General features: G+C 34.6%; 1 protein-coding gene across 5 annotated transcripts; it reads right to left on the bottom strand.

Annotated features, from left to right (window-relative positions):
• Window positions 1-24,585: 24,585 nt before the first annotated feature.
• LOC149068647 (protein CBFA2T1-like) lies at window positions 24,586-106,103 on the bottom strand. 5 transcript variants are annotated; one of them, XM_089250946.1, is made up of 10 exons: window positions 105,740-106,103; window positions 33,400-33,525; window positions 31,741-32,000; window positions 31,544-31,633; window positions 30,071-30,255; window positions 29,676-29,905; window positions 29,389-29,453; window positions 28,457-28,700; window positions 28,104-28,339; window positions 24,586-27,924 (listed from the first exon to the last, which is right to left on the bottom strand). In XM_089250946.1, the coding sequence occupies exons 1-10, from the start codon at window positions 105,801-105,803 to the stop codon at window positions 27,634-27,636; spliced, it is 1,791 nt and encodes a 596-aa protein (XP_089107072.1). In that variant the 5' UTR covers window positions 105,804-106,103; the 3' UTR covers window positions 24,586-27,633. The 5 variants fall into 5 exon arrangements, with proteins under 5 accessions (XP_089107072.1, XP_089107074.1, XP_089107071.1 ...); XM_089250948.1 differs by lacking the exon at window positions 105,740-106,103 and adding an exon at window positions 37,894-38,103; XM_089250945.1 differs by having other exon boundaries at window positions 27,521-27,924; window positions 29,676-29,908; window positions 105,740-105,937.
• Window positions 106,104-121,896: the final 15,793 nt, after the last annotated feature.

Raw genomic sequence — 121,896 nt, 5'->3', positions numbered from 1 at the left:
AAGAAGTTTTCTTTAAATATATTCTTCAAGACGAATAGGAAATTTCTTAAAGGAAATCACGAGGAAACCAAGTTCGCGCACCAAACTCCTCAACCGCAATATATTTTAAATTATGAAATAAGAATCCATGCATTGAAGGATTAATTGATAAAGGGAACAGTGAAATCAGTACAAAAATCACGAAGATCAAATCACGAAAATTCTCTAAATATTTGGCTTTCAATCTCATCTAAAATTAAAACGCGAAAACATTAACACCACTCCGTAATGATTCGAAAAAGTAATGAAGTGTAAAATACTAGAGTAATGACGTCAAAATTACGGACGATACTAATTGTGAAAAGTCATCATTTGCACACACACACAACATATACATAATAATCGTTATCTCTCGTTATTATTTTTAGTTCTTCGCCCGAACCCTGAATCAAGCAACGTGTTAGAATATCAGAGGGGGAGATGTCGGGGCCATAAGTTGGCTTGATATGAATTATAATAAAGCATATTTGAACGTCCTGACCACGAAAGCGTTCTTATCTTGGATTCGCAGAGCACACGCACATCGGGTAGATATTCGTCGGTTCGGTTGGAATCATGTTATGGGTCTGGTAATAGTGGGTCGCATCGGCGAAGTAAAGAATCATGGCCTTACCTCCACCCCCTCATTCTCATATCTGGTTGCCTCAGAACTGCTCATTGAAAGTCAGTGCTTGGTTTTCAACCTCGTATCAGACTTTTTTTTTTTTTGCTGGAAACCAATGATGTGGTTTTTTTTCCTCCTCCTCCTGCAACTCCTCTATCCTCAAGAAACCAGTAATGGACAAAAAAAATAATGAAATAAAGAATAGATATATTTAGTCACGTGACCAAAAGAATACATAAAAAAAATTTTGTGGTTCTCGGAGATATATGATGGGTTCGTGATGATCATTCCTGAGTTTCATATGAATCCGAATTTTTATATGGAACGGGGGCGTCGCGTTCTTTTTACACGTCGCAAGAATTTTCTTGAGGTGCTGTGTAGATCTTCAATGTTAGTGTGGAATTACAATAGAATAATTTAGTTGCGATTTTACTAATATTTTTACTAATTTATTATTTAAAAAAATGTGTATGCGTGTGTGATACTGTAAATGTGAAAAATGCGGTTATTATGCATGCATACATACCAAGCATTTTTTTACTAAGTTTGATAAATTTCCCTAAGTTCATATACCCAAGAGTCGCGTCATTGGTAAACATGTTAAATTATACACTTTTATGATAACTCATACATGTATTGTATCATTATATCGGGGTTCGATTGTAAAATTTGTTATTTTATCTGGGTCCGACTGTATACTGAAGTGCCAAAAGACATGGGATACCTCTTAATATTGCTGCACTTCGCCGGTAAAAAGAGGTTCCACACGATATTTAAGGTATCCCATGACTTCAGTGCTGAAGTGTCAAAACTCATTGGATACCTCTTAATATCGTGTGGGAACTCCTTTTACCCGGCGAATGCAGCAATGTTAAATGGTATCCCATGGCTTTTGGCACTTCAGTGCCAAACGCATCGCACATACCAGAAGACTGATTTGGAATTTTTTTTTTATATTTATCAAATTCACAAATGGCACTATGGTATCATGCATAATCATAGATAAAGGTGATAAATTTCAATCATTTATCAATTTTACCAACGGTACTTGGGCATGATCCACAACTCCTGTAAAAGTGATAATTTTTTGTTTTCGTTTTCATCCAATTTACCAACGAACGCTTGGGTATTACGCATATTTCCCGGTATAAGTCATAAATTAATCAAACTTACCAAAACGGTAGCTAAGTATAATATCCGATTATTATGTATTATTGTCGATTTATTACGTTTACCGTAACATATACAATCGTAAATTTATGATGGTAGCAATTGATGTTTGATGCCAATTTTTCATCAACGGATGATTTCACCTTTACTAACTTTTTGCCGTTATTACTACAAATTCAGAAAAAGAATTAATTGCCATAAAAATTTGTCTTAAATACACAGGGTCAACGAAAGTCCTGGACATTTTGACAACACTGCTCAACACTGATTTTGTTCTCCAAGATATTTCAGTGATTTTACGGTATAATGGGGCTGCTGATTCCGAATCTGGCATATTTTGCCCAGTTTGCTCCAGTTTTTCTGGGAAAATGCACACTCTCAACAATGTGATTTGAATGCTGCTTATGCATTACCATTGAAATTTGATTTTCTGTTTATCTCGAAAACTGGAGCCAATCTCAGAAAATCAATGCCAGATTCGGAATCAGCAGCCCCGAAGTAACCTCTGAAAACAGTAAAATTTCCTTGACAACATGAAAAAAAATTTTAGCAGTGTAATTAATAGCAAATCATTGACACAAGAATGTGCGATATACATGAAATACTTGTCGTGGAAATTTCCTTCCTTTTTTTTCGAAAAATTTAAAAAAGTTCAAGATTTACTCACAGGTGGTTCTGTAAAACAAAAACACTCGTCATAACACACGAAATGCAAAAAAAACACGGCTTAATTAATGTTTAAGACAATTTGCGTTACATAAAACTGTCACATTTCAATGTGAGCGCCCTTTTTTTTTGCTCGGGTCACCTCAAAATTAGAGATAGGGTGCTAGGGTACATGAATGTGGTAGTTTTATACAACGCAAATCGTGATAAACATTAATAATGCACTGTTTCTAGCGTGTTTTTGTGACATAGCATGCCGGAAACACCACGATAATTATTTTGGTGCAAATTCCACCTTTTTATGTCAATAGGTTTAATTACTTTTTTTTTTATTAATTTTTAAAATGTGTCCAGACTCTTTCCTCACCCTGTGTATTTATCATTTTTACGATGATAGTGATCAATGATATTTTGTCGATTTCACTTCAACGAATGAATTTCATCTGCTGATGTTTTTGCTGTTTTGTATGCGTTACGTTAACTGCGATAAATCGGTTATTATGCCAATTGGCTCTGGCTCAAAAGTACGGTCATCTACTTGAATAATATATCTTATCATGGCAATGAGACCGATTTACCATATTTACCAATACGAAATAGCGATTCAGCGTAATAACCAGCAAATGTGACGAATTTAGTACGATTTATCATGGTTACGAACGACACTTGGGGATTATTCATAATCGCAAGTAACACCGATAAGTTTTCAGTATTTATTAAATTTACAATCGATGCTTTGGTATTATGCATAATCACTGGTGAAAGTGATAAATTTAGGGAAATTTATAAAACTTACCGAAATGGTCGGCCAGATTGTGCATAATAGCCGGATTTATCACTTTTACACCGTAGCAAACGTATTATATTCATCAATTTATGATGATAGTAATTGATGATATTTTTGTCAATTTCACTACAACGAATGATTCGATCGTTAGTAATTTTTTGCAGTTTTGTACATATTTCTAGAAGTTTAGAAAGTAATTAATTGCCATAGAACTTCAAAATACTATTTTTTTCATTAATATTTTGATTTATTTTTTGATTTTAATTTCATCCTATTGTATTTGCTTTCACATGTATTTTAAGCGATTTATTACAATTAGTCAAAAATTATTTTGGAATTCGATATTTTAATACTAGACATACAAATTATAATAAATTCGCATTAAATTATTTTTTTTTGCAATGTTAAATTTTTTTTTCAAATATAATACATTTTAAATTGTATATAAAATTTTTTGAAATTCGAAGATAGTTATTATTAAAAAAAATAAAATTAGTTTTTTTTAATTTTCAAAGTTCGTTAATGCATGCAGAAATTAATCTAAAAAGAAGTAAAATTAATTCTTATAAATTCATGCGTCAGAATGTCGTTGGAGCGAGAGGTATTTAATATTTTACCTGGAGTTACCAAACTGTTCTCTACGGAGCACCAATTGCTCTGCCAATGATTCCTGGGTGCTCCGCCATGAGATTGGAAAACAAATGATTTCCCCCGGGTATATCAAAAATTTATATTTTTATTCGACTAGCTGTCACCTGTGGCTTCGCTCGTCGATGATTCACCCGCCCTCACACCCGGAAAGTGAGAGAACGCGGGTTGGAATCCCCGCACGACCGTCCATGTCCGGTCGCGTTCAGTGCACATGAGCTCCAAGGAAAGATCGCGATATTCGTTGCAGTGTAGTATAGAGCAGTGGTTCTCAACCTTTGGAAGCCCGCGGCCCGGTTTCATTCATTTTTGTAAGTGGAAGGCCCGGTCAAACACATGATTAACGGAACATGAATGGGGGAAAAGGAAACGGCAGATTAGTAGCGGCCCAGTATGAATGATGTCACAGCCCAGTACCGGGCCGCGGCCCGGCGGTTGAGAAACACTGGTCTAGAGGTCTAGGGCGTTCATCTGGAAAGTTAGAGGACGTGGGTTCGTTTCCCCGCAAGGGCTGTTGAATTTTCTCTCTTTCCTAAATATATTTTCCCATCAGCCAGCTATTAAAAAACCTTCGTATGGATAGCGGAGAGTGACATCATCCTCGGATAAAGATTAGTTGCACACCTGTCGAGCGTGACTTTTGGCTTTCCTGTGAACGTTGATGAACTTTCCGCCCCAAAAAGTGCTCCATGACTTAAATTGGGAACCATTGCATTAGATCAGTGGTTCCGAACCTTTTTTCCTTCCCGCACCCCTCGGATAATACGTTTTATATTCAAGGGTTTTTTTTCCGTAATTGATTACATTAATTATCCAATAATTGATTTCTATGCATTATTTTACTTCTTGTTTAATTACTTTTCGGCAATGGCTAATATTTTATTTTGGCTCCATTTATTTTATTTCTTTAAACGCATAAACGAAACTAAAAAGAAAAATTACCATTTTTTACTGGTTTTTTTTTTATATTAAAGTCGGAAAAGAAAATTCATTGAATACTTCCTTACTTATTGATTCCAGTCGCAATTACTATAAATCAATGCTTCTTGTGTGCGTCGTGTGTTCACGACAGTAAGCACAACGTGCTAATAACACAAGGTACCAATGTAAACAAACCACAAAAAAGTTTTAGCAAATACTGTAATATTTTTCCCCAACTGAAATGTAAAACAAGTACAATCGCTAATCGAAAAAGAAACCTTTACAACGCAAAATTCGTATGACGCATTTCTCCGAGCAAAAGTCAGAAGATGAATCATCAAGATATTGGTATGATTCATATTTTTTTTAGGAATTGATAAATTACATTTTTATCATCATTTTAATTTTTCTGAATAATCAGTCAAAATGTTATAATTTTTTTTCCATCTCGAACCCTCAAAAATACCTCACCCCGGTTAGGAACCACTGCATTAGACTATAGGCAATTCCAAACAAGATTTGAAAAAAATAAGGGGATTTATCGTTGCAACGAGATTTCACTGTAGTTGTATTTTCAAACAAACAATAAGCACATTAAATTTAAAATAATCGTACTTCGTCAAGGACGTAATATTAAGACATCATGTGAAATTTCAAGTATTGCGACAAATTTACCTCATCTTTGTTTCAAATAGCAAAATTTGAAGCATGAAATGTTATGTAATTACTAGTGTGGGATTAAAGTATTAAATTTGGATTTGATTTAAAATATATAAAATTCTACCGTTGATAAAAGTCAATAAAATTTTATTTACAATCAAAAAGCTAAAAATAAAATGCGTTCTGGAAAATTTAATTAAATTCGAATCATTTATAGATATAAATATTGCACAACTTGACAATAACTATTCTTGTTATTCAGTTTTATTTATATTCAATAGATGGCGCTTTCAAGAAAATTAATTGCAATGAATTCAAATTCACATTTTGTTGATTTAAATTTTTGTCTTACAATATATTATTATTAGGGATACGTTAATTACCGCGACAAAGGCGAAATTCATGAAATAAATGCGATAAATACGAAATTTGCCAACTTTGACGAATAAATGCTGAAATTGATTTTTTTTACTACTTTTTGGCGAATTCTAGGTAATTTACACTTTTTTGAAGTGGAAAGTCGTAATTTTCCTCAGTACTTGTGAGCGTGCTTGAAAGGGACACCACAATCATCACTTTTTTCCCCCTTCGACATTGTGTTAGATGTAAATACAGTCGAGTTCGGTTATAACACATCCCTAGGTGACTAGAGAAGTGTATGTAATAACCGACGTGTATGTTGTAGGGAGGAGTTGAAATTAGATTACTCAGCTATGGCATATATATGCATTATTGAGATTGTCGTGGGAAAAAATAAGCTTATGCCTCACATAATTGAAATATATATCATGAATATAGTTTTTGATTTTTGTATCTGGAAGTTTTGGAAATTTATTTAGAAAACGAGATAATATATATATATATATACAACAACATGCATATATTTTTTGAAATGTCAATGATTTTTTTGAGTTTATGCAAGTAGTTTGTCACTTTGAAGTGGACAGTATTATGCAATTAAAGAATTCAGAAAAAATAATCCCACTGATGTTCATGAATTCACCAATCAATAATACACTTGAAAATTAGCCACCAGTACTCCACTCATTTTCTTTTGGTTTCTTATATCCACAGCGTATGTTTTAAGCAGGTTATGTTATAACAGAGATTAAAATGTAGAGACGTGAAATTTTAAGGATTTCACAACCGTATTTTTTATCCACCGTTATGTTATAAGTGTACCCGGCTGTATATGCAACTTTTTTGAATTTCGGGAAATGATGCTATAAAAAGGATTTGAAAAATAAGGTTAAATTAATATAAAATATATATATATATATATATATATATATATATATATATATATATATATATATTTTTTTTTTTTTTTTTTTTTTTTTTTTTTTAATGCAAAGAATTTTCTTTTTGATTTAAACCGTTTCATTTATTCGAGTTGTTGTTTTTCTGTGTGTGTGAACGAAAGTGAAATTTTTCATTTGTAATTCGTTATTGTGAATAAATGTTAAATTTCTGATTAAAAAAAATTTTTTTTTGCGAAATTTACGTGTCCCTAATTATTATATATATATTGCTTATTTTTCATACTATAACTATCTTACGCAGGGGTTCTGAAACTTTTTCCCACCCGAGACGCACCTTTCCCCTATCCAATGCTTATCTTCGAGCTCCGCCGTCTTCCCCACAGAGTAATAATACTATAGCTTAAGTCTATGGTCTTCCCCCAGAGCTGTTTAATAAAGAATATCTTTGAAAAACGTTTGTCAGAGGCGCTGCGGGCGCGCCATGGCACCGCGGGGCCCGGTTTGAGAACCCCGCTCTAACGAAAAAATATATAAACTTGTACAAATTTCCTTAAACAAATTAATCTTTCCAACAGAAATATTTTGTTTTCGATCCAACTTAAAAAATCGAAAAAAACACCAAAAAAATAATGCAAATATTAAGGCACTAGGGGATGAAATTCCACACAATTTTATGGTTTTTTTTTTTATCATAGATTAGCGCTATGAAAAGAAAGAGGGAAAAATTGCTTTTTCAATGGACTTTCTTTATTATTCTATATAATTGAAGTTGCTATTCGATTTAACAAACATTTAAAAAATCGATTTTTACCATTTCGAATGGAATTAAATCATATAATTCCAAAAATAAAATTTCCCAGCACTTAGTTATAACAATTAATACAGTTAGCTTCGTTAAAGGGTCACTCTTTAGAAATAAAAATTATGATCCAGTAAGCAGAACTCCTTGTGACCTCCCCACGGGCTCCGCGGCCACTCCAGCAAAATAAAAAACAAAGAGTAAAATTTAAAAAAATTATTATAAATTTTTTTAAATAGTAAAAAATAAATCAGTAACTTTGATGGATAATTAAAAAATGGGCCTATGGGGCTCCACCACAGAATAATTTTTTTTACTTAAGAGGGCTCCGCGAGTCAAAAAAGGTTGAGAACCGCTGTCCTAAAGTATTTATGTTGTTAGAGTTGTGCGTATTTTGCGTTCTTACTGGTGCTGCCATCTGCGTTCCATATTTTGAAGTGAAGATGTAAATGCTTGAATTATCATGCTAGTATGTAAGTATCATGTTGACGGTCTGCCTGCTCTCCTTGGAGAGAAATGCTCTCTGCTTTTATAGGCTGCGAAACATTGTCGATAGACGATGAAAATGATGGAAAAATAAACAAATTTTGAAAAACCATACTTTTTTTCCTTTTTTCAAGATATCGCATGAGGAAAATTAATTGTACATTGTTTAAAGTTTGAAAATATTACCCCAAAAAAGTTTCGAAACGTTGATTTCTTGGAAAACTTGGCATAATAGAAATATCGACGTGGAGAATTAAAACATCACAGCCAAATATTTCACGCGATATGGCACGAATTTTCTTGGATTAATCTCTCGATTTATGTTTTTAACTACAATTGAACTCGGTTACAACAACTCCGAATGTAACAATACTTCGGTTATAACGCCAATAACATAACTAATGATTCCGACTAATGCCTACAGAGAATAATGTTAATAAACCTTGCTTTTAACATCAACAAAAACACAATGTGTTCGTATATAACGACACATTTTTATCATCATTCCTAATAAGGTGGTACCTCTGCTAATAAAGACTATTCGTTTCGGAATCACGTTCGTTAGTAGAAATTTTCGCTAGTCGAAACGTGATTTCTCATAGTTTCCTATGGGAAATCGTTCTAGATACCACCCAAAAAAATGTAAAGACAATTCTTTTAAGAAAAACAGAAAATACCAAGGAGTGCTCTACGAAAGTCCAAAAACTGTCCGAAAACAAAATTTACAGGAAGATGAGATACCGAAGACCTTTTTCGTATGCACTTAACCAACACCAGCTTCAGTCTACAAAAGCTGGTCTACTTAATCAGTACTTTTGGAAATTTTTGTATGTATACAGGGTGACAAATTGTGATTAAAATGAATTTCAACAAAATATTTTGCAGGTTATCGTACTCGTTCGCATGCATTAATCTCTCAATTAGCTAATGTTTCAAACTACAATCGTAAACAAGAAAAAAAAATATTTATAAATCTTCACTTATTTGTTAAAAAAAACCCATTTTTCAGCGATTTTAATTCTATTTTTTTTTTCAATTCAACCATTCGTCATTTAAAACATATTTTCACCTGTCGCCTCATACTTAATTCGATCGTTCTTATTTTTTTTTTTATCTCTAAAAGAACGAAAAAAAGTAATTTTTTCTTCATTTTCCTATTATTATTATAAATGTCATCCCCAAAAAAAAATTATAATTACAATAAGTAAAAGAGAGAGAGAGAGAGAGAATAAAAAACCTACTCATTGAAATAAAACGTATTCTCTGAAAAATATCTTATCTTTACGAAAATAACCGTGAAAAGAGAGGAAAAACGGAAAAGAATAGAACAAAAAAATAAATCCCAAAAAAAAAAACTTCTTATTTCTTGTACTCAATCTTACTTATACAGCAATCAGTACTAAGACTTTATTTTAATCTTCGCACATTTCTCACATGATGTTTTTATTCGGTATGTGAAAAAAAAAAAATTGGGAAAAAAAAAGAAGAAATTTTTGTGTCTTTTTGAAGGACTTTTTTGCATTAATTACGTCTTCAGAGCCCCCCTTTTTTACCTTATCTCTTAAAAATAAGAAGGGAAAAAAATTATTCTTTTCTCGTATTTTTCACACACACACACACAAAAAAATGTGATTTTTTATTCTAATTGAAGACTTATAACGGGATGTGCGGAATAAGATAATGTAAGAGAGAGAGAGAGAGAGAGAGAGGAGAAGAGTAAAAAATTTAAGCAAAAAAAAAATAACTTTTTCTTATAAAACTTCTGCGATTTTAATTACTTCTATATCTAACAAACACTGATTTAAATATTTTAGAAACTAATTGTCAGTAGCGACAGGTCACGTAACCATTCCCGTTTTATTTTATTTTTTTTCATAGCTCCGGATTTTTTTTTTTTATTATCTCCCGTTTTTTTTACTGTTTTTTTGGAATTATTTGTTTCAGGAGTGCGAAATACTTGATAATGTATTTTTTTTTTTTGCTTTTTGTTTTGTACAGAAGCGTAATTTACATTCTGATGAACTAAAATGCAGTGAAGTTTCGAAGATAACGCTGCAAAAAAAAAAAAAAAAGACTGAAGAGATGTTTTCTTAGACTTTAAAAATTTTTTTTTTTTGCTAATTTATTTTGAATTTATAATTCATGTTTAATGTATGTATGTATGAATGAATAAGTATCCGTGATATGGCCGGCAATTACGTTTATTAATGATGGAGATAACAATGTCTTTTTTGGTGAATTTTTGGTTTTACATTAAAAAAAAAATTCTGAAAATGCCCTTTTTTTATTTTTGAAATTTTTATATAGATGTGTTCTTCTTTTTCAGTAAATTTATATCGGGATTTTTAATTGATAAGATATAGAATTTTATGAATTCAGTATGATGGAATGTGATTAATATTGAAATTGGTATTTTCTGACATGGATATCCTACTGGTATTCGAATTGGCATTACACTGATATGCAAATTGACATTATAGTGATATGGAAATTGACATTATACTCATATTGAAATTGACATCATGCTGATATTAAAATTGACATAATACTGGTATTGTTATTGGCATTATACTGATATTGAAATTGACATTATAGTGATATGGAAATTGACATTATACTCATATTGAAATTGACATCATGCTGATATTAAAATTGACATAATACTGGTATTGTTATTGGCATTATACTGATATTGAAATTGACATTATAGTGATATGGAAATTGACATTATACTCATATTGAAATTGACATCATGCTGATATTAAAATTGACATAATACTGGTATTGTTATTGACATTATACTGATATTGAAATTGACATTCTTCTGACATTGATATTGACATTCTACTGGTATTCAAATTGGCATTATACGGATATTGAAATAGACATTATGTTGATATTGAAATTGACATTCTATTGAAATTGACATTCTATTGAAATTGACATTCTATTGATATTGAAATTGACATTCTATTGATATTGAAATTGACATTCTATTGATATTGAAATTGACATTCTATTGATATTGAAATTGACATTCTATTGATATTGAAATTGACATTCTATTGATATTGAAATTGACATTCTATTGATATTGAAATTGACATTCTATTGATATTGAAATTGACATTCTATTGATATTGAAATTGACATTCTATTGATATTGAAATTGGCATTCTATTGATATTGAAATTGGCATTCTATTGATATTGAAATTGACATTCTATTGATATTGACATTCTATTGATATTGACATTCTATTGATATTGACATTCTATTGATATTGACGTTCTACTAATATTGAAAAATTTACATTCTTCGGATATTGAAAAATTTACATTCTTCGGATATTGAAAAATTTACATTCTTCGGATATTGAAATTCGTCTGATATTAAAATTTACTTCTTCAGATATTAAAATTGGCTTCTTCAGATATTGAAATTGACTTCAGATATTGAAATTGACTTCAGATATTGAAATTGACTTCAGATATTGAAATTGACATTAATTAACATTATGCTAATAATGAAATTGACATTATACTGGTACTGAAATTGACATTATACTGGTACTGAAATTGACATTATACTGGTACTGAAATTGGCATTATACTGGTACTGAAATTGGCATTATACTGGTACTGAAATTGGCATTATACTGGTACTGAAATTGGCATTATACACTGATATAGAAATTGACATTATACTGATACTGAAATTGACATTATACACTGATAAGAGCCAATTTCTAAATTGGCATTACATGGGATTTTGAAATTGGCGTTACACGGATATTGAAATTGGCATTATACTGATACTGAAAGTGGTATTATATACTAAATATACTAATATTGGCATTAAACGGGATGCTGGACATTGGTATTATACTGATATCAAAATTGGTATATTTTTAGAAGCATCTTTTTTCAGCCAAGTAGTTGGGTTTTTTGCCTTTGTATATACTGATATTATATACAATGTATAATGAAAAGTATAATACTGTAGTTATATTATATCAGTATAATGCCATATTTTGCCATTGGCATTACATTATTAACTAACAACATATTGAAGTAAAATGAGAGAAATATATTCACCCATTTCACTATATTAATGAATATTGTTTATTCAAATTAACTCAAATAAATTTGAAACAGTTATTATCAAAAAAAATTAGTTTGTTATTCAATCAACTAATAAGTAATGACTAATTTTTACAGACACCTCAGTTTGTATGATTTGTTACGGACTTCATTGTTTTTTCTGATGGATGTTTGATGTCATGTCCGGCAGTTGAGAAATGTTCTTCTAGGCCACCTTGCCATCGTGTGGGGGGGGGGAGGATTGAGATGACCCAGGTTCTGTCCTCGTAGTCGGAACAGTGGTGGGGCGCCCCTAAGTTGGTTTTCTGTGACTTTTCAAGGTTTACTACGAGGTGCAATTCGAGCAGATTGATTAGTATTGACATAAAGATAACAGACCTTCAACAGCGAAAGTAATCTCAAGTATCATACTCCTCTTTTAGTTTTAAACACAGATGGCAGCACACGCCATACGTACTGGATATGTGTACAGACTTTCCTTATGATAAACAGCCGTGATCCCCTGTTGCGACACAGGGACAATTAGCTATCATTTTACTGCCGAAGAGGTTGGCTGTGTCGGTATTGATTGATATTGAACCTAACCGTCCATTCATTTTAACTCTTCAACCGGCATTGACGAGATATTACGCCTCCTTAAAAGCGTAAGTATTACCACCCACTCGTTGGGTTACTAGAGCATGGCCACCAGTTTCCGACCTTCTCAACTTATCGGCAGTAACATGCTATCGAACGGTGAAGTCGGAGTTTAGTTTTATTGTACAAAATAATAGTAGCTCCAACTGCCTACCAGTAGTTGCTTGACAAACGACAGCGTTTATCATCTTTTAGTCATATTTATAGCCATGTAAATTCATTTGGGTGTACTTAATCTGTGACAATTGGTAAAAAATGATCAATAAATTAGTCCATTAATTATTACTTATTCCAGTTTAATCCTAGTGAGGGAAACTGAGATTCTCCAACTTAATAACGACTATAACTCGACTATAACAACAATATCATTCCACAAATTACTTTTTTTTCTTCATTGTGCGAATGAATCTTCGAAAATACTCTTTGGAAATACAGTTTACGCCGCTTGATTTAATTCCATCGAGACTGAGGGTTTCTGATAACAATAGCCAATTGATAACTGTATCCCAAAAAATCCCGTTTGCAAGTACGGTGACCATACATTCCGTTCGGTCGAGCGGGATGTATGGTAACAGATATTGGTAAAACTATTTGGATAGTTTCTTTTCCTTACATAATTGAATTCAAAATGCTCAATCTCGTTACAGTTTTTTCCCATTATAAAAAATGATTTTATTTTATTCCTTTAAGGGACACGTGACGTTCAAATGAAAATTTCTTATTGCTGTATATTTCTTACTGAAAAATCCTTTAATGATATTTCAGCATCGATATAATAAGAATAACTTAGGTCTCATAGTTGAAAAAATATATGTTTCAACAATTTTGGTGCCTTATTCAGTCACCAAAAGGCGCAAAACTGGAACGATCATTTTTTGGTCATTTTTGTATTTTGCATCTCAAATTTCATTGAAAAGCATTACATTTTTTGGCTCTGCGGGCATATATTCATGAATTGCAACATCTAGTTTACTGCGTGATTTTTTTTTCGTGATAATCGTGGCAAAAAAAAAATAATTGAAAAATGATGAAAAATTTGCAAGTTTATGCCATAAAAACAAGTTTATAATTTTATATCCAACAATGGGTGCTCATAATGCGAAATGCATGATAAAAATCATTGATATATACCTACAGAGCAAAATTAAAAAATTATGCTTTTCAATGAAATTTGAGACGCAGGGGACAAAAAAATTACCAAAAAAAGTACCGTTCCAGTCGTTCGTCTTCTCCTGACTTCTTATGAAACCCCAAGCTGCGGTCTCCAGCCCTTATGTGCTACTGGGGGCACGTGAAATTTTTCTCCCTGGTCATTGGGCTCGGATATCCATTTTTAGCCAAATGGATTCTATGTTACATCGACGTAATAGCTGTCTTCATAGGGAGAACGACGCGAGTGATTTGATACTTGCGAGCACGCGGCAAGGGGGCCACTTCTATTAATTTTTCCGACACAGCCCTGCTTCTTTTGAGGTAACGGAAGTAAGTTGCTTTGCATCAGTCCGCGGTTGTGAGTGGTTCTATCTATCTAACCGTTCCAGTCTGGTGCCTCTTAGTGCCTATAAATGGCGCCAAACTTGTTGAAACACACACACATTTTTTTTAAACTAAGAGAACTTAAATTTTCATTATATTGACTTGCAAACGGTTTCAGAGCTATTAGGCCATGGTCTAAGAGATTTTCTTCCTGACGTTTCTCCCACATCTTTGGCAGGCATCACCTGAGGTTATTGGGACGTAAGTCTCCGCTGCAAGCGAGAAGAAAATCTCTTAGACCATGGCCTAATAGCCCGGAAACCGTTTGCAACTCATTGAACGCCGGCCACGAAAGCCTCAGGCAATATGCCATTATATTGATACTGTAATTCCATCAAGGCAGGCTACTATGTCTCCACTCAGCATTTCATGCTACAAGGAATCGAAAAGTGTGTCTGTGGTGTATTGGTTAGAGCACTTGCCCGGTATGCAAGGAAACAAATCACTTTTCTTTCCAAATATTAGTTTCGGCATAACATCCAGAAAATGGAATTTCTCAGCTATTAAAGCATTGTTAGCAAGAAATATACAGCAATAAAATAAATTTTCATTTCTTTTTGAACGCCATGTGTTTATAATAAAAGCTAAAATCTTGCAATTTTTTATTCAGGCCTTGCGTGAATTATAATGAAACCGTTTAATGCGCAATGCGTTTCGTAGATTCCTTGGGAAAAAGTCTCTCGGTGGAAGAATTTTCAATCTGGCCAGTTGAAAGAAACTGATCAAGAACTGAAGGAAAGGGATTTTTTTCTTCTTGTATGTTCTTTTTGCCTATAAGAAACCCATTGTGCAAAAGCAGCTCTACCCGTACATAGAATCACAGCGAATACTACGGACTTATCACGAGATTAAGGACTGAAGTGTTTGTCAACAAAGGTATTTGTGGGGGTGGAGCGCGTGGAGAACACCTTATAGCCCTCTATACAGTCTTGCAGCTTGAAACGGTAATTTACAGAAAAAACAAAAGGTACGTTAAACTTAATACAAATACAAATACAAATACAACGCCACAACAGGCAAATTGCCCAACGAGGTGGCTGACTTAAGAACATCATGGATCCCCGAGCCATTTTTTAGAGGCCCTACCTACCACTGCTACACCACATATGCACCCCCCAACCCCGCGAAACCCCCCCAACGAACCCCCAACGAATCGGTACATGCGGGAATGTGCGTGTACGTGTAGTGCAACCTGACGTAAAGTTTGTTTCTGTGTAATGCTTGTTATGTGTAGTGCTGTCATCTGCCCCCAGTTTTCACTTCATTAAGGCTAAAGAATGGGCAAAAAAAAAAAAAATTGCGACAGAAAATTGATACCATTGTCCAAGTCTCGATGACAATGAAATAATTTTTTCCCACGTTATGGTAGTGCTCGGTTCCGTTCTCCGGGAAATTGATAACAATACTCGAATTATAACATTATCCGTGATTTTAATAAGCAGCGTCGACTGCGTCGAGAAACGTCAGTTAGAATTCATTTTCGTTGTACATTTCACTCCGGTAAGACGCTTTTACATCTAGGAAATGCCTCTTTTTGAGGCCTAACCTAAACTCAAATAAGTTTAACAGTTTTTAGGGTTTTTGGTCATGGGTATCGACACGGTTAGGTACAGATCTAGAGGTGGTTGCCAATGTCTTCGATTGATGTTTTTGTTGTTCATTGTCTTACCTGTTACGTATGCTCAGCTCTGTGGATAGGAAAGGAACCGATCATCTTGACCTTTTTGGCCGATTGAGTACCCTTTGCTAGGTTGAGTACCCTTTGAGAACCCTTTGCTTTCAATCTCTCATTCACATCATTTGAGGTCTGTTGCTCAGTTAAATTACACGTAACATCGTCGCGGCAATTTTTTCACTGGCTAACGATTTCTAGTCACTGGGCTAATGGTGCCGGGTTTTGTAAAGTAGAATTTGGTCTTCCTAGAGCTGAGCTCGAATCATTCTATTCAAAACTCATTTTAGGAAAGCGAAGGTCTATGAAAATATCGTTTTACTACTTTCAGATGAGCCAGACAAAACTGACCACAAACTTTATGTCCGCAGCAAAAAAAAAAAATCCTTGCGTCTCTCCAGAGGCGTACACAGGGAGGTACACGGGGGGCCCCGTCTGCACCTCCAAAGCCGACCAAAAATTAAAAAATAATAATAATAACATTTCGGTAAAAAGTTAATATGTATCAAAAGAAAATACCTGTTAAATTCTGGATGCGCGTGAGATATGATTTGTGTCCGTAACGTCAAACGGTGCGATGCAGCCCAGCCGGATGAAGGCCGTTTTCTGTAAGGATCTTTGAAATATCAGGCTGACCCATCCGGCATATTTAAACGAACGTGCGAAGTCAGTATCATCGCCAGAGCCAAACCGAATTAATAAACCAACCACGCCACTCCCCTTCGCTCTGCTCTGTACCCATGGGAGATGCAAGCTGGCTACCCCGAGGGTGTGCCATGGCGAAAAACTGGCCCAAACAAACCCATCGAGACCTGGTACGAACACGACGACGAACCAGCGATACATTTGCAATGACAATAATTACACCGAGGTAAAAGGCACCAGGCACATAAAAGGGGTGCCCGTACCCCCTCTCCCAGACCCAAAAATTTGAAAATAATTTTGTAAAAAAATTTAAATACTTATCTCTTTCAATTCAAAATGGTTCTTTTTAGGTTAGTAACTCGAAATTTCATTGGAAGAGATCATAGGCGGAGATTGACTTGGAAGTCTGGGGGGGGGGGGACACGATGATCATGATATCAGCTCATATATACATTAGTTCAGTCGACCCCACCTTAGACGTTGGGGGGGGGGCGGGCAATGCTCCCCACGCCCCCCCCCCCTTCCCGTATCTCCGCACATGGAAGAGATTCCCCTCCAAGCACGGCATACCATCTTCAGGGCCGTTTTAAGTGCATCATAGCCTCCCCAGAAAAGTGATTTTAATGATCCCCCACCTGCTAGAAATACCTGTGTAATTGTTTTTATACTTTCTCACAAAGATGAGGTACCTCTGCTCTTAAGGCCCCCGAGCCGTTAAGATCCTATCCCAAAAATTGGTCCTATGCACGCTACTGGACGTACCTCATTCAATCGACGGGTAAAAAACGTGTTAAGACAAAAAGCACGTGGCTATTTTCCCCCTAAATCCGACGAAAACGCGATAAGATATAGCGCCATCTAACGGAAAGTAAGAAAGAAATCATTGTTTGCGTGTCTTTCAAGAGATGGCAGCACTACATTCAGGTGTGGTTTTTGGTATATTTTGAGTAATTATTTAAATTATTTGCGAATTAATATCATTTGAATTGTTAAAAACGATTATAAAAACGAGATTTTATTCAAGAAAATATATTATGCATATATACGAGTATCAAGTGATAAGGTTAAAGATTCAAAATATTGTTAATTTATATTTTATGGAGTTGCTTAAAATATCCGACTACGTTGAAAACGTCATTTTAGAAGAAAATATGGATTTTCATTTTTTTATTTTATATAAAAGCCCTATTTGTTCTGATTCTAAAACGGGCCTTGTTTTGTTTATATGATGCTTAGAATCAAAGTTACGTTCACTTTGGTGTTGCATTTTTACATACAAGTAATACGCGAGTAAAGACTTTAAACGTGTTTTACGAAGAATACTATTTTTGACATTTTACTTGAATTTGTGACATGATTTGTAAACATTGATGCATTGCATACTTACGAAATTTTAATGTGATATTTTGCTATATATTTTTGAGGTTATGACCCAAAATCTAAGGTCTATCACATATATTTTTTGAATTACAGTGTTTTATAGACAAAATGTAGGATGAAATTTCAAAAAATTCACACGTACTTAAACATATTCTGGTGTAACTTATGAACATATCATGCAATCCTTTAAATTTTGGTTCATAACCTGCAACATTACTAGCTAAATGCACTGTGAAAATCACAAAGAATTTCATTAATAAAAATTTTTGCAATCGTGTTTCGAATATCACATCAATTTTGCCTAAAATTTGACATAAAAACGACTTTTTCATAGAAAATATAATAGATAGACCAAAATTTGTCTCTGTTTTCACCATTTCGAGACACTTTCTATCAAAAAATGTATTTAAAGTTCACTCCAGAACCATTTTAAAGAAAAGTGACAAGAAAGGTAGTCGGATAACCTTAAGAGCAACGCAAGATGTTGGTTGTAAAGTAAATATAATTATTTTGAATACTTAAATCAACACACTATTATGGATACACGTGAACAAAAAACAAAAATTATTCATATTCATGAAAAAAATATTTGAAAAATGTGACAAAGTTCGAATTAACATGGTCAAGATGGTGACCACAATGTGGAAAAAATATGCAGGCTCTCAGTGAAGTTGTCTGACCATATAATTTGCTGTGTTTGCGCATGCCGTTCGTAACAGAGCATCTGTATCAGACGAAGCACGGATTCTTAGACCATAGGTCTCCCAGTGGTGTTCCGCGGAAAGCTTGGTTTCCACAAGCGCTTTCTCAGGAATCACATGGTATCAAAAGCTGTAAAATTTTTCATTGGTGTTACAATAAACATATCTCTCACGACACAGTGCGTGAAATTAGGAAGGCAGATTCATGTGTCTCCAGTGGTGTAGATGGTAGCATGCTTGCCCGGTATGCAAGAGGGCCTGGGTTCGAGTCCCGGCGGAGACGTGATGGCTTTTCTTTCCGAGCTCACCTCAGCATAATATCCGGAAAATAACTGTTTCCTTAAACATATCTCTATTCGAGAGAAGTATTCGTATTTGCGAGTGGTTTGCGAAAAAGTTAATCACGAAGGTGAATTTGTTTTGATTCGGAAAAAAAAAATCGATTCAAATTTTCGTCGATAGAGAGCGCTGCACAGAATCAAATCATGGAAAATATCCCAATTGGAACACATGCAGGGTATAAAGTCTAACAGGTCATTTCTGATTTTGACATTGGTGGATTAAAAGAGTATTGCTGAAGTTGTTTTACCTCAGTAACGACTCGCTAGCTGAAGCTTTAAGAACGTTCCGGACACTGAAGAGATCGAAGAAATGTTCAGGCCCAATCACTTTGACGGACTTTCCTGAGACACCCTTTATCGATAAAAAATGAAACTCTTTTTTTTGTAACGGAATAAAAAAACCGGCTTCGTGGAAAATTTTCTACTCAAACCGCATTCATATACAGTGAAACCCGACAGCACCCGATATAACGGCAATCCCCTCTACAACAATATTTTTTCACATCTGGTTTCCAGTTGTCTATAGTATAATGTTAAACACCTCTCGAGATACAACGATTTCCTCGATCTATAACGATATTTTGTAAGAGATTTTGAAAAAGCCACAACGATATTTTTTTTACTTCCCGCGAGAAATCGTCTTGAATTTAATTTTAACTTCGTCGCTAGTTTTCCTTCTTCCAAGAGCGTTAAAAACATAATCGGCGTTTTGCACCATATGATCACCAAAAATGCTGATAAAGCTGTATTGCGGCACTTTCCCATAGTAAACTTGTTTAAAAGAGGCAATGCATTTCCATGAATTTCGTTGATCAACGAATTAATTACAATTTTTCGCGACGGATAAATACTTTATAGCGCATTTTCTGGTGGTACTAACAGATTTAGAAAATATGTGAAAAACAGCATAATTTTTTTGGCACATGATGACAATGTTGTCTCTCGATAATAATAAACGATAATCCCTCTACAACAGGGCGGAACAAATCCCAGGTGCGATTAAAAAATTGGTATTGGCGATTGAAATGTTTTCTTTGCGTACTTACTAAATTGCAGGCTGAGAGCAGAAAAAAGTGTTTAGAATTTATAGCAGCGCATCTGCTAACGTGAAAGAGTGTCACTATATGTGCTTAAAATGTCGGAAGAAGCATTATTCTTCGGGTATCAAAAATATTTTTCTGCTTCTTAAATTTTTCGGAATTCGTCCTGCTCTGCTCTACAACGATATTTCTTCTTGGCTAGCAGAATGTCGTTATATCGAGGTCTCAGTGTGTGCCTCTTCAGAGTTTTTATTATTTTTTAACTATTTAATACAAATACAAATACAACGCCACAACAGGCAAATTGCCCAACGAGGTGGCTGACTTAAGAACATCATGGATCCCCGAGCCATTTTTTGGAGGCCCTACCTACTACTGCTACGCCACACATGCACCCCCCCCCCGCGGAACCCCCAACGAATCGGTATATGCGGGAATGTGCGTGTACGTATAGTGAAACCTGACGTGAAGTTTTTTTTTGTTTCTCTGTAATTCTTGTTATGTGTAGTGCTTTTTTTTTTTCAAACCGAGCACAACTCAGGTTTATTGCCATAGGCAATTTACTACCTAGTGAGTTGTGCCGGAAGTGTAAGTGCGTGTACCTAACAGTCTGAGTGCGTCTCTAGTGTTGTGTATGATTTTTCAGTGCTGCCATCTATATCTCAGAAGTGAAGTGAGTGATGTGTAGTGACTGAATATTTGTACTGTTTGTAGTGCTGCCATCTGCCACCAGTTTTTTTTCTAACTATAAGTGAAGTGTTGTGATTGAATGATTTATCGTTGTGGGACTGTTGCTCTCTGTGGCGAGACTTTTTAACGGGGAGATCGGCTCGCATTTGCGAAGTTGGGAACCACAGAAAACCAACTTCAGCCGACCACTTCAGCCTTTACGAATTAGAGACACCTTGTACATGGACTGCTCTATTATTTTTGCACATCAGTCGAAAATTGATGATTTCGGACATTGGCCGTGACAATTTTCCAAAAAAAATAAACAACATATGTCAGCAAAACACTTTTTTTAATAGCAGTTTGACCACATCAATCAATGAACATTATGATCATTATCAAACGAGGACATCTTTTCACACAACACCGAACACATATATATTCCAATATGCCATCAATTTACATCTCATTTATGCAAATAAATACTGATCAAAGAAGAAGAAACAATTGTTTAACTTCGCAATAATTATCTTTGGCCAAAAAAATTTATTCCCATCAACGTCGTTATTTTTCATATAATGACATAAATAAATCATTTGATATAATTTTCTTGAATACAATATCAATTTTAACAAATTCGCCGGATTTTTGATATTTGATAAATAGATTCGATACAAAATGCTTTTGTCAATTTAATTGAAATTTTATTTGAAATTAAACGAATAATCAGTTGCAAAAATGTATTTATTAAATTAAGAAAAATTAATAATTAAAAGAAATACTCATTTGTTATAATTTTAAGTTTTTTAATCGAAATTTCTTTTGGAAATTTTAGTTTCCTCAAAATTTCCGTTTTTTTTAACTTTAGATATTATGGTCGTTGTAAATTTAATTTTAAATTTTATTGGTCACAATAAATTTTTTTTTAATTCAATTCATTTTTCAAATTTTATTTTTTTTTCAAAATTTAAACAATTTCTTGTTCTCTTTTTTTCCCTTGACTTTAATTTCATTTAAATAACGTTTTTTTTTATCATTTCAACACGTTTTCCTAATTTTTAAATTTATTTTGGCAATTTCAGTTTTTTCCATTATTTTTTTTTTTTTTACATCCAACTTTTGATCGTTCTGAAGGAAAAAAAATGTATCAATCTGTTTCCAAGTTTTTAACCATTTCAAAAAATTAAAAGGTTTTTCACAATTTTAAAATTTTTCATATATTACTCTAATTTATTTTTTCGATTTAAATTTCTTTCTCAAAATTAAATTTTTTCTATAATTTTATATTTTTTCATTTTAATTTTTTCATTTTAATTTTTTCATAAAACTAATTTATTTTCAGAATTTAAAGTTTTCCTCAAAATTTCAAACATTTTAGTTTTTCAATTTCCATCAAAATCTCAATTTTATTCAAAAATGCAATTGTTTTCTATTTTTCTTTTCATGACTAGGCCTCACCCATCCTTCAATTGATTTCCAATGTTTAGCACCGGTTAAATAAAAAAATCATAATAATAATGACATCGTTATTACAATCATCATTAAATGTCTATACATAATAAAATAAATTAAATAGTGATAAAATTTACATGTTTGTAATTTTTGTAAAGACTCCGTAACCTTATTTTTGAAATTTCCGTACATAAATAACATCTTCTTCCCCTTATCATGTAATGACAATTTGGTATAATGACATTTCTCGACATTTAAATACTAAATACAGTATTTAATTTCAACATGAGGTACAGTGAAGTAAAACAAAATGACCTAGCATGACGTGTTGTGACCAGAATTGCGTGTCCTAATAGTATTTGTGATCCTAATGACTGTGCATAAATGTGTACTGTATTTACATAATATAAAAAATACACACAAAAAAATGTATTTGAGGTAATTACATCGACGAAAAAAAAAATTATCTGATAATTAACAGGAAATAAAATATATCAAAATACATCAATTGAAAATAACAGATTAAATTTGATGACAGCCATTTTGTGGGGTGTTTTTTTTTTACATTTTGAGTACTTAAAGTACACACTGAAAAAAAATACACTGCTGTAAATGTGCACGTGGGGATTATTATGCGTAATTACCACATTTTACAGCAGTATATTCGAATATATTGCTTGTACACGTTGTTGTTTTACCTCTTATTGCTGTGCTCGGTACGTACTCGTAGAAAAGTATTATATATTGAGGTTATATAAATTTTAATTAAATTTGTTTTATGGTGGTTGCACAACACACCTACCACCGAAAACATTATGATCATCTCTACAAATTGAATATATTAGGGTCTTCAACAAGGGGTCTTTCAGCCATTGAAGGGCCAGAAATGAAAAATTCTATCAAATCCAAATGTTGCGGTATCTAGATTCATACGGTGGCGTCTAAATAGGTAGGCCAAAGCGGCCCAGGGCTCCGATTTAACATAGGAAGAATGTTATATAACTGGAGAATTGTATTTATTTTTAGAATATTTTTCATTAAATATAAATTCCCATTAATCTGAAATGATTTTTTTTCATTAAAAATTTAATTTTCATTTGTTATGGAATTGATTTTGAAATTATTTTCTCATCACAAATATTAATTTTCTTTAATTTTGAAAATTATTTCTTTGAATAATTTTGAAATCATTATTTTTTCGAGTACAGATATTTGTATTGTATTGGTATCCGAAAAAAAGAATTATTTTCAAAATAAAATATAATTCAGGAATTATTTTTTGACTAATTGTGGGAGTATTTTTAATCAAGTTCGAAATTATTTTATCATTGGAAATGAATTTTCACTGATTCTGAAAATGTTCCTTTCAATAATTCTGGAAATATTTCTTTGGATAATTTTGAAATTATTTTTTCATTAATTTTGAATTTTTTCATTAATTTTGAATTTTTTCATTAATTTTGAATTTTTTCATTAATTTTGAATTTTTTCATTAATTTTGAATTTTTTAATTAATTTTGAATTTTTTCATTAATTTTGATTTTGTTTTCATCAAATACGAATTTTTAGTAATTCTGAAATTGTTTTGAATGAATATTAACATTTTCATTAATTATGAAAATATTTTTTATAAATAATTTTCAGGAAATATTTTTCATTAAAAACAAATGTTCATCAATATCGACACAATTCCTTTTATTTTAGTTGTGAAATTTTCAAAAAAAAAAGTACTTTTGAAATCACTTGTTTTAACTTTTTATGAAATTTCTGAATCTTTTCGTCGGTGGGTCCCGGCGAGAGCTTCGAGGGTCACACATGATGCTTGGGTAACTTTGTACTTGATAAAGCGGTATATTTGGTCTTGAATATGGCACATGTACAAAATGTGTAACAACAACAAGGAATATAATAATAATAATAATAATTAGAATTATATAATGACTAGAAAGAAAAAATGAATTTCAATTATAAAATAAAATATTTTTGGCAAAAATTAGAATCAAAGATATGCAAAATACAACGTGGTTTCAATTAATTAATTGACGCTTTGGCATGTTATATGAGTGTGATTCTTCATTGATAATTATTTTAATTATAATTAAATGTGTTTTTATGGCACACATAGAAACCGGTGAGGATCGATTAATGTTTGCATGTTTGGACAAAAAAAAAATGCTTCGACATCGATCGGACATGAGTTTACATCAACCTACATTCAATTTTTTTTTTTTGCTTCCACTGAAGCTGCTGCATGCAAACATTAAACATATATATAATATATATTTAAATATATATATATTTGATATATTTATACAAACATCAATTTTCTACATTAAATTCTTTTTCGTTTTTTTCTTTTTTCTTCTTTGTACACATTTCATTCCCGGTTATGATTTAAACATTGCATACCTTTCAAGAGGTGTCACGCCATATGTGTGTGAGACCGGGTTTATTATTATTCACATAGCCAATTCCAGGTAAAAGCTAATCCAATCTATCATAGAGTTTTGATATGGCTTTGTCGGACTTGACAATGACTGGAAGCATTGTGATATCCAGTCGGAATCGGAACAAAGTCGATAAGAAATCAAGACTGTAATTTAACTCTAAAATATCTTTCGTTTTCCGCTGTCAATTCCAATATAAATAAAGCAATATCTCCATAGATATGCCACTCTGAAAATTTCTGGATGTAGATAAGCTGAAATTCCTGAGATCTCAGTATTAATATATTTTTTCGTCTACAATCGGCCAAATCGGATAGTGTGGGTGTGTGTGTTCAATAAAATCGAATAAAATCCTCCGAGGAACCAAAACTTCTATTAAAGACAATAGGAGAAACTTCAAATGTTTAAGTTTCCACGCTTAATTGGAAATATTACGTTGCGCGCATCAACTGCTATTACACACCAACCACTATGCACAATGTTTTTATTGAATGAAACGTTGGGAATTAATGGAAAATATATTACTAAGTTAAGATTTAAAAAAATTCATTTGTTAGTATGTACCGGCCCCCAAGTATGCTCTCCAAGTTCTCTTCAATATGTACATTTAAAGTTATTTTATTTTTGTTCTGTGTTAAGCCAATAGAGGACGCTAAATTTCCTGATGAAAAGTAAAAGAAAATTGTATTGTAATCATTGTAACTAAATATAATTTTAATTTCATTTTTTGTGTCTGATTTATTCGAGAAGCTTTATTAATATTAATCCTTCATCCGTTTTCAACATGCAAACTATACTAACGTTGACAAAATGGCAATTGAATTGTTCCCCGCACAATCGGATACCACGAGTAATTGGATACTGTGTGCTGAAATCGTTGATATCCAATTAATATTAGTCCGTATATAGCTCTTGTGAGCAAGAGCCAAAATAAAGTTATTTATATACTCCAGAATTCTACCGCTAAAATGGCAGTAGTGGCAGGACAACTGAAGACAAATAATTTTCATAATAAGAACTGGGGTCGCAAATTATTTTTTTAATCATTTTTTTATGGAGAATCTCCAGCCAATGGCGCCAAAGGGAAGAAAAGAAGGTTCTAGAGTAACCCTGGGAATTAAAGAGAAAAAGAAATATATTCTCAATGCACACATAATACCGAGAGAGAGGAAACGAAACATTTTTCTCCCGTTATTCTTTGTGATTGGAAAGAAAAACTTTTTTTCTTCTCCCACTGTATGAAAGTCCTCTGCGGACAGATTTGAGCAAAGCAACTACATTTTGGCGACTTCTGATGAGGGATAATGCATGTATCTCTCGAATAAATTGGTGTAATGCAAGAATTTTCGTGTCTCGATGTGTCACTGTCATGTCTTTCATTTTAGCGGTATTGTTCTCGGACACGCTGGGAATTCAAGGAAAACATTCATTTTATACTATATTCATCTCATTCTCTGTATTACAATAGGCCTTGAGCGAGAACATCATTTAGCTATGATATTTTATAATTTCACGGTTAACTTTCGAAAATTGCAGTCATTGGAAAAGAAGCTTTGAATATTCGAGGTTTCTGCATTACTAGATTTTTGTTCGCAATAAAAAATAATGTTTGGTTGATTCACTAAATTTTGCCAATGCCGAATAAGCTTGGAAGGTGGTCAAAAATGAAGGCGACTTTTCTTATAGTTAGGTTATCCTCTTAAATGTACCGTGTACGGAAGCCTTTGTGAGGGAGAGCTTCCGAATCACTTGGGACAGAATTTAGAGTGCTTTGAACATCAGATCAGCATTGATTAGAAAGCTTTCTGCATCCTTTTTGGCTCAAAGAGATCAGGAGGCAACGGATGCTACACTCGTATCTAGATTATCAAAAAGGGACGGGAGTGGATGGATGCAAGTTTATGACGCAAAAAACTTAACAATGGTCTTTCGACGTTTTGGGTGTTTGAACGATATTGATAAATATCGATTTATCATCGATATTGATAAGATAATGACAAAAACAGTCTTTAGCTAGGTAATGACGAAACACCAAGGAAGTTACGTGTTGGGTACCACATCATAGAGTCTTAAGACAAAGTGACCATTTAACTTTCATTTCATAAAGTAAATGTAATTGTGTTTTCGTAGATGCCTCACGGGCATCCAGAGATACGGGGTTGTCTATCTTCGTGCTAGTGCAGCATCTCATCTTGCATAACGAACGATCGAGTTTCTGCAAGAGCGACCAATTCAATTGGTGTGTCATTAATCTTATACCGTTCAGAATTGGCCCAATTTACTTTTTGTAATCGGAGAAGGAATATATTAAAGAAAGCCTCCGAAATATACATATGCTGTTCCAATTATGGACTATATTTTACCCAACTAAAATATGAGATTGGACTTCGATTACATCCTGAAATTTACAGAGTGACCTATCGAGGTTTCTTTGAATTAGAAAACACTTGAAGAATTTGAATTTGAATGGCATCTGCGCCTATAAAATTATTCAATATTTACTCGAGATCTTGGCGTGAAACCCCCCCTGATACATATTACACACACACAGAGATGATGAACGTAATGATTCTGTTTAATTCTCAAGTGGCTCCTGAAGTCTTTGGGGATTTCATTCTGTTTTGAAATTTAAAAGCCTCGACTGTTCCTGAAAGGCTCGAGGCCTTGATATATACTTTATACCTTGATTTCTGCTCAGCAGAAAAGGGTTTATGACTCTTTTTTTTCGCCCGTAGATTGCTTATATACAATACAATACAACACACACCAAATACTTTCGGGTTTAAGGTGGATTATAGGGGTAGGTTATCACTGGGATTTTACACGGATTGATTTCTTTGTTTATCTCCAGTTCGTATGAGCAACGATTGCGTTCGTTCATTACTATTCTGGAGAATGAGAGTCTTCTTATTATGTACCGTAGAAATTTGCGAGTCCAGAAAAAAAAACAAGAAAGGGCTTTCTCTTGTTCAGTTCTTTGGTTCAGATTTGATTTCAGCGGCGATTGTTCTGGCTGATGGCGGTCTTGGACTTTGTTTACCGCTCGTCGGCGACGAACTGTTCGGACTGACCGATGGTGAAGCCCGGCCGCTCGCTGGTGTTGAAGTTGATGGTGTCGATGCGGAATGGGAAGCCGAGCTCTGGCCGCAAACCTTGTGATGATTCTCCCAATCTTTATGCTGGCAGAAAGCCCCGCAGTACCTAGCCAGGTTGCAGCCGCTGCAGGTCTCGTTCGCCTTACGGCCGCAGTTCCAGCAGCTCTGCAAGCACGATTCGAATTTGTTATTTATATTTCGAGTTTCATCTGATAAGAAACGTACAAACTAATTATTACTCTTAAACGCTTTCGGTAAAAAAATATTTTCTACTTGAACATTTGATATTATTTTCAATGCATATGTTGATATTGAGTTCATAATTCGGAAGAAGTGACACTCACTTCAGTTGATTCGTCTTGGTGGTTGATGGCTGCCATAGTTTCCTCAGCAGCTTGCCGCCTAGCTTCAGATAGCATCCGTTCCATTTTTGCTCTCTCGGCTGCCAATAGTTCGCTGGCTTTTGATTCTGCGGCAGTCACCGCTTTGTGAAGCTCTGCGACAGCTTGTCTTTTGACTTCGTGAACAGCGTCCTCAGCGAGCGGAAGGAGAGGCGGCTGTCTCGGTGTCACCAAACTCTCTATAAAAGAATGTTTAGCACAATAAGTTTTATTTCATATTGCATATTGCGTAAGCCAGTATTTGAGAAAATTAATATTTTTAATAAATATTTAATTTAAATGCTGTCTGTATCTACCTGGTCTCCTCCGTACTTCACAAACTCTTTCCTCGGAGGCAGGGGTTGCCTTGTAGTGATGGTGCGCCGGTCCGTGTTGAAGTAACTCTGCGGTTCGCTTCTTCAAATCGAATTCGGTTCCGTCTAGATGTCTCGTGCTCCTCCACAGAGACAAGTTATCTTGCCTGTCAGCATAGCTCCGATGCTGCAATATGGCCAGCGCTCTTTTCGTCTTCTCTACCATGCCCAATATACAGTTCAGCATCTATAGAGCGAAAACGGAATATAAAATCATCAGCTACTCATGAAGAAATACGTTCAAGCACAAAATATTACACCGACTAACATCCAGATAAGGAGAAATGTATTGAGATCGTATGAAAGCGCTGAATAGCTTTTTCTTGGACCATGCGTAGAAGCTGAATATTATCTTCCAGGACAATCATAGATACATTAGGATTGTTTTTTAGATTAAAATAATGATAGTATTGTCGGTGTGTTACCAAAATATGCTCAACAGTGAGATCTGGTGAGATAGATTTTGAGCGTTTCTTTCATATGTCAACAAATCTAACGAATTTTGTAATTTTATTAATCTCGTACCTCTAATTTGCAAGCCCATTTTTTCATCACTAAAATAAATCTAGACACCAAATTTTTTGGAGTCACTGTTTCTAAAATCAAGTTTTCTAAACCGCATTACACCGAAATCGTGAAAAGCGAGGGATAATTTTATTTGTTTTAAATTGCTCCCCATTAGCCCATTAAGGGGGGGGGGGGTAGAAGTTCCTGTAGTTTGCGTGGTTATAAATCACAGATTTCTAATTGGTGGATATTTTGGTTCTGTGGCATAAAAAGCTGTAATACTTATATTGGTTCTCCAACATGGATATCTACATTAGGAAAATAACCACTTCTGTTAGATTTCTGTGTATTTTACAAAATTTTCTTACCGTATGAATATTTTTCCACTCATCTTCCATATCTCTATCGTCCGGAAATTCACGATGTACACCGCCTGTAAAATAAGTTCTTATTGTATTTCTCATCGGTTTTTTTTCTCACTCATATTATTCTCATTGACTTCATTCGATTCTAATGGAATACTCCTGCGATTTTAACATCTCTGGTTGAAATAAGCACTGAACATGCATTATATAATGAGATTATAACAATCACGTATATTTTTCTTTTCTGAATTTCTTTTTTCCTCTAATGACACGTATTCAGTAGCACTCACCGTAGTAAGGTCGGCAAAGCTCCCTATCATAGCGGTCGTATCTCTCGTACCTTTCCCTTTCTCTGAAGAGGCCATCATCATACCTGAAGTTCAGACTCGGTGGAAGAAGATTGGAACTTCCCGCAGGGCTCATTCTCGAGCCCAACGTAGGGCTCGTCAGAGTCTGCTGCCTTTTCGCAGGAGGTGGGCCATCTGAACTGTTATCTGAGTAACCGTTCTCCCTGGAACGCCTACTGGGCCATAATACAAAACTTATAAAACAGGTTGTAATGGAAAACATCGTTAATAGACATACGCGAAATTAAAATCGGCTGTTTCTCTTCATGAAGCAGTCTTAGATTAATTTATACATGGTGGTTGTGGAAAAATTATTAAAAGATGAAAGCTGAGCTTACACATCGGGAGGAGTTCTCCTCTTCAAACTGTCTTTGTTCTCTTGGAATATTTCAAATGGTTCGCCACCTGGATGCGATGCTGTATCAATGATGAGTTGTTCATGCTGTCTTATATACTGCTGAGGCGTCTGTTTAGCCAACCTCGCGAAATGGAGAAGTTCTGCTTGAAGCAGAGGGAGGCTAGACTGTTAAAAAAATTAGAATACATTTAAGAAAAATTAAAATTTTACACTTCGTCTGCGTTTATATCATTGTATGAATCAGTATTCATAGATACGAGTGGATTTCTTAATAGTCTTTATACTGCTGTAGAAATAGGATGCGATGGAGACAGCCGATGCCATTTTCACCCCAAGCCAGTTACATGCCTACCTAGGCTCAGAGGAAATGAACGTATCCCTCCACAGCATGCGCAATAACAACAAAAGCATACTATCTATAACTAAGGCACCTATAAAGCAGAGTGGACTTACCGTCCTCCATCTTTGAGAAAAAAAATTAACTTACCACTGCAGGTAACGTTTAATTATTAAACAAAGAGGTGGATAGGAAACAGCAAATCATTATAGCTATAATACTGACGTCACGCATTTACGCAAGGATGGCGGATGAGTCAGCTTAGTGTTTCCAGAAACTATGTATTACCAACTAGCAGTCTAACGTAGGAAGGTCATGACATTTTCAGAACAGAAGCAGATTAAGAATAGAATTAAATTCGCGAGTGCTTCTGCAGCACTACAGCGTCATCAAGTACTCCGAGGAATTTGCGGGATGTTTTTCATTATCTTCCAAAACATGGGCAACATGAGTGAAAGAACGAAACTACAGAATGCTCGAGAGCGTACAGCATAAGTTATGGCTGATTTTGCTAAACCAATATGGATAAGATGTAGGATTGATTTGGACTATGTGCCACGACGCTGGGTTAGAAGAGTTCTCAGTAACGGGTCACGTTCGGTGGCAGAGTGTTGGTATTCATAGGGTTAAGAATTCTCTACCCCATACACTCCAGATTTCAAGGTCCTTGGAATGGGCATCGGGAGCCCTGTCATCACGTATTCTAACCTCAAACTCGAAATGCAGTAACAATTTCGAGGCATTAGAGACGAAAAAGTTACGGACATCCATACAGCAGTAGTTCTCATATTTCTTTTAATTATCTTGTTAGTGGCTTGACATGAAATGGACATGGCACTTGAGACTCTTGAAATCTCCTTTGTGATATATGCTGTAGGGCTGCAAAACCTATAGCACATTAGATTTTCATCCAGCACGTTTAACTGCACACTGATAATAGCTATTTTTCATGTGTATGTAGACGTAAGTTAATTTGCTTCAAACCAATAGGTATGTAACCAACCCGTATTATGAACGAAATTAGATGGCTCCGTTGCATACCGTTTTTACAGCAGTGTTGCCACTTATAAAAATAATCATCGTATATATATATTCCGGTATACAATAAAGAAATACCTTCAGAAAAGGAACAACGAATGGCCTCATGGCATAGTTTGTCAGGTCTTGAACCTTCTGACTGAAATCTTCTATCGACAATGTTGAACTCTACAAAAAGAAACAACATATTTAACGAAAATTCTAAAAGTATTCAAAATTGTAATCCATCGATTCGCAAGAAAATACAGAGTTCTTGACACCTTTTCCAAACTCACCACGAGACTGATGATCAAACTATGCATCCTTTCACCGGCATCCGGGGCCAAATCCACACCGAACTGCTGAAGAGTCGCTAAAAACCTCTTCAATTTCCCGAGCTGTCGCACGTTTCCAGCCAGGCTGAGGTCAGTCGAGGAGCTGACGGTAGATGGCACCGTCGTCGCAAGAGACACCGGGTTCGGGTGGGCGCCACTCGGCGGAGACGGTGTTCTTCCAGATGGCGTGGCGCTATGAGGTGAATGGGCACCATTCATTCCTGTTGGGAAAAAACGACGCATCAAGTCAAAAACTGTTTAGCTAGTGTTATTCTATCAATGGATCAATGGTTCTTAACATTTTTTTCCCATCCCGCACCTCCACAGTGCAATACGATTTACCTTCCCGCAACCCCCAGGATATAATGCATAATGTGTTTCTTACTTACCAGACCAAACTTTTTTGTTGTTTCCCGTTTTCTATTTGTTATATATTTCAGGTTTTTGAAATTAATTACATTAATCATCCCATGAAAATTCGGATATTTAATTAGTATAATTAAATCACCCAATTAATTAAATTAATTATTTGAGTTAATTATTTTGTATCAATTATTTTACATGTTATTTAATTTCTTCTTCGGCAAGGTCAATAATTACTTTTTTTTGTATAAGAAAATTAATTCAAAAACTAAACTAAAAAATATATTTTTTAATATTTAATGAAACGAATGGAAAAATATCCATGAATTAACTTATTGATTCCAGTCATAATAATATATAAATGTGTGTATTTTTCACCAGGGGGAGGGTACGCACGATCGACCTTTGAGGGGAGATGTGCCTCCACCTATGCCTCCCCCCCCCATGTTTGACATTTGATCAAATATTTTGACTTTTTCCCACGACATGCACATGATAAGTAGCGTTATAATAATACGAGGTACAAATGTAAATAAACCGCAAAGTACTTTGTGTATTACTGATATTTCTCCTCATTTAAAATGAAAAGTAAGTACCATCGCTAACCGGACAATAAATTCTCTTTTTTTTTTCAATTTATTCAACCACAATAAATTTGCAGGCACAATACATTACAGATATAAGTAAATAATAAATGCAGAAACATAATTAGAATACAAAATACAAAAAAAAAAATAAAATTATGTTATGTTATGAGTGGTCAAAGAGTGAAAGTCTTACAGAATAAAGTTATGCACAGAGTCAATGTTTAAACAGTGTTATAAAGCAAATTATTAATCAATACAAAATATAGATTCTATGGAATATTAAAGAGAAAGAAAGAAATGAAAAAAAAAATTCACAAAATGAATTTCTCCCGCGTGATATTTCTACAAGCGAAACCTAAAAAATGAGGTATTAAAATTGTCGGTATGATCCATATTTTCAAAATTGAAAAACTCAATTTTCCTCATCATCTAAATTTTCCTGAATAACCAGTCAACACGTAATAATTTTTCCCCCATCACGCGCCCTCTAAAGCATTTTTGAGAAAGGTGCGCGGGGGGGGGATTCTTAACCGGCACCCCCGATTAAGAACCACTGCGACAGATCGATCGACCTGATATCGCAGGTTTCCAATTCTATATGAAATTTCCTCAAAAAACATGTTTTTCTACAAATCATGAAGAAAGTGAAGGAGAGAGAAAAAAAACCTACCAGAGGGTACTTTGTGTGATGATACGGGAGCGGATGTCCTCCCGGAAGGAGCTGACAGCTGCTGAGCTTTCACAGAACTCGGAGATTCTGGCATCCTGCCCTGCGACAGCTCCACTGATGTTACATCTGCAAATAAATATAACAAAATAAATGAGAGCGAAAATAACAGAAAAAAAGAAAAGAAATGCTAAACAACAAGAAGAGCAAGAAAGACACGAGTAATCAACATATGCCAGGCTCTTCAATGAAGACCTAAAGCGATGCAGACAGATGTTGCTTATCGAAGGATATATATATATAATATGAATTAATTAATTTTTTCCCCTCCGGCCATTCAGTTATTCTATTTTTAGAATTCTCGGAAATGTGATTTTTCAGCATAACGAGATATACTTGAGGACATCTGTGAAGAATTGAAAAAATAGTTTCGGTTTCTCTGAATACCGTACAATGGAGCCCTAATCGCAATTGAGCTACCGACCTCATGTGTAAGCCAAATATATTCATTTTAATCTCCGTTTATTTGGGACATTCTGAATAAGGGTTAGATGTATTTCTGGAACAATAAGTCCCATGGGTGTCCTTTACGTGAGACGTTTCACTGCAGGAATACTACATTCTTCCCGTATGTGTTTCTATTGCAGTTCAATTACTTAAAACAAAATAATAATAATAATAATTTCCTAAAATAACTTTACAAGAAACTGACACTCGATAGTGACTCTACTACACTGGCGTGCTAAATTGAAGGATAAAATCCGGTGTATCCCAAAAATGTTCCAACAACAAAATAATTAAAAATTATTTCCAAAAATTGTGGTATTTTTATTTTATGGTATTTATAACGGAATCCCGTTGAAACGGATTTTCATTTTCGGTCCCTATATTTTTTTCATCCAGAAGTTGCGTTCGTTATAGGCCAAGCTGACTATAGCAGGTTCGACTGCATTTTGTTTGTAGTACAGGGTGTCCCATAAATTCGAAAATCGATTAAAAATTCATAAAAATTGTAGGAATTCGTATATTTGAATGGGTTGGCGAAATTTATTCTCAGGGTTGGGGAAATTTTTTGGTGCAGAGAAAAAAGAAGTAAAATTTTTTATCGATATAAGGTGTTGCACGGAAGCAAATCAGAGTCCTTTAGAATGTAGGGTGTACGACTAACAGCTTGTTCATGAATTTTCCTGTTATGGGCGCATATAAATATGGTTTTCCTTTTGATATTGGCATTGGTGGATAAAGCACTTTTGAGGAAGTTGGTTTACCTCAACCACTAAACACTCTACGAAAGATTTGCATACAAAGGAGATCGAAGAAAGATTCAGGTCCAGAATTCTGTGGTTTGCTCTTGTGCACGTTGCTCTCTATCAACAAAAAATTTAACTAATCTTTTTTTCCTCTGCACAAAAAGAAATCTTCCTTCGGGAGAACTTTTTTGTTTGCACATCGCATTTAAATATACGAATTACTTTAATTTTTGTAAATTATAATCTATTTACAAAGTTATGAGACACCCTGTGTTTTACTAATATTTTTTAAGCTTAAATTAATTATACGACACTACGTTTATTTAATTGTCGAGCATGTTCCGAGTCCGGTGATTGTCGCATTAGCAGACATTTTCTGTCAGTGAAATCATAATAACACATTACAGCTACTGAAACGTACATGCACCTCGTGAAGATGCCGTGACTCTGGGGAAATTTTAAATGGATTCATGCATGCCGGGAAGTGTTGCGTATGTATGCGTGGTTCCAATAAATTCATGACGTCAGAGTGCTCGAAGTGACGATTTCCTGAAAATTTTAGCGTTTATAGCTTTCAATGATTGAAAAATGATAGACACGTTTTTCCGTGTTTCCCCGTCATCAATTTTTGACAATTATTGGGATAATACTAGTGGTCTCCCGCCGATAATTAACATATTAATTTTCACAGCTCGGGGTTCTTTAGTATTCAGACGTACTCGTCAAGCATTTTAATTTGTTATGTTGCGTATGTAAACGTTCCTTGTTCTGGGCTGTCAAGAGCCGTAGCTATTTAACAGAAAACTATGGAAATGTCTCAATGATGAAGAGTAAGAAAAAAGTTAGTACAGTATAAAAAATATTTTTCATTTCTCAAAATACAAATGTAAAGGACATTTTTTTTTCACAGAAATTATTATTTTTGGAATCATAAATACTATTTAATCGAGATCCCTGGCATGGTACCTAATTGTCTAAGATAAAACCATCTCAACCATCATTTCACCACAAATGAATGTTACGTTGAAATTTAAACAACGTGCTTTCTAGGCGAAAAGGTTTGATAAAAGCGGTTATCCAGCACTCTACAATCTTTTCAATTTTTATCTATAAAAATCCTTCCAAAATTATCCTTGCTACTTCATAAAGACGTTAATGAAGCTCCACAGCTTTTCAATTAATAGTTAGAGCCGAAGAGAGCTTCAAACACGGGACTTTCAATTGAAGACAACTCCGTATATACACACACACACTTATAAATATTTGTACTATTTATTCACTCGCTGTTCATATAACCCAAACTAAATTAAATCAATTAAAAAAAGCGAAATTCTGCTACTGTAATGTTTTCAATGAATATTTTAAACTTCAAATCCATAATACTTCACACTTACTGCCTTAACTCCAGAGAATACGCGGTGAACTGTGCGCGAAAAATATAAAAGAGGGTAATGATGGAAAAACAGGTAAAAATCAACTATAAAAACAACAATAAAAAAATGAAAAACATTGTCATTGTACAAAGTACCGGGGGTTGCGGAAGCGTTTCAAGAGAGTAACTTAATTTAAAAATTATACCCATAAATATCTCAACCTATATATCTTTATCTATATAATGACACCAGTAATATATAGAAAATATTAATTATAATATAAACCTTACTGAAATTTTCAAAATGAATGATAAGTATCGAACAAACAGTGAAAAACTGAATGGCTTTGCATAAATCCCGGATAAAATGGTCTTCCTAAAGTTAGCTTCACTGCACGTTCGTGGTTATTGCAGTGAAACGCAGAGATCCTGGTGAATTCGCGCTAATTCATTCGGACGCAACCCGGCTGTTTATTACTTCTTTTCCGGCAAATTGATCATGAATAATAATAAATATCGAGTAACTAATTTAAAGTTCATCTAAGTTAATTTATAAATTAGATTTTATTGAAATTGGACTAAAAATCTCAGGACATTTTCGATAGCGATCGTAGTTGTTATTGCGAGTCGAGAAAGAAGGATAAAGGGAATTATTCAAAGATTTGGAGGATATAAATACAATTATTTTCCCTGATGGAATATATGTAAAACATATGCTCTAAAGCATTATTTTTTCCATTGAAGAGTTATATTCCACTCGCGGAGCAACTGGTCCAACCAGTGTTTCTCATTCATATTTGACCAGAAAATATAATAATTAACAACTTATATATACGGTGCACACAAAAAAATATCATTTTAGGTGAAATATAACCAGTAAGAGACAGAAAGCGTATGCGCCCATGATTTAAAGGGCTTTCTAAATATTTTGGTTTCTTTTAGACACACTGGAAAAAGTTGAAAGCATTTGAGCCGCGTTGGGAGGAAAAAATATTTTTGGCCACACACTCGAAATGCAAATAATAACTGATGAGAGCATTTTTAAGCCAAATTTATCATTTCTAAATTGAAAAGAAAAACGAACAAAGCTCCTTTGTTTTCGTTTTTGACGGTTCTTTTTTGAAGTCTCTACAACGAAACACTGTGATATTATATCAGAACAATATTTATTTACTAGTTTAAAATTTATTTATTTTATCTAGTTTTATTTATTCACGTTTAAAAGTATGCTTGTTGGGTCACACGCATGTGGTCCGCGTATTACACCTCTGATTTTAAGCAAAAAATATGGACCTTAAATTCACAGGAAAAACCGAAACTAATATAGTAAGATGGAAATATAAAAAAAATAATTATTCAATCGATTATGACTATATAGTGAAAATCATAATTATTTAAAACAATCGCACTACAGTAGAACCTCTCAATAACGTACATCCATGGGACCTAAAAATTTGTCCGCTATGGACCGAGTAAAAAAAAATCAAGAGCCAGTGATGTAATCGAAACAAATGGCCGCTGATGGGAAGTTTACGTTATAGGAAGTCCCACTGTAATATAAACATACTTTTCTCTTTATATATTTTACACACGATAATGATTTTAAATTACAAAAAACGCAAATACTGAGAAATTTTAATAATTCTGATAACAACTTCTAATAATTCAGAACTTTTTATGCATAATTCAAACGAATAAATAATTGAAATTAAGCTCTTTTATATTGTAAATATAGCGGGTAGTTTTCAGTTGATAACTCATGTGGAACTAGATTTTTGTCTCATTAAAAACAAATGCAGATTTCATTTAATGAATAAGAATTTTCGAAATGTGTTGGGAATATTCAAAATATAACCATGTCAAAATTTGACTTACCATCGCATAAAATCATTTGGAGAATCAATCTACAGCAAACTTTTATTCACACCGCCACAAATTCACCGCCAACGCATAAGAACTCAACAAATAAAAGGGACCACCAAGTTCCGATGTGTTCCAAGTCAATTTAAACACGATGTGTCCTCCTTCGTATGAGAAACACAATTCAAACACACAACCGACCGAACTGACTGAGAGACTCGTTCTGTTGACGGAGCGTACAACCCACTATTAAGAGCTGTGGCGACGAGACGAGGGTTGGCTTCTTGTTGCCCTGCCAATTTATCGCCAAAGTATCTCCATCACGCGAAAACGGGGGGGGGGGGGCGAGCTGGGATATAGATGGAGAGAATTCCATCATCTCTTTCTCTCTGATACTTTCTCCTTCCAACACACACACACACAATTTGAGAAATTTACATTGAAATTTTTAGACAGTTCGATATTCAATTTTTACCATAATGTCATTTGACATGAACGTTTTTCTAATCAGGGTTGATAAGTATTTAAATTAATTATAAGTATTTTAATTTAATTATAAATAATTATAAATTGCAATGATAAATAATAATTTAATTATAAATTGCAATGATAAATAATAATTCAATTGATAATTTCAATAAATATAAATATTTTCAACTATTCATCAATTTTTTATCTCTTCTCTCTCTCTCTCCCTCTATCTATCTCTCTATCTATCTCTATCTCTCTTACAAATAATTATAGCTCTATTCTAAAGGTAATATGTTTATTGATCTCTTATAGCAGTGTAAACCTCTATAGCAATGGCGCTCAACATTTAGGACAGTGCGGGCCGCTCCATTGTATGAAAACGGCTCATGGGCTTCTTTATTAACTGATCTCAGAGAATGTTGCAGGTCCCTCAAGTGATTTGTTACTGTGCCGCGAGTCACTCGAGTGATCTGGAAATGTGCCGTGGTATATTTCAGTGATTTGGAACCGTGAATCAAGTCAGTTAAGTAATCTATAAATGTGCTGCGGAGCACTCATGATCCGTAATGATGTCGTGGGTCACTTAAACGATCTGTAAATGTGCCGCGGGCCGCTTTGATGATCTGTGAGTAGTAGAAACGCACATTTCACTACTACTTCTGTGAATGTGCCGCGAGCCACACATACATTTGCAACTGTGTCACAGAACACTTAGGGGGGTTTCAAAATATGCTGAGGGCTGCTGAAGTGCTCTGCAACTGTGCCGCATGTTACTCAAGTCATATGTAGGTATTCCGCGGGTCACTTACGAGATTTGTTTATTTGCCATTGGTTCATTCTTACAAAACAAGGTGGTCGCGGGCCACATCAGATGGCTCCGCAGGCCATAGGTTGAACATGTAAGTTCTATAGTGAGTGCAGACACGGCTTGTTCCGTTCCCCAGAAGAAGACCCTTTGCGGAATAGGGCCCCTTAATAGAGGCGAGCTTATGTGTAGGACAGAACTACTGGTCAAACAAATTTACCTATAGCAGTGGTTCATACACAAGTATATTTGAAGAGGTGTCGGAGGGGAAGGGGGCGTGTATGCTTGAATGATAAAACATTTTACTAATTGTTTTTACATTATCGCGTGCTGAATCCATCAAGGGTCCGTGGCATTCGTCTTATAATCACAAATGGCCCAGAGAGCTTCTATAGCTTGAAAGAAGTCACAGTTTAAAAACTGTTCTCTAGAGCATTATTAAAAAAATTGCTGTCGATAATATTATTGTACTAGAACTGTCGAGAAGGCTGCAAATTTGTGGCCCTCGATAGCTTCGTATTCATCCACGCGCATGAACCGGAAAAGTTGAATCTGGTTTGCGTGAAGCCTTAGATGAAGGGGGTTGAACACCCGTGATTTACGTGACGAGTCGACGACAAAAAAGTTTATTGAAAAGAGAAAAGGGTCACATCGCAAAACAGTTAATGCAAATGTTATCCATTGAAAATATGGAATGCATAGGCCACTATCGAATTCGGCCCGCGTCTGATGAACATCTATTCGACATTTGCGGTGTTGGAGTATGCAATCCCTGAGATTTCTAACAGTATTTATTTTGTACTAACTCGAACAAGGAATTGAAAAATTTCCACAGAACAATTATTAGTTGTTAAATTTTACCTGAAGACTATTTTTTTATGGAAAACTATTTATACCTCTCTAGAAAGGCATCTCCATCTACTGCGACTGTTTTCCCTTACCCATTACTCACCTCTCCAAAGAGCCTATTCACTAAGTATAGTTCAACTGTTTTTCTGTCTAGTCCAATGTATTCAAAGACATAATAAATTACTTAGCTTTAAAATACAATTTTTTTTATAAGCCAGTAAAAAAAAATATTGAGAAAAAACAAGCAGCTACCCCATATCCAATAAATCTCCTTCCGAGATCCTTATTTCTATCACCGTCCAACAGATGGCGCTGAAATCGGGAATGGAGATTATTGGAATCAGGAAAAGGAGTTTTTAGGAAAAACGGAGGAGGTAGAAATAGTGAGAGAGAGAGGGGGGGAGGAGTGAGAGGCGTACACATATAGGAATACACACACAGAATAAGAATAGGAGGTGGTGAGGCCCGTGACTGGGCTTCACAGCTGGCGCAATCCCTCGGAAAACGGGCCAGATGGGGACAACGTTCCCGTCCGTCCGTCCTTCTTACCAACCTTACCTTTAACCGTGGCTGTTTTTCTCGCTCACTTTGATGAATAAAAGCACACCATGTTGTCGTATAACCACCATCAGCCCACCCTTTACATTTTCTATACATTTTTTTTTTTTATATTATTATTCGCGTTTCGTGCGCGGATGGATACATACACATGCAACCGAAACTCCTTCCCACTTTTCCGGAAAAAAAATAAATTGTACAGATACGTACGTTTCTGAAAAAATAAATAAATAAAATCCCATCAACAGATATTTTTTTTTTAATTTATTATATTATTTTTCCCCCTGAAAAAAAATTTTTTTTGTCTAATAAAACTTTTTGATCCAAAATGGCGCCCGTTAATACACTACAATTTCCGAAAAAGTGAGTTGTGTGATTAATACTGATGTCGAAAGCGTTGTTTTGTTTTTGTAGTTCTAAGGTGTTTACAAGAAACAAGTTGTGTGTTTTACACGTCTTTTTAGGTAAAACTTATGAAAAAGAAAGTTTTTAAAATTCTTGAAAAATTTTTGAAAGTTTTCAAAAATAGTAAAATGCATAATAAAACAATAATTTTTTTTAATACATCGTTTTTTACTTGGATCTCTAAAAATTGTAAATGCATTAAAACCATTGATTGAATAATTCTATTAAAGTGATTGAATAATTCTATTAAAGTGATTGAATAATTCTATTAAAGTAATTGAATAATTCTATTAAAGTGATTGAATAATTCTATTAAAGTGATTGAATAATTCTATTAAAGTGATTGAATAATTCTATTAACGTGATTGAATAATTAATAATGAACAAATACATTTTAATAAATATATTTTAAATGAAGTTTTGTGTTATTTACATCCTAATTTTGCATTGAAATTTTCTTTCATTTTGAACGTTATTTTTTATTCGTTTATTGGTTTATTCATGGGTTTACTATTGATTTTATACTTTTAATTTGAATTGTTTATATTTATAGGAATGTCCATATTTTAAATCGTACATATAATCATAATTACCATCATTATTTTTTTTTTCAGAAGAATTATAAAAAAACATGTGATCAAATTTATATTAAATATTATTTGAAGAATTGTTGAATTTTAAGTTATAAAAAATTTAATTTAAATCTTGAAAAATTAAATTCAAATTTCGGAACTTAAATTATGAAAAATTGAATTCAGAACTTTGAAATCAAACTCAAATCTTAATTTCTGTAATTCCAATCTTAATTTCTGTAATTCCAATCTTAAATTTAAAAGATAAATTGTTGATATAACCTATAGATAATGTTATTCATACATAATCAAAATATTGTTAATTATCATGAAAAACTACGGTTATCAGCAAATTTCATTCCACGAGACAACTGAAATATTTTTTGTCAATTCCATGGTAAATTGAAAACAATATTTTGTCATCCTATTGTTATTGTTGACTGTCCTTTTTTTTCAGTTAATGGAGACGACAGACCCAAGTTCCTGGGCACACTAATTGAAAACCCACTGATTATTATTAACTTCAATTAAGAAAGGTATCAGTAACGCGTAGACTTTAGATACGTCATTCATATTGTAAGGGGTTGCATGGTTATTAAAACAAAAAAAAGTTACCTTTTTATTGGGCAAATGCGTTTTATTTCCCGAAACTCCTAATTAAAATGCTGTTGCCTTATCTCTTCTGAGCCAAAAAATAATTCCACGTTTCTAAGTGCAATATCCGCTGGTATATTCGAATTCAAAGAAAATGCGGGATAAAACCGCATAAATGTGGAAAAGAAGCTTGTTCGTTTGTTTATGCGGTTCTTTTCCACATTTTATCCGATTTCTGAATCCAAATGTGTTTGTAAATATATCACTTAGAAACGTTAATTTATTTATTATATCTTTACTTTCATTCTTTTATTTTTTGCTTCAAGAGAGATAAGCCAACAACTTTCTAGTTGAGTTTTTAAGGACAGGGTGACCGCAGCCCTTGCAATATGAATGAGTTTACACATCATTTGGATATTTTTACAATTAGAAGTATGCATGTCAACGGTTCGCCAGTAATTTGAGGCAAGGGGACTTAGCTTTACACCCTGTATATTCATATGAAGTTGTAGTCATCACCCAAATTACAGAATACAGAACCTGATGTTTTTAAACCGCAGAAAAACGGATTTTTGGCTAAATCTATATAATCTATATTTCAGCTAAGGATTTTAGCAGCTTGGCTGCCAAGCGGAACAAGTCAAATAATAATGAATATTAATTACCGTTAACGTCTTTAATATCTTATGGCAAAGGAATCAAGAACCTGGGTGAATACTTCTCAAGAATCCCAAAATTCCTAGAGGTAAAATAGGACATCCCTCAAGGTGATGCTTTCCAGCTGCCTTTCTCAAGTTTTCTTTAGACCACACACGCGTTTTGAATCGTCATGTTCACGTTAAAAAGTAGAAAAAAAAAATCACGATATTTTGCGGTGATGTAGAAAAAAGAAAATTCAAGACAAAAGCAATCCAGGGATTGAGGTTCTTCACCTGCTTCCTCAAAAGCCAGCCAGCAATAATCGTGATTGACGTACGCACCTGTTTCAACGCGAAGGCATTTCTAAATATGTGCGTACGCATGTGGAACCTATTTTGGGTTCCAAGGTCGACGGAAGGATAATATGTTTACCATCAACGGGGAGAAAACTACGATGAGAGAAGAAACTGCTTCTCAAGTTGATGTAAAAATTCATTTTTATCTTAAGAAACACGGCAAAATTAATTTCATGAATCGATCCGTGGATCACCGATTCAAGATCGCTAATGCGATCAATCGATATCCGAAAATTTTCAAAATTTCTCTGATATTTTTATCACTTTATAATTCAATTTTGTTTGTACGAATCGGAAACGTTTTTTTTTTAAGAAAAATAATTCACACACTATTTTCAATTCAGTTATTATTTCTTATAATACGTACACTGACAAATTTTCAATCAAAATTTTCATTATATTTTTGAAAATTTTAACTGAATTTCAGCAACTTGGAAATTTTGTTTGAAATATTCACTCTACAAAATTTTAATTGAGAATTAAAAAATAACTCGATAAATTTCATTTAATAGAATGTTGATTTTTTTTATTGGAGTTAATATTATTTCAATTCATTATCAGCAATTCACATTATAATAAATGTTTATGCAGCGGTTATTCATGAAGATTTAAATTTTCTTTTCTCCATGAAATTTGTGAATTTTCAAATTATTATGATTTGAATTTTTTATATTTTTGCGTTATTTTCAACACTGGGAATTCTTCAACAATGTTTTCGAAACTAGTGTTTTTTTTAAAAAAATTTTCAACACTAGTACTTTTCGACAATATTTACCACTCTAGGTGATATTCTTTGAAAACGCTTGCCATGCTTAACATTCTTAGAGAAATTCTACCGAGCTAGCACCCTTCGACATTGTTTGCCTGACTAGAAAATTGTTTGACAATATTAACCTGACTAGGGCAAATTTTTCGACAATGTTTACCACACTAGCATAGAATTCTAAGGCAATGCTTATTACACTAGCAAATTATTAGTTTATTACACTAGAAAATTATTAGTTTATTACACTAGCAAATTATTAGTTTATTACACTAGCAAATTATTAGTTTATTACACTAGCAAATTATTAGTTTATTACACTAGCAAATTATTAGTTTATTACACTAGCAAATTATTAGTTTATTACACTAGCAAATTATTAGTTTATTACACTAGCAAATTATTAGACAATGTTTACTACGCCAACGCCAGCAAACTATTAGACAATGTTTACTACGCCAACGCCAGCAAACTATTAGACAATGTTTACTACGCCAACGCCAGCAAACTATTAGACAATGTTTACTATGCCAACGCCAGCAAACTATTAGACAATGTTTACTACGCCAACGCCAGCAAACTATTAGACAATGTTTACTACGCCAACGCCAGCAAACTATTAGACAATGTTTACTACGCCAACGCCAGCAAACTATTAGACAATGTCTACCACAATATCGAGTTATTTGGCAATATTTAGCACAATTAAGAAATTTTCTCAACAACATTTTAAACCCTAGCAATCTTCAACAATAGTTTTAACATTAGCATTCTTCAATGGTAATCCTGCCACTTCCTGAATGCTTTCTACTCGAGCATACTTCAACAAGGTTTCTTAGAACGCTGCTTTGTTCGTGGGTTTTTTTCCCCCGTCACAGCTGGCTTTTATTTCCAAACAATTACATTCAATGACATGCGAATAAAACCACGCATCATTATGATGGAAACATGCAATAAAATGAAAGCACTTATTCTCACGTATTTCTGTATAACTGCCTATAAATTCTTGAAATACTTCACCAATGACTACGACGTTTAATGCAACAAACAAAATTCCCAAGACTCTTCAGACGTGTGTATAAAGTTATTTTCAATTTAAAATTGCCCAAAAACTTCAAAATATCCTCTGAACTCTGAAATTGGAGTTTTTAACATCGGGAAATTACTACTCCCGTGCAAAAATAACGCCTTTTTCCGGCTCGTTTTATCGGAGCAAGTCGTTCTGTCGAAATAAAATACGGGTCATACATCATATCCCCCTTCCCCCCACAAAAAGGAACAATTTCATATCACGTCGAAAATGCGTCAGGTTTAGAACATGGAAGGGAAAAAAAAAAAAACAGCGAAAACCTAAATATTTTAGCGAATTTACTTAGGCGCAAAAATGGCGCTCAAGGGGAACCTTAAATAGCAATTTGTCTAAGTTTGTTTCGGGGTCGAAAAACGGCTTTCTATAGCACTTAAATGTAGCATTTTCTGACTTCCTTACCGCCTTCACCTTCTCCTGAAGAAACATATATATATGAAAACACCGTTAAATAAGAAGTTTCTAAGAAAATGCACACATACACACGCGAGAAGGACGTTCTGGAGAAAGCCGGAGAGGGTTCGGTGGAATTGAGAGATTTGGTTTAGTTAGAACAAAATGGCAGTGGAAGGTAGAATGGGTTCGAGAGGAGTGAGAGAGAGAGAGAGAGATTTGCTGTGTGCCTTCGCCTTCCATAAAGTATAACCGAGCATCAATCGCACCTGGTGCCACATGCCTTGGGACTTAGTGGATGCAACATCTGTCGCATGCAGCGCCCTCCACCCAAAACCCGGGCCGGGAATTCGGGAGTGGGCGCCGAACGGGAGGATTTTCATATCGCAAAACGTTCTAAAAGAGAAGTGGTGGAAGCAGGCTGGTGGCCCTTTCCCATCCATGCCTCCACCAACCTCTGGATCTCTCTCTCTCTCTCTCTGTGTGTGAGTTGTCCCGATTCTCCCACACCAAACCTTTTTCCAGGCCACCGGATGGCTACCGATCGCTAAAGATCCTGGAGCCAAGTTGGCAACACACACACACACACACACACTCACTCACTCACTCTCTTTCCCCTTGTGTTGTTAGTATGCCGGCAGCAGGACACTACTACGGGTGTGAGGCGAAATCGCGCTGCCGGTGGTACTAAAATGTCCGATCTGCTGCAGCTGTGCGACAAATGCAATATTTATATGTATGTGTCTTTTTTTTTTATTTTGACATGTTCGTTGCCGTTTCATTAACGTGACGCGTCTGTCACTCTTGAAACACATTCCATGTTTTATTTTTACCTTTAGAGGTATTTTTGCATCGAACGCGCCACCATCGAGACGTCTTCGATGGTATCAGTTTCGGTATTTAACTAGCCTCCCCAGCGCGACCCAACCCGCAAGGGTAAAAGGCTTATATCCCTGGAGGGACAGAGCCTGGGCCGTGACTGGTTTGTCGGTATTTAACTAGCATTCGTAAAATTTACAGTGTATTTTGGTTCTAATAAAAAATAGTCTCTTATAATTAATTTTGTGCAATGAAAAATCAAAGGGTTTTTTTTCATTAATGGTGGTGAACACTTTGGAATTTCAATCAAGAAATTCATGCTTTCGGACTACAGAGCCACCATCGAGACAATGTAGGAATGCGGGTTTTCTTGACCAGCATCATTTGTAAGAGCTTCCGTGGTGAAAATTTTATTTTTTTTTATCACGTAGCTCCTACATTCCTGAATGAAGTGCTTTAACAGGCATTAACTAATTAACTTAGAGCTTTGACCACGAATTCATGACCCATTGAACAAAAACGTATCATTTCGCAAGACACTTTTGTCTGACACGACTAATTTACTTCTTTTTATTATTGCGTATACAGAGCTTCTCGACTGGGTTCTCCATAGGCAACTAATTCAGGTAATGTTCTAGAGCAGGGACCCCCCAAAAATCATACTCACAGCAAAATGCCCGCCCACTGTATGCCTAATGTTCTCGACGTTCTTAGCCTTCAAATAGCACTGAAATTAACAAATTGATAACACATAAAGGTATTTTATTCCGAAATTTTAATTTTAAAAAAATTGCATTAAGAAATACATTTTTGATCGTCGGGGGGGAGGCATACGAGCCCCTATGCCCCCCCCCCGCTTACGTCTCTGATCCTACCAATATGCGTTAGTAGGCGGGGGCACAGCTGTAGACAAAGCTTTTCTGACAGGGGGAGGGGTCAAAAATGGCTAAAAACTTGCTGACGTAATACTTGAATGGCTCCTTACTCACAGATTGAGATTGAGGAGGGTCCATGGGTAGTCTAAGGGTTAATATTTGACGAACCAGATTAACCAACCGATAAAATGACGTTTCTTACGATTATTATCAAGGCTTCGAAACTTTACAGACCCAAATACCAGTAAAACGTCTGACACAATCTGTCGAGTCACTAGTTCTTCGGGGTTTATGGCTTAAAATGTATCGGTTGACAAATATTAATTAGATTATAACAAAATTTCCAAGACTTGGGACAACCAAACGTTGCGAAACGTAAAAAGATGGCCTTTCTATTTTCCTGAGACATTCGCAATTACAACATAGAGAGCAGTGGTTCTCAAACTTTTTCTAACCACGGCTCTCTTGGCCTTGTTATAGATTTCAACCGCCCCACATTGTATAATTACTAATCAGGGTTTACCCAATAGATATCACATACTTAGAAAACTTATTGACTGAACGTAACCATGCAAATTTTCTGAAAATATACGGGGTGTCCTGTAAGTTCTTATTTCGTCTTTATCTCATCTACCGTTCGTCGTAATTTAAATGGTCCTAATTTAAAAAAAATGTTCGGAATGTGTTCAAAAATCATTCTGTACCAGTTTCGACAGTGGAAATACAGTGTTAATACAAGATATACAGAAAAATTGGCTAATTTTGCATAGATACTCATTTTTGGAAAAATTTCATCTCTGTCCCTACCGGGACTCCAACCCGGGTCCGTCGATGGAGGCATTGATGAAATTTTTCAAAAAATCAGTATCTCCACAAAATTAGCCTGTTTTTCTCTGTAGCTTGTATCAACACGTGGATAGTAGCCTACATCTTTCTCTAAAAAATACAGTGTGTCAAAAAGTAAAAAATCTTAATTTTTATACAGCCCTCCTGTCCTCCAACTTCCACCTAGAAAGTTGACCTTCTCTTTCTTGAAGACAACAAAACATTTCCATGTTTCCAAGTGCAATATTCGCAGTGATATTTCAACCAAGAAAAGTTGGGAAACGATAGCATAAACTAATACGCGATGCTTTTCTCCCTCATTTATGCTGTTATTTCCGAACTTTTCTACAATTTATGAATTCAAATATCTCAGCAAATATTTCACTTAGAAGTATGAAATCCTTTTCTTCCTTTTTTTTTTTGCTCAGAAGGGACAGGACAAAAACTTCCTAACAGGAAGACCGGTATGGAATGATTCTTGAACACATTATGCGAACTTTTCAAACGAAAAGCATACATAGACTACGAACGGTTGATGAAATAAAACCCGAATTAGGACTTACAGGAGACCCTGTGCATTTTTTTTATAATATTTTTCCAAAAGCAACTAACATGTGCAGTAAGTATCTCACGGTAATAACTGCATCCGTATCACATTCGGAAGAAAATGAAATGTCGCAATTTCCCCTATTTTTTCATTTCGTATATCCGGGCAATTCCTCGAAACAACAGAGAAAGGGATAAATTCCGTGACGTCACGGAACTAGAAAGCCAATGACAGATGAGTATAGGGAATAATGTCAAAGCTGGAAAAGTAAAATAAAAGGGGGGAAAAAAAATAGGAAAAACTTTATAGGAGGGGGGAGGGGTTGGGGGGAAAAAACGTCAATCTCTGTGTTTCTTTTCAAGATGGCGGCGAACAGCGCGAAATGAAATGACAGAAAAGAAATCTTTATTTACAATTCAAATAAGAAATTTTCCCTCCAACAAGACGTTCTAAGGAAAAATATATATAAGGAATTCCGAAATCGGAAATATCTTCTTTCCAGAGTTTCATTTACGAGTGTGTGTGTGTGTGTGTGTGTGTGTGTGTGTATGGTTTTTTTTTTTTTTGTTCCTTCTTGGAATTGGATGTTTAAAATCTCAGTGCATTTTTGCATTTAAAATTTGTTTTTTTCCGCCATTTCTTATTTTTATTTTCAGGGCCATTTAACACGTCGCTCTAAATGACGAGTTTCCGTAATTTTCGTCTAGATTTACTTTTTTTCCCACCCTACGTGGAAGTTTAAAGCATCTCACGTGAACTACTTTTCCTGATGAAAGCAATCGTGATCTACGAGAATGGCTACGAGTGATAGGGTTTATACGCATTCTAGGACAGAAGAAGTTACATTTAAGCCTAAATCAGATTTTTATTTCAAAATTCCAGCTTGATATAGTCTTTCTTCCTTCGGTTTGTTTAATGCTTTACCTATCATGTCTCACATTGTACTGGAATCAATGGGGGAAGAGACCATAGCTGTGGCTAAAGCTTCTTCTGACAAAGGTCACAAGGTGGCGTCTTCAAAAAGTTTTGAAAAAATTACCGTTGATGTGCTACTTATTTATATATGCTCTGAAATATTTAAGAAATCCGCTGAAGTTATTATAGTTTACTCAATTAAAATACATGTATTATTAGTATTTTGAACGCCAGTAGAAGCCAAGAATAAATTTAAAAATCCCGCAGCCCTAGAGGGACGTGATTCAAAGAACTGATGATCAGGTACAGCATAGGCCGAGATTAAGCGGCACTTCTAGATATAGAAGGCCGCCGCACGGGTTGCCATAAACGTTATTCAGACTACCTAGCAAGTTTGCCACATTTTGAGACACAGCACCCTGCTTCGTTTCTTATTTTTGCGTAGAATCTTCCCGATTGGCTCACAAATACCGCATAGTGATTAGAAATCACCAATTATGAGCCCGACCATTTCTTTTCCGCACAGCGATGATAATGGCACGAGCAGGGAATTTTTTCCCCTGAATATTCTGAGGGAAAAACTGACTATTTACTGACGTCACAAGCAGCGTGCGGAGGCCTTTTATCTCTCGGAGGTGCTGGATTAAGCCAATATTACATTGTAAAACTCACATAAAAGAACTTTTATACAACTTTTTTATTTTATTCCCGGCTATAGAAAAAGAAGAGAAAAATTAGAGCTTATATATGTATATTTTTTTTTAATAGAGTGTGTAAAGCAAGGGTGTCCCAACTTTGAAAAGAGTGCTGGCCACTTCGTTAATTTGAAAACATGACGTGGGCCACTTAATTAAGTGATCTGGAAAAGCCTCGCAGGCCACTTAAGTGATCCATAGATGTGACGATGCCGCGAGTAGCAACTGCGACGCGTTAATCTGTGAATATGCTGCAGGTCACTTAAGGGAACTATTATGTGAGGAGTATTAACCGGGGGTTACTCAAATGATCATAAACTTTTCCGGAGGTCACTTATGTGATTTTTAAATGTGACGCGGGCTACTTATGTGCTCTGGAACTGTGCAGGCAGGTCACTGAAATGCAGGGCCGTCATTTCAACTTTTTCCGGGGGGGGGGGCAAAACACATGTACTCAATGTATGTATATATATATTCGTATATATATATATATATATACCATTCTTAGTGTATTTTCAAAAGCCAGGGGTGGGCAACAGCCCCTCCCTTGCCCCTGTAAATGACGGGCCTGCTGAAATGCAATGCATTTAACTGTACTTAATTTTTAAAATAAATTTATGAAAAGTAACTCGGATAACCCTAACGTTGGTGAATCCAGGTTCAGATAGCCGGGATATTCAACCATAAATCAGATTCTATGCAGTCGAGACGAAGACCTATCAAGATATATATTGTCTGCCTTCCATTATTGTAAATACAGTCGGCCCCACTTAATCGGATATCAACGATCCCAGCACACAATATCCGATTAAGCGGGGTATCCGATTATGCGCGAACAATTCAATTGCCCTTCTTCAACGTTAGTATAGTTTGTATATTTAAAACTAATGAAGGATCAATATTAATGAAGCTTCTCGAATGAATCAGACATCAAAATGAAATGAAAATTGTATTTAATTTCAGTGATCACAATGCTAAGATTCTTACTTATCGTTATGAAAGTTAGCGTCCTCTATTGGATCAGCGGAGAACAAAAATAAAATAATTAACGCAACGTACGTATTGAAGCAAATTTGTAGAGTGAATACTTTGGAGGCCAGAACCTACTGTCAAATGTATTATTCTTAACCTAGCAACACATTTTATTTCAATTTGAAATGTTTTATTCAATAAAATCATTATGTGTATAGGGGTTGATGTGTATTAACACTTTACGTGTAAAGTGATTAAGCGGGGAAAAGTCGTTGAAACTATCGTATTAAGCGGGGAACTCGTCGCTCGGGGAGGAAATGTGGTGGCGGAGGAATATAATTTTTTTAGCCGTTGTCCGATTAAGCTGGGGACTACTGTACTGTAGATTTCTGGAATCGAAATCTTCAAGACGGTATAGCGGAGGGAATAGTTTATATTCGGCATCCATATTTTTATGGGCATCTTTCTTCAGCCACCTCGCTGGGCAATTTCCCTGTAGCGGCATTTGTATTTGTATTTGAAATTCACTGTTGTAACTGTGTTTTCCTAATCAGTGTTTCTCGGCTCCTTAGAGTATAATAGTGCGCTTTTGGCCAGCTGTTGTCCTGACATTACTAACACATCCAGAAAACGTCGGCTGAAAAGTAGTAAGATGTTAGTGAAGTCACAAATTATTTAAAAAACATTTTAACGTATAACTTTGGGTCAGAGTCTTCTAACATTCTTGCTCGTCGGGTCACAAAATTTGTCATGCCAGTCTAACGGCACGCGCGTGTGCCCGTACTATACAAGGTGTCGTGTAAACCCTAATTCTGCCTTTATCTCATCAACCGTTCGTCGTAGAGGTATGTTTCCCCAATTGAAAAAATGCTCAAAATGTGTTCGGAAATCACATTGCACCTGTTCCAAGAGTAAAAATTACATTGTGTCATAAAATAAAAAAAGCATCTAGATATTTACACGGTCCCTTTGTTTTCTAACTTCCAATTAAAAAGTGGTTGCCCAGTCTCTGATGAGGCCTAGAAAAAAGTTCCACGTTTTTAAGTGTAAAATTCACTGAGATATTTGAATTCGCAAATTGGAGGAAAAGTTGGGGGGGGGGAAGGCATAAACCAACGAACAATGCTTCTTTACATCATTTACGCCGTTCTCTTCCACCTTTTCAGTGGTTTTCTTTTTATTCAAAGTTCTCAGCGAATGTCGCACTTACAAACATCAGACTTTTTTGTTATCCTTAGAAAAACACGGGGCAACAACTTTCTAAATGGTAGTTAGAGGACAGAGAGACCGTATAAAAAATTTAGATTTTCTGTTTCATAATGCACTGTATTTTCACTTCTAAAACTGGTACAGAGTTGTTCTTGAACCCATTTTGAGCATTTTTTAAATTTATAATAACCATACCTCTATGTCGAACGGTTGTTGAGATAAAGACCGAATTAGAACTTACGGGACACCCTGTATACACATGTGAAAAATATCTTTCCCAGTCCCAGATGTTATACGTTTTGCAGTATGGACAAAGCATAATACCGGTCAAAACACTCTAAATATTTCCTCCAAGACCATCTGAACATCAATGAAATGTTTGGATCTTAGAGCACCTTAAGACCCACCCGTACGTAAAACTCCGTCAATTGCAATCAACCTAAACAATGTCAGTGGGAAAAGGATGACAGGAAAACAACTGCCGCGAATATATCTCGTGGAATCGAAGGCATTTTTGCTGTTAGTAGCAAACTCGATATATATCCAGGAGCTACGCCATCACGAGCTGCACACACACACACACACTCTCTCTCTCTTTCTCTCGTCTTACAAACACTGGTACGTCGTCGAGTTCTCGCGGCAAGTGTTCGAATTTCCCACGGCACAAAACCCTGTGTAGAGAGAGAGAGAGAGAGAATAACCTCTTCATCTCCTCTGCATCCTGATCCCTTTTCCTGTTACTTTCTCCACTCACCAAAATGAGGAAAAGGGACTTCCATCCTCTCCCACCATTTGCTTGCTACAACACACGATGGATTCAGTTGCGAGGCGAAAACTTGTTTCGCTTCGGGCGGCTTTTCCTCCGCTGCGCGCGTTCCCACTGAAAACCTCATCAAAGTTAAAGGGTTACCAAACCCTGTGTATGTGTGCATGTGTGCACATGCCGCGAATTCCAGCCAAATAGTGGCGATGATGGATATGATATAGTAAATGTGATAAATGCGGTTTGTATACGTAAGAACCGGTTATTATGCATACTCAAAAAATATTCTGGTAAGATTGGCAAATTTTCCCAAATTTACTGCTTTTACCGGTGTTTACGCATAGTGACCCAAGCGTCGTTGGTAAATTTGATAAATTTACCAAAATACATCAGTTTTACCGGCAATTACGCATAGTACCCAAGCGTCGATTGAAAATTTTATATATTTCCCTAAATTTATCACTTTTACCGGCGTTTTGCAGAGTACCCAAGCGCCGTTGGTGAATTAGATATATTTCCCGACATTAATCAGTTTTACCTACGATTATGCATAGTACCGGAGCATTTGTGTTGTATCATTATATCGATGGATACGATCGTAAAATTTGTTATGATCATCTCGGGGTCCGACTATATTCATCGCGCATACTGGACTCATTCGGAAATTTTTTTTCATATTTATCAATTTCACCAATTACAAATACAAATACAACGCCACAACAAGCAAAATGCCCAACGAGGTGGCTGAGAAAAACACTAGTGTATTATTATGCATAATCACAGATTAAGGCGATAAATTTCAAGTATTTATCAAATTTACCAACGACACTTTGTTATTATGTATAATCGCCGGTAAAAGAGATTTGTCAAACTTACCAAGACGATTGGTAAGTATGCATAGTAATTTGTTATACGTAGTGAATAATAACCGATATAACCGATTTATCGCATTTACCGTAACAGATATATACAGCATAAGTCCGTTACAACGACAGGTCACAATCATCCCTGTTCGTTAGAACGACAGGTCACAATGAGTGGGATAATTGCCGTTATAACGGGCTTCTCGCTATAAACGAATTTTTTTTCGACTGTAAAAACATAAATGGGGGAGAAACAAATTACATACATTTACCCTTTTTTCCACTTATTTTTAACTACTTTTTCTGAAATATCCATCTAGAGTTAATTGCTTATGCATACGCAATGTTGGGCACGGTAGCCCAGGTCGATAAGATACTCGCCTAAAGTACCAAAGGATGTTTAGAGGTATCGTTAGTCCGATAACCGCCCTTGTCAGAAACCTTCCTGACACAAGGGTACAACAGAAACGACGACTTTTCACCCACACAAATAGATTGCTAGCGCAGGGGTCCCTAATCATGCCGTAAAGAATCTGCAATAAATTGTAGGTCCAGGTCTAATTAGCCCTCGTGTGCAGAAAATGACCGTGGTGTGACATTAATGATCAAATGATCACACACAATGTCGATTATACAACAGAAAAACAAAGTTTACAGACTGAAAACGCGAATTTTCTCGCGATTTCCCTACTTGTTTCGTTAATTTTTTGTTTTCACATTTTAATAAAATTTCGATTTTGGTTTCGATTGATAACTCTCACTATTTTTGCGTATCAAAAAAAGAAGCCAAAATATGCAATTTAAAAAAATGTAGCTAGATCTGGCAGCGAAAAACAACTTGGAGGAAATAATAGGTAAGATCTGTTTGCCCTGCGTCCAGTTTTGGGAGATTCCAAGAAAGGAGAGAAAGAGTGAGAGAGGGGCGAGAAAGAATTTTTCTGGGGAAGTAACAACGATGTCAAAACCAGAGGTCGTGCACCAACTGCCCGACTGTCACACCCACAGATGAAATTTTATGTTTTTCCAGCACTTATACAGATAACAAGAAGATAAGATACGGCATATGCTCCTCATATCTACTGGGAGGTACTGACATGCCCCGTTTATAACACCAATGAATAGGGTGAATAGATTTAAAAAAACAAAAAGCTACTCTTTCCGGTCTTTCCGTTTTATGTATAATTCATACAGAACGGAAAAAAAGAAAGCAAGCTTTTCAAGAATTCCTGTTGTAGCGAATGACTTCCGATTTTCATTCATATATATAATAACTCGCTACAAACGAATATTTTTGTGTTTTTGACATTAGCTCTTGACAATTACTGTCGAATTACTCGTGATAGCGAGATTCTCGTTATAAGCTTCATTCGTTATAACGAACTTTTACTGTACTTGAACTCAGTTATAACCACAATAATCGGCGGTTCTGACCAGTAACTATAAAAATAGTGTTAACGAACCTTGCTGAAACTTAAATAAAACGACCTCGGGGTACAACGGAACTCTTTTTTTTTCTATTCTTATTCCGTATTATTTATCGTTATTAGTACATTTCGTAATTTTGTCCTTCTCGAATTTCGCTTTATTTAAAAAAAATCATTATTTTCAGAGAAGCTTAATTAGAAAAATTCTTAACACGTACCGGGATGAAGATAATTTTCATGATTTATATAAGTTATATTATGTGTGTTACTTATGGGTATATAATTATCAATATTAACCACACATATTTTCCGTGTGGCGCACGGAACGCATGCGCCAGAGGGTGTCACTGCAGAAAGGGACTTTTGAAAATGAGATCTGATCAAACTTTTGACAGTGAGCATGTTTATTGAGTAGCAGGTATTTTTAGCTTGGGGGGGTTGGGGGCTCCAGATAAATCACTTTGCCCTGGGGCCTACGATGTCATTAAAACGGACGCGGTCGTGTTAATTTTTTTCCCCCGTGATATATAGATGTACATTTTAAATCACTGCAGTCTTGCTGAAGCGCTGCCAAAAGTTATTTGTAAATTATAAGCAATCATTAGTGAATTTAACCGGCAATTGGTTACATTTTTAGGGAGAATTGGCGATGTCTTGTATTTATATCAATTTCCCATATTTTACCTGATCAAATATGATCACCCTATTTATAGCAAAACAATAATCTCGCGCACATTATTTTGATCTGATTATATTTTCTATACGTGAAAGGTCTTGAAAACGTCAACCTTGGTTGGAACGACGACGCCTCGGTTATGACGAAAACATTTCGCAGAATCTTCGATGTCTTTATGACTTTGTTTGAATGTAAATGAGATTTTGATGAAAACACCAATCTCTAATGCATAGGTTCTGAACCTTTTTTTACTCACGCAGCCATTTTCAAATATAATTTCTATGGCGGAGACTCGTAGACGTCCTTTTCATTTTTTTACCGAATTAACTGATTTATTTTATTTTCCTCGACGGGCGCAGAGCCCCCGAGAACCGCTGCTCTAATAATAAACGATAGACAACCGGAACTGATGTTCGAGGAGTCAGAATTCTTACTAATTTGTCTTCGTGGCGAAAAAATCTAATATAGTGTGACATCTACTGAGTCGAAGACACTTCACTATAAAATATCTACTATGTATATCGGATAAGAAACTTTCGTATTACCTAGCGTTTGGCATATTGTGAGGTTGCGGGTCCACAGGGAGACCGTGAAAAGCGGAAAAACATACTAATTATTAACGTAAGTGTCACTGCTAAGCTTTTCCTAACTGATTCGATATAACCGGTGTAAATTGGACACCTCCGGCTCCATTGAAAGCTGTCAAAGTTAGAGAGCTGTCAAAGATATCGAGGTAGAGAGTAGAGACACGCACAGACAGACAGAAGAAGCACTGTGAACATTCAGTTATATCAACATGGCCGTTCAATGTAGGGAGGTGTCTAGGATACGAGAGGAGGCAAATTTTCATTTAGAAGCCTAGATTACACAACTACAGATTTTGAGGACTTAGACATAACGGACCACTCGTGCCCCGTATTGCAGGATACTCCTGTGATCTTCTTTGTTCCGATTTTTTTATACATTTATCCCGTTTTTACAGTTAATTTCAATTTTTAATATTTTCTAAAGTTGTGATCGCACACAAAACCTTTCTTAACATATAAATTATCGTATGATAACTATGGTACAAAAAATATAAATATTCATCTCAGATATTTGTCAGGTTCAACGTTTTTTCTGCAGTTTTTCAGCAATTTGTGAGATTGTGGGATACTTCTAACGACGTTTTTGATCACAATTGACGATGTCCGTATTTTGCTTTTGTTAAGATCCCAGTTTACCGCATTTTTCTCAATAAAATGTGATAATCAGACCATTTGAATATTATTTTTATGAAATTCATTTTTTTTACTGGGGGTGGGGGGTTGCAGTTCTTAATTCCCCCTTTCAGCAATTTTAGCAATAGTAATATGGAACTGCATTTTTTGGGAAAATCTCGTATTTAGAATTCATTTCCCTCGATAACGTATGGTGAACCTAAGTGAATGTTCTTTATAATTGAAGTGCCACTTTGAAACGGCTATAAAATGAAAACTACTGGACAAAATGTTATCAATCTTGGTAATAGTTTACAGGAGGTCATGAGATTTTCAATTTTCCGCAAACAAGAAACAAAAAGTTCGAAAACTCACCACCAGCGGGGAATGGCGCCGTATGCAATATTGTTAAACGAAATAAGACATGAAGACATCGGTTTGAAATGCTTTTAATCGTTTCTAAAACGTGTTACAAAGCATGTTCAATATGGCGTCCACCATTTTCTGGAAGGAAGTTAAATCGAATTAATGCGTTCTCAACAGTAGCTCTTAGCATATGAGGGGGATTTTGCATAACCCCACAAACATTTTCGTTTTAGAAACTATTAAAAACATTTTAAACCGATGTCTTCGTGTCTTATTTCGTTTAACAATATTGCATAGCACCCGGTGGTGGTGAGTTTTTGAACTTTTTTTTTTTTTTTTTTGTGGAATATTGAATCCCATGACCTCCTGTAAACTATTACCAAGTTTGATAACATTTTGTCCAGTAGTTTTTCTTTTTTGGTCATTCCAAAATGGAACTTCAATCATAAAGACCCCGTATGAAAGTGCCATATTTTTTTAGCCCATACCGTTATTACTAACATCAATATTACAACGGTTGAATAATTTTTCGTTCAGTTAGAATTAAATTACAAAGTCTGTGGGGACCACCAGCGCCATAAGAATCATAGGATGAGAAACGCTGACCTAGAGAATCGGTAATGGTGCCAAATTTCTATATGATAGTTGTAAATTGTAGTTCAAGGATGCCAAAACTTCAGCTGGCAATTCTCGTTAAATGAAAACAACTTCACCAATACTGCTTTGTTCACCTATGGCAGCATCACAACGGAAAGCTCCAGTAGCAAGAAAATTCAAAAATGAACTCCGCATTTTATAGGCCTCTGATTTGCATATTCCCAGTGATCTTCTTCAATGCAGCGTGCTCTATCGACAAAAATTGAAACTACTTTTTCTTCACCAAAAAAAATTCTCCTTCGTGAGAGAAACTTTTTTGGAAATCCGCATTCAAATATACCAACCAATGCCTTCAATTTTCAAGAATTTATGGGACAACCTATAACTGGTTCCCATTGCTGTGAATAGAGAAAAATATATTTCACTAAGTAACAATTTCAGTAATCGAAATATACAAATTCTGCATTTTATCTGGCGCATTGAAAAAAAAAATAGGATTTTGCCGAATCAAAAAAATTAAATGCAAATTTCACGGCCCCAAAAAAAACTGCCAAAAAAACGCAAATCCCGCCAGAATGGCACGACCAAAAATTTCACGAAAATTTCCTCTAAAACCGTGAGTTTTGAGGCCAGCGGCCGTCAGCTGTTGGCGAGCCTTATGGCCTGCATGTGTTTCCCCCCTTTTCATAAGAGGGAGCACATAGAGCGCGAGAGGGAAGAGAGGCAACTTAATTAAATACTGGAAGAGATGAGGGTTTAGAATAGAAGATTGAAGACATAGAGAGAGAGAGAGAGAGAGAGGTAAGTTCATGGTGGTTCGTGTGTGTGAGTAGAAAACGTGTGGTTTAAGCGAATAGGGCGACGCCTTGAAGAACATACGAACACAACCACCATCCTCCAACCATAATTTCGAGATGGTAAAGCTATTTCGCGCCATTAATTCGACTCAAAACTTCTTCTACGTACTCCCTTAGCAGGAGAGAACCTAAGAGGAAACCATTAAAAACACCAACCCCTTCCTACAGGTGAAAATTAAAATAGAAAAAAAATTCAAAAAAAATTATATTATGGGGGAAAAAAATTAGAAGGGGGGAAAACCTGGGATTAAAAAGTAGATGCTATGATATGCATGTATGCGGAAAACCCCTCTTCTTCATCTTCAAGAAAAATTTCCCAAGACATTGCCTGGTGGTGGTGGTGGTGGGAAGATAATCAACACCACGTGGCCGAATTCACACAATTTCTGGCGCTTTTAGAAATTCTACACGCACCTTCAGTTACCATGAAGGGAGGTAAAAATTCATTTTCCCCTGAAGGGTCATGAGTACAGCTGAAATCACTTACAGATAAACAAGAAGTACATACAAGAAGGGTCTTTAAACGTTTTCTTTAGATCCCTTTGGAATTCCTTTCTACCTCTTTGAATATATATGTGTGTGTGTGTGTGTGCTTTGTAACAACTTGCTATTTGTCTTTTCGCAGTTTTAAAATACAATTTTTTTGCATTCCACTCTCCTCGTTTTTCCCATTTACGAAGTTTTCTCGAAAATGAGCCCACCTAGAAATAGAGCGAGTTAAATTTAATGGGTTTGGCATTCAAATTTCAAAAGCCTCTTAAGTTTACTTCATTTTTTTTATAAATTTACTTTTTTTTTTCATTTTTGAATGTTTTTTTCCCCTTATTCTTTGGAATAGTATTATTCAATGTTGCGTGATTTCAATGATAAAATCCTTAATATTCAGAGAAATATTTTTTTAAAGGAGAAAAAAAAAACTCTATTATAATTTTCTATTTTCTGTTCAGAAAATAAATTTTTAATGCATATAATTTGCAATTTACGGCTGGAACGTGACTTTTTTTTTTCCCCATGCACCTGTGTGTGTGTGTGTGTGAATGTTTTTCTTTTACAATGGGGATGTAATTTAAGATGATATTCAAGAAATTCAGTTTTTTTTATGCTGAATGAGAATACTTTTATGTGGGATTCGTACGAGTTATTGGATATGTAGATCAAATTCTTGTGAATTTCATTATTTCTTACGCCCTTTCTTACGATCGCTATTTGCTTCTCTATTGTCTAGGGTGAGAGTATGAAGTACATAAGTCTCTTTCCAAAGGAACATATTCATCAATCTCTCGCTGCAAAGAGTTCCTGGTAGCATATGAACACCAAAGTACCAAGTTATTATTTGCGATGATCAAAAAACTAAAATGTTTTTTTTTTAAAAGTACAAACTCGGTTACAACGACATCGAAGATTCCGCGAAATTTTGTCGTTATAACCGATGTTTCGTTGCAGCCAAGGTTGACGTTCACAAGAACTTTTAAATATGAAAAATATATAATAAGATTCAATCACGCTGTGTGCATGAAGAAGTAGTTTTATTATATTTAGAGAGACCATGTTTGTTCATGAAAAATAAACTGGGGAACTGTTCGGGAAATTTTGAGACCGTAAATATGGGACATTTCCGATTCTCTCTGAAAATGTTGCCATGGCCCCCTTGGCTATAATTGCCTGCTAAACAATTTACATACTCGTGATCGAAAATTTCACCAGATCTCATTTTTATGAAGCCCTTTCTGCACTTCAAGCTCCCGCGCCGTGCCCGGGTGGGATCCATGCGTTATGACACCACTGAAACACGGCAAATATGAGAGATTAATATTGATATAGTCATAATTACCATAATACAATCTATAAATTATGAAAATTATCTTCATCTCCGATTGCAGTAAGAATTATGAATGAAAATAATCTTCGTTGAAAAGAAGGGGGCCTTTCAATTAAAAAATATCAACAATGGCAAAATTAAGCGAAGATCCGTATACGTGTCATATTATGAGCCTAATTGTGATGAATAATACGGAATAGCGGCATAAAATGTGTTGTTATTCCCGAGGTCGTTATGTATTCATTGGCGTGTTATAAAGTATGGTTCGTTGGTTCGTTAACATTATTAGCTAAGGCGAGGTTCTTGACCTTTTTCGACAGTAACTTTATCAGCTGTAACCTTTTTCAACAGTCAACAGTGACTTTTTCAGTTGTAACTTTTTTCAGCCGTGAATCAATCAGCCTCGTGACCCGTGGAACTGTTTATTTTTCGAAATTAGTGAAACCAACGGCGCAAAAAAGTGCATCTATAACAGAATTATGAGTGGATTTATACGACCCATCTGGGATGTCCCTTCGAATCAGGTTTATGCCCTGACGTGGATTTGTTCGACTCATCTCGGTTGCCCCTGGAACCTAAGTTTGGATAACGACCTATAAGTTAAGAACCCTATGATCTATGCGTTCTCCTAAAGTCATTCTTCCGCTTTTTCGAGGTTTAGTTTGTCCTGCACTGGGGTATGCAGTAAGATTTTGGAGACCATACGTACAGAGGGACATAGACTTGGTTGAAGGGGTGCAGAGAAGAGCTATGCGTGTCCTTATTGGCACACAGGGCTTGAGTTATGAAGAGAGACTTCATTTTTTGAATATGTTTACATTGGATGAACGCAGGTGTCGGGGTGTTCAAAATTTTCAACGGGATGGATAAGATGGACCATGAACTTTTAGTACACCGCCAATTGTCTGCTTTTACAAGGGGACACCAGTATCGATTGGTGAGGGACAATGCAAGGCTATGGTGTCGCAGGGAATTTTTCTCTAATAGGGTTGGTAATAAATGGAATAGCTTACCCCCCACCCCCCCGGAGGTAGTAAATTGTAACACAATTGACACGTTTAAAATGAAATACGATAAACATGTTGGGGTGAATCGAGAAGCTATCCATACTTAGAATAAGACAACCATAATATTCTATATGGGCAATATATCATGTGTATATATTGTTTATAATTTTTGTCATTGTGTTTTTAATTGGGTTAATGTATTTTTGAATTATACGACATCCATATTTGTTATGGGCATCTTTTTCTCAGTCACCTCGTTGAGCATTTTGTCTGTTGTGGCGTTGTATTTGTATTTGTATAAAGCAATAATCAGAACCACCGATTTTGACGTTATAACCTAGGTATCGTTACAACCGGGATTGCTATAACCGACTTCAACTATAATTAAGTTCTTGTGTGACTTTTAAAAAGTAAATGACCGAAATGATGAATGATCGAAATGACCGAAACAAACAACATACATTCTCCTCATTAAGCTTACTTTAGGTTGGAAGGAAGGTATGGGCTCACATACACCTCAAGTATTGTTTAAGCATTCAACGTCATCTACAATAACACTTTAAATCAGTGTTTCCAAAAGTGAGCGATATCGCTCCCAGGGAGAAGCGATAGAAAGGTCCAAGAGGCGATAGAAGCTTAGGGTTTAGTATAGGATCCTAGGATTGACTCGGGTTGAGGGGCGATAAGAAAAATATTTTGTATAAAAATAAATATAAAGAAGGGGGCGATGGAATGAAAAGTTTGGGAAACCACGCTCTAAATGCACAAGAAAAAGACATCTTTACACAAGTGTGAAAGTTCAGTTTCTAAACTTCACTGCTGTACTTAAAACTTTCGAAAAGTTTTTCAGTATTTTTCACCATTTCAATTCAGTTTTTATAGTGCTTGTGAAGAAAGTAGCCAAACGAAATTCTGTTACATCATAAGCAATAAAAATAAATCTGTTTTCCCCTTTCTATATCTTCAAATTCCCATCAGATGTATCGTTTGATGCGATCACTGTTACGGTTAATGTCCAAAATTTGACCGGCTCGTGATTTGGCTGGCCTAAGCCAGAAGTCTTATCTTCTCGTACTATTTCGGACTTACGGATCTAGCGAGACTTAGGATATTGGCCATGATTGAAACACAACTAGGATTCAAGAGATCAAATCCCTTTAACTAATTTGAGTAGCTAAGAATTTAAAAGTCATAAAAAATGGCGATGGAAAGTTTCTCCTATGGGAGTCGTGAATTGTTTTTAAAGCAATTTTAAACAAAAAATGTTGTTGCTCTTGCGTTGTTGTTTCCCAACAACAATGTAAGAATGTAATAAACCAAAAAAAAAAAAAAAAAAAACTTCCACGAATTTATAAGGTTATTAAGCGTCGGTTATTACATTCAGTACGGCATTCTAATGCACCTAGATCGACAGTGTTTCCTGAAACTGATTTTCAACTTGTGTGTTAAGAGGTATTTCAAAGTACGGCTGTAGAACCTATAACATCGGGCAAAATGCTTTCAATCTAATGTTTCGGAATCTCTGACATCGCGCGTCTATTGCAAATGATATAAAAATACATATTTCCAAATAAATAAAATAACTTTAGAAAACGAAATTGAGAGCACTTCAAAATCTGCTAAATTTCTATTATAATAAAAAAAATACAATAAATATTAAATACACTGCTGGCCACCGTAAATGCAACACCCTGAAGGAAGCATGCAAATAATATGAAATTTACAATATGCATTAGCGGAGGTGAGATATGCAAATGATTAGAATTTCAGCGCAGACGCACATCACGCGCGCCTGTGGCGCCACTTCAAAGCGCTATTTAAGGCTTGGAGATTTCGACGATTTGAAGTACGGCAATTGTGTTTTTCTTGTGGTTTTTTCAAAAAAACGATTAATTATGCCTCGTAGAAAACAGCGATCATCTTTTGATCAAGTATCCGAGTTCGACAGAGGAAGGATAGTGGCCTACCGAGATTGTGGATTATCTTTCAGGGAAATCGGTAGTCGTGTTGGACGAAACCAAACAACTGTAATGCGGATATGTGATCGTTGGATGCAGGAGGGTACGACGGACCGACGTGTTCGATCGCATCCACCTCAGTGCACCACTTCACGTGATGACAGGCGTATTGTGCGTATGGCAGTGACGGATCGCTCAGCCATATCACGAACCATAGCACAGCACATTCAGTCTGTACCGCATCATCCAGTGTCTGCGCGTACCATTCGACGCCGTTTACAGCAGAGTGGTCTGTCCGCAAGACGTCCATTGCTTCGTCTACCCTTGACGCAGAACCACAGACATCTCCGCCGCCAATGGTGCGATGAAAGAAGGATGTGGACGGCACAATGGAATGAAATTGTCTTTACTGATGAGTCACGCTTCTGTCTGAAACACCACGATGGTCGGATTCGAGTCTGGAGACACCGTGGAGAGAGGATGCTGAACAGCTGCGTTATGCACCGCCACACTGGTCCTGCACCGGGTATTATGGTATGGGGCGGTATTGGATATCACTCTCGCACTCCTCTAGTACGCATTGCCGGTACTTTAAAAAGGCAGCACTACATCTCCGAGGTGTTGGAGCCAGTTGTCCTTCATTACCTTCAGGGCTTGCCCACAGCCATATTTCAACAGGATAATGCGCGACCACACGTGGCAAGCATTGTCCAAAGGTTCTTCGTCAATCGCCAGATTGAATTGCTTCCCTGGCCTCTCCGGATCTTTCGCCGATAGAAAACATGTGGTCCATGGTTGCTCAACGATTGACCCAGATTACATCCCCAGCTGCCACACCAGATCAACTTTGGCAACGCGTGGAAGCTGCTTGGTCTGCTGTACCCCAAGAACACATCCAAAGTCTCTTTGAATCAATGCCGAGGCGTGTGGCAGCGGTGATCTCCAACAATGGCGGCTACTCTGGCTACTGATTTTGGCAGGAACCACACTTCACAGAAGTCTATAAATTTGATCATTTGATGCTTGGTCAACATGTTATCTACAAAATAAATATTGCTGCGATATCTCTTGTCTTTCTTGGTGTTGCAATTTGGGTGGCCAGCAGTGTACAATAAAAAATACGTAAATACAATAAAAATACGTTTTGATTAGAGTATACAGAAATATAACAACTAAAATTAATATTTTATATATAACAATTGAAAAAAAATATATATAACGTTAAAATTGCTAGATTTTCCATTTTAAAGTAAAACATCGAATTAAATACATAAATCTATAAAAATTGAATTAACCCTTAACTGGAGTAATTAACCCGTAACTGACGTCGTGGTGCAATTTTGACTATAGAAAGTATTAATGCATTTTAAAAATCCGCAAAAAATAGTCTTCTTAAAAGAAATGGGTATTTTACATGACTTCATTCATCTATAAATTAATTCATTAAATACTTTTTCAAATTGCTTTAATTATTTTCTCAAATATCGTCTTTTACTAAGACATACATTCGGAAGAAATGGAGGGATGCATGACTTTTGACATTTTTTTTTTTAATTATGTGTAAATTTTTTGAACGCAACTTTCATGTTAAAAAAATGAACAGATATAATGGAAATATACTCAGAAAATAAATTTAGAAATTAAAATAATTATCATATTTTCACAAGCACCAAAATTCGTCTTATTCTAAGCTGGAAACACACAGTACTTGAAAACAACACCATGACATGTTAATCACTCAGATCTTACGTACAATTCATAACCTACACTATCCTCATGATACCTAACCTCGGTTATCTGATGTTTCACCATTAATTTGAGAAAACTGGCGCTCTTCCGATACGCCATTTTGATATGAGCACTCCGCCGTCAGACAAAAAAACACTTACGCAAGTGGCGTTTCGGGGTCATCTTGACCTCAAGGAAACTTTGATCAATCATATATGGGGCCATTTAAGTATTACGTCAGCAAATTGTTCGCCATTTTTTACCCTCCCCCGTCAGCAATACACTGACGCCCTCCTCCTACCCTTGTCAGCAAAATTTCGTCAGCAGCTTAGAATATTTCATATCTTCAAAAAAGAGTTGTTAATGACGTAAGCAACCTGCAACTCCCCTCTCCCCTCTTGTCATCAAAAGTCAGCAAATCCGAAACCCCAATTCGCCCCCCCCTTCGATGCTGACGTAATACTTGAATGTCCCCTAGAGGGAAGAAAAAGGAGAATAACATCATGCATTTGTGTCCAACACGTGTGAACAACTAGCTTGAAAGGTACTGAATATACGATGTATGTGTGTGTGTGGTCCAGATGCATTTCTTTTCTCAAGAGGTGGCAAGATGAAGAATGCGTGGGGTCAAAATGACCCCAACACGCCAGTTAAGGCCTAAATTATCAAATCTATTAAAAATTGAGTTAAAACTTAAAAAATGGAATTAAGTGATTGAATCTAAAATTTTAATTAAATAACTGAATCTGAACAAAGTTTAATTAAATGATTGAATGTAAAATTTTAATTAAATGATTGAATGTAAAATTTTAATTAAATGATTGAATCTAAAAAGTTGTATTATACGATTGAATGTGAAAAAATCGAATTACATAATCGTATTTTAAACCTTTTTTTGAGGTTATAGTGTATTACGATTTTAAATTTGTGCAAGCTACTTCTGAGCATTAAATATATTTTACGTTCTTTATGTAATTTTAAAATGTTTGATTGGAATATGCTGAAAGATAACAAGTAAAATTCGGTTTTTTTATATATAAAAATAAGAAAATAAAACTATATAAGAAATTTTCACAGTGATTGGGAAGGAAATAGAAAACAGAAAAATAGTTACATAAATAACAAGGTTACCGACTATTCCTATCATGGATGTTGCAGGTGTTGCCACCCACTTTCTTCTTATCTCTGTACCCGTAACGTTCAATAAATCTTCATTTTTATTACCTGTAGGAGAAATTATTGTTTTGTACTGGCATCTTTTTTTGACAAAATGCCGAAGTTGTTCGACAAATTGTTTCCCGTTCCGTAATTTTTTTTTTTAGATCTGTATCTCGATGTTGCAGGGAGTATTTGGATCTGGTGTTGATTTTAGAGATATCCTTCATCGGCTGGTGAATTTTTTTTCCCCTCGTATATAAAACCATACAAAACTCGCTGAAATAGGTTTTTCAAAATTGTATTTTCTTCATGGGCAAGTTTCGATAATAATTTTATTTTTTCGATATTTTAGAACTTTTTGCGATTGTAATTAAAATAGTGTTAAATGCTTCAGGGACAATATATAACATCTAAATAAATAAATTACAACAGTGAGTGTGGCAGCAAAAATACAAATACAAATACAACGCCACAACAGGCAAATTGCCCAACGAGGTGGCTGACATAAAGTCAAATAAATGAAATTTCAGACAAAGCTGAGGGAATTCCTCGTAACGTTTGACCTTAAATTATGTAGAGAAACGTGATTTCACTCATACCTCACCAGTTCGGCGAAAAATATATTCAAAATTCTCAATTTAGTTTTTTCATCTCCTAGACATTTAAATTCTGCGTAGTGCAGGTGACATTGGAATACGTACCAACTCCCTCTGGCGAATAAGTCATGAAGTTTTATGTTTGTTACGTAGAAGAAACATTATAACAAATAGTTATAAAAGTAATTTGCTACACAATACACCAGAGCTTGAAAAATCGAAAAAAAAACCATTTAGGCACCAGCACAATTTCTTAGGAGCCAATCACGGTGCTTTGCTGAAGGAAAGCGGTGTCAAATAACGTTTCCTTTTACTTTTCCCATGTTAAAAGACGTAGCGTAATGAAATCAGAAAATTTTGTATCACCCATAGACTCCAATTTAGTTACCACATTTAGAACATTTTAGGCAACAATATAAACTTTCTAGTCGTCATGGAAAATTGGTATTTTTGCCTAAAATTTTTCTAAATATGGTTGCTAAATTGGAGTCTAAGGGCGACAAAAATGGACTAAGTGGCACAAGATGTGAACAGATCTTTTATGTAGACTGCGCGGTGCAGTTCAGTGAAAAGTCCGTCTAGGACAAAACTGCGTAAGAAAAAGCAGCAGATTTTTTCCAAGTTTCCGGATCACTTGAGTAGCCCGCGGCACATTTAATGATCAATTAAGTTACCTCTGGCGCATTCCCAGATCACTTGATTGATCCGCGGCACATTTAATGATCACTCAAGTTACCTCTGGCGCATTCCCAGATCACTTGATTGACCCACGGCACAGTTCCAGATCACTTAAGCGATACGCAACTTATTTACGTATATTATTTTAATGACCACAGAACAGCTCGAGATCACTTAATTAATTGGTCCGTTCTCTAACCAATGAAGTGGCCCGCAATCTCCCAAACGTTGAGCACCCTTGATCTAAATCAAAGAGCCCCAAATCCAGGATATACTTGCCCTGGTCAGCAAATCTCTTTCGTCATTTTTACCGTGAAAAATTCTTTCCATGTTACCTACAAGAGAACCCGTACTAGAAGCTTCAAATCTTTGGTATACTGGCCCTGATGGTGTACAAATTTTAGGTATCAGTAATGTTTCTAACTTGAAGCATAAACAGAAAAGTAAAAGCATTTCACTCTTATAAAAGTAGGGAGATCGTAAGGCATCTGTGATAAAAAAAGATGTTTAGCGATAACAACTGATTCCTGCGGGGATTCCTCAATATTTCGTAAATTGAGGAACTTTCGTAAAAACTGAACTTTCAATACAATGCCGTAATTTCTCCGATCGATATTTACAACGAAAAAATCAGCTGTTTTTCAAAAAATCTCACCCAGTTTACAGCTTCATTCATAAAATCGCCTCTCTCCCTCTCTCAATATAGCGTACTATCCAACGACGTCATACTCAAGCGCTACAAAGAGTACACACGGTACACTTATATACACACAACGAAAGGTATGGCGTGGGTTCCCTCATCGTCGCACGATCATCTGCTGTCGGATAGACCCCAGGTGCGAAATTAACGGGTCCCAATGTGTCCCCGTATCGAAACCGTCAGATCTGCCAGCTGTTTATTTGGAATTCGACAGTCAGTATGTACAGTCAGTATGAGGGGGAGGCCATACATTCGATGAATTCGAGATCAGTACCGTGTGCGGGATAACAAATGCAACAGCAGATTGTCGGCGATACTGCTGTACTCGGGAGGGGGAGGGAGCTTTTTTTTTTTTTGTCAAGGATGAACAATGCGATGACTAACAATATGATACAGACTGTTATGAAACGGAGAGAGGACAACAGTACGCCCGTTTAAGGTAGGAGGTATGACAAAATGCCGCGCCGTCAGTACAAAGCTGCTGTGTTTTGTGCTGTCCGTTGTTTTCCTAGATCGTGTCGGCCTGGAATTCTTCAATGGCCACTGAATGATCAATAGCGTGTATATATATACCATTTCAGAAATTTTTAATTGTTATAACTATTTATAACAATTTATATTACAAGTCTATTTCCGAAAATGTGCACAGGCTTTGAGAGCAGGTGTTAACCGTGCAGCCTACCAGAGCTGAGCAAATGCTTAAAAATTTACACGCCCGAAACCATATTTTATATTATAACGTCGGACGAAAATACGTGTCCGGTCAAGATTTTCAGTTGCCCCAGGCGTCTCGGACAATAGATTCGTCCAGCAGCCTAGTACCGTGCCGCGAAATAGTCATTGGGAAACGGTACTATATAACAGTAGACTTCAAGTACTTAGCAAAGTTTTAGTTCGAAAATTTCCAGTTTATAGCTAGTATGTCATATGAAAGATGCTAGTCTCAATCTTACGAACTATTTATGTATAAACAGATTTTTTGACTTACAAAGTTTGCCTAGGTCAGGGTCTCTGTCAGGCCCTATAGGTCGGACTTCGAGTCTCTCTCATATATTGCGTGTGATTCTTTACTAAATATATCCAGTAAAATAAAAAATATTGATCCTTGAGCATCTCGGCTAAAGCACTCAGCTACCCGTCTTTTATCAGCCATGATATTAGTATTATAAAACGTTGGGCTCAAACATGGTGCCTGTATAGCTCTATCCCTGGCGCAATTACAAAATTTCTGTGGTATACTTGTCGAACTTAGCAGTTTTTGTCAAAAAACTGAAATTTTTTCTTAAACACTGAACGCTATACGTTTAAAAATATTACACATATGAGGACGTAAAAATATAGGCCAATACGAGCCCAATTTCTTAGGAGCCAAGCACATTTTGCAAAGTCTAAAATATTTTTTAAACTTATGTGGGACCCGATATGACGTTTTTTCTAAAGATATGTTCTGCCGCCCTCCGACTCCAATTCAGTAAGAATACAGGAAATCTTATAGAACCCAATATAATTATTTTTAGTCGGCATAGTGACCTGGTACCTAGGATTTGTTGACGTACGCCCACTAAGCACTAGATAGTTGAGAGTCACTATTTCGCAAAGTTTTTTTTCCATCGGGACGCAAAATACTTTGTGTGAAATACCAAGTATTTACTTGGTTAAATTTACCAAGTATATACTTGGTATTTACGCTAATATTTTTTAGTAGAGTAAAGAAGCTGCACTTGGGTTATTTGAAATAGAGTTTATAGAAAAATAGAGTGTGGGCGGGGGGGTGTATTTTTATATTAAAATCAAAATTACAGTCGATTCCTGTTTCAACGAACACCATTATAACGAAAATCTCGTTTTATGGAAAACTTTTCTAATGTTCTATATAATTTTACATAAGAATATAAAAATCTAGAATTCCTTTATAACAAAATTTCGTTATAACGAAGTGATTTCTTGGGAATTCGTTATAACGGGATTCGACTGTATTATAAATATTTGATTCCCATACGAAAAGAAATATAGACCACAAACAAGGTATCTCTTGTTCAAGTGCTCACTAAATCACCCAACGCATTTCCTGATTCTTGTTCGCACTCACGAGCTGGTTTCATTAATTAAGAAAAAAAATACAATATTCTAATAACAATTGAGAAAATTGGTTATAATCTGTGTATAATAATAATTCAGAAAAATATTTCATGTAAGAAAAAGTAATTTTTCTTACATGAAAGCTTTTTTTTCCTTGAACGTGTGAATTTCAAATTTAATTTACAAAATAATAATTTTATTCATTTCAGCAGTTATGCCATAATTTTTTTAAAACCATCTATTTTTAAGAACGAAAATGAAGAACATAATTTAATTTCTTTTGCTCCTAATCCTAATGTTGTTTCTATGGACATGGGCAAGTCCGGAAAACATACCAAGAAATATGAATGAATTTTTCCATCAATTTCACGTTTGGTGTCTCTAAGCCTTCTCAACCTTTCTTGATTCGCGGAGCCCATTTTGGTATACTATTTCTATAAGCGGAGCACCTTAGGATAATTTTTTTTTTAATTTAATGGTTACTGATTTATTATTATTATTAAAAATATCTATAATAATTTCTTTTCCAATTAATTTTTTTATTTATTTTTCTCGAGACACCATGGAGCCTTAAGGGCTTCGCGGAGCACCGGTTGAGAACCACGGCTCTATACTGACGGATCAGGAAGGAAAATAAAAGAAAAAAAAATTAAGAAAATCAATTCTCAAAACTTAATTCGCCCGGTGAAAAGCCATCCCATTCGAAAATTTAAATTACACTCGGCTCTAGTTCATCATGTCGGTGCTCTTTTCCTGGTAATGAACATGAACGGTGCTTGCGACTCCAAAAAACGTAGACGACCCCCCGGTCCTAAACAAATCACGATGAAAAACTATAATCGATATAATTTTCTCAAAAATAAAAAATTCCAAAGATTAAAAAATGATGAGCCCGTCGTAAGATTTCCAATTTTTTATCTACTAAGTGGCGTAAAACGTTTCCTCCTTAAACGTAAGGGACAATAATGTTCCCAAGATGGATAACTTGGCACAGAGATCGCGCTCCTCCCTGGGTGTCCCCGTCTCAAGATAAGAGTCATGTCCAACGCGTTCAATAGTGATTAAAGATATATCCCGTCTCATGTTTCTGTAATTTGCCATAACGTATCAAATAGCGTTCTGTAAAAAAACACACACACACGAGAAATGTCAGCTTGTGCCGAAAAAGAAGACATTGGTTTTTCCCTCCCCTTTCTTTTGTGAAGGAATAAATAAAATTTTTCACTCATTTTCTCCGAGGAAAAGGGACGACTAAAGATATAAAACAAAAAAATCTGGCACTAAAAATATAAAAGTAGGAAAAACCTAATAAGTAGGAAAAGAATGGTTACAGCTTCTTCTCCTTTCTATGTGTGGATATGGTAGGAAAATAAAAAACATATATATATATATTTCCACCACGTGAGAGAAGATGCGTCTGGTGTTTGATCTCTGTGGCGTAGCAGTAGCACATTTTTTGGTGAAAAGCGAGAAAAAGCCCTCTCTCTCTCCCTTGAAATATACAATAAAATACGCACATACTGTACGCATACCATACCATACCTTCCCTCCTTTTCCCCATCCAGGAAGAGACAGCTGTTACGCGATCAATGCTTTTTTTTTTTTTCCCGGCAACGGTCGGTCCGTCGCATGCTGACACATGGTACCAGAACTCACTTTTTTTTTTTTTAATTTTATTTTCGTATCTATCCCCCAGTACGAAACAGTACCGCACCTGGTATGTAGGTAGTATTACGTGGCGGATGTACGTATGGAAACAGGGTCGAGGTTACGTCCGTACGTTTCCAGGAATCGGATTCTGCATGCATTGATTGGCTTGCCTTTTTTTTTTTGTGCATTCATTAATAGTACCCGGTATGCACGGAAGTGTTCCGTCTTCGAAGATGCCTATAAAGTAAGGTTGGACAAATTCCAGGCACCGCGTTGTCATGGAGACTAAAAAATTAGGATCGGCGCTTAAATTTTTTATATGTGGTTAGGGGTCATTCAAGTACTACGTCAGCATAGATGGGGGGGGGGGGGGTTCCAGTTTGTGGACTTTTGATGCCAAGGGGAGGAGCGGGGTTAATGATGCTTACGTCATCAACCACCCTTTATGAAAATATGAAACATTCTTAATGGTATCTTACTCGGTGCGCCAAAAACGAGAAAAATTGTTCGCAAGTTTGTGGGCAGCTGAACTAACATTCTCCCTAATGATAAATCCCTTACGGAACCACTTCAGCGATCTCTAAATGCTTCACGGATCCTTCAAGTGCTCAGGAAATATGTCCGGGCTGCTTAAGTGAACTGGAACTGTGCAACTCATCACTCAAGTGATCCGTAATTCTGCCACGGATCACTTAAGTAATCTGGGAATGTTCCGCGGGTAACTTGAGTGATGTAGAACCGCACTGGAGGGTCGCTTAAGTGCTTTAAAATTGTGCCACATGTCACTCAAGGGATCTCTAAATGTGCCACGGATCGTATAAGTGTTAATATCGTGAAACTGTGTCACGGGTTAATTAAGTGATCTTTCAAAGTGCCACGGGCCTACTTCAGTAATCTTTGAATCTGCCACGGACCTACTTCAGTGATCTTTGAATGTGCCACGGACCCACTTCAGTGATCTGAACATGTGCCACAGGCCATTTAAATGCTCTGTAATTGTGGCGCGGCTCATTTCAGCGATCTGTAAACGTGCCGCTTAGTTCATGTTTACCAAATTTGTTTTGATGGGAGCAAACCACATCAGATAACCTTCAGGGCCAAATTTGGTCCGCGGATCAAGGGTATATACTAAATATGGCTTAAAGGGTGGGTCGCAATGAAATTAACAGAAATTGATTATAATAACATATAAAAGTATTTTCTTTCGAAATTTTAATTTTTTATTACATTAAAAAATATTTACTTTTCGTCCGGGGGGGGGGGGGTGGGGAAAGGCGCACGATCCACTACGCCTCCACCTCCCGCGTACGTTTCTGATCCCACCGATATGCGTTAGGAGTAGGCTGACCGTATTTTCTCGCGAGAAATACGGGACATTGGGATTCCAAATACGGGACATCGCCAAGAACAACGCCAAAGGTGCACAAATTCGTTAAATATTTCTGTAATTACGGAAAAATCGCAATGGCGGGAAACGAAGCAACGACTACTGCAAATTGCAGTGGATTAAAATTCCATGAAATGAAACGTTCAACAAGACAAATGTGGGAGATTAATATTTTTATTTATAGTTGTAATTCCCATAATATAGTTTATGAGTTAAAAAATAATATCAATCTTTGACTGCAGTAAAGAATAAAAATCCAAGTAGGCGTCATGTCAAAAACGGGAAAGACCGGGACACTTTTGCCAAAAAGTCGGGATGGCCAGAAAAAGAAAGAAAACCGGGACTGTCCCGGAGCTACGGGACGTATGGTCACCCTAGTTAGGGGTAGAGGGCTGTGCTAACGAAATTTTGCTGGCAAGTGGGATGGGGTCAGAGTTTTGCTTACTTTTGCTGTCAAGGGGAGGTTCAAAAATAGCTAAAAATTTGCTGACGTAATACTTTAACGGCCCCTTACTAAATTAGAGTCAGGACAGAAACAAAAAGAAATGACATTCATATCAGCGTATAATGTCAACATGGGGGCCCCCATGTCCTGAATGTCCTGTTCAAAGAAAAAGAAATCGTTTCGAAACTGTTTTCCTTTGAAAAAAAATTGTTGATTCTTAAAATTTTTTTCTGGTGCCAAGATATTTTTATTTTGTTTTTTTGATTTGTCAAGGCCTGGCCTAGAATACTGTCTACACTAGTGGGTCCCGACTTTTTCATGCGTCAGGTGACAACTGGAAATGCTTACAACAGGACATGCACTGGTCCGGCTCAAAGAAATCATTTGTTCCCGAGTAAGTAAGGCTCTTTGCCCACTCGTCTCCTTGGAAATATTGGAGTGCCAGTTTACAATTTGCATACTTACCCATGAAAATCACTGCACCAGTCCTCATGGTTAATCCCCAGTCATGCGCGGGTGGATGCATGGAAAAAAAGACGAAAACTCCTAAAAAAGTTTAGGATGCTCGTTTGCCGCAAGGAATGCGCAGGGGGAAATCGTGCCTTCCATCTGTTGTATTCAGAGGAGAACACGCAATTTTTGAAATTCATATCAGCGTATGTGACCGGGTTGGATGAATCTCTAAAAATTTCACGTGTCCAATCGGGCATGAGACTCAAAATATTAGATGCACCACTTGATATGTTACATGCCCGGAAATATTACTAAAGATCATTACTACTGGATTTACTAACTTCAAAAATTATTTTAAAAAAAATAGTAATAATGCATTTGCTTGTAAGATAAGAAAGCGAAATTTTAAATGAAAAACGAAAATTCAAAAGCAATGCGGTCATCAATTAGCCCCTTCGCTTACAAGGGATTGGAAAGAAATTCAGATGATCTCTGTTTGACGATTAGGTGATAAAAATGGTAACTTTGACCTAACCTAACTGCATATTAGGAGAAGGAAGGAGAAAAAAGTAGAAAAATAGGAAAAAAAGAAATGAAAGGAAAACAGTTTAGTAGATAAGTATAACAAAAAGAGATACTCTACTTATAAGACAGTAGGTATGAAGTACATTTCTCTTTTCACCCTTACCTATCTGTTCTCTTTCACTCTTACATGTATATAGTAGAAGAATGCATTGTACATGTAAAAATAGCTACTTTTTTCCATAGGGTTGTAACAAAGCTTCGTGGTGATGTGGAGAGGGGAAAGAAAACAAAGAACATGCATATTCATGAACTCTTGGGGGGGGGACAAGCATACTTAACCACCAGGTTGTACACCAAGCCTATGCCCAACATTTTGTAGCTGACTCAAAAATAAAAGCAATTCTGAACTTGAAAGTTTGATAAAATGAGCATTTTTACGAGGAGAGCCGAAGAATACTTTGTGATAGTGAGAGATGGTGTCCAGTAAAAACGGGATGTATGGTCTCAGAGTAAGAACTCGTAGATTGACGTGCGCATTGGAAATAATCTCAATTATGGCACATCTTTGAAAAAGGTTGGTTCGCTTTAGAATGATGAGAAATCCAAAGAAACAGAAGGAATATTCATAATATTCATTATGAGAAAATAATTATCATCTCTCTCTCTCTCTCTCAGTTCCCGATAAATAAAAATCTGAAGAATATCAAAAGAGGAAAAAAAAATATATGAACAAGTCGGGATAAGGAACAAATAAAACGAAGAGGAAGAAAAAAAAACTGAATGCGGAAAGGCACAACATGAAGTTGACATGAAGGAGGAATACGAGGGAGATTGGTATGTTGTAAGGTAAAACAGGAAGGAGTGAGAGAGGCGAGATGGTGGAAAGTTCCACTGAAGATTGTGTGTGTGTGTGTGTGTGGAGCAGCAGCTTCCCTTCAGCACAAAACTGCAGAAATGAAGAGCAAGCGAAAGATGGTAGCTCAGCGTGCTTACGGGGGTAGCTCCACACACACATACCCACACACCATTAGAATCACGGGCGGCTGTCACGGGCAGGTTCCACCTTCCAAACAAAAGGACCATAGTGCAAAGCTGTCAAGAGCTCGTGGCCTGGCGCATTATGAACTAGTGGAAAGCAGCCGCGATCTGGTTTTGACAGGCCAAAGCCGTGGCCCATTCATTTACCGGCCAGAACCACGGAACTTTTGCCTCTTTCCTCCATCTCTCTCTCACTCTCTTTCAAGCTATTTATCTGAGTATTTCTCTTTCTCTTTCATTCCATCTCAGTCCAAAACTCACGCAGACACTCACATTCCTCCTCTGTCTCTTCCTCGTTTTAGTCACAACTAAAACAGCGATTGCCAGTTTTCAGTGTTCATAGTTAGTTCTCCGGCTTGTCGCCAGTCTCTCTCTCTGTCTCTCTCTCTCTCTCTCTCGTTCTTTGTACTTTGTGTGTGTGTGTGTGTGTGTGTGTGTGTGTGCGCTCCATTTTTCCTCGGGTATTTTCTGTTGAACAGTTTTCCAAGATCCCGTCTGAAAAATGATGTATTCAGTGATCGTGCTGAGTTAGGAAAAAAAAAAGAATTCCAAACTCGGCTCCTAGTATCAGTCGCATGTCGCAATTTCAGCTGTAAGGGTCCTAATTTGGCCGGGGCATTGATGACCTAGTCTAGCCTTAAGAAATTGCCATCAAAACTGATTTTCGTTTAAATTGTGTACCATCCGTTCAAGTACGATAACTGTGATGTGATAAAATGGAAAATAAATGCACTCTAGTACACTTACAACTACAGCCCGGAAGTTCGGGCACTAAACGTGGCCAAAATAGGCAGGCACAAACTACTAAAAATGCCCAAAATAGGCACTATAAAAAGGCATCTATAATTATTTGAATTAAGTAAAAGTAACTACAAGCTGCGATATTAAGAGTCCAAAGAGTAGCTAAAAAATTGTTTGCACTCAAAGAATCTGCTAAAATAGATTATAATAACATAACTGCACTATTAGCCAAGTCATTATGATATCATGATGCCAAATAAAGTAATTTGTGGTCCTTCATGGTTAGGTCGTAGTTTGATTTAATCGACTACTTAATATGAAGTTATCTGACATGCATAATAGTGCTATGCTAACCGAAATTAGAGAATAATTACACAGGGTGATTAGCAAACAGGGGATATGGCATTTTACTGGTGAACTGTTGATCCTAGAGGTGCACTTCCAATTAGAAAAACTTTCATTCACGGCATTTATGTTTCAAGGGGCTATATATAAAAAATATATTAAAATATATTAAAATAAAATAAAAAATTTCTACAATCCAATTATGAAACGTTGTTTCCCTGTCTCTTGTGATGCCAACAAAAAAAATTGCATGTTTCTAAGTGCGATATTCCCTGATATATTCGAATTCAAAAAACGGAGGAAATTTGGGATAAAACAGCGTTAACATGCGGGTAAAACTTTTTTTTCGCATTTATAGAAATGTTTTTGGAATTTGAATATCTCAGTGAATATTGCACTGGGAAACGTGGAATGTTTTCAGTTTGCATCAGAAGAAACAACGCAACAACTTGCTTATTGGGAATTTGGGCGCACGGGGAGTGTATAAAAACGGTTTTTTTTAAATATTTCAATCACTATACAACCCTTTGAAACGTGAATGTCATATCTGAGTACTACACGTTACTAGGAAGCTTTTTTCTATTAGGAAATGTACCTTTAAAATCAACGGTTCACCTGTAAAATACCATACCCCCTGTTTGCCATGCACCCTGTATAATGCTTATAACAATTTCGTATGGGATTATTAAAAAAAATGTCGTTATTATGAAATACAGGAATGGGGGGTGGGGGGCTTTCTGAGAAAAAATAATATTAAGGGTTAAAGATTTTAAAAATAGCAATCCCTTTTCAAAGTTGTCAATGCTTAAAATATCTAAGTTCTACACAATATGGCTTCTAAATTACCCGAGCAAACATAAAACAATGTCGAAATAGGCGCACACACACATTTACGGCAGGAAATCTCAAAAAAGGCATTTTATGAAAAAGTTTGAAAATAGGCAGAAAAAGGCATTTTGCCTGAACTTTCGTGCTCTACTTGCCCCGCTTGAAAGATACACTGAGGATCGGATATAAAGTACCGAAAACCCACTCATAACCTAGAAAGTAATTCGGATATAGCATTATTTCGAACACAGAAAAACTAACTTATTTGTGCAATATGTAGGCTATTGTATGTGTGCAGGTGATAACCTGATATTTTCTTCTCCCGCAAAACAACCGTGGGAATTTTTATATTTAAAAAAAAATGTAATTTATCGTCGGACAATATGAACTGTAAATACTGTATGTAACCAGGGTCGTCTTAAGAGCACCGTGGGCTCCCGGGCCAAGTGATTTTTCTGAGGCTCTATCAGACAAAATTACATGTTTCATTTTTAATTGGGTTGCTGTATTTTTGAAATATATGGCATCCATATTTATATGAGCATCTTTTTCTCAGCCACCTCGTTGGGCATTTTGCCTGTTGTGGCGTTGTATTTGTATTTGTATGTATGCCCTCCAAAAATTTCAACTACTGTATATCTCATTTTTGTGACCGCACTGACATTAGCTGTAATTACATTAGTAATCGCCTACAGCTAAAAGCGCCACCTGCTGGTAACAAATATAAATGTTTGTAACAGTAAAACAGTTATTTATTTTAAAAAAAAATTCTTCGTCTTTCAATGCATTTCTGCGAAAAATGCGTGGAATATGTTCTTGAAATTATTGAATATTACTTTTTCTGCTAGTTTTGAACCACTTTGGTAGATGGCAGTGATAAAGGTTTCTTGTGATGGGTTTAATAGACTTGGCAATAGCATCTCGATTGATGACAAGTAAAATTCACAAACATTAGTCGCCTTTTATTTAAATTTACCGAGTAAAAATTCTCACTGTATATGACCGGCATATAAGCCGCACCAAGTAAAATGACCGGTAAACTCGCAGATTCGTATAAACGGCAGAGTTTCTCAAACTTTCTGAAAACTAGGAGCAGTAAAACTCCGAAACAATTTGACGGAAGACTGGTGTCCCGTATTACGGGACATTCCTGCAATTAACGTTGTTCCCATTCTTTTTTGCGCATTTATCCCGTTCTTCCAACGATACTTATTTGAGTTTGTAATATTTACTAAATTCGCGAGTACACAGCGTTTTCATAATATAAATTATATTACGACTAGCTGTTGTTACCCGCGGCATCACTCGCGTGAATTTGGCAATCCGAAAATATTTCCTTGAGATTCCTTTAGGGAGTGAATTTTGATTAAATCCCTTCTTATAGCGAGTCTTTGAATCATAAAATGAAGATACTGTTAAAATTTTAAATTAATAGTTTCAGCTGTTTTCAATCGGCATGATTTCTCTACATAGCATTTCGACCCCCCTTAAGGGTGTCAAATTTTGAAAATCCTCCTTAGAGCGAGTCTTTACGTTATGAAATAAAACTACTGACCAAATTTCATAAATATAGTTCATAATAATTTCATGAATATATTTCTTCAATGGTTTCGGCTCGGCATGATTTCTCTGTACAATCTTTGAACCGCCCTTATGACCCCCCTTAGCAATCGAATTTCGTATTCATAACTCCAGTGGTTTCGGCTCGGCGATGATGTATCAGTGAATCAGTCAGGACATGTCATATATATATATATATATATACTATATGTAGATAATTATAGAAAATTATTATAAATTTCTATCTCACATATTTGTCCGATTTAACGTTTTGTCCTCAATTTTATTGGGATTTTAATTGCAATTTATGATTGTTGCGACTTCTGACAATGTTTTTTTATGACAATTGGAATGTCCCGTATTTTACGGATCGTTAATCAAGATTCCAGTTCATCGTATTTTTCTCAATAAAATCTGGTCATCAAATTGGAATATTGGAAATTGGAATATTTTTTTTTTTTCGTGAAATACATTTTTGTTCATTGCAATCTATAGCAGCCCTTTATTTCCACTCCTTCAACAATTTTAGCAGCAATTAGCCAATTGCGTGTAAAGCAATAGATTGCCATTTTTGGCGAAATTTGGTGATATTCCGTATTTAGGATCGCCATTTCCTGCATTCTGCCCAATAGTGAGCCTAAGTATGAAGGTATAATTTTATTTGAACCCATATTGAGATATTGCTAATATCAATTACAACGGGTTAATAATTTTAACAAGTCTGCCTGCGGATGACTTATACCATCGTTGCGGACCACGTCTTAACTAACGCACAACATGTATATGCTGATATAAGAGTCATTTTCTTCCTAAGCAATTATTTTCAACTGCCACTTAGTTTCAGTTAACACACCACTGTGTGTGAGTGGAAGCAAGTAAACGACTCACTCTATATCTACACAGTACCTCAAACGTCGCATATATCAGACACAGAGTTGAGAGAAAATGATTGAACTTCTTGCAAAAATGTGCGCGTTGGCGCTAAGAATAAAGTCTAGGGTAAAAAGAAGATCCCCCCTAAAGGCACACACACACACGCATACGCCACTGTCTTCACTCCCTTACTTGCAATATCTCCATCCACTGGTTCACTTTTGGATACAAGATAGCCTCCCTCCCCCTTGGGCTTCAAAACCAAGTCGGCCAAAAGGCCTGCAAATGAAATGGTAACAATGCGGGCGCCGGTTTGTTTTGATAGTTGTGCCGTGAGGAGAACAGAGGGTTTGGCCCTCTCTCTCTCTCTGTACTCTTAAGGCTTTCGGCATGGTGATGCTGCGAAGGTGGTCGGTCATGGGATGTTGTTGGGAAAACTGGGGAAATGGGCGAAACATTTTGCTCAAGAGTAAAGGAATTTTAACACATCATCTGGAAGTGACAGCTCCCTGAAATTGCTCCAGAGAGAGAGAGAGAGCTTCATTTCCTCTCTTTTCTCCACCAAACCTCTCTTTTCTCTATATATATATGTGTGTGTGTGTGTGTGTATCCTTCGCTATGTCTGTCGCCACCCGATTAGAAAATTCCACCATTCGAAATTTTCCTTTCGTTAAAATACTACACAAAGAGGTGGAGCTAGCTCTCAGTGGAGGAAAAATTTTTAAATGATATAAAGTTTGATGAAATGGTTCGTGGATAACGATTTACGAGGCATTTTCCTCTCTGTGTGTCTTTGATATTACACTTAGGTGTATATTATGCTTTCCTGTAAATTATTTTCATCCCTTGCAATGTTCCTAAAATGAAAACATTAAATGAATAAATATATAACATTTTGATTCGTTTTTACTTAATATTGTTGAATTTGGGGAATTACCGTACAGTCAATGACTCATTTCGATAAAATTTCCTATCATCGACGTCAATTATGGTTATGGGAAAGCATGAAAGGAATTATTTGGCCAAATGTAAAACCAGTGATTAAGTTGGTGATGATCAACGGAAAACGAAACTGATATCAACCTTATCGATATAATAGATTCATGGCTAGGAAATAATTCAAGAATTATCCCATTTTCATCGCTTTGAACATCTTAAATACCCCGGTCATACTACTTATCCTCTTGCAACTTTCCAATAAGAGCAAAATTCATTTAACTCTCTTACTGACATTGTCGAGATATCTCGCCTTATTAAAAACCTTATATTTTAAAAATGACAAGCTCAGATATTTTACAAAGGTTATTTCTCAATGGAAGACATTTTCCCCCTCCCTCTTACTTTGCTCTTGCTAAATATCACATCCTTCATTAAAAAAAAATATTAAATTTTTACAGGAGGTCAAGTGATTTATGTTAAGCCAGAGAGAAATTTTTAGATATAGTCTTTCCACTTGGTTCAAACACCTTATGCCCAAAAACGTCCGGATGTAAATATAAATGAATATGATATATAATGTTACGGCAAATGTGATAAATCGGAGAATATGCCTAATTGCCGGATATTTATCACAGTTGCCGTATAAACTTTTTGGAAAACGAGTAGAAACTTTTCACAAAGAAGAAACCAAGAATTTAGTTTATAATTTTTTTTTCTGCCGTTTCAAAACAATTTTCTAAAAATCGAAAGCACTCGTCAATAAGTATTCTTAAATAAACACTGAATTCAAGCAAAATGGGGAAAAAATCCATCCAACCAATCAAAAAAAAACCCTAATGCGGAACATGGATAACTTAAAATAAGTTAAGAAAATATCTACTTTTAAATTTGAGCTATCAAATTATCAGCCACAAATCATTTTTACGTATCGTATTTTCCTGCGTAAAATCTACTGATTATACATTTAAAAATGATCGGAATTCCTTAGTGAAGATTTTATTCCGTTGCGTCTTATCTAAGGTTTTTTTTTTCAGTAGTTGGAACACAGAAATACTTTCCAAATTGATTACAAAGTTTTGAAGATTCGTAATAGCCATATAGATGTCAGTAGGAAAATTTGTGTTTCTGAACCGAAACACGACTAACAACTCTTTCCATCCCTTGAGATTTCATTAATCACATGAGTACTGTATTATGTAGGATGATATTTGAGGAGCTTATTTCCAAAAGGGAATATTTCCACTTTTTTTTCCAAAATGTCCTTTTTAATGGTTTATGAATTTTCGGGATAAACTCTACCAGATTATGCAACCGGGATTAATCAAACGGGAATATTTTTGGTAAAAATTACAATGTAAAGTTAGTCGTGTCAATCAAAAGAGAACACATCCATCATTTTCATACTTACTTTGGTATTTTTCATCTCTCGATAATGGGCACCCATGGGAACCTAAAATTCTGTCCGTTAACGAGGAATGTTCGTTAATGAATAGTGACATACATTGAGTCCCGTCGATGTAATTAAAAATTGTGTCCGCGTTAATGGAGGTGTCGTTATGGGAGGTTCCACTGTAGAATGATCTTGTTTCTTATGTTAATGACTAAAGGTCAGTTAGGGTACCTTCCTGGGCTAGTTAAAATCTTCAGTAATCCACAAGTGACAGAAATTTCCAATTTTCCAGACTTGGCCAGCTCAAATGTCAATCGAAAGGAAACGTTTCCATCAATTTTCCTCCAAAACGGAACATTGCCAAAACTCAAATGTGGATAACCTTGAATTTTGATTAAAAAAAAACACAGTGTTTAAATATTCTTCTACCATTCCTACATGCTATCTATTAAGCTATTCCCTACTTTTGAACAGCAAACGTTATCCGGAAGAAGGTTTTTACTTCTCCTGAAAACTTAACTAAAGTGGAAAAACTCCTCATTTCTTCTGAAAGTAGGGAAATTCGCATTCACTGATTCTAAGCCGGAGAAAACGGTACTCAATTATGATTGAGATCAACACGATTTTTTTTCACTAAAAATTGCATCTCTCATTACATGGCGGAAGGGAAAATTTTATTTTTAATTTAAAGTTGTCTCAAAATGCAAGAAAATTTCACGGTATCTCAACTCCCGCAAATCCACAGATTCTAAAAAAACAAAACTCATCGTAGTCTCAATTTGAATTGAAATTCTAAAGTCCGTGAATACAAAATAATGTCAATGGAAAACCTTTACTACAACCCATAGGAAAAATTCCATTTCAAGCAATTTCCTATGAATTTTAACACCTTTTGAGAGCATCAAATCTCCTAACAATGAGCAAAATACCGAGTATTTTAAAATATATCCGAAACATACAATTTTCGATTAATTCCAAATTCTAGTAAAAATTCAGAACGAAATGTCATTCTATTTTTACTATTACTGTATAGTGAAAATTCAAAAAAAAAAATTGGAATTCGAATATATATTTACGTATATTCGGCTGTCCTAAGAAAATATTCGAACATAAAAGAATATTTATATAGAAGAATGTGGTGAAATAATGCAAAAAAAAAAAAAAAAAAAAATTCTTTTTTCCCGGGTAAAAAAGGTGGAAAAATAATAACTTAATTTTCGATCTTTAGAAAATTTTTGCACAAAAGTACGTTTTTAGAAAGCTTGTCAAAATCAGGTTTTTCCTTTCCCCGTTCTCATGCAAAAAAGGAGAAGGGGGGGGGGGGGGGAGTTCTTTGGCAAGTGGTGGCAGCGGTGGCGTTTTTCAATCAGAAAAATGGTGAATGAAGATGGTGGGAAATGTATGTATGATATCACGAACAACACACACACATACCAAAAAAAAAAAAAATCCCTTTCTCTTCAAACGATAAACGAATTTTTCTTCTTATTTTTTTCATATATATCTTAGAATTTTTTTCCCTTTTTTTCAGAAAAATAGTAAAAAAAAAGAAAAAATTCTTTTATTTTTGTGTCTCCGCTTGGCCTCAAGGGAATTTCTTGATAGAACGGGTCACATGCAGTTGTCGTTGTAAATGGGTAAGAAAAAAAAATAATATATATATATAAGAACAACAAATAAATTGAGTATATATATATATATATAAATTTCTTCACACGAAATTCGTTTTCTTTGAATTTTTTTCTCTCTTGATATTATTTTCCATTCCGAACCTTTATCTTCGTGATATTTTGTCGAAATTTCTCGAAATATAATTATATTTTTTTGTGTGTGTGAACGATGTTTTTCTCTTATATATCTTAATAAACTTACATTTTAAACGAATGGAATGGGAATTTATTTAACGTGAGAATATATTTGAAAAATAAAATATTGAAATAAATATTCAGTGTTGGGGAAATATTTTGTGGTTTTGTACTGATTTTGATTCATTTGATTTCTGAAATTATGGAATAGGAGAGCGATGGAGTGTGCGCGGCCGTCATTTTGAGTGGAATCCGAAAATAAATACACTGTGGGGCGAAAACAATAATTACACCATACAATGCTAAGCCCATGGTTCACAGGCCCAATGGCTCTCCGAGTTAGCTGATGTGAGTCGTGATCTAAAACCTAATTTTGTAAAAATGAACTAAGCGGAATATTTATAGATCACTTAAATTATTTTTCTGGTACAGGAAAAAAATTAGTTCGAACTTTCGTCGCTAAAGGGTGCAGCACGAAATAAAATCACAGAATTCTGCACCTGAACCTTTCTTCAATCTCTTCTGGTCCTGAAACGTTCGCAAGCCGGTGATTCATTGCTAAGGTAAGACAACTTCACCGATAGTGCTTTATTCAACAATGTCAACATCACAATGAAAACCTTATGTAAGAGGGTAAATTCAGAAATGAGGTGTTAATACACCTTGCATTTTTAATAGGACTCTGATTTGCGTATTGCCAGTTATTTGCATTCTTGCAGCGCCATCTATCAACAAAAATTTGAACTCTTTTCTTGTTAAAAAAAAACACCATTAGTGAGAAAAACTTTTTCACAAACCGCTTTTAAATACAGTGAAACTTCGCTAAAACGATACTCGATACAACGATAAATCCTTCTACTACAGTGGTTATCGAACTTTGTCACCCGCGGCTCCCTTGCCCAATTCATGATTCATCTGTGGATCTCTAGAATAGTTTGGTAGATATTTTCACTTATAAAGGACCCATTTCAAAACATAAATAGGCACACAAATTAATATCTCCAGCTCGTCGTGACGTCCCAGACAAAGGTTCGCGACGCCCCTTGGAGCCACGACACACACTTTGAGAGACACTGCTCTACAATGTTTTTTTTAGTCTTGGAAATGAGGTAGAAAAAAAAGTAATGAAGGTTTTTTTAAATGACTACAGTTCAACTATACAGTTCAACTCTCGATACAAAGATGATCGCGCTACAGCGGTAATTTCCTAGATCCACTCAGTATCGTTATATCGAGATTTCACTGTAAATGAACTCCAATTTTTATGCCCCCCCCCCCCCGTATTGCTCCAGCCATATATCATATCAATATTTTCATTTCACTTTTCTTATTTAAAAAAAAATTGTCTATAACGGTGATTAAAAAACAACAACAACCAAAAACATACAGTTTTTATACAGTCGAATCCCATTATAACGAACTCCAAGAGACCGAAGAAATCACTTCGTTATAACGAAATTTCGTTATAAGGGAATTAACAATTTTTAATATGCGCAAAAAAAAATCTTTGTAGTGAAGTATACGCATGCTCAAACAAATGGTCTGGAAGGATCTTTTGATCTGATAAATATCGTTTTAGAGTTTCAAACTAGATTGATGGTTTTCGGCCAAACTTAGGCCAGCTGATGCAATTGAAACTTCGGAGTGCATTAGCATTGCATTGAAAGGCTTCAGATGCTGTAAGTAGCAAAGCATACTCTGGTGCAGCGGTTCTCAACCTTTTTTAACTCGCGGAGCTCTTTCTGGTACATAATTTCTATGGTGCAGCCCTGTCGGGCCTATTTTATTTCTCACTTTCACTATTTCACCAGCTTTTGGTCCCTTCACATTTTTCATATCAACTGAATTTGCTTCCCCGCCAATCTGTTTTGCTACCACACCATACCGTTCTTTGAAGCGATTCAATCAGTCGACACTTGCTTGAAAGTTTTCGCATCCAACAGCACGTGTGAATTACAAAACCTTTTCTCCTATGAGTGGACCGGTAACTGGCGCATTTAGATAACGAATGTCGTGAAACTAGGTAAAGACAGCTGCATCCACATCTTATAAATCCGAAAGTTCGATCTTTTTCCTAGGAGATCCTATAACTACTGTTTGAATTTGCAATATCCGATTTTTTCAAAAACGTTGAAAGAGTAGATGGAGATTGACTGCTGTTTTTCGGACACTTGTTTTCGAGTTCGTTATAACGGATTTTTCATGTCGTTATACCGTAATTGAGAAATACATTGTTACTATGTAAATTGATTTGAAGGATTGGAAAATATTCCGTTACAACGAAATTTTCGCTATAACGGTATTCGTTGTAACGGGATCCGACTGTATATACGAGACACGATCTACACAGTACATACTCTTCTCTATAGAAATCGTTAGTACGTTATGTTTTCGTACAACAAGTCTAGCCATCTATACTGGATTTACTTTCGGTTTATAAGAAGTAAAAAAGTATCGGTCTGTGTGCAGATTGGAAGTACGTACAAAATTGGAAAAAAAGAAGAAGAAATAATAGAAAAAATTTTCGGATGGGTGTTAGATACGATAGGAATAAAAACAGTTGATCCAAACAGTAAAAAGAAAATGACGGAAAAGTTTTGTACAGGAAAATAGAAAGAGAGAGAGGTATACAGTTAGTGAGATAAGGGATGAGGATGAGAAGAGGATGAGGAGTTGGTTGAAGTGAAATAGGGCTCCCATTTCCTGCCCGGGAGGGCTTTTCTTGTTCAGGTATTAAGTTTGAAGCACCATATGTTTAAATGAAGCGGCTAAAAGAAAATTCTAAAATTAGATGGAGCAGCACCTGGGCACCAGTTGCGACTGGGAATTCCAAATATCGCGCAGTATATACGTGTGGACTTACTCTCACTCACTTTCTACTTTTTTTTTTTCTTTTTTCACTTGTTTTTCTTTTTTAGTTCCCACTTCTTCATCTCATCGCCATCTTTCGAACTTAAAACGTTTCCAGCGCGCCATGTTGAAATCGTTTGCGGCTCATCCTATGTGTCCCTGTATAAGAATCCTCCTCTCTCTCTAACGGCGGCACATTCATTTTTTTTGTCGAAGAAGTATCTCCAGTCCATTTCACTGGTAATTGTTTGCTTTACGATGACATATCTCCAACTTATATATCGTGTTTCATTTTATGAAAAATGTAGTGGATTTTTTTTTTCGATTATTTTTCGGTTCGGTGATTGAGAACGAGGTTCTCTTGAGCGAATATGACTTCAATTTTGGAATTAGTCGTTGCAGCGCTGTGTAATACCTTGTCAAAATTTACTTGCCTCTCTATGGTAAATTCTATTTCTATGTATACTCAGGGTGTGGCGTTGAAGTGGTGACAAACCCAGAGGGGGTGATATTAGGCATCAAGAGGAACAAAAATCGCTGCAGAACATGACATCGCAAACTACGTTTAATCAGTGAAAATTGAACTGTGATTCACAGGCTGTACTGTTATCATAAATAAATAATGTCAAATAAATTGTTTTTAAACTTATTTCTTTCACTAATTTGGACTTATTATGCACTTATTGTACTTTATTTTGTACATCACACGCTGTGTTGATAATACATGCTAGATACAAAATAATCACAGGTTGTGAAATAAATGTTTTTTCTACTTATTATTGGCCTTTTTGTTCCACTTGACATCAGACCCTTCATAAGTATTTTCACGATTATCACCTATTAAACGTGGTTGCGATGCCATGTTCTATTGCAATTTCTGTTCCTCTTGATTCCTGATATCACCCCACTGAATCTGTTGCCACATCAAGGCTGTATATCAATATTCTATGAATCATTTTTTGTACTTTTCCCTCTTTTGTATTTCTTAATTTATGCGTGATGTTTTAAGCATTTTATCTATATATATATATATGAGCACAAATACTTTATATCAGATGAAAGAATTTTTTTAAAACAAAACATACAAAAATACCAAATAACATCAATGTTAGTACCTAAGGCAGCAAAAACAGCAATTGTGTTTGCATTGTTTTTGTACTGTTTGCATTGTTTTTGTACTGTTTTTGTGTTTTTGTATTTATTCATTGTTTTTTTTTTAATTTTTTTTAATTTTTGGGCTGTAATATTTTGTGTGCATGAGATTCTATATACGTACATTTGATTGTGCATAAAATAAAGTTTTTTCCGACACGGTCTCTCCTTCATAGGAGGGGCAATGACTAATATTGGCTAAAAGCTGATAGAGCCTGGACCGTGTTCGGTTTGAGAGAAAGGTAGCTCAGTGAGTGACCGTGAAGTTTCTTTAGGAAAATCGATAGAATTTTAGCTCCATAACTGCCTAATTCATGCATATCGAATTAAGAATCACGTATTTCCTAAATATATATCATGTTTTTTTACCGAGTTTATCCAGAAATAACAAAATTCTAAAGTAGATTTTCAAAATTTAATATAGCAGTGAATCGATTGAAATTTTCAATTTGATTAATCAAAACAATTTTTGTCGATTAATGGACTGAGTAATCCAATATCAATCGAATATTTTCTGATGTGTGTGCCAACACTTTATAACAAGAGAAATTGAATTTTCATTTCTCAGTATATTTCGGGCCGAAAAAATACCATCTCTTAATACTTTGTAGCAAATTCATTACGAAACTCTTTTTTATTAACTCTGTTGCTACAAAAATACATTTAATTTATTTCACTCACCTATCCACTATATGTGAGCAAGTATTGGAATAAACTGAGGAGAAATTGAGAAATGCTGTCTACCTTAATTAATTAATTAGAGAAAATTAAGGCTGCATGCTTGAGTAATTCTAAACAGTTTTATCAGATCTTGGAATTTCTTCACTAAGATCTTGTTTCTTTTTTAGAAAATCAGTCATTATAGGTTAGTCAATGTTTCGAGAATATTTTTAATTTTCATATTATTACTGTTTCCCTGGAAACTGTAATAATGGTGAACTGTAATAATAATGATGGAACAGTCACACGGAAACTTCTAAAAAGATTCGTTAAATCGAGGAATTCGTTCAATCCGAATTTGTTATTTCGGGGTCGGATACAACAAATATCATGAATCAAAAAACATCACGGATTAAAATAGCACAGTAGAATGTATAAACAAATCAAACACCAAAGTAGAAGATTATAATATATAAGATTATAAAAAGTATAAAAAATTAGAAAAGTAGAAAATGATAAAAATAATAATAAAAAATTGAAGAAAAAAAGAAGGAAATGTAAAATAACAAGAATTCTTTTTAAAAAATTAGGAAATTTAAAAACAACAAGAAGTATAGTTAAAAAAGAGGAATATATGTAAAATATCAAAAAATAAGTGGAAAAGTAAAAAGTAAAAGTAGAAAATTATAATTTGCAATAAAATAGTAATAAAAGTAGAAAGCAAAATAAAAAATTTCAGTAAAAAAGTAGGAGAAAAGAATGTAAGCAGAAAAGTAGTAGAAAAAGAGTAGAGATGTAAAAATATCAAGAATTATATTAGAAAAGTAGAATATGTAAGAAAATACCCAATAATTATTAGATATTTTTGAAAAAAAAATATATCAACAAAGAGAGGGAAATTAATCATGATAGTGCAACTTCCGTAAAATGATAACAGTGTAGAAGACAGTTATTAAAAGTTTTAAGCTGCCAACAATAAAGAAAAATTTCAGTTGATGTAAGTTGTGGCTTTATCTACAATCAGCAAAAAACTTTCCTGCAACTAGAATTGACCAAATAGAATTTGAATATAAATTTGCCTAGATATCGATGATAAGAATAACACTTTTTCTATGAATAATATTTTAGAATTTTTTTGAAAAGTAAGCTTTTGCACATTTCATGTTTTCTTTTATTAATGTTATAGAAATCGGACGGTACTTGAAAAGATACTTCTCAACCAGTTGTATAAAAATCCAATTTTTCGTTTCAAAGTTAATAATTTCAGTTCTAGTGAAATGTAAAAGTACTGTAAGGCAATCCATAATATTTACTTTTTTCAAGTAAATTGTGACTCAATCGCATAATATCAGTAATATATCAGCGGAATCTTTTCGGTACCGCACAAACACCGTAAACGGGAACTTTTTGAATTATGTCGACGGTACCAGTGCTCACCAATACGCATCTAAATCAGAGAGTGATACACGCATCAAAATTCAGTTTTACTCCTCAAAACTTCGTTAAGGAGTAAAAATACTCCTACAAATTTTAGCTTTTTTATGATATAGTCTTTTTTCTTCTTTTTTAGAGTTATTTCCGTGCGTTTTCATAAAAGTTACTGCTCGTTTGACGAAACTACATTTTAAAATTTTAAAAGGTATAAAATTAATCTTCAAAATTATTTTTTTTTCACATAACACTGGACGAGATTCAATGTATTTTACTATCCATTAATGGACACTTGGTTAGAGAACAAATTTTTCATTCTCATAGGTGTCCGTTATCGAGAGGTTCGACTGTACCTATCGTTAATAAAATTTCAATGGGAACTTTTATTTATGATAAAACCTGAACAACTGGTTTTATAATCCTACGCATGGTTTCTATAACCTGTCAATTTAAATGCTGTGATTGAAGGAGACAGTTTAAAAAATAGTAATTAAGTAGATTAAAAAAAATATCGTTTGGCACACAAAGGGCCGTATTCACCGACATGGTTTAAACTTTAGTCACAATTTTTGGATAAGAGATCAACATAGATTGGTTAAAAACCTGAATTCAACCAATCCGTGTCGATCTCTTATCAAAAAATTATGACTATAGTTTAAACCATGTCGGTGAATACCGCCCTAGGCCAAGAAAAGCACTTAAACCTCATTCATATTTGTTCCTATTTACTATCGCATCAAATATTTCCGATAAGCTCCTATGAATTTGGGCATTATCAGATTTTTACCCGTAAATTAACACACTTATCTCCACAACATGGTGATCGCAAGAACTGTAGTGCGCACAGAATCAATTAATGCCTTCGATTCTTGTGTCCAATTTTCTGCTCGTAAGATCTCACTTGCAAAACAAACTAAACCAACATAGTTTGGTTTAATTTATCTTGCAAGTTAATCCGCGTAATTTTAATCTAACTTTGTACACGTCAGATATGCAACACGGGGGGGGGGGGGACCTCTTCCTGATGATGAGCATAAACGGTGCTCATGAACGAGAAAAAAGTTGAAGACCATTAAGGTATCCAAACTCTTCCAATAAAAACTTCAAGTATTACACAAACTGGAGAATTACTTTCCAACGCATCGTAAATATCAAATTCCTCCCGGAAAAAAATACGAATCAGCAATTTCAAAAAAAAGAAGATATTTTCTAAATTATTTGCAAAATTTCATTCAATAAATTGAGAATAATCGCATCTCTCAAGATTACGAAAACTCGAAATTAGCTCTAATTGAAACTTAAAAATCATCGTGAAAGTCGTCAACAAAACTCATCTACCACTTCATTCGGAATCCGAAAATTTTCACTCAATTTCTAATCGTCCACGCACCATTGTACGCAACAAAATAAACCTGTGAAATAAATACTCGCAATTACGTAATACAAAATACACAAAACTGGAATAAAATAAACCACGTTTCAGAATGAGATAGGAAGTAGAAGAAAAAAAAACAGGGCTTAAAATATAACAAAGACTGGTTTATACAGGGTGTGGTAATGTTAAAGCTCAGTTATTTCCTACGTTTTTTTTTTACAGTACTTTTTTTTATTGTTGTTTTCCCAGTGATGTTTCACAGCTGACCAATTTTTGCCACCTGTTTCCCATCATAGGTGGCGGCGGCAACCCTCCAAGCACTGCACCCACGACGACTCACTCACTACTACTGCAAGGGTGTGTGTGTGTGTGTATACCATGCCCCGTTGCCAATCCCAGCATTCGGGTGTAATCTCGGGTCTGGTTTCTGTCACATTCTCTCTCACACACACAAAAAAAATAAAATAAAATGGATAAAAACGCACGAAGTTCACGCAACTGAAAATATAAGGCCTCAAAAGAAACAGAGAGTAGAAGAGAGTGAAAAAAAAGGAAAATTTGGCGTATTAAAAGATAATTTTAGCTTTCCTTTCAATTCGTTAAGAGATTAATTTTGAAATTTTTTTGGCAGCCGGCGGAAGCGAAATTCCAGACATAAGCTTGTTTATTATTTTTTTTGTATATTAAAAACAAAAGGATGAATATAATCGCTTTTCTCCCAGCGCAGATTAACACTGGGAATGGTTTTTTGGCATCGGCTGAAAGAACAAAAAAAGGAATTATTAAAGATATAAGCTGTTGTTTTCTTAATTTGTAAATCTACTTTTTGGAGAAAATTATCTGAGTATAGTGATAATTTTTTTTGAAATCCGCATTTATTTTTCTATTAACTTTCCTGCGTAAGCTAATTTTTTCGACGGAGCAACTATATTAATAAACTCAATTCATTAATTACTTATGAAATAGTATTTCGTGATTGTAGAAATGTTCCAAATGACAATTTTAAATTATAATAATTAATTTGCTTAAAAACGGATTTATATTTTATACTTTATTTACTATATATTTCGATAATGTCCATTTTTTTCGAATTTTTCTCAATTTTTTCAATTTCTATAGATTATAAGAATTTTTTTTCTTCTGATTAAATACGTAAATATTTACCAAAGTTATTGAAAAATAACAATAATTATAGGTATGTTATTAAATACCTTAACGTACGCTGTTTTTTTTTCTAGTCACTCCAAACCTTATAATAAATTTTTTATAATTACTTTAATTTTATCAAGAAAATTATGACGTGGATATATTCAGAAAGATTTTTAAAGCATTCTTATTTTGATGAAAATTTGTGTTCATGGATAATTACGATTTTTATAAAAATTATTGGTAATATCATATTCATAAACTCAACGTAAGAATATAGTGTTGGAGTATTTTGGATTGTTTTTTTATCTCTTTATTCCCACTACTAATTGAGAAATCGTGAGATTGCTTTAGAACTGAAATATCCGAAGAATTTGTTAAACTCCGATGATATGAAGAATACAGATAAATATCAAAGATCCTGAAATATCCATTCCTAAACTTTATATAATTGAAATCACGAAATTTAAACTGAGAATATCTCCTGAAATTATACACCTTCATGAACTTACACTATAAATTACTATTTTTCGTACCTTGAAATTTTGAAATTATCTCATTACTTGTACCTTTATCAACCACATTGTGAAAAGTAGAATAGAAAGAAAATGATGATAAATATAAATAATGATATAAATATAATTATGTCAATGTACATAATTATCATGAAAAATTATTTGGTAAGTCATTTTAGTTCTGATTGAAGAAAAAGAAATTACTTCCTATATAATTTCTATTTTATAATTTATAATTTACATTTCCTATATATAATCTAAAATAATTATAATTATACAGTAAATCAAATTATCTAACCTAGTACTATTTAAAATACCGTCAATAGATAAATGGTTAATAGAAAATAAAATATTGATTCAAAAATTATCTTTCAATATTACCTTTAGTCAACGATATGTAATTAATCTTAGTACTTAAATTACAATGTTGATTCCGAGTTAATTAAATTACAAAAAATATCATTGAGTAAAAATGTAATTATAACCCCAAATAAATAAAATAAATAATACATAAATATAATATCATAAATATAACTTACCGAAAAAATATAGTTACCTACTAATCAGTATTTACACTGTACTACCGAACGTTTTATTTAAAAATCACTCACAAAAAGACTGGCATCTTTGCATATTTAGCCAAACCGATTCGAAAACAAAATCAATTTATATTTTTAATAATAATAATACTATAATGTCATATGGAAAGAAGAAGAATATAAAAAATTACCACTATTTCATCATTAATATTGTTATTATAACTTTTTCCATAAAGTCATCATTTTGAGTATTTTTGTTCACGATTTTGTATTCCTAGTCACTTAACTAGGAAGTATTTTGATTTCGAAGTTGACTTTCAATTAATGTATCGTCAGTGTTCAATGCTGAATAACTTTATTTTATCATTAAAAATAAAATGTTTATTACGAAATTTATGTTAAGTTTATAAAATATATCCTTTACCCAACTCTTAAAATAAAATATTATCTGATAATATAAACAGTATATTCTATCGATACAAACGTGGTATAATAAATACTGACAACCTAAATTGAAAAACGGGCTTGAAAATTGAATAAATTTCAATTCGTAATAATATCTGTGGAAAGAAGAATATTGAAATATGTATTAAAAACTGTTGCTATTATCAAAAGTGTTATTTAGTGATTTTGTGACTCACCAATTAGAAGAAGATTCAAATGTGGAGAATCAAATAATATAAGGAAATATGGAATATTCTATACTCGATAGTAGCTTGAAATAACTCAACGAGATTGACAGATATAGGTGAATACTCTATCGAGCAAAAGATGAGAAAAGTTCGCGCTCAAAAAAAAAAAAAGATTAGACTAGACTTGAAGCGGTTACATACACAACTGCAAAGGGGTTACGCCACTGTCAGCAGCAGCAGGTAGACTGTTGTTATGTTGGTGTTTGCGAAAAGTACGGAAAGGCTTTTTGGCTGCTGAACGAAAACTATTTAAGCAAGAAACTCGCCAAAGTCAAGTATTAGTGTTCCTTTGATTTTTCGCCAAATTTTTGCTAGTTTTTTTATTTATTTTCTCTTTTTTTCTAAGGAAAGGGTCAATAAGAAAGAAATTTCTTCTTTATATATATATATATATTTCTTTTGGTAGATATAAAAAAGAAAAGGAATTCCACATGAGATGAATTGATCCCAGTTATCTTTTCAAACACTCTCTCTTTTTCTTGGAAATGAAATCTCTTCTTTCTATAGATAGTATACATTTCAGTCTGGCGGGATAATTAGATATTTTCCAGTCGAAATGAAAGTTTGAGAAAATATTTCATTCACTACCTACTGATAACTTTACGGACACTTATGCAAGCTTGTATCAATTAGGGGACAGTTTTTATCATGGACAAAATGGTGATTGGACGAATAGTTATGCTTTTTAAGGAGTTTAGATTTTGTCCGCATCCTCGAAATCATACGTCTAAGTCAAAAATTATTCATAAAATTATGCGAGAAGGAGACATGTTTTTTACTGTTGCACGCAGAATATTTATTTAACGCATAAGTTATTTGTTTCATAATCACACATAGAACCGTATGAGAAATATAAAGAAGTTTTACTTGCAAAGACACAAAAGCACAAACTGCACACATGATAAGTTTCGAAACACAAAAAAAATGAATGAATTCTGTGTAACATATGCCTTGCAGGGAAGTACTCAACAGTCATGTGTCCCCTAAATTATTAATAAAAATCACGCCAAATCTGACTGGCATTCATTTGTTCATTCAAACTGAGCACAACTACGCTCCATTGTCATGGGCAATTTATTACCGATTTAGTTATGTCGGAAGTGTGAGTGTACCTAACAGTCTGAGTGCGTGCGTATACAGTGTTGCGTGTAGTATTTTACTACCGCCATCTATATTTCAACTGAAATGTAATTATTGAATATTTGTGGCGTTGTAGGCCTGTTGCTCTCTGTGGTGAGACTTTTTAACGGGGAGGGGTGGGGGAAATCGGCTTTCATCTGCGCCTTCAAGTTGGGAACCACAGAAAATCAACTTCGGTGGACCATCGTTGTGGTGGTGGGATTCGAATTCGGATCCTCGTGATGAGAGTCCGTCAATATGACCACTCGACCACTACAGCGGCAAGCATGACTGACGGAAAAACAGATTTCCTTCGATACCTTGTAAGTCTTAACGCAAGAGTCTAAGGAGAGTCCGAAATCTAAAGATTCATCATCCAATTTTTTTTCACGATTAAACGGTGGGTATCTTGATTGAAATTTTGCATTATTACAATCCACACTTTGAATGTCAATGGGCCTCCGTTGAAAGTTGCACCAAAATACTACGAGGATTGAGACCACCGAAAATGACGACTTTGATGGTGTTTTAAAATTATTTCGCTATTCAGTTGTTAGAGAAAATGCGAAATTTTATTCTGATGTGGCCACAACTGGCTATTTCAAAATTTTAGCGATCCACAGGTGGTTATAAATGACGTAAGAGACCTATTATCCCCCAAAAGATCGAATATCCATGTTTTACATAACCCCACACCTCTTTTCTCCTCAAAAAAAAGGGTTAGAAGTTCTTTCTTAGAAATTACTTATGGACATGTGATCAGTTTACGGTTCTACATAATCACATTATTACCAGAATGCATATTTTTTTTTACACAAAACTGACTATTGTTTACCAGGATGATACTGAATGTGCCACATTCGAAGTACAGATGTAATACAGTGGGTAATGAAAACATCCAATAAGAAATTATTGTTGCGACATGCTCAGTATCCTATTATCAACTAGTAGAGCAGTTCCGGGCTAGTAGAGTTGGAATGAAAATTGAGGTCAAGTCAACACGTCTAGGTTCAGCTTCCGTACTTGTATTCGTGCTGCATGTCAGTATTATACAGAGTGGAGTTCGACTTTGGAATGAATTACAGCGAATACTTCTCTTAAAAATATTTCTGGCAAATCCCTTGAGAATTGCATCATTGGACCAGGGGTCCTTGGAGAGGTATCGGGACAGTCCGTCAGCTTGGATGAGAAAACAACAAACCCATTCTTTTTTTACATTACAATAGGCTAAATATTACGCTGTAAAAAGGTCTGTGAATCTCATGCCATTGGCAAGGGGGGTCCGTATTTTCCGTCTTACTGGCCCAAAGGGTCTGTGAAAAACACAAAAGTTCAAAAACCCCTTGCATCACAGACAATCGTCAGTTTCACAATAATGTCGCAATGTGGAGATGACACTTCTATTTATTTTTTTGTTTGTTTTTAGAACATTAATGTACTGTAATTTTTCCTCATCATCAGGTTCGGGCCCTGGACAAACATGAATTTTTGGGGCCTCTTTTTAGCGTTTACAGCAGTGGTGCACAACCTCCAGCCCGGGGCCAAATGTGACCCGCCAAGAGATTCTATCCGACGAGCGAAAAGTGTTTCCTTAGAAAAATATCAATATACATTTTACGATGAACGCCTTGGCGGACTATATTTCCTTTATTATAAAATGCGGAATATCGGTATCCATACAGGATAATACCAACTATCACAAAAAATTGTCACGTGGAAGTAAAGTTACCAATTATCATAAAAAAATTCTTGAATGCAAGTGTTGTCAGCCAAGAAATTGTCACAGGCAAGTAAAGTTGTCAATTTCAACCAAAAAAATTTTCAAAGGAAAGTAAAGTTCTGTCACCACCAAAAAAATTGTCAAACGCACGTAAACTTGTCGATAACAGGCGAAAAAATCGCCACAGGCAAGTGAAATTGTCAATCAGAGGCCAAGCAATTGTCAGAGGCAAGTTAAACGAGTTAAATTATCAATTACAACAAAAAAAAATGATCAAAGGCAAGTCAAGTTCCCAAACACTGGCAAAAAAAAGACAATTGTCCAAACCATTCATATAAAATGCAAGAAAATAATGCTGCTTTCAAGAAATTCAAGTAAGCCTCTTTGAAAATAAAGAGGGGAAAAACGGAAAAATTTTATCAAAAAGTTGGGACAACGAAAATTAATTGAATGCCATGCAAAACTGCAGATAACATAATCATGGACTGAAAAATTTGTGTATCCCTTGTTTAGTGTATGATGAGTAACGTTCAATTTTACAAACAACTTTCCAGAATTCAACAAGATTAGAAAGTAAGTATACTGAGAGTAAAGTTTTTTGGGGAATAAAAATTTGTAGCACCTGAGCATTTGCTCCGTTTGCCCTTTGCCAGAAGAGGTCACTGCCCATCCCAGCATATTATTATGAACAATACAATCACAGTAAAGATGCATCTCAAAACTATTACCATAAAAGACTATGCATAATTTCAACCGGTTGTTAAACACCCGATTATTTCAACGGTCAATCCTCAGATACGGTCACTTCTCTTTTACGGCCTTGCCTTTTTTTACCTTACCTTTAATTCCTCTTTTTTTTAGCAACCTCCCTCCCTGGGCAGTACTTATTAGCGCAATCTTGCAATACATTTTCAATTGAGGGGAGGAGGATTACAGTTGGCACCTTGATGCCAAAATATAGCAGAGTTTATATTAATTTTCGAGAGGCCCCGAGAAGAGAGAGATAATTATGGATCCCATCATGACTGTGGCAGACATGTTGAGACAAGTGCCGTCTCAACACATGGGCTCACTTGGGTACGACCTAAAACGTATAATTCCCAACAAAATGGTGTTTTGGAATTTCAAGCATACACATGGTATGTATCCACATGGTATGTATCATCACCCATTTTCCACCAAATGTATCTTCTTTTTTTTTTCGCAGGAATATTTCTTCACACACAGTTTGTTATTCTTTTTTCCGGCCGTTTTCATTGTCAAGAGAGGTCTGGGAATTCGCACTGATGATTTTGGTTGTACGTTGAAAGATACATTCGGTGGAAAATGGGTGTATTTAATCCCTTTTAGAGGATGGAAGGATCGCAGGAGAGAGAGAAGACTCAACTTGGCAAAAATAGAATGTGGTGATTCAGCGGCATATACACAGCAAAACATCCGCTGAATAATAGTAATAAGAATAATAAAGAAAAATACCAAGGAGAGATGGAAAACACACACTCACTCACTCACTTTCGGGAATGTGTTATACCTCCCTCTCTGCAATTTGTCTTTAGTTATACTAAACAGATCACGGGGATGATGATGACTCGTCAAGATCAAGGGCGGCGGTCATAGGGTCAGCTTCAATCGAGTTCGGTCGGCAATTTCATTCCTGGGACTCTTTGAGCCGGGTTTTCTTAGGAAAAGGTTTTCTACGGTGCGTGCAGCGTGAAATCGCTGATTGTTTAAAAACCTGAAATTCACGTTTTTTAACCAATCGGCGTTTTTACGCTGCACACGGTGCAGGTAACCTGGTCCTTGGAAAATCCGACGTTGTGATTATTTGGAAAACCATTCTTTAGATCAGTGGTGCGCAAACTTTTTGAAGCGTGACCCCCTTTTGCCAAAAAAAAAAAATTTTGTCGGCGATCTCTACATAGGCTGCCCATATGTCCCGGTTTTCCGGGACATTCCGAGTTTTTTTCCTTGTAAATGTGCTGTACCGAAAGCTCTTTTCGGAACGCTTGTTTCGATTTCAATTAGGCAATATTGATTTCCATAGACATTGAATTTTTTTCAAATATCATATAAATATTTACTTTGTTATTTGATGTAGGCTACTTACTGTCCCTTATGCAAGATGGAAGTGTAGCGAGGTGCACGGTCCCTTGATTTTCGTATACGGGGTGATTAAGAAAGAATAATTAGATTTCAAAGTTATTCTATACTTGCAATCGAACATTTAAAAAAAAAAAAATCATAAAACGTAGATACATTTCCCTACGTATATTCACATATTCATCATCATCACCATCATCAACAACAACAACCAGTTTCAATCCACTGCTGGATGAAGGTCTCCTCTAAATTTTTCCATTCTGCTCTGTCTGATGTTGTAGCCATCCAGTTGACTCCAGATACTTCCCTGATCTCCTCAATCCATCTTGCGTGGGGACGCCTTCTCGGACGTTTAACACCACCGGGGTACCAGTTTGGAATACTTGCGGTCCATCTGTTGCCCCGTATTCTTGCAATATGTTCAGCCTATTTTCATTTTAGACGTTTAATTCTTTACATAATATTATACACCTTTGTGTGGTTCCTTATCCAAGTGATTCGTTTTTGGTCTCTCCTTGTGATGCCTAATCTCGAACCGCATTGGTCAGCTGGGGTACCTAATATACATCTTTCCATACTGTCCACGGTTTGAGCACCACTGCTCTGGATGACTAGTAGTCCAGCGTATCTCAACCTGGAGTCATATGGCCCCCTTGCGGTCTCGCAATACTCCAAGGGACGGGAGGAGGGAACAACGAATGCAAATCTAGTTTGAAGGGAAGCCATAACAGAGTTTGCTAAGGGCTTCCACAAGACACTGTTGCCACCCGGGGCAGCTGTCCCCCCCCCCCAGTTATGGCCCTGCGTGCACTACAAATATTTTGCAATAAACATTAAATTAAATTAAAATAAGTGTGAAGCAGATAGAAAATTCATAACAGCATTATCAGTCTTGTAATGTTGGCTTTCTTCACAAGTTATCAACAAACAAAACCAACATTGCCATTCGAATTGACCATCCTGGACCATAGTTATGTTCAGCAAATTAAGTAATTACAGTCGATCCCGCTTACAGCGTTCCCATTGAGAACGTTTTCCCTCTTTAGTACGACTTATTTTCGTGGTCCCAACTCTAAGTAATCATCATTAATACTTCCTGTTTTCCCGCTTACAACTTTTTTTATGACTGTTTTTTTTTTTTTTTAAACATTATAAGTGAGATCCACTGTAATTGACGATTAATCATATTTACCAACACGAGCTTTGGATTATACATAATCTTAGTTGAATATAATAAATTCTCGGTTTATCACCAAAAATTAATAAATTAGAGTTTGCTGATTTTACTGTCCGCTAATGGGGAGTGGAAATACATTTTAGCCCTATTTCACGGGACCGGGGATCAGAAAATTGTCCGTTAACGGGAGGTGTCCGTTAGGGGAGGCTCCACTGTAACGGGGCTTGCCTTTATAAAATCAACGACACTATATTTTCTCTGTAAAAATTCGAGTAAATCTTCATTTCTTATCAACAATTGAATAAAAAAATTCCAAATATTTATCTCGATGCCGCTGCTTCTCTTGGCATCGAATATAACAGACTAATCTCTTGGTTGCGGTTGCATGTGCGTGTGTGTTTTTCTTCGTTCCGAATACTGGCTGCTGGCAGAAAAAGAGTATTTGTACACATGTATATTATAATGCACGTGCTTTACGATTGCTTGGAAAATGTCTCCCCGCTGACAGCAGCTGAACCATCGCCAACATGCACTAATCCATGGAGGAATTACATCGACCTTTTAAACACCTGCTGTTTCCTCGCAAGGCAGATGTTCCGCACGATATTTCAGCTACGCAATAACATTGCCAACAAATGAGCCGCAATCTCCCGAATAGACATCCACACCGTGATGTGATATATAAGGGTTTTCCCTAAAACAAACAAATATCCGACACGTATTACATAATAGCAACTTCGATCCGTAGAAGCCATTTGAAGCGTTGAAATATTCAGTGGCGGCGGTGATTTTACCGTCCTCCAAAGGTGTGACATTTTTAAAATGCTGTAGAGTTTGAAGTGACCTTACTTAGGTGACAACTTTTTTTTTTTTGAATATGTCCTAGCGTTAGTGGCCTCTATTAAGTGTCATTTACGATTTTTGGACAGTTAGCTCAGTGGTTCTCAACTTGGGAGACATATGGCCTTCCTGCGGGCCTTGGGCAGCTTGTGAAAATCAGATGTAAAAGGAGGGGCAACGACAAGTGGTGAAGTGGGCAACAGAGAGAGCTGTGAAAAAAAGTAAAGCTTTCAGGTGCAAAATACGGTGAGGAAAAAATGTGACTGCTTTCAGAATCCAGAGCAGAGCTGTCCGTAGAATCATTACCATGTGGGCATGTATGATCAGATCTGACACTTAGATTTTGACATGTAAGTATGTAAGTATCCAAGCTGTTATTTTCAGCTAATTATAGGGGCCTCAAACATCACTTTATACCGGGATCCATGATGTGAATAGAGAGAGAGACGACCATGCATATAACCCCTACAAGTAGGAAACTCACTGAACTCTTCTAGCCAGGGTAAGTAGACCTTGCCCATGGTCTCCAAAGGGTTGGAGTTGGAGCTGACGGAGCTTTAGCTCTGAAACCCAAAACGATTATCATCATTTTTTTTTCACGATATAAGCTCACTACATAGAGGGCCAGACAGCCTCGGGGGGGGGGGAGAGGGGGGACTTCCCCAGGATGTGGGAGCCACGGTATGTGCTGACCCGGGGTGATGAGTTCGGGAGCTTCGATTTATTGTATAGGTTCGTTGGATTGTCAGACCTATTTTTCTCATATAATTCGGCTATTCAGTAAGGATAATCCCCCACCTTCTGGAACAATGTGTCTGGCCCAGGGTTCCTTTGATGAAATTTTGGGTCCTCCTTTGAAGCTCTTGTGTTCCCTAGTGCATACTTTTCCGACGTTACTTTTCCCGGGCCCGGAACCCAGACAAAAGCCACTGTTTCGAAAGCAGATAATTTTATTGCTTCATCAATGAAAAATTCCATCATCACATTACACGTCATTTCTTCGTATTTCAATTTTTTTTTCACAGCTATCTGTGCCTACCCCTCCAGCCACCTTTCATCTGATTTTTACCCGTGGGTCCATCAGAGCATCCGAGGCCCACAATAGGGACATACGGCCACAGGTTGGGAAAAACTCCAACGTTGTTATCATTCCCAAGGGCCTCAGCGAGTACAGAAATATCTTGATAATAATAAAAAGTAATGCAATTTTTTAAAATTAAATTAGCAGCTCTCTGTGGTCTTTAGCTATCTTCCACATGATCCCCCTTTCTACACCCTGATTATCACACGTTACTAGGCCGCCCTTATCAGACGCAGTGCCCGGTACGAAGATAATTTCAGGGCTTCTTATGCCCGACTTTATATATTTCGCCGGGAAGGGAAATCGGCAGGTCTCAGAATATTCTTGCAATATCACGAAATACACAGGAATGCTAAAAAATACCTTCTCCAGGGCTTGAAAAATCTTTAGGCGCCAGCAAAAATTTCGTAGGCGCCAAGTATTTTTCCCCCCGACAAAATTGATTCAAAATAGTGTATTATTTGACTTCTATGGCACTTAGGAACCCTTTTCCATTCTAGCAGATACGCTGACATAATTTCAGAAATTTTGTGGTCTCGAGTCTTAATTCAGTCATCACACACAAAAGAAATCAGGCATCAATCTCATTTTTCTAGTCCCCGTGGTGACCTGGTAACTGAGATTTGTTCAGCCCTGATCTGCTCACCAATGAAGATACGAAGAGAACTAATAGAAGAAAAATCCCAAAATTGATGAAAATTCAGAATTAATAAGAGGGAAAAATTCCAGAGATGATGAAAATTCAATAGTAGTGAGAGAAAAACTCCCAGCACTGAGGAAAGTTTAGAATTAATGAGAAAAACAATTCCAGAATTGATGAAAAAATTACTGAATCAAATCAATTGAAGCTCAGACACTTTTTTTTACTACGAAAAAATGGATGAAAGAATAATTATATTTTAGTAAGTTCCGGTGCCCGGTACGACCGCATTGCCGCACACACGTAAGGGTTGGTCTGACCCGTGGCCCCTAGGAAATGCCCAGGGACCACAAATCGGGACGTACGGTCACAGTTTGAGGGAAAACTCCAACGGTGGTATTAATTCAAGGACCCCCGCAAGCACAAAAATATCCAGATAATCATCAAAAATGAATTCTCAAAAAGAATAAGTACCCTAATTAATTAAATTTCAAAAATAAAATAATCAAATTTGAATTTTTTAAAGTTAATAATGTTCCTCACCTGCGTATAATGCCGGAAATAGTTGAGGTGGGAAGTAGGTCCTGGTAGTACTCATGGCCCCCACAAGGCCGGGACTGACGGGGCTCTAGCCCTGGGGCCCGGGACAATTCTCGTAATTTTTTGCTTTTTCACGCGTTACATGAACTATAGAAGGGCCCGTGAGAAGCTGACCAGGGGGGCCCACGACAAATCCCAGCCTAAAGGCCCTACTCCAGGATGTGGGGGCCATGGTAGTACTTACAAAAGAGTTCATGATACCCGTCGTCGAAACAAAATGTTCTACTATCTACGAACGGACATATCCGCAATATCAATCACGTGCTTCCAAAACACAACCCATATAATCACTAGATCATCAAAATCACTCACCACGTTGATGAAAATCCAGAAATAATGAAAGAAAACCCCAGAAGTGTTGAAAATTCAAAATTAATCAGGGAAAACTCCCGGAATCGATGAAAATTTAGACTTGAATGTGAGAAATATTTCCAATATTGATTGATGAGAGAAGCATTTTAAGAATTAACGAGAAAAATATTTCCAGAGCTGATGAAAATTCGGAACTAAGAAAGAAAAAAATCCCAAAAATGATGAAAAGTCAGAATTCATGAAAGAAAAATCCCAGAATTGATGAAAATTCAGACTTGATGAGAGAAATATTTCCACAATTAATGAGAGAAATACTTCTACAATTAATGAGAGAAATATTTCCACAATTAATGAAAGAAATATTTCCAGAACTGATGAAAATTCGGAACTAAGAAAGAAAAAAATCCCAAAAATGATGAAAAGTCAGAATTCATGAAAGAAAAATCCCAGAATTGATGAAAATTCAGACTTGATGAGAGAAATATTTCCACAATTAATGAGAGAAATATTTCCACAATTAATGAGAGAAATATTTATACAATTAATGAGAGAAATATTTCCACAATTAATGAGAGAAATATTTATACAATTAATGAGAGAAATTTTTCCACAATTAATGAGAGAAATATTTCCACAATTAATGAGAGAAATATTTCCAGAACTGATGAAAATCCGGAACTAATGAGAGAAAAAATCTCAGAAATTATGAAAATCTAGAATTCATGAAAGAAAAATCCCAGAATTGATGAAAATCACAAAATCATATATGAGTTAAAGCCGAGACACCTTGTTTACTACAAAACTTTTCTTTCCAAAAATTTTCACTTATATCACCGTCAGTGCGGATCCCGGTGCAACCGCACCTGCCACACACCCGTAAGGGCGGCTCTGACCCGTGGCCCATGCAGCATCCCATGGACCACAAATCAGGACATATATTCGCAACTCAAGGAAAAACTCGATATCAATTCAAGGGCCCCGCAAGTACAAAAATATCGAGATAATAATCAAAAACAAATTTTTAGAAAGAGTAAGTACTCTCTGAAATCAATTAAATTTCAAAAATAAAATACTCAAAAATTTAAATTAAAAAAAAAAATTAATAATTTCACTCACCCGTATATGCCGGAAGTACTTGAGGCGGGAAGTAGGTCCTGGTAGTACTTACAAAAGAGTTCATGATACCCGTCGTCGAAACAAAATAATATTCTACTATCTATGAACGGACATATCCGCAACATCAATCACGTGCTTCAGAAAAAACACAATCCATAATCACTAGATCATCAAAATCACTCACCACAACATCAAGTAACCGTCCAAATACTGTTAATAAAATCCTCGAACCATACCGGGACTCGAATAAACCACGGACGGAAATATGGTATCGGTTTTTACCAAAAAAAACATTTTTTTTTGAAATCTCGGTACACTTGGCGCGATCTCTTACCGGTGACTTGCCTTGCCGAGTATTATACTGACTGAGGCAATGAATGAGTTCGGAGGAAGTCCTCATTTTTTCGGGAAAAAAGAAAAAAAGTTGGGAATTTTTTTATTATTATTACGATTTTTTTTCCCTTCTTCCCCCCTTGTCGCCAGAAGCCCCAAGGAAGAGCGAGAGAGAGATGATGATAACAATGGGGCCCCGCCGCCAGCTGGCAGATGGCAGCTGATTCAAGCCAAAAAGCCTTGGTACTGCTACCAACACATGTTCTCTTTACACGCGCTAACACGTCTGTCAGCCCCCCTTTGATACATATATATATATATGTATAAATAAGGGCCCTTTTTCCCTTTCATATTCTGGGGCACCATATTTGGCATGGATTCATTTATTATAAGAATAATTTGGCGTTGATACGGAAAAAAAATATATATATATCGTAATTATTTACGATTTTTATTGTTGTTGGGTATAAATCGTAAGTGTTCGATACGATCTGCACGATTTTTTTTGACATCGTAAATTTATTTGATTCAGCAGCATTTCTTTTAAGAAATATCGTAACTATTTAACAATTTTAATGATTGCTCGCGAAAAAATCGTAAGAATTTGCGATTCGTTCGATGTTTTTTTTTTGTCGTTACTCTAGTGAGGTTTTCAAGGCATCGCCCGTCGGCCAAATGTGGCTATTAGAGCCTTTTTGCCATAGCCCGCTGACCATTTTCAGAAAATATATAGTTTATATATTGAAAGGGGGATTATAGTTTATTTCTTTTAATTATTTGTTTGTATTAAATGTGAGTGTGTGAATAAAATTGAAAATAATTTAATTTTTAATTTAACTCAATTTTTTAATTTGATATTAAATTTAATTTTTGATTTAATTTGATATTAAATTTAATTTTTGATTTAATTTGATTTTAAATTTAATTTTTAAGACCTCGTGTGCAGAAAATAACCATTGTGCGACAAAAACAATCAAAATAAATATATTTAATTTGATTTTATATTTCATTTTTATTATGATTCAATTTTCAATTTAATTTTATAATTCAGTTTTTAACTTAATTTTATATTTCATTTTTAATGTATTTCAAAAATTTTTATTCAATTCTTTTAATTTTTATTCAATTCTTTTAATTTTTATTCAATTGTTTTAATTTTTATTCAATTCTTTTAATTTTTATTCAATTCTTTTAATTTTTAATTGGTTTTTTATTTAATTTTCAAGTCAATTTTTTTAATGGTTAAATTTCCTTTTAAATTTTAAATTTCCTTTTAAATTTTAAATTTCTTAACATTGAAATTTTTTGGAAATATTTGCTGAAAAACGACTTAATGAAAGAGAAACCATTTTAAAATTGTTTCCAGAATATTTCTGATATAATTAATATCTCAACCAAATAATTTCAGAATCATTGAAAGAAATGTTATATAGTTACACTTTTGAGAAAAAAAGGTGAGAATTATCAGAACAAATAATTTCAGAAATGTTGACAGAAATTATTGAATAATTACTTCAATGAATTATAGAATAATTACTTCAGTGAATTATTGAATAATTACTTCAGTGAATTATTCCAGAATTACTGTGTGTGTGTGTGAGAGAGAGAGAGAAACAATTTCACAATTCGTGAAAGTTGTTTTAGGCATTGAAAATTCATACTCGTGGGTGAATTTCATGGAAATTTTAATTCGTCCTGCAATGGCTGAGAGGTTGGATACCCCTAATGACTAATATAAAAATAATTGAAGATTAATTATGAAAAACCGTATCTTTCTACGATTTTATTGATTATTAATAAGAAAAAAATCGTGATCGTTCACGATATACGTACAAAGAGTTTCTCAAATAAAATACATGTTTGATAAGGATAAACATAATTAGATATTTGTTCATTATAAAATTCTATCACTCGATATCAAAAATGGAAAATTATTTTTAACTACGCAATTATGATTAATTTATTTGTTTGTCTAATGGTTTCGTAATGTTTTTTTTTGGTGGTTTTAATGAATATATAATGTAGATTTAATTTAAAAATGATAACTCAAATTAATTGTTAATATTCCAATTAAATTGAACTATTCCTTGTTTTTCTGATAATAAGAAATGTACTTGTTTTCGTTTGATAATTTTTAGGTAAATTAGTATACGATATGGTTTCGGTTTTTTTAACTTCATTGTGTTCAGAAATTATGGAGAAAATGTAAAATAACTGAGGTAATATTAATTATTGAAATTTAATTATTCATCATAAATAGTTAATCTGTAATTTATCCTTTTCAATCTTTCAATGGATAGTCTGGTTACTTTAACGAATAAAATTTTATACATATATATATATATATTATTTTAACGAATACGTTTGGTTGAAATTATTATATGAAATTTCATTACGAAATATTCTATAATAAATATTTAATTATTGCTATAACAGGATGTTCAATATATAATTGCCTTTATTAATATCATTTTCAATTATTCGAAATACTTTCATTGATTTTGGGTAATTATTCATCTGTATTAATAATCTTTGGTTGCTTTCTATGATTATTAATAATCTAATTTTTAATTAAATTTATTGTTTTCATATTTTCGTTGATAAATTTAAAATTATTTTTATTGATCGTTTATTCAAGAACTTGTGATCATTGCTTTTCAGATATTTTTAAGGATAAATTTTGAACAGTTATCGTTGATTATTTATCAATCAATTACCTATAATTACTACACAATTTTTTATCGCTATTTTTTTTATTATATAATTATTTCTGAATAATTTTTGTAGATTAATTTTAAATCTTATTCTCGTAGATTATAAATAAATTTATTCCGTTGTGTGTGTGTCAAATTTCAATGTATCCATTGAAAATAATCAATTTTAGGTGGTTATTTATCAAATTGATTATTTTTCCATTACTTCCTCCTTGATTATTTCTCAATTATTATCATCGATTTTTTTTAATTATTATTATTGATTATTCATCAACTGTTTTCTTCGATTATTTTTCAGTTATTTTAGATTATTTTAATATTTCAATATATTTTAAATTCTAATTATTTCACTTGATTAACTTTTTTCAATGACCTTGTTTAGTTTTTTCAGGTACTTTTCAGTTTCAATATTATTATTATTTATTTTTTTTTTTTATGATATTTATGTAGAGCCATTGGTTATTTCCGATTATTTTCATTGATAAATTTTGCCATCGCAGATAAATTATTTTTCTTTTCCTTGTAAAATATTTCAATGTCAAATTTTAACTGATTATTTTCTACCGTTTTAAATTATTTCTTCAAGAAATTTAAAACAATTACGTTTGGCGATTTTAAATTAATTTTCTAGATTGATTTCCCCTGTTATAAAATAATTACCCATTTCTTGGCCATTGGTAGTTTTTCAAGTAATTTCCAATGATAATCCTCTCACTTAGTTTTCACCTATGAATTTCCAAAAAATTTCAATGATAATTCTTCAATTAATTTTCAATGATAATTCTTCAATTAATTTTCAATGATAATTCTTCAATTAATTTTCAATGATAATTCTTCAATTAATTTTCAATGATAATTCTTCAATTAATTTTCAATGATAATTCTTCAATTAATTTTCAATGATAATTCTTCAATTAATTTTCAATGATAATTCTTCAATTAATTTTCAATGATAATTCTTCAATTAATTTTCAATGATAATTCTTCAATTAATTTTCAATGATAATTCTTCAATTAATTTTCAATGATAATTCTTCAATTAATTTTCAATGATAATTCTTCAATTAATTTTCAATGATAATTCTTCAATTAATTTTCAATGATAACTTTCATATTATTTTCCCTTGATGATTTTTTTTCTGATTATTATTTTTTTATCTTACCCTTACTCTCACAGATATATCCGATTACTTCTCTTTTATGTAAAAAATATCATCGATTGTTTTTCAATAATTTGCATCGAATTCTTCATGCATTATTCTTATTGAATTATTTTGACAATTACAAAATTATCGATGATAATAAAGAGAATAAAAGATTTTCAAAGCACTTAATCCAATTAATTCTACTTCTTCCATATATCTCTAGAAATTTATTGATGTCGTTAATTCATTTTTATTAATATTTCGAATTCAATCCCACGTTTAATATTTTTTTGCATATTTTTAATTAAATTTGTAATTGTTGTGTGTGTGTGAATGGAAAAAGTTTCGACTTTACACCATGAATATGTTTAGCTTCCAAAAAACACGTCAAATAGATAGATTAAGTGTTACAAAAGTGTTTGCAAAGTGTCTTAACCTATGGATCACGGGGACAACTAAGACTGGTCGTACAATGCTGACGGCTTACAATCCAGTTATTAATCCGTTTGTTTCACCACTGATTTCAGGGGCATCGTAACGCTTCACGTTTTGGTGGTCTGGGCTGGAACCCAGGAATTTTTGGGGAACCTTAAGAAATTGAAATTAGTGAAAGACCAACAAAATTCCAGAATTGATGAAAAATTGTTCTAAAATTGCTAAAAAATTATTCTAAAATTCCTGAAAAATTATTCTAAAATTGCTGAAAATTTATTCTAAAATTGCTGAAAAATTATTCTAAAATTGCTGAAAAATTATTCTAAAATTGCTGAAAATTTATTCTAAAATTGCTGAAAATTTATTCTAAAATCAATAACATAAATGATCGATCGCAGAAAGGATAAAAATAAAATAAAATAAATAATTCCAGAACTCATGAAATAAATAAAATAAATAATTCCAGAATTCATGAAATAAATAATTCTAGAACTAATGAAATGAATAATTCCAGAATTAATAAATAAATTCAGTTTTTATGAAAGAAGTAATATATATCAAAATTAGTAGAAGCTTTCGATAATTTGAGGCCCTGGGCTCGGGCTTTGTCGGCCCACCCGCTAATATGCGATGCGAACCGGTTTGACTAATTTCGCAAAATAAACATTTTGTAAATCAGAAATATTAAGCACCATTTGTTTTAAATTAAAAATCGACCGATGGGTCACCAAGAAATTCACGCTGCTTATTTTGGGTCGCGGCTGAAAAAGGTTAAAGTACTCCCGAGATAGAGATAAATAAATAATGTCAAAACACGCCAACGACGCCAAAGAAAGAGCCGATAGAAACGACAGTTGCAGAGAGAATAATCGCATATATGAATATATCATAAATATACACAGTATATCCACCGATCATTTAAAAAGCCAGTTCCAAAGTAGCAGCAGCTGATGACGTAGCCAACATTATTATGTTCGGGGGGGGAAAAAAAGAGGCACACCTGCGCGTGACTGTGTCGCAGAGTGTGCCTCTTTTTATTTCTCGCGAGCGTATGTATGTATGCTATGCCCCGACAGATGCCAATGGCGTGTCGGCCACAACAAAGATGTTCAGCACGTGCGTCGCTCTATTTTTTAGCATTAACATCTGTCTACTTTCGTCCCTCACGCACCTTTTTTATTATTATTATTACTATTACTTTCATGTAGTAGCTACTACGACTAGCAGTACGAAAGTAGGTATACGTAGAGAAGAGTTTGATTCACCGGCGTTGACGGCAATAGGGCGCTAAAAAAAACGGGATTATGGTCCCCTACTTTACGTCAGTCACTACTTATAATATATTTACGTCTTATATACTTCCTTATAATCCTCACAACACTCCTTATACTTCATTATATTCACTGCTTATACGAGTTAAAGAAACATCTTATGTATGCCTGTGTGTGTCCCTTATTTTTCCTTTTTTAAAAGGCTGGGATCCGGGAATCTCGGAAAATACCGCACAAGAAACGGTTGAATCGTTAATAGTAGTAAGGTACTTTTACCCAGGCTTTTTAGGGCTTCAGAACGTTACTTTTCCTGGAGGCCTACGGTGCATTTAAGACGGTCCCGCCCTTATACCACCTTCATAACTCATTTAAATTGCAATTTTGTAGATGGTAGATATTATTATTTTTACTTAAAATTTCATTCAAATGTGTTAATCATAAGCATTTGAGAAATTTTTGTTGATTTTGTTTTATTTCACCATTATTATCTTTTATTGGATACTTGTCTTTCCGAATGGTCTCGTTAGAAAATAATTTTCTAGTGCATTTATGAAAAAATTTGAAAAATATGTATATTAAAGTTAGATCCTCGTTAAAGCCTAGTCAGCATTTTTCCTAGTAGGTTGGACCTAGATATTCTAAACCACAGTACTTCCGTACTAATCATGTCCCATCAAGGGACCACATAGGTGAGCAACGTGATTAAAACGGGAGTTTAGAGTACTAATAATTTTTTGGCTGCCAGATATTTATCAAACGCACAAAAAAATGTAACTATTTTTGTTAGTTTTTTCCCATCTGGATATTTTTTGGTAAGTACAGTGCATCATCACACATATGAGCATACCACGGGTTGCAAACTAGTGACCTAAAAGGCGTTGTAAAAAATTCGTACCTGGCTAACAGCAGGTAATTTGATTGAACAAACAATTCCTTAAAACTTACCAAATTTTTTAATTCCAAATACAAAATATGATTTAATTAAAAATGACAATATTTTTTCGCTCCAAAGAATGCTGCTCGTTTAAGGCACAAACTAAAACTTTATACGGCCCGAGTCTGATGTGTGTCTAATATACTGACTGTTGGCTACGTTTCTTAGTTTCCTGAAACAATCTTATATTGTTGTTTAGTATTATTATCTTTATTATTTAGTAAATATTCTATAAAGACACACAAATATTTTTCCCATGTAATATTTTCCTAATTTCAATAAAAACTTATGGATTTATAAGATATTAAAATTTTCGCAATCCAACAAATTTATTTTCATCTCTGCGAAATTCCTTTTCATCATTACAAATCAGATTTCTATAATTAATAAAACAATCAGATTCCATCCACTAAATTTTAGTTATTTTTTAGTTTTCTAAGTTGTCTCTGGTGTTTCAGAGCAGTTTATATTGCATAAAAACCCATTAAAATAATTAAAATCTAAAATCCCATCCATAAATACCACGACACTTTATAATCTTATTTGAGTAGTTAATGATATTTAAAATATAAATAGATAAATAAAACTGTATGTGTGTTACGCTGAACTTCATCCCTAAGAAAATCCCGATCCAGTTTTTTCCCAAGGAACGTGAACGACACACCTGCGTCTTATAAAAAAAAATTTCCCCCTCAAAGTTCGTTGTTTCTTCAAAAATAAATGAAAAATTCTCAGACGGGAAAGATATTAAAATAAATATTTGATATGTTAATTGTCTTAACATTAATTGTCTTATATGAAATAAATAAATAATTAATAAAACAGTTAATTTTTGCATCCACTAAATTTTAGTTATTATTTATCAGTATTTTTGTTAGCATATTCTTTACTCAGTATTTTGTTATATCTTTTATTCAGTACTTTTGTTATCATATTTTTTATTCACCATTGTTAAGAAAGCACTTGTTCAATAATTTTTGGTTAATATATTTTCATTCAGCGTTGTTGAGAAACATTGTTATTCAGCTAATTAATTTTCAATGTTGTGTCTATTGTTTCAGAACGATTTATATTTCTTTGAATTTGTATAAACTCCATAAAAATAATTAAAATTAACAAATTCCATTCATAAATATCACAACACATCCATTTACGTAAATAATAATGTTCAACATGAAAATAAATCGATAAAACTGTTGCACTGTACTTTATCCCTAAGAAAATCCCGATCCAGGTTATTCTAAGGTAAGTGAACTGCACCTGCGTCTTATAACAATTTTTTTCCTTCAAAGTTCATTGTTTCTTCAAAAATAAAAGTCAAGAAATAAATGAAAAATTCTAAGACGGAAAAAGAGAAATTAAAAATAAATAATATGGAAAAGGTAAAAAAAAATTTTTAAATAAATAAATAATTCATAAAATAATCAATTTTCATCTACTAAAATTTTTTATCTAGGACTATTGAGAAAACTTTGTTATTCCGCATTTCTTTTGTCATTAATGTATCCAGTATTTTTGTTACAATTTTTACTCAGCATTGTTGAGAAAACATTGTTATTCAGCTAATTAACCTTCAATGCTATTATTATTATTGAGCTAATTAACCTCCTCTGTTGTTTTACAACGATCTATATTTCCTTGTATTTGAACACAATTCCATCGAAATAATTAAAATTAAAAAATTCCATACATAAATATCACAACATATTATGATCTATTTACGTAGTTAATAATATTCAAAATCACTGTTGCACTGTAATTTATACCTAAGAAAAGCCCTATCCAGCTTTTTCCAAGCAACGTGAACGACACCTGCGTAATTTTTTTTTCCCTTAAAGTTCGTTGTTTCTTCAAAAATAAAAAATAAAATAATTAAAAAATTCTCAGACGGGAAAAAAATTGATAATTAATAATATGGAAAGGGTAAAAAAATTGTCTTATATGAAGTAAGTAAATAATTAATAAAGCAGTCAATTTTTCCATCCACTGAATTTTAGTTATTATTTAGCTGTATTTTTGTTCCATTTTTTACTAACAGTTTTGTTATCATATTTTTTATACCGCACTGTTGAGAAAGCTCTGTTATCAAGAATTTTTTTTGTTATCATATTTTTAATATGATAACAAAAAGTTCTTCATAGCAAAGCTTAATAACAAGCAAATATTCAGAACTTTTCCGACCACATTTTTTTCATTCAGTAGTTTTATCATATTTTTTATTCAGTATTTTTGGTATATTTTTAATTCAACATTCTTGAAAAAAATATTGCTATTCAGCTAATTAATTTTCAATCCTGCCTCTGTTGTTTCAGAACGATTCATGTTTCTTTGTAGGTGTATAAAAATACATTAAAATATTTAAAATTTAAAAATTCCATACATAAATATAACTACACATTATAATCTATTTATGTAGTTAATAATATTCAAAATAAATAAATAAATAAAACTGTTGCACTGTAATTTATCCCTAAGGAAATCCCAATCCAGCTTTTTCCCAGGAACGTGAACGACACCTGCGTCTTATAACAATTTTTTTTTTTTTCTCCCTTAAAGTTCGTTGTTTCTTGAAAAATAGAAAATAAAATAATAAATGAAAAATTCTCAGACGGGGGAGAAAAAAATTAAAAATAAATAATAAGGAAAGGGTAGGAAAAAAAAAATCGTCTTTTATATAAAATAAATAAATATAAGATAAAGAAGTCGGACGGAAGGTAAGGAGAAAAAACCGATCGAATGGCTCAAACAGCATTAATGACTTGAGTAAATTAGAAAAGCCCTCGTTTTTTCCCTTATTTTATTTATTCCATTTATTTCATTTTTCAAACTTTCCTCTTCTTAATACACAAAAAAATAATATATATTAAAAAAAATGTGGAATGTGGAGGAAAAGGTTAGGGGGGGCCCCTAAAAGAATCTCACCAACGCCACTTCCATCCTCTCTCAGCTGTCAATACCAGCGGGTTTTATTAAAAATGGTGCGACTAAAGACGGCACCAGGTGGCGTATCGAGCGGTAACTTGTCTCCTACACATTCCTTCGACGGGGGGGGGGGGGGGGCACGTTCTCCCCAACCCCTCCATACAATTTTTTTTTTTTACCTTTTCTTCCACTCGTCGACGTCGATATAAACAGTTCGATCCGGTTTTAGAGGGGGCGTCGGGGCGTTCGGGGCGCATGTGTGGCAAGGCCCTTTTTTTATATTTTCCAATATATATATTACGTATCATGGGCCCCCGTAAGCTAACTCGGAATGTTTTCAGAGTTTTTTTTTTTTTTTCTTTTACTAATATATAATTTTTTTTTCTTTGTCTCATTTCATTTCAATTTTTATTTTTCAATTTCATTTTTTCCAGACACTGTATATATTATATATTTTAATTCAAATTTTGGATATCTTGGAAAAAAAATTCTGTGCAATATTATAAATAAACTATTCATAAATTTTTTGCCATATGTTATAATAAAAATGACTCATTCTATCAAAAATTGATATGAAATGAAAATTTAATTTTTTTGAATTAATTCAAATGTTTTTCTAAATAATACAAGGCACATTTTTTATATTTGTATTTTGAATATTGTCATACATTAAAAACATTGATTTCACAAAAATTACTGAAATTTATATTCATGTCACGTTAATATTTCAAATATTAATTGGGTATTAATACTCTATTAATATCGCATATGCTGAACTCTATATACATACTATGTATCGAAATTTTAATATATATATATTTTATCTTTAATATAATTATCAAATTTTTTTAATTATTACAGCTCTTAGATGTAGAAAATATTGAATTTTATACAATTCGGTATTAATTTTCCACTAAAGTTTTAAATTTTGTGATTTATTCATAAATATTAATTTTTAAATTATTACGGCATTAATAAGTGTTACAAATACTGAAGATAATTTTAATATAATATCGTAAAAATCGATTATATATACAATATTCATATTGTGCTATAAAACTTTATGTTAATAAAGATGGGTATTTATTTTGTTATTTGATTTGGAGTTTATTTACAAATTTAATTTAATTTTGATAAATTTTACAATTAATTAACAAATATATTTGTTTTAATAATAACAGGATCTTCACGTATTCCCAAGGGATCAGCATGATCCGTCCAGGAAATTTGTATAAATCTTTGTATTAAGAAAGGACTGAAGAATAAGCGTTAAATTTTTATGTTATTAAAATTATGTATATTAAATGATAATATTAATATTATTTATTAATATCATTATCATGCATTGCTGTTTATAATTACAACTACCATGAGCTCATGATTTAAAAAGAATGGTGTGAAGACCGTGGGGCCGTTGAACGTTATACAGATCATCGAGCTTAAAGGAGCCCTATTGTCCTTCATCTTAGGAGATTAAAACAATATTACATTAAATAACATGAAGTATATTATAAAATGATAATATTCGAAAGAAAAAGAAAAGAAATTGTTGCGGGGGAATTGTCTTATCCATCAGCTCGTCACATATTTACTGTCTTCGTACGTGAAAATGTCTTAAACATTGTCTTGAAAGATGAACTAATGAACGTTTGAATATTTAGAAATATATACAGTAAAATCCCTGTTTGCAGACCCTCGCGAGACAAAAAAAAATTGTTCGTAAAAGAGGGGTTACAAGTCACCCCTCTTTATGGTCCCCTTATTATGGTCACTGACCATATCAGAGAGGTTCCTGTTTGAATTGTATTATATAGCATTAACAATAACTGAAATTGTTCTTTAGTTATTTATTTATTCACGTCTCAACAGGCAAAGATTGCCCAATTACAGAGATGGACAAGAGAAGACAAATACAAAAACACAAAAAAAAAAAAAAAAAAAAAAACGAGTGGGACAATATTTAGAAATACATACGGAAAAGCATAATAACATGAATATTCAATATATAATAACTTTTAAGAAATCCTCTTATAGTTAAATTGAGCATATCGGGTTTCACTTCGCCCTGATTATATATGTTGCACATCTCAAAAATAGGGGACCGTCGTAAAATATTTTTTCGGGGTTTAGGGAGGCGAAAAGTCCGCCGAGCAGGCCTATTTCCAATTGGCACAGAAAAATCAACAAGTTGAAGAAGTTAGCAGTCATCAGTTATATTATTGACAATTTTATACAAAAAGCGAAGGTAACTTCTTATTCTTCGGCAGTTTCAATTGTACTTACGTCATTGATGTAGACGTGAAATTGCCTTTAAAACATGTAACGTAGAAATCTGTTCTGAACTCTTTCTAGAATCAGTGAGTCTAGATTGTTGTGAGGACTCCATGTAATAGTGCAGTACTCTAGTTTCGGAAGCACGTAAGTCCTGAAAAGTGTGGCGATTGTTGCGATTGATTTGAAATTTTTGCTGACAACAAATCCTAGCAGTTTTAAGCATTTATTGGTGTGATCATATATATGATCGGTAAATGCAATCTTGGAGTCAAAGAAAACATCAAGGTCTTTGATTACGGAAACACAACTGATCGAGACTGATGCTTTATTTGAATATGAATGAAATTCTGACAATAAAATACGCATTTAAAGTAATGAAAATACATAAGTATTCCATAAATGCGCACCTAAAAATTACAAAAGAAATATTATACAATGCTTGCATACCGAATTCATATCTTTTGGAAACTGTTCAATCAATACTTAGTGAGTTTTGCTGAATGATCAAACTACTTGAAATGTATTTTAAGCTGCGAGACTAAATCCAATCACTTTCCGTCATTGCGTTTGCAGGAAAATGTATTTAATCAATGTATTGAATTCATTTGCAAGTGCACAAACTCCAATTTTACGTTTTTCACTGTGTGTTCGATGGCATCATTTTTTTCTATCTGTTTTCATTTTATAGAGCGACGAGATTACTAGAGCTGGTCATAATAAACAGTGTGGATTAATGTGAAATATATATGATCATAACCAGAGCAACACGTGATTTCAAATTCGGATATCATCATAAACGGACATCAGCGTTGCAAACAAACTTCAGTGCAAAATTTCATTCAAAAGTAGCAAAATATAAAAAATGATGACATATTTATACTTTTGTTGCCATCTAGTGAGCATAATTCGAACCAAAATTGTAATTGGTGTCTGTACAGTGGTTTCAGTCCAAGGGCGGTAGCTAGCCATTCCTTTGCCCTGTGCAAGAATTTGAATTTAGGCCCCTTCTGGGCCTCCCTTCCAAGTGGGCCATTATTATCCAGGGTGTGTCCTACAAATTCATAAATATTTCAAAATTCATAAAAATTGAAGGGCTTGGTGAATTTTGAGAAAAAGTTATTATCACAGAAATGATTTTTTAGTACAGGAAAAAAAATCCAGTTCAAATTTTTATCGATAAGCGTCACTGAACGAAAGCAAATCACTTCAAATATGCGAATCAGAGTCCTATAACTGCAGGTTGTACGATTTATAGCTCGTTCCTGAATTTTGCTCTCACTTGCCCTGTTTTCATTGTTATGTTGGCATTGTAGGATTAAGCACTATTTGTAAAGTTGTTTTCCTCAGACTTGAATCTCCGGCATGAGCTCAAGAGAATTTCAGACACAGAAGAGAAATTTGAAAAAAAAAAGTACAGGTCCACACAATGATTCATGCCGGACTTACCAATTTCTTCAATTTCTGTGAATTCTTAAAGCATTTACGAATATATGAAATACCCTGTAATTATCATTCATGAAATCATTAATATTAAATTGTAAAACAAAGACGCAAATTATTATTTTTAAATAAAAATATAATGATATCTCTCACAGGATATACTGTCCCATTTGTTCAGTAATAGTACGTGAAATTTGTATTGAATTTAAGGCCATTAATTGCGATGGAAATACTTGTTTTCCGGAATATATAGGGCCGGTCTATTTCTCTAATTGTCACCAATATGGAATCGAATAAGATGTTTCCTAAACCTCACGGGAAAATTCGAGAAAATAAAGAGACGGGAATTTGGAAAGTTGAACTAACAGTTTTTCCTAGGGTAAGAAGGTGAAGGAAAGGGCTTCTTGCATCTTCGATTTCCAGAATCCCTCGGGGATTTTTCCACAAGATCCAATTCCACGTCAAACTCAGGACGTTGGAGAATATCTAAGAAAAAAAAACACACAAAATTTTCCTCTTGAGATCGAATTCCTAAACAACTTGAAATTGCCGCTCTCAAATACGACAACACAAAAATAAAATGTAGAATTGGAAAAATAAAATAAAACCGGCATAGAGACGATTCTCTGAAAAATAAGGAAAATCAACTTGCAAGTTTTATCAAATACACACACCTTCTATAAAATCTATATATTCCTTTAGGAATTTTCTTTGAATAAATTTTCCAAAATTTGATAAATTGTTTAAAAATTACCTTGACACAACATGTATACTCATTATTTCCATTAAATATCCATGTATCTTTTTGCAGCTTTGAAATTAATTTAGAATGATGATGAGAAACGAATGTTGGATTTATTTTAATACAATAATTATAGTTTTAGAAGTATTTGATTTTTCAGTACAGTCCGCTATAAAAGAAGCTATGCATACTTTTAGCGTAGAATTCACTGTTATACAGTGAAACCTGTGTATAACGACACTGTCTATAACGATAAACTTGCCTATAACGATATTTTCTGAACTCCCGGTGAAATTCCTATTCAATATGAAGTAGCGCAAATGTTCAAACTGTCTACAACGATATAACCTGCCTATAACAATATATTTTCTCGATCCTTACAGTATCGTTATGAACAGGTTTTACTGCAAAAGTTAGAAAGAAAACTTACAATTGAAATTTATTATTTATGCTATTAAAAATGCATATCGGGTTAAGAATAGTTACCGTTTTCAAAAATATGCACCCTAATATTGTTTTGAAAATTTATGCACCAATATATTTATGTTTTGGGCAATATTTGTAATTGGATCTCGAATTTTTTTCTTTTCAATAATGATTATAGAAGTTGGAACAATCCCTCTTTGTTACAGTATTTGATATTATGTTCTTCTAAAAGTATTTAAACAAGTATTTTTTTGCTAACACTACGATTTAAATTATATTAATATTCTTGAAAATTTTGGAATTTGAAACCCATTAATTTGCTACATTCTAGCAAAATTATTTTTACACTTTATATATGTATACGGATTATTTTGTGGATTACGAAATTAATTTTTAATGATGAAATATTTGGATTTTATTTAATGCAATATAAATGCTTTGCAGTATTTCATTTTTATACGGTCGGTAAAATTACCGACGGTTCGTATTACGGTACGGTAAAATTATAATAAAAACTATATATAATTTTGTCACCAAATTTTCCATTATACAAGTTTCGAAAAAAACTATTACAATAAAAAATGATTATTTATAATAATAAAAATGTATATTACGTAAGCGCGTCTATTTGGTTCAGTGGTTAGCACACTATCCTGGAGAACGAAAAGCTTTATCAGTTGTCATGGGTTCGAATCCCGATAGGTCACTAAAATAGTTTGCCGCTGTGGTGGTCGAGTGGTTATAGTGACGGAGTCGCGATGCGAGGATCCGGGTTCGAACCCCACAGTGGTGGTCGGCTGAAGTTGGTTTTCTGTGGTTCCCAACTTCAAGGCGCAAATGCGAGCCGATCTCCCCGTTAAAAAGTCTCGCCACAGAGAGCAACAGTCCTACAACGATAGATCATTCAATCATAACACTTCCCTCATAGTTAGAAAAACTGGTGGCAGATGGCAGCACTACACATAACAAGCATTACAGAGAAACAAAAAACTTCACGTCAGGGTTCACTACACGTACACGCACATTCCCGCATGTACCGATTCGCGGTGGGGGGTGCATGTGTGGTGTAGCAGTAGTAGGTAGGGCTCGGGGATCCATGATGTTCTTAAGTCAGCCACCTCGTTGGGCAATTTGCCTGTTGTGGCGTTGTATTTGTAAACAATGGTTATCGGTCTCAAATATGCATACGAATATTATTTTTGAAAATTTATGCACTAATAAAAATGTAGTTTTTGATCAATAGCTGAAATTCGATTTCGAATATGTTTTTATTCAACAGTGATAATAGGAGTTGAAACAATGCTCTTGTAATTTTGATATTACAAGAAGTGTGTGAACAGTTATTCAAACAATTCTTTCTTGTAACATTACGATTGAAATTAATATTCTTGATAATTTTAGAATTTAAAACAATAATTCTAAGAGTATTTTGGAAATTATTTAATCAATTTCCCAGAAATTGCTTCATTCATATTAAACGCATTCCACGCATATCAAAAAAATAATGTCAAACACATTAAT

This window comes from Pholcus phalangioides, unplaced genomic scaffold, assembly GCF_987345545.1.
Source record: "Pholcus phalangioides strain wild (caught in Gottingen) unplaced genomic scaffold, Ppha-v1.0 ptg000024l_1, whole genome shotgun sequence".
NCBI classification, from domain to species: domain Eukaryota; kingdom Metazoa; phylum Arthropoda; class Arachnida; order Araneae; family Pholcidae; genus Pholcus; species Pholcus phalangioides.
Note: the sequence above shows the minus strand (reverse complement) of the source record. Positions and strands in the feature narration are given on the sequence as shown.

Bases quoted from the DNA above. Each gene is read 5' to 3' on its own strand.
- LOC149068647 (XM_089250945.1), bottom strand. From the start codon at position 105,803: ATGAACTCTTTTGTAAGTACTACCAGGACCTACTTCCCGCCTCAAGTA. The intron at 29,454-29,675 runs GTGAGTGCTACT...CTTATTTTACAG, and splicing joins GCTTTGCCGACCTTACTACG to GCGGTGTACATCGTGAATTT. The intron at 27,925-28,103 runs GTGAGTGTCACT...TCGTGCTTGCAG, and splicing joins ACCAAGACGAATCAACTGAA to AGCTGCTGGAACTGCGGCCG.